The 144,179-nt window shown below is 43.2% G+C and overlaps 1 protein-coding gene across 2 annotated transcripts; it reads right to left on the bottom strand.

Moving 5' to 3' along the window:
- Positions 1 to 76,897: 76,897 nt before the first annotated feature.
- Positions 76,898 to 128,322, bottom strand: CFAP410 (cilia and flagella associated protein 410). Of its 2 annotated transcripts, XM_075284857.1 has the most exons (7): positions 128,171 to 128,322; positions 120,510 to 120,528; positions 119,070 to 119,116; positions 106,425 to 106,654; positions 88,741 to 88,915; positions 84,375 to 84,471; positions 76,898 to 79,276 (listed from the first exon to the last, which is right to left on the bottom strand). In XM_075284857.1, the coding sequence occupies exons 1-7, from the start codon at positions 128,245 to 128,247 to the stop codon at positions 79,154 to 79,156; spliced, it is 768 nt and encodes a 255-aa protein (XP_075140958.1). In that variant the 5' UTR covers positions 128,248 to 128,322; the 3' UTR covers positions 76,898 to 79,153. The 2 variants fall into 2 exon arrangements, with proteins under 2 accessions (XP_075140958.1, XP_075140959.1); XM_075284858.1 differs by lacking the exon at positions 120,510 to 120,528 and having other exon boundaries at positions 128,152 to 128,259.
- Between the last annotated feature and the right edge of the window lie 15,857 nt (positions 128,323 to 144,179).

The following is a 144,179-nucleotide window of genomic DNA, read 5'->3' as shown; positions in this document are numbered from 1 at the left end:
GCTGGTTAGAGGCTCCCTCCACCATGAATTTGCCCAAACTGGGCTGTTTAGAGGCTCCCTCCACCATGAATTGGTCCAAACTGGGCTGGTTAGAGGCTCCCTCCACCATGAATTGGTCCAAACTGGGTTTTTTAGAGGCTCCCTCCACCATGAATTGGTCCAAACTGGGGTTTTTAGAGGCTCCCTCCACCATGAATTGGTCCAAACTGGGGTTTTTAGAGGCTCCCTCCACCATGAATTGGTCCAAACTGGGCTGGTTAGAGGCTCCCTCCACCATGAATTTGCCCAAACTGGGCTGTTTAGAGGCTCCCTCCACCATGAATTGGTCCAAACTTGGCTGTTTAGAGGCTCCCTCCACCATTAATTGGTCCAAACTGGGCTGGTTAGAGGCTCCCTCCACCATGAATTGGTCCAAACTGGGGTTTTTAGAGGCTCCCTCCACCATGAATTGGTCCAAATTGGGGTTTTTAGAGGCTCCCTCCACCATGAATTGGTCCAAACTGGGCTGTTTAGAGGCTCCCTCCACCATGAATTGGTCCAAACTGGGTTTTTTAGAGGCTCCCTCCACCATGAATTGGTCCAAACTGGGGTTTTTAGAGGCTCCCTCCACCATGAATTGGTCCAAACTGGGGTTTTTAGAGGCTCCCTCCACCATGAATTTGCCCAAACTCTGCTGGTTAGAGGCTCAATCCACCCTAATTTTCAAAACAAATGTTGGTGCCAACCTCAACTTACTACAAGGGCCAAATTCACTGCTGGTGACAAGCTCTCCTCACTGCAAGTGCCAAATACACATGTTTCAAGGTGTTTTCCTACTGTCAGAGAGGTGGTATTGAGTGTGTAAAGTGTGTAGTTGTTAGGCTGTGATGTTGGGGTAATAGAGGGTCTTTGGTGTGTTAGATGCCCCCAGACATGCTTCCCCTGCTGTCCCAGTGTCATTCCAGAGGTGTTGGCATCATTTCCTGTGGTGTCATAGTGGACTTGGTGACCCTCCAGACACGGATTTGGGTTTCCCCCTTAACGAGTATATGTTCCCCATAGACTATAATGGGGTTCGAAACCCGTTCGAACACACGAACAGTGAGCGGCTGTTCGATTCGAATTTCGAACCTCGAACATTTTAGTGTTCGCTCATCTCTAATAATAAACATTATTTACTTACCTCTCCTGGGCTCCAATGTGACTCTGTACTATCTTCAATGACTCAAGTGAAAAAGGCCGGCATCGAAATGTATAATGACGCCGGCGTAATCCACAACATTGATTACATCAAAGAGGGCTGAAGACTGAAAAAAGAGTGACGTCAGAGCCCGGGAGAGGTAAGTGACATGTTTTTTTTATGCTTGTCACATCTACTGGGCCTCTAATCATTATACTTGAAAAGTCGCTATGGGACATTATACTTTATGAAGGGGCCAGTATGGGACATTATACCTTGTGAAGGTGCTTCTATGGAACATTATACCTTGTGAAGGTGCTTCTATGGAACATTATACCTTGTGCAAGGGCCACTATGAGATATTATACTGCATGGAGGCCACTGTGGGACAATATGGAGCATTTACGCCCGCCCTTCTGACAGTGAAGGGATATCGGTGCTGAAAGTAATGGCACCGATATCTCCGGCTCCTGAGTACATACCGTCAAAGCTGACAGTGCGCTGAATTCAGCAAAGATACCAAAGCCTTGAAAGCTCCAATATAGAGTAGTCGCACATAAATTTGTTAGCATATCCCTCTGTGTTAACTAATCAGGATATCATGTTGCTTCGAGAAAAACTGCTGAAGGCTGGGGCCCCACGAGCCAGAAACGCCACGATTTTTGCAGCGTTGTACAGTACTTGCAAAGTGGATGGGATTCATGCGAATCCCATGCCCACTTGGCGGTTTTGAAAATCATGGCATGTCAATTATATCTATGGAAACGCCAGCGGTTTTCCCATAGATATAATTTTAACAGTAAGTCCGCAGAGGAAAACTCAGTGAATTTCTGTTCAAAGTACTGTGGGAAGAAATGCAATGCGTTCATGCCGCGGTTGTTCCCGCAGTGCTTAAGCGCGGCGGTTCCAGCTCATGTGGCTGTGAGTTCACATCTCCACTGAAGACTATGCCGCATAAACCACCAGAAATATGAGGAGAAAAAGTCCAGTATGGAGGACTTTTCTCTCTGCTGATTTCAGCATAAAAATGGCGTGCACCCGGCAGCCCCATTATAGTCTATGGGGTTTACTGGAGTTCACGGGTAACCACTGTTTTGGTGGTCGGTCTCTCCAGCTTCGGGTCCCTTGGTAGACCAGAATGATGGACAGCCCAGCAAAGAGGTGAACCTAGCCTTACTTGTAACACACTTCATATACAGATCATCTGCAGTGATCTATGTAAACAGTGTAAACAGTCTTCTTAGCTAAGTCCCATCAGTGACTACCATCTTGCTTACAGTAACACAGCACTCAATTTTGGTATTGTTCATTTGGCTTTTTTTTTTTCAGTTCCCTCTCACACTTCAGGATCAGGCTTGATCTTGACCATGGCATTGCATGCAGGAGCCTATAGAGCCATCAAGTTAACCACAGAAATTAGCAGGCTACAAGAACCAGTTCCTTATCTTGTTACATTACTTAATATGGCAGTGTAGGTGGTTAAACAAATCTAAGTGTTCATTTTAAAGAAAGAAGCTCATTTATTTACAAAGCAATGTGAGTTTCAAGATGGAGAGTGTTTGAATATAAAGCTAGCTATTAGGACTTTGGGATACAACAAATGACTTGCTTTATCTCAGTTCTGTACACGTGTAACTTTTCCTTATTCAGCTGTCATTGTAACACAGCCTATGATAAATAACCATTGATTTAAATAACTGGAGGTTTTCAACGCCCCAACAAGTCTAGCAGTTAATTAATCATAAAAATATTCAGGAATAATTTCTGAACTGCCTTAAATTATTAGTCACTGCCATTTTCATAATAGCTTGTCAAAATTCTTGGCATTTATTCATTATTTCTAAAAGCAGTGTTAAAAACATTTTGTTATAATGGATTTCTTAGTATTGCAAGACAGAAATAAGATGTTCATCTGATTTCATGTAGGTTTTTCATAGATTTTCTGTGTGTCATAAATAGCTGAAAATAGCCTGTCTGAGACGTAAATCTGTGAGAAGTAAGGGTCAATACACATTGGACAGATTTTATTGGATTAAAGACTACAGACACTTAAATAGCACAAAAATTATCAATAGTTTCCCATCTTTGTTATGGTAATTTTTATGTAGGTGAAAATTACTTTTGTGTTACCTGGTGGCAGGACTAGAATATATTTGTTGAGCGGTTTTGGGGGTTTTTTGGGTTTTTTTTTTTTACACTTTGTATCCCCTTCTTCCCTACGGTCATAATAGACCTCTGCTTACTTCTCCTGTAACTGGGTCTGATACATTAGCCCCAGTTACAAGTCACTAGATCCTCCTACAGTAGAGCTGATCTGTACCCAGCAGCAATTGTGAAGGTAGGGACAGTAAGTAACAGGGTGGTAGTACTAGTGAGATACATGTATGGAGGTGCTGGACAGCTTGCCTATTCTAATAATATGGGCATACTCAATAGGTTATTGCCTAGTGCTGTGCACCGCAATTTATTATGTGATTAGCAATTTGTACAAACTTCATCTGTGTGCATTTGAAATTCTGGCACCCATCCCCTAATGCACTGTAGATGTGCGAGTTAGTGTTTCGTTGCACCTGTGCCATTTCTTATACTGTATGGGCCTGCCTGCATCTTGGACAAAGTCGTTTTTCATCTGGTATTGGATAAGTGTGGCCTTTTTTGAGTTATATGACTACATGTACTGTAATAATGTAATACATATAACAAACCTGCGAGTATCTCTTCATTCACATCAGGTATGAAAAAAAAAAATTGGAGGAATCAGCTATGGAAAGAAAATTGGAGGACTAGAGATAGGACATGCAGCTATTACTGATGGGATATCTTGTGAATATGCCATAACTCTAATGCGGCAATGCCTCTACATTGTCTAGCTGCACATCTGATCCTAACTGCCATGATGACCTCTCCCATCCATGTCAAATCTCTTCTGACTTTGCTTTCCAAACATCCTGGGTTTTTCACTTTTCCAGCAGTCAACCCAAATCTTCCTCACCCACCACACACACTTACCATCCTCCCATCTTTTAAAAAGTAACAACCTGGGAGGCGCATGTGTGGTGCAGGCAATGGTGGACGTTTCTACATAAGCTCTTTGTCCATCAATGCTAAGCCCTAAAGCTATGCTAAGCAAATATGGCATGCTGCCACCATGACCGTCGGTTTTTGTGCAGATGATGACTAGGAAGATTAGAAAGACTCTCAGGAGTGCACAGAAATTTATTTCATGAATGCAGAACCAACCACCATGGCACCAGGATCTTCTCATACGTTAGGCTCCCCAGGCTATGACAACAGCCAAGACTAGCCTCCTGCTCAGCAGACTTCAGGCTCAAACCTGCAGAAACAACTACCGGAAGCCCATTCAGTAACATCAGTGAACTCAGCCTTGCTGGTAAATATATAAAAAAAAAATATGTTTCCTATCAAGCTGGTCAGCGAAGTCTCTAATATCACTAAACAAATTGATGGCCTAGGTCAAAGCACAGCAGCTTTGGAGCAGAGAACTGCAGATATTATTGCCACCATCACTGATGACCAGCAATGGCTCGAAAAAGTTTCTGACTGGGTCAATCTTGCTGAAGGCAAAATCTAAAGATCTTGAAAATAGAAGTTGGTGTGAGAACCTCCAAACCAGGCTTGATTCATACCCACCTGACAGGCCCTTGACAATGTTTGAAAAGTCTTGAATTTGATTCATGTTGCTAATTCCTTACGTACCCCCATGGTGGTTTTGGCCTTGGATATTGAAAAGCCCATCATCTGTGTATCTGTTCTCAACATTAGGATTATATTGAATACATAACCCATTTATATCAGCCTTACGCGTTTTATGCTCTGGCCTCTCTGCCCTTCCTCAGAGGTCTGCTCCATCATCATAGAGTGAGGCAAAGCTTTCCCTTATCATCAGCTTTATTAGCCTTAGTGCACCAACAGTGGCACCCAGCTTCCTGAATCCTTCTTTGTGCCCCCTTCAGGATACGTGTGCCTCCTGTCACAGCAGCCTGCCAGAGCTGATTTTTGTTCTGAGTCACAGTGTAGTATACAGAGCAGTATACGGGATCAGTAGCATGGTGTTCCACACGGACACTTTGCTGTTAATTAAACAATTAATAAGTAAAGTAATTCATCAATTAATTATTCATCAATTACCACATTGATAATTAATTGCTATAACAATTGAATTAACAGATAATTAATAGAAGAAAAACTAAAAAAAACTTGTAAATAAATAGATACATATATACAGTACATACTGTATATGGTGTCAGGGTCTGGGGTTGCTAGGTGGGGTGGCATAGACACACAAGTCCAGATTCTTTAGTCCGAAACAAAGATAGAGTTTTATTTTCACTCACAAAGGTAGTGCAGCAACAAAAGGAAACAATACAAAAATAAATACCTGCCCGGCTAGGCTCTAACTAAACATAGAATAGGTTACCTCACCTAGAATAACAGAAATCAAAAGCCAGTAGAATCATTCAGGACACAGCTCCAAAAATAGGACCTCTCTCTTTGGCTCTCCAGCCAAGCTCTGCCCACAGTCTGCTGCTGGAGATGACTTCTTAAGCCTCCTTGACGAGGAGACTCTCAACAGCTGAGTTGCTGCTGGAACATCCCCAAAGTGTGGACTGGAGGGGGGGTGGAATGACAGGTCCCACTACCAACCTACCTGCCATTCCTAAAAATTCAGCCCAGTAACCAGAACTTTGAAATAACATTCAGCAGACAGAATTATCTGCTGAGAACCAGTCTTTCTGGAGTTTTCTCATCTCACCCACCTTAGTAGTCTGGGTGAGGTGTACACCCCCTCGATTACCTGTCCGGCCATTGGCTTACAATAGTTATTAAACTTCTCTGTCCTCGTACATAACTGCGTCAGTGGCAATAATCACTGTTCCAAGTAGATTGTAAAAACACATTATATTGGATTTTTCTGTTTTATTTTACTTTAAAAAAAAAAAAGTTGTTAGCAAATTAATTTATATTTAGGATGTTACAGTGGGAAATGGCACTAATAATAATAAAAAATCCATTAGTTTATAATAACTGCTACAACATTAGCAAGCGGTTGTTCACTGCTGAAGAGGAATATACCTTTTTCTGTGAAGACTCCAACTCTGGAAGTGAAGATGTCACATAATTTTTGTTCTCATATTCTTCTAGTTCTAGTGAAAAGCTCCCCACCATATACATCCTAGGGGTAGTGTGCAAACACAACCAAGTTCAAGTGACCCTGTCAGGATCCCCCTAATAGTTATATAAGCTGAGTGTCTGAGTCTTCTTCCACCTCAGCCACCAATGTAGACATTATGGGTTACCGAGAGATTGATTTTTTTTTATTTTTTTTTTTAACTGTAATTTTTATTGAAAGGATTTTTATAAAATACAATATAACAAAAGAGTTGAAAACATACAAAACATGAACATGAAGCAATGCACATAACGTCAAGTAGACTGGGAATGTATACATATCACAAAAAAAACAGAGTGGAAATAAGGGGCTGGGAGAGTAAGGAAAGGGGAAGGAGTGAGAGACCATTCAAAATACAGTATGCGTCCCAAGATTACCATATAGTCTGGAATGCCTCAACAGTATGGTTAAGTGTGGCTGTCAAGTTCGCCATACTACAGACATCCTTAACTCGGGCTACAAGATCAGAACCAGAGGGAGGAGCAGCACTCTTCCATCGGAGAGCAATGAGCATTTTTGCTGTGGTACAGAGATATAGAAACAATTTAGAGGTCTGTTTACCCAGATGAGTAGGGGGGAGATTGAGGAGATAGATGAGGGGGTGTAAAGGGACACCTTGGATAAATAGAGCGTCTGTAAAGGACTTGATCTCCAGCCAGAAAGGGTGGATCCCTGGACAGTCCCAAAAAGTATGATACAGAGTACCCACTCCTGCCCAGCAATGTCAACACAGGGAAGAGATGTTAGGATTAAGGGAGTGGAGCAAGGCTGGGGTATGGTACCAGTGCATAAGTAGCTTGTACTGGGGCTCCCGGAACGTAACACAGGTGTATGATTTAGCTGCACGGGACCAGATAATTTGACATTGGTTCAGGGAGATCTGCCTGTTCAAGGCCCCAGACTACTTCTCCATATATTTATGCAATATGGGGCCCTGCTGTCCAGAGGAGGAGAGGATACCATAAATACCAGAGATAAGGCCTGCAGTAGAGGTGCCTGCATGACATAGTTTTTCAAAGACAATCGGTGGGGACACCTTCAGAGAGCCGAACTGGGTAAAAACAAAATGGACAATCTGCTGGTAATGCAACCAGTCAGTGGCTGGTAGATGTAGTTCTGAAACAAAATATTCAAAGGGCCTGAGCTCCAACATCAGCAGGTCTATTAAGTCAGTGACACGGAAAAGGTGTAGCCTACTCCATGGTCGCACCAAAGCTGACGTAAGTCCCTCTGGTAGGAGTGGGGTTGTACAAAAAGGAAATCATGGAGGAACACTGGGAGGCCAGGGGAAAGATTTTAGAGCAGGTAATCCAAATGGCCCTTGTGAAGCGTATAGGACCCAAAAGGGGAGTGGATGGAAGGGGAGAGGAACGGGACCACAGAAACGCATTGGGATGCATCGGAGCCATCCAGAGTTTCTCTGTCTCTACTCATTTGGTATAGGCCTACGGGGCTGTCCAAAATGACAGTCAGCACAAGTGAGTAGCCCAATAATAATGTAATATGTGTGGTACCGCCAATCTCCATAAATCTTAAGGACCTGGAAAAGGTTGAGGAGAGAAATATGGGGGTTTGTAAGTGTCAGGAGGACATCATCAGCAAAAAAAAAATAATTTTAAAGGATTTATCTCTAACCAAAACACCCGAAATATCAGGATTTAACTGAATCTGGGCAGCCAAGGGCTCAATGCATAAGGCAAAAATAAGAGGTGATAAAGGACAGCCTTGCCAAGTCCCATTACGAATGGGAAACAGAGCAGAGACTGAGTTATGGAGTTTCACCACCACCGAGGGGTGAGAATAGAGCTCCTCAATAGCGGTGAGAAAGGCCCCAGACAAACCGAAGCTACCCAGGGCGGCTCTCATAAACAACCAGTCGAGGCGGTCAAACGCCTTTTCCTCATCAAGGCTAAGTAGGACAGATATTGATTTAAATGCTCTAATGGTGGCACAAAAAAACTCTATGCAGAGCAATCTATTGGTGGTAATCCTAACAACTATTATACAAGCCTGCACAAATGGAGCACTAATAATGAAGCTGAAATATGCAAGTTTTGGAGTTTTTTTGTTTTTTTTTTACTGAATATGAGCCTTACAAAAAAGTACACTGGATCAATAATATACTGTATCAATTCCCACTATGTCAAGTTGCCAAGCCAAGAGCACAATTTGAAGCTCTACAAATATGTCTTCATTGTAAGATTGATGATTGTCCACCATGAAATGATCCCAGTCATGACAGGTTGTTCAAAATGTGTTCATTAGTTGACCATTACAACCTAAATTTTACTGAAGAATACAGCCCACAAAAATGCATTTCAGTAGATGAATCACTGGTTAAGTCCAGGCTTCACTTCCACCAATAGCTACATAAAAGCAGGTATAGGTACACCGTCAAGTTATATAAAGTCTGTAAAATTGTATTTGGTCACACTTGCAGGTTCCACAAATATTAGGGGAAAGATACAACCATAGAGCCCCCAGAGTGTCTCCCCTGTTTTAGGGTCAGGGGATAATCGTACACATCAGGGAGAGTGTGTGCCTACATAGGCAGTATGGAGACTTACAAGTCATTCCTGCTCCGCTAGGGATTCTGGGTAAAAAATATGCAAATCTATTCTCCAGGATGTAATTAGGAGAACAGTGCACTCTGTATGCCGCCGTCCCGTTTTAGTAATAAATGGGAGGATAGTATGAGATTTGATGTACCCCATAATGGACCACAGATATGTATATATGGATATGTATATTTACAGTAGCATTTCTCTTTGTAAGTGTCTTTCTTCCAGAGGCACAGATGTGGCACAATTAGGAGAAATCAAAAGGGTCTCCCTAAATCCTTCACAGACCAGACAGTGCACCATGTGAAAAGTAGGACTGTTTGAAGTGAGAATTTACTCCTGGTAAAATACAAGGATAAATGCAGTGTCCTTATTTTGACCACCAGTTCAGATAGACCAGTCCACCCCAGTCCCAGTACGAGGATTCACAGAACAGGCCCTAAAATCTGTGTGTATCCATGATTACGATATGTTCATGGGAGGGTTGGACCTTTCAAACTAGGTCCTGCAAAAATCAAAGATCTAGAATAAAACCCTGATTTTTGGAGTTCAGGAAGAGAAAGGCAGCGGTGGAAGCAGCAGTCTCCAGAATCATTCATAGGCAGCATCTACCTGGTGTTCTTTCCCCCACAGAGAAAAAAAGGAGACCCCAGAAAAGTTGTCCAGTATACTCTATGAGAGGAGTAAGGAGAGACACCATGCAATACTGCGAGGCCTTCCAATCTAAACCAGGCCTATGCATTGGTGAATGTTTTAGAAAGAGCACACCACAATTGATTTGAATTTGATTTTTTTTTTGTTTTGTTCTACCTGGTGTGAGAAGATGAAAGATAAAGTGCTGTAATGTCGCTAAATCAGCTCCCAGATTCCTGAACTATGTGTGGTCCAGGGCAAGTCGAGTGTAGGCTTCAGCCCAGGTGTGGGTCCTGAGGTTCGTTACTGGCCCATGAAAGGTTGCAGAGCCTAGACTTCAGGGCAGATCCAGGAAGTGAGGGGGTGGCTGGGTCTGTCCTGTAACCCTGAGTTCAGTGAGACAAATATTGTGCTTGTTTTTCATGTGGCTGGTAGTAAGCCACATGTATAGTTAGGTAATCTGTTCTGTGTAGTTAGTTGCTCAGAAGAGCAGGAATTTGTTTTAATTTTGCCTGAAGTTAAGGCTGTATTTTGTTTTTGCGCATTTGAAGTGGATTTTTATTTTCCTGTTTTTTTCTAAATAAACCAGTTTGCTGCATACTTTGTGTTCCTGTCTTGACTGTTTGGGTCTGCACCACTGCTTCTACCGAGCTAACTTCCCCAGAACTAGGTATCTATTTTATGAGGTTTTATTTTATGTATTTCAAACAATTCAGTTTACCGTTTGGTTCTGAGACTGCAATAAAACTACCAAATAAAATTAAAAATTTCCATTTTACCCTAGATGAAAACTTTGAAGTTTTGAATGCTATTGAATCTATTTTTGCTTTTAGGATGATATCCTGGGACAGAAAATTGTTTCATATTCATAAACGCTACATGATACATGAAAACCATGCCAGCCAACATTCCAGCCAAATCTGAGTTCCAAGAGATAAATAACGCTTCATCGAAGGGTTCTTGTATGCCCAAACAGCAGTTTATAGCCACAAATGAGGAATTTCTGTGCTCAGGAGAAATTGGTTACCACATTGTGGGTGTATTTTTTCATTTGTCGACAATATTTGAGATAAAAATATATATATTTAGAAACAAAAAAAAAAATTCATTTTTTCAATCCAGCGCTAAAGAATTTTGCGCAAAAACTGTGAAAGGTGTAATTTCCAAAATGGGGTAATTTCTGGTACCTATGTGACTTTGTAAAACCATTCTAGATAAATCTGAATTTCAAAAGGTAAATAATGCTTCTTCTATTCTGAGTCATCCTGTGTTCCCAAACAGTAGTGCCTGACCAAAGATAGGATATTGCCATAATTGCGTAAGAAATTATTCCTTGTGAAAATTAAAACATTTTAGATAAAACTACATATTATTGGAAATAATGTAATTTTTTTATTATTTCAAAGCCCAATTTTAATAAAGTCAGTGATACACCTGTGGGATTAAAATGTCCACAATACCCATATATAAATTCATTAAGTGATGTAGTTCCAAGATGGGGTTGTTTCTACTGGATATGATAAGGTGCTTACAAAACATCCTAATACAATGGTGGTACCAAAATACATCAGTTATTCTTTCATTGTCTTATAAACATAATAATTGAAACATTCAAAATGGCGAATTGTATAAAATTTTTTGTAAATTTACCACCAACATATAGTACAATGGGTCAAGAAAAAAATAATCTTAAAATCACTTAAAGTTTAAAAGCATTCCAAAGATATTACCACATAAAGTGACTCATGTCAGATTTTAAAAAGGGGGCTTAGTCCATAAAACCAAAATAGGCCTGGGTCTGAAGAAGTTACTTCCATTACGATGAATACATTACTCAAACTGTTATACCTATTTCATTGTCTGTGTAAGAAACATGAGTTACCAGCAGGGTTGAGCCGATCTTGACTTTTCAGGATCGATTTTAAGATCTGATTTCCGATCATTTTTCATTCAAACCCGATCTCGATCCCAATGCAAGTCAATGGGATTTTTTTTATTAATCGGAGATCGGATTTTAAAAGCAATCCTATTCACTATACAGCATGGAGTCTAACAATTGAACACTTTAATTGTTAGAATCCATGCTGTGTAGTGAATCACTAAGTAGCTAGAGGATTTTTTTTTTAATCCTCTGGCTACTTCGTCCCCCCTGGTGTCCACTTACCTGCAGAGATGGCTTCTCCGGTGCCCAGTGTTCTTTGCCTCGCTGCCGCTCCACGCTGCTCTTCTCGCACCGCTGCCCCCTGCCTCCCAGATTTCCTAATTGTTAGGAGAGTGTGGGCGGGTACTGGGAGGGGAAACGTCACGTCTCCCCGCCCTGTACCCGTCCACACTCTCCTAAGCCACAAGCCCTGTCTTCCTAGCTCTTTAAACACTAACCTGGGAGGCGGCGGCAACGAGGCGATAAGAGCAGCGTGGAGCGGCAGCAAGGCGAAGAACAACACCGGGCACCGGAGCAGCCATCTCTGGAGGTAAGTAGTTACTAGAAATGTTTGTTTTTAGTCTCCCATTAGAATGAATGGAAGCAGCCGGCACGCAGGGGGTTAAGGCTGTGTGCCGGCTGCTTCCATTCATTCCTATGGAACCGCAGCGGAGCCTTCACACTGAGTATACACTCCACTCAGAATGAGCAGAGCGTATACTCAGTGTGAAGGCTAAGCAAAGCATTGTGGGAAATAGTACCGATCTCAATCCCACCTAAAATGATCGTGTTCGGAATTCCGATCACGATCGTGAAATTTTCTTGATCGCTGATCGGAATCCGATCTTTTCCGAGCACGATCACTCAACCCTAGTTACCAGGGAGGGAGGTCTATCGCCTCCATCAAATATTACACTTTCTTAGAAGTCTTGAGAACCATCAGAACCTCTTCTCTGCTACCTCCTTTGAGAGATTATGTATGTTTTCTCCTGCAAATCCAATCCAATCCTGGTGAACTCAGTTATGAATTTTCAAAGTTGGTAAACTGTCTTTTATGTTACACTGGGAGAGGGATCTTGGTATCACTTATGGGAGAGGGATCTTGGTATATGTCACTTCTTTGATGGTGCAATTGTTGTACAATTTTTTTTTCAAGGAAATTTATAATGTATTCAAAAAAAGTTATTATTATTAAAGGATTATTTTATCTTATTCTCAGGTTTAATTTTTTCTCTTTGTAGGTTGTGAATGAGTCACAACACCGTAGAAAGCATGTAGTCCAAATATACTGGTCTTCTAGAACAACTGGAGCAGCAGACACCAAAGAAGACCACAAGGGAACCAAGAGGTTTGTAGAAAAGGACCAGAACTCAAATCCAGGATGTATTTGAGTGATAGATGAACTGCGCTCTTCAAAACGTGAGTTATTAAAATCAATTTTATTGTATCCAATACTCTACGCATTTCGGGGAAGAGGTCCTCTTTATCAAGTGCTCAAGGAAATAGCATGCTAACTAATGTCAGAAGAAAGGAAGTATATAAAGGGGTAACATAATAGGTAACACCCCCCAAAAGGTGGGTCACAATAGTCACATGGTATCTGATACTGCTAATGCGTCATAAAAAAATAAACAAAACAAATCATCAATATGATCAAAGAAACATAAATAATCAAATGATTAGAAAGCATAGGCAAATCAAATGATCAACATGTACAAAAAATATAAGACAGTTAAAAACATAAATATCAATAATCACATAATGGCTAAAGGCTGGGTACAATATGGAGGGTTGTTTTGTGTGTATTTAAATGCCATATGATGTAAAAATCATAAGGAACGCCACTTCTGGCATTAGGAAAAGCAGGACAACGCTGTTAGCGTTGGGGAGCTGCATTGCACCTGTGCAGGCAACTTCCCGCAAGAGGCCCAATGTCCAGAAGGACAGGAGTCCGCGCTCCCATACTAGGGAATGCACATGCGCTATCTGAAAGATTTCGCTAGTCAATGAAGCATCAACCTGAGATAATGGAGATGCATTGCACATGCATGAGATAGTGAAACCATGAAAGTGATATGATAACTGGACCGCTGCAACAGCTGATCTCTGAGTGACAGCAATAGTTCTGTTATGGTGGTGGTTTTTGCTGGTGCTGGATCAGGAGATACAACGAGGCTTCAGGAGAAGATCAAGACAACTAGACAGCTGATCTCGACATGTCAGCGCTATTCTAGTGATAACGTGTCAGAGCTTATAAAAGCTAGCAAACTGAAATATATAATTGGAGGCTCGAAATAAATAAAATAAAAATATACAAATATAAAGATGAACTACACTGTCTACCAATAAGTATTTGGAGACCTGTTGTAATATAGAAAAACAACATTTATTCATATTCAATAATTGGTAAAAATCAGCAGATGCTTCCTTACGGATGGTATTGAGCGACACAATACTCCCGGATGCCTGTTGAAACTCCCGCTCTACGTGAGGGTGCGGTTTCTCTGGCCATAACTCATCGGTCTCCATCTCCAAGTTTCGGGGGTCTGCCGACTCGGGACACTTTCCAACAATCACCATTCACCTTCCACTTCGTAATCACATAGGCCACTGTCGATTTTGGGTAATTCAGTTTGCTTGCTATGTCCCTTAAAGGGATTCTACCACTAAAACACATTTTTTTCTAGTTACCACGTCGGAATAGCCTTTAAAAAGGCTATTCGTCTCCTACCTGTGGAAGTGCTCTCCGCCGCGCCGTTCGTTCAAAATACCGGTTTGTACCGGTATGCTAATTAGTTCTCTCGCAGCGATGGGGGCGTCCCCATCGCAGGAGCAGCGATGGGGGCGTCCCCATTGCAGCTCAAAAACCGACCGCAGCGCCGCCTCTCTGGTCTTCGGTGTCCTCCCCTTGCTTCTTCAGCATCTGTCGGACGCCTGCGCAGTACGCTCTGTTCGGCGAAGATTGTCGAACGTACTGCGCATGCACGAAATTGCGGTCCCAGCCATAGTGCGATACAATATTTAACAGCAGAAGGCATGACACCGCAGATGTATCTTCATTTGCATGGGTATCCAAATACTTATTGGTAGACAGTGTATTAGGACAACAGGGGGTTGGATGGAGAATAAATAAATAGAATGACTTGGATAATAAAGACTTGGGAGATAAAATTGATATATAATAAAGGGGATTGACCATGTGATAGCAAACATAGACACCTATGTGTTCTGAAGAAAATTAAAATAGATCAATTGTGCAGTTTCTGTATTATGAATCTTATTTATCCTTTCTTATGATTCATTGTAGGTTTTGTATATTTATTCTACTTAATAAAATGTTGACCCTTTTTTCTGATTTTATTGTAGGTTTAGGTACTTATTCTACTTGGAGATGTTAAATGTTGATGTTTTTACATATATTGTCATATTCTTTATTTCTTTTGGTATGAGTAGCTACTGTATAGCAGTTACCTTCCAGATATACAAATAATGTAGCTATCTGCATTTTCCCAGTTATTCCTGGATATTTCTAGTATCTAGACTAATTTGCTTCTTGTAGTTTACTCTAGGCCAGTCCTTGATTCTGAATTCTTAATTGTTTTCTTCCTATTTTAATTGTCTCTTTTTGCATCTAGTTCAGATCTGTAAAGATGGTATTCTTGTCTCTGGATCCTAGTGCGAGTCACACACATGTTAGGGTTACTGTCTATCTTCAGCGTCAGTAGTATCTGGTGTTATGGCAGGGTTCAGGAACAGAAATGGGGAAAGTCAGTGGACTTTGGGGTTGTAACCACCTTTCAGATATAAATTTATATAGAGTTAGTTAGGTCTTATTGATGTACAATTATTATTTATCGATCATCCGATGGCTCTATTCTCTATCACCATTTGGTTGAGTCATTAACCATTATTGTCACATCACCTAAGCAACTATTTTTTTGCATTCTCTGTTACTGTCATTATAATATTATATGAATCATATATTGTCAAAGTGATAATGTAGTTTCCCCTTGACAACTTGGGTGTCCAGCCAGAAAACCACCTATTGTGAGAGCAAAGTAAAAGACCTCACACAAGATTCAAGAAAATAGTGCTCTGACAGTTATGATTCTTACCGGTTCTTGTGAAATTTTATGATTAGCAACTGATTTTGCATACATAGAAGAGGATGTTGGTGTTTAAAAAAAAAACAAAAAACATATGGGCCAAATACAGGATGCATCAATACAAGACACTTTCTATCTATCTATCTATCTATCTATCTATCTATCTATCTATCTATCTATCTATCTATCTATCTATCTATCTACCGTGTTTCCCCGAAAATAAGACAGTGTCTTATATTAAATTGTCACTCTAAATATAGGACCTGTCTTATTTCCGGGGGGTGCCTTATTACAACCGGCAGTCATGCCGGCACTTCCTTAGTGGAGCGTCAGCATGACTGCCAGTTGTAGGTAGTGTAGTGTAGGGGAGGGGGGAAGGTATCATACTTACCTTTCCCTTCTTCCTAGCAGCGCTGGTGCTGCTGTTCGTCCTGGAAGTGGTGAGCGGGGCTCAGCTAGGTTTTGGGGGCGGGGCTTAGCAGGGTTTCAGGGGGCGGGGCTTAGAGAGGCTTCAGGGGGCGGGGCTTAGCGGAGCTTTGCAAGCTCCACTTCACTGACAGAGCAGCCGTGCTCTGTGCTCCGTGTGCACAGGAAAGCCGGCTGCTGCCTCTTCTGTATGGCAACTGCTGTCTCTGCCTCTGGGATGAGCTGGGAGAGCTCATCCTACAACAGCAGAGGCAGCAGCCGGCTTTGCTGTGCACACGGAGCACAGAGCATGGCTGCTGTGTCAGTGAAGTGGAGCTCGCTAAGCCCCGCCCCCGAAAGCTCCACTAAGCCCCACCCCCCGAAACCCCGCACACCACTGCCAGGCATGCCTTTTTTTTCGGGGGATGCCTTATATTAGGCAATTCAACAGAAACCCCCGCATGCCTTACTTTCAGGGGGTGTCATACTTTCGGGGAAACACGGTATCTATCTATCTATCTATATTTATCTTGTGTAAATATGGCAGCATTTATCTATTTAACTTTTATCATGTTTTATTTTCAAACTCACTATTAGAGATGAGCAAACAGCGTTCTATCGAGTACATGTCCGATCGGACATCACGCTATTCACAATGTTCGATTTGATGCGAACACCGCGTGGCAAATGCACTTAAAATTAGATTCCCCTCCCACCTTCCCTGGCGCTTTTTCTGCACCAATAACAGCGCAGGGGAGGTGGGACAGGAACTACGACAACGGAGGCCATGAAAAAACTAGGAAAAAGCCATTGGCTGCCGAGGACATGTGACCTCTGATTCAAAAGAACAGGCGGCATCATCTCCGATTCATTTGCGGCTTGCACTTAGTTAGAGAGAGACATCTGCTAAGGGCTAGTTAGGTTTTTAGATTCTGCTAGGCAGGAATAGCAAAGAAGAAGAACCACAACAAGAGCTACACTAAAGGGAGAAGCAGGAACAAGCTTGGCACAGTGTCTACCCACAAACGCTAAAGTGGGATTCACAGCAATTAAGCCAGGCTGTATCCGCGCAACCCAGCTTTCCGCAGCGGGGATTAAGCTAAGTGGGATACACTGAAATTGTATGCCCATATAGCCTATATACACTTAATCCAGGGTTCAACAGTGTGCCCCCCCCCCAAAAAAAACTAAGGGGTATACACTAAAATTATCAGCCCATATACACTATATACGCTTCATCCAGATTGTCGCGATGTGTACCCACAAAAAAATCAGTGGGATATACATTCTAATTCTCAGGCTATATACGCTTCATCCAGGTTGTAACGGTGTGTACCCACAAAAAATCAGTGGGATATACATTCTAAATCTAAGGCTATATACGCTTGATCCAGGTTGTCACGGTGTGTACCCACAAAAAAGCAGTATGATATAGATTATAATTCTCAGGCTATAGACACTTCATCTAAGTTGTAACGGTGTGTACACCAAAAAAAAATCAGTGGGATATACATTCTAATTCTCAGGCTATACATGCTTCATTCAGGTTTTAACGGTGTGTACCCACCAAACCATCCATCAAAACCATCTAAAAATGCACAAGGCTACCGGTAAGGGACGGGGGCACAGGAATGCTGCTGGGGAGCAAGGTCATGTTCTATTCCGAAGATGCTTCCGAGCTGAGCGCACGGCCAGCACTGCTACATTGGAGATTAGGCAGAGCTGGCCGCGTGCTCAGCTCAGCTACTCCGGAGATGCAGCCGAGCTGAGCGCACTGCCAGCACTGCTACACCGGAGATATAGCAGTGATGAGTGTGCACTGAGCTCTGCTACACCCGAGATGCAGCAGAGCTGAGTGTGCAGCAAAGTTCAACGCACACTCAGCACTGCTACATCTGAGATGGAGGAGAGCTGAGTGTGCAGCACGGTTCAACACATACTCAGCATTTCTACATCTGAGATGCAGCAGAGCTGAGTGTGCAGCAGGGTTCAACGCACACTCCTGCTACAAGATGTAGCAGTGCTGAGTGTGAGTTGAACCCTGCTGCACACTCAGCTCTGCTGCATCTCAGATGTAGCAGAGCTGAGTGTGCGCTGAACCCTGCTGCACACTCCTCTGGTGTGTGTGCTGAGCTCTGGTGCTTCTCAGTGTAGCAGAGCTGTGTCAACACTGCTACATCTGAGATCGGACCACAATGGAAACTGCTGTGGACTGATCGGAGACGCCGCCTCCTCCGGCAGAACCAGCGTTGATTGGCCGAATGCTGTACTCTATATGGTATTCGACCAATCAACACTGATCAATGCATTCCTATGGGAAAAAGTCAGCTCGCGCATATCGAAAGCTGACAGGGATCCCGACCAGATAGAGCCCCAAAGAGCTGGGTGAGTAACATTCCCACCTAAATAAAGCTAATCCCTAGCTAAGCCTGCCTGTAGATGTATCCCTGTCTCACAGTCACATAGTTCACAGTCTTAAATTAATCGAATGTTAATTCCACCATTTGTCTAAATTGGAGGTCACCTGATTTAGCCAGCCAATTACTTTTTCTGATTTTTTTTTGATGCCTCCGTTGTCATAGTTCCTGTCCCACCTCCCCTGCACAGTTATTGGTGCAAAAATAGTGCCAGGGAAGGTGGGAGGGGATACTATTTTCCAATCGAATACCTCGAATGGCCTGATATTCGATCGCATATGTATTAGAGCGAACAGTGTTCGCTCATCTCTAGAGGGCATGTTCCTCAATGGTGTGGAAATTTTTCAAGGAATGTGCGGAGGACAAATATAGTGCGGTTTGCACAATTTGCCACTCGAAACTGAGTAGGGGCTCTGAAAAGAGCAACCTTTCGACCACTTCTATGCGCCGTCGTTTGGAATCCAAGCACTGGACTCAGTGGGAGAGAGCAAATACAGGACAATCGTCATCCGGCGTTGCCGCCACTGCCTCTCCCACTGTTGCCAGTTCTGGTGCTGCAGTCCAGAGGACCAGCCAGGACACCACAACATCTGGCTCTGGACTTCTCCCTCATGCTCCCTCATGCTCCCTATATCCTGTCGTAGCTCCTTCTCCTGCACCATCATGCACCTCTTCCCAGCAACCCATCATCTCTCAGACATTTGAGCGCAGGCAAAAATACAGCGCTAACCACCCACATGTGCAAGCCTTGAACACGCACATCTCCAAACTCCTGGCCCAGGAGATATTGGCGTTTCGGCTTGTGGAAACGGACCTTCCGGGACCTGATGGCAAGTGCGGCATTTCGCTATGCCGTCCCTACTTCTCCTGGTGTGCCGTCCCTGACTTGCACCAGCAGGCGTCACTCAAAATCAGGCGGGCCCTAAGTTCCGCACTTTGCACAAAAGGCCACTTGACCACCGATGCATGGACAAGTGCATGCATACAGGGACACTACATTTCACTGATGGCACACTGGGTGAATGTAGTTGAGGCTGGGACTGGGTCACAAACTGGGCTGGTGTACCTAGTCTCCCCGCCTATCATTCCTGGCAGGGGCTCTGAAACAACATCCTCCTCCTCCTCCTCCTCTGCCGCCGTTAAATTGACTTCAGCTACGAGCTGGAAACGTTGCAGCACTGGCGTGGGTAGACGTCAGCAGGCCGTGCTGAAGCTCATCAACTTGGAGGACAGACAGCACACTGCCTCCGAGGTGAGGGATGCCCTCCTCGATGAGACAGCAATATGGTTTGAACCGCTGCACCTGGGCCCAGGCATGGTCGTGTCTGATAACGGCAGGAACCTGGTAGCAGCTCTGGAGCTTGCCAGCCTCCAACATGTTCCATGCCTGGCCCACGTCTTTAACCTAGTGGTCGTTTAATGACGGAGGAGGAGGATGAAGACGTAGCAGATGATATGATTGTGACACAGGAGGCTACTGGGGAAGTTCAATGCGTCCCATTCTAGCAGCGCAGATGGGGTGAAAGGGAGGAGGAGGAGGAAATGGAGAGTGACCTTTCCGGTTGGGGCAGCGAAGTCATGCCAAGTAACACTCTGGCACACATGGCTGACTTCATGTTGGGGTGCTTTTCAAGTGAGAAGTGCGTAGTCAAAATAATGGAGAGCAACCAATACTGGATATTTGCAATCCTTGACCCCCGCTATGAAAATAACATCTCGTCTTTTATTCCAGTAGAGGGGAGGGCCAATCGCATTAATGATTGGTGCGGAACATGATGGAGATGTTTCCATCAAGTGTCGTTGGCGGCAGAGAGGACAGTTCTTCCATGCCGTCCGGTCCACACCCACAAGGGTACACTGTTTAAGCTCTGGGATACGTTAATGGCACCCCCTCGCCAAACTCCTGCCACCGAGGGGCCTAGTGTCACCAGGTGGGAAAAGGCGCATGTTGAGGGAATACCTATCCGACCACAGCCCGGTCCTCTCTGATCCCTCTGCGCCCTACACGTATTGGGTGTCGAAGTTGGACCTGTGGCTTGAACTTGCCCTATACGCCTTGGAGGTGCTGTCCTGTCCTGCCGCCAGCGTGCTATCTGAAAGGGTCTTCAGCGCAGCCGGTGGTATCATCACGGATAAGCGCAGCCGGCTGTCATCTGAGAGTGCCGACCGGCTGACTTTCATCAAAATGAACAGCCACTGGATAGACCCATCATTTTCGTGCCCACCAGTGTCAAGCACCCCAACATGAATTGTCATGTCTGCGCTCAACATCTACAATTCCTCCTCATATTCCTCCACCATCTGCATTGCACAATTCTGATCCTTCTAGGCTCAATGCACCCTGATTTCCCCAAACTCTGCTGGTTAGAGGCTGAATCCACCCTGATTTCCCTAAATTCTGCTGGTTAGAGACTGAATCCACCCTGATTTCCCCAAACTCTGCTGGTTTGAGGCTCCACAACAAAAAAAGTGCAAAAGACTAAACTAGTCCAAGGCTCAACTCCATTGAAGGTTCAACGTTTAGATCAGTTCTTTCCAAACCAAGGGTGATACCTTTCAGAAAGATCTGATGCATCCCAAAACTAGGTGGGATACACTCAATTTGTCAGCTATATACCCTATATATGCTTAACTCAGGTTTCACCAGTTTGTTCCCACCCAAAACTAAGTGGGAGACACATTATTTGGCAGCCTATTGGCAGGCTTAATCCGGGTTTTAACGGTGTGGTTTAGAGAAGCCATGATTATTTAATTCTGGGAAGAATATGCAAATGTGTTGAGGCTGGGACTGGGTCACAAACTGAGCCGGTCTACCTCGTCTCCCCGCCTGACATTCCTGACAGGGGCTCTGAAACTACACCATCATCCTCCTCCTCCGCCGCCTTTAAAGCAACCACAACTACGAGCAGTACGTTACAGTACTGGTGAGGGTAGACGTCAGCAGGCCATTCTGAAGCTCAGCAGCTTGGGGGAATGACAACACACTGCCTCTGAGGTGAGGGATGCTCACTAAGCTGGTGCAAGGCTGCACTCACAGAAAGAGCATAATACTCTGCCGGTGCAAGGCTCCACTAAAAGAAAGGGCCTAACACTCTGCCGGTGCAAGGCTCCACTCACAGAAAGGTGCAAAACTCTGCTGCTGCAAGGCTCCACTCACAGAAAGGGCCTAATACTCTGCCGGTGAAAGGCTCCACTCAAATAAAGGGCCTAACACTCTGCTGGTGCAAGGCTCCACTCACAAAACGGTGCAAAACTCTGCTGCTGCAAGGCTTCACTCACAAAAAGGCCCTAACACTCTGCTGGTTCAAGGCTCCACTCACAAAAAGGTGCAAAACTCTGCTGCTGCAAGGCTTCACTGACAGAAAGGGCCTAAAACTCTTCCAGTGCAAGGCTCCACTCAAAGAAAGGGGCTGATACTCTGCTGCTGCAAGGCTCCACTCACAGAAAGGGCCTAACACTCTGCCGGTGCAAAACTCTAATTATCCTGGTTGAACTTGTACAGTAATGAGACCAACTCAGCATGAGGATCTTCTACGTTAGGTTGTCCCACACACACACACAATGTGAGTACTGTTGGATTTCCCATTGCCTATTCCATCTGTGGTTGTCATGGGCAACGTGATTTAAAGGGGTGCTTGGTAATGTTTCTCTAGCTTAAAATTTGTGTTTCCGTCCACACAATTGGTGAGGAAAGAATGTTTCCAACTATTTTCCACTGTCTGAGAGGTTGTATTGAGTGTGTAAAGTGTGTAGTTGTTAGGCTGTGATAGTGTAATACAGGGACTTGGTGTGTTAGATGCCCCCAGACATGCTTCCCCTGCTGTCCCAGTTGCATTCCAGAGATGTTGTCATCATTTGCTGAGGTGTCATAGTGGACTTGGTGACTCTCCTAAGTCGAATAGTGGTTTCCCCCTTAACGAGTATTTTTTCCCCATAGACTATAATGGGGTTCGATATTCGATCGAACAGTCGAGTATTGAGCAGCTACTTGAATCGAATTTCGAACTTTGAACATTTCACTGTTCGCTCATCTCTACTCACTATGCCTCCCTGTGAGCAGTGCAGCCAGAAAAGAATATGTGACCTCATTCCTTTTTTAATCTGGACACAGAGTACTGCATGTCCGACTGTGTCCGGATTAAAAAAACCCGGTTTTGCGTCGGAGAGCGTAAAACGCTCACCGCCGATCACGGCCGGACATCTTTCTCACCCATTCAATTGAATGGGTGAGAAAGAGTCCTGCAGGTTTCCGTCTCCTGCTCTGTTTTATGCAGGAAACGGAAACCTGCATAACGGAGTGTCGGGCGCAGATGTGAACGAGCCCTAAGGAAGACTAAGACTAAGGAAATTAATCCTATCATGGTAACGTTTTAAAGAGAAAACACGTATATTAAAGGGACCTATACATCTTGATAACATGACATTGTTGAGGTCATTGATCCTTGAGATCATTTGATCTGAGCTGTATCTCTTAAAAAATCTCATAGTAGCAGATAAAATTAATTTGTTTTTCTTATCTTAAAATCTATCTCCTTTTTCAGCCTCTCTTTTTTTTAATAAAAAAGATAAGAATTTAATGAAGGGATTCTGCAGAGCTCTTTTTTATCATTTAATAGCAAAGATTGATGGACTTTTTACTGCAGGGTGGATTTGATTTGCTTTAAAAGTTTTAATTACTTTATACTGCCAAACACATGGTTATTATTAGATTATTATCCTGTCAACAAAGTGCTGATATATTCTCTGATCTGTGAACCATTCCACAATTATATGATAAGGGTCCAATAACACAAATCACTGATAGCCTCGCATTATGAAAATTTATTGTACTTTTGGTAAATCCATGCTTTGCGTTGTATTAGAGAACTATAATTATATATATATATATATATATATATACATACACAGTACAGACCAAAAGCTTGGAGATTTTTTGTATGTGTAACAGTGTGAAACAACTGAAAATATGTCTTATATTCTAGGTTCTTCAAAGTAGCCACCTTTTGCTTTGTTTACTGCTTTGGGCACTCTGAAGAGGACAGAGAACCCCGCCTCCCTAGGCTAGTATTGTAGAGATGTGGGGAGTAGGCGGGGCTTAGTGCAGCTGGAGAGTGTGGGCGGGAAGACGTGAGTGCATCACTCACATCTTCCCTCCCAGTACCCGCCCACACTCTCCAAAGCCCCACCTTCTCCATAATACTAGTCTTGGGAGGTGGGGGCAGGGCGCTCTGAAGACATGTGGACAGAGGACTGGACCAAGAAGAGGCACTGGGAGCTGCAGCTATGCAGGTAAGTGGACATCGGTGGGGGGTTAATCACTACACAGTGTGGAGTCCAAAAATTGAAACAATTTTTGGACTACATGCTATGTAGTGAAGAGGATCGTTTTTAAAATCCAATCTCCGAATGATCGGAAATTGGATTTTAAAAACGATCCTGAAATGTCAAGATCAGCTCAACCCTAAGTGCTGGCCGATGTAGCAGTGTCTTATGTAGCAGTCTGGACCTGCTACACACTCAGCTCTGCTGCATCGGACTGCTACATCGGACACTGCTACATCGGTAGAGCTGAGTGTGTAGCAGGTTCAACTCTGCTTCATCTCGGCAAAGGAATGCATTGACCAGCGCTGATTGGCCGAATGCCGTACTTCTTAAATATTCTACTTGCAACTAAGAGTGGCATTATTGAAAAGTGGAAGCATTTAGGGACCACAGCATCTCAGCCACAAAGAAGCAAACCACATAAATTTACAAAGTGGGGTAGCGAAGTTCTGTGGTACATAGTGCATAAAGGTTGTGAATGCTTTGCTGGCTCTGTAACTGCAGTTTTCCCAAACCTCCTTGGAATTCGTATCAGCTTTCAAGGCTGGGCTTCACAAATTCCAGGAGAAGGTTACCTGTCTGACTATATTATGCCAAATATAAAGTGAAAGAAGGTATAAAACTATGGGGTGGTTTTCAGGGGGTGTCCTATGCTTCTAGGTTTAAGTGAAGAAAAATCCTAATGTTTCAGAATACCAAAACATTTTGGAAAATTTTATCTAACCTTGTGGAAACAGTTTGAGGAAGGTTCCTCCCTCTGCTGGCATAACTGTGCTCTAGTGCACAAAACAAGGCCCATCAGGAAATGACTGGGTGAGTGTGGCGTGGGAGGACTTGACTGGTAAGGTGCTTAGTGGGGTTTTTGACAAAGGTGTTTGAAATAGGGACGGACACCGATAGTAAAGGGTCCCTGTGCAGGACATGCATCTGGCCCCTCCAGTGGCGTAACTACCAGCGTAGCAGGGGTAGCAGCTGCCACAGGGCCTGGAACATTAGGGGCCCGGCGAAAGCCACTACCACTGTTTTTTATTTTTTATCTTAATAGGCCATTATCTGCTGTAGTTACTCCAGACGGTAACGGGGCCCTATTCACTTACCGTTCCTGGCAGGGGCCGGGATCGGTAAGTGACACCACGGGCCCCACAAACACTTTCATTATACTCGGGGGTCCTTTCATACCCAGAGTATAAAGATCGGAGGCCCGGGAGAGGTAAGGGAACATAAAAAACTGTGTTACTTACCTTTCCATGCTCCTGGCAGGGTTCTGGGCTACTACTGTGAGGTCCCTGACGTCACATGACTGGGGCCTGCATCCAGGGTCATGTGACGTCCTAACGTCAAGGAAGATGGCCGACACCACTGTGGACTGCAGCAGAGCCGGGGATAGGTAAGTGACAGTGTTTTTTAATGTTTGTATCCCCCCCTTGGGTATTTGATTATTATACTCTGGGGTCTGAAAAGAGGTGTTTAGGGGGTTTTTTTAGCCGAAGGGAAAAAAGCGACATGCCCTATCTTCAGTCAGATTCCGCCTTGAAATACCCATTGAGTTCAATGGGAGACAGATAAAACGTGATACTGTACTATCCTTTACCACTAAAATTATTTATATGTCTTCTTTCATATTACCGTACATTCATTTCTTACTATGTCAGGAACTGCTTTAAGGCTAGGGCTCCACGTGGTGTAAATGCTACAGCTTGGCCACAGTGGCAACTGCAAAAACCGCTGCATTTTACAGTTCACACATTGCAGAAAAATATGCGCAGAAATGCTGCGATTTCCCAAATCTCTGCAGACTTTTTTTTGTTGCAGCCTCCTATGTGGGGCCTAGCCTAATAAAGCAAAGCATCACCTATGTCTTTACAGTGTAAACCATTGAGCTAAAAGCAATTCTACAAACTTTATTAACATTGAGTGAGATCATCTGGGAAAACCATTCGCTGCTGTACTGAACTGATATAAAGCTGTCAGTTTAGCACAGTAGCGATTGGGCCGTTCAGGAGCTCACTGCATCATAACTGACTGTGATACAGATACATGGACCATTTTTCCCAGATGACCACTAAGAATTGGAGATCTGTTATTTCTTTGATGCAACTGCAGCCATCTTTCTACTCCTACTTCTACCCCTTCAAAATAGTTCCAAAGTAATTCCAGAATGTAATGCTCTAGTATACTCAATACAGAAAATAATACATTATAGAGAAAACTTCTCTGGAATGACTAGCAGTTTTCCAGGTTGTGACCAGCTGTACATTTCAATTAAAAAAGAACAGTGGGCACTTAATGATGTGTCTTACTGCTAATTATAATGTATCCATTCAAAATTCATCAGGGACGGTCTGGACCACAAAATAATACAGATGTATTATTAGTAATTAGTAAAATATGATAAAACTTGTGTCCTGTATAATATAGCATTTCATGGTCTGCCCACTATCATTAAAATAATTAATATTACCATTATTATTAGTAGTAATGAAACATACAGACAGCTGCCGACAGCCATGATTATACTGGAGAACACATTGTTGTGGTAAGGCTTCATTTTCTGCAGATGACACTAAACTAGGAAAACAGGACAACAACCTTTGACAGAACTTTGAAATGTTCCATATATCAATAAATGCGCAGCACTGTTTCGCGCTGTAAATGGAAGTGGAATCTGTAATAAGACATCTCTGCAAATAAAATGGTAATTTTCTTACTTTTAGTGAAAAATCATTTGTTTCATATCATCATCTTAGTGTGTTCACTCATATCTAAAGCTAAACATGATAAAGAATTCCTCAATACAAACCCAATAGCCAAGGTAGATATGAACCCAAAATGGCCCTGGAAAAAAATATATCTATATGGCAGTAGATGGGGCCATAATAAATAGGCAGTCCTGTATAAAATATGGAGGTAATGAGTGTGGTAATAGTAGTCCTCCACGGACTTTCTGTTACCATTATATCTACAGGAAAGCCGCCGGCGTTTTCGCAGATATAATTGACATGCTGCGATTTCCAAAAATTTGCCATTTTTGTAAATCGCAGTGTGGCTGCGCTGCAGTTTGAAACGCAAGTGGGCATGAAATTCGCATGAATCCCATCCACTTTGCAGATACTGTAAAACACAGCGCTTCTGTCCCGTCGGGCCCCAGCCTAATACAGGCTGCAGCAATCCTATGTATAATAGAATGAAGAGTTCTGCTTAATTAAAGAAGGCTGCATCAGTTCTGTGTAAAACATATGATGTAAAAGCTGTGAGGTAGTCCAATATAAGTTACATATGGGACTGCTACACCCTACTGCTCTATATCTTACAAAGGACCGCTAACTATGCAGACATTAACATGCTTTTACCTGAAAAATTGATTTGAGGCCAGTCACTGCAAAACTAGCGAATCCCATCCCCACATTGCAGAAAAATACATGAAGCGGAAATGTTCCAATACTCTTTCGGTTTTAAAAATAGCAGCATGTCAATTATACCTACGGAAACGTGCATGCTGCAGAAACACAGCAGAAAAAAACTTTAAGCTAAAGCCATGTATAAGGCCACAGCAGAAACTTGGTTTTTCTTGCAGTGCTTTTTCCTCTGTAGACTTTCTACTTCAATTATTCCTATAGGGAAACTGCTGGCATTTCCATAAGTATAATTGACATATTGCGATTTACAAAAACACGTCAATGGGGTACATCTATACGCCCTTGCAACCTTGGGTTGGAGCATCACATAGAGGGACTGAATGGCTGAGCGGGAAATTGTGGTATACAGTAGGTCTGAACAGGAAAGGCAAAGGACAGCCATGTGGTCTACAGAAAGGAGCCCTTTTTTATAACTCCCAGAGAACAAATAGTTCAGCACTGGGTACCCCAGGACAGAGAGGAAGTCCTGACAGCCCACCAGCCCACTCTGAAGGAAAAGGCAGTGGCTTTGCTGTAACATCACCTGTGTGGATCCATCAAATTTCCAAGAGGTGCAATCACAGGAGATTCCTGCAACCAACAGCGTTAGAGTCCTCTCACCTGAAGATTGCAGTACACAGTGGCTGCCACAAGGTTTGCTGCAAGATTTATTGATTAGGTTTTGATTAAACTTGCTGACCTGCTGTTTCGAAGTTACAGAGAATTGTTACAGAAAGGATCTTGGTTGTGTCTAATAGATGTTTTGTAAATGTATACCCCCAATATATACATTGTGTGCAGATAGGGAGCTTATTGTAGCTGTTACATGCAACATAACTGCCTGTATGATCCCTATCATCTGTGGATTACTGTTCTATGTGCTTGGTGAAGACTTCATCTTAACCCTTCATTTATCAGGGTACCATTTCAATACAGTTACCAGTCAGGCTTGGCATATAGTCCATTCCCACCACTAGGGGTTCAATGATGCTATATGTACTTGTACATTATTATATGAATTGCTGCACTATTTTCCTGTTCGCATCATTCTTACATTATCTTACATTATCTTACCCTTAACCACTTCAGTATCGGGCCAATTTCTGGTTCAGGACCAGAAACATTTCCAGGTTTTTGTATGTGCGGTTTTGAAGGTTAGAAAATTTTTATCCTTTGTGTTATTCAACTAATGTCTGCATCTTTTTTCAGTTACACATAGGGCTTTATCTTTATAAGTATAATGCTCCAAAGTGGCTCCTGCACAGTATAATATGCTCCACAGTGGCCTCCGCACTGTATAATGTCCGCACTGTATAATGTCCACACTGTCCCCTGGCACAGTATAATATGCTCCAAAGCGGCCCTCACACTATATACAATTCTATGTGCACCTCTTCTTTGACCCAACCTGAGCCCCATTACACTTACCTTTGCTTTCTTTGTGTTTTTAACAAAATTCTGAGGTATCATCTTTTTCATGAAAAATGGCAGAATCAAATAACTGAAAAATTGTAGGCAGAAAAAACATCAAAAACACCTAAATAATAATAATAAAAAAAAAATACAAGCAATAGTGATTTTTTTTTTTTTTTTTTTTTTTTTTTTTAATGAAGAATCACCAGATAAAACTGTGTGTCACTGTGTTAGAAGCCTTAGAAAAATATACCGGTTTTTGTTTTGAATTACATAATATTGACTTATATGCATAATTGTGAATGAGGCCTAACTCGTTTTTTTGAATCTAAAGTAAAGTTTTTAAATTAACTGCATTGAATTTTTCTGCAATGCAGCACAAGCTTCCAAAATTCCCTGCAGCTCTGTGGGTTACTATAGGAACACAACCTAAAAAGTATAAATGTGATGAAGAAAAAAAATAGAGTTATGTTATTCTCTAAATTACTATGTCAACACATCAGTAGAAAATTTACTTGCATAATTTTCTCTTCTTAGTCTGTAGGCAGCAAAACACACAGGTAATTCCTCTTCTCCAGCCACTGGATAGAACTTTAACCAGAACCACAAGGAATAAACAATCTGAGAAGCTGTAATGAAGACATTTTCATTTATATTGAATAGGATTTCCAAGTGAGAAGCTAAATCAGACTCAGGGGGGAAAAAAATGAACATCAGTATTTTTGGAGAAAATTGGCATTTTTATTAGAGATGAGCGAACACTAAAATGTTCGAGGTTCGAAATTCGATTCGAACAGCCGCTCAATGTTCGTGTGTTCGAACGGGTTTCGAACCCCATTATAGTCTATGGGGAACATATACTCGTTAAGGGGGAAACCCAAATCCGTGTCTGGAGGGTCACCAAGTCCACTATGACACCCCAGGAAATGATACCAACACCTCTGGAATGACACTGGGACAGCAGGGGAAGCATGTCTGGGGGCATCTAACACACCAAAGACCCTCTATTACCCCAACATCACTGCCTAACAACTACACACTTTCCACATTCAAAAAAACCTCTATCAAAGTGGGAAAATACCTGGAAACCTTCTTTACTCCCCAAATGGATGGACACAAACCCCAATTTAAGCTCAACAAACAGTAACAACCACCCCTTTAAATCACGTTCCCCATGACAACCACAAATGGAATAGGCAATGGGAATTCCAAAAGCCCTCACCCTTAACTGTCATTTTGAGTGTGTGTGTGTGTGTGTGTGTGTGTGTGTGATGTGGTAAGACCTTCCAAAATTCACTTTTCTAGCCCTTAACATGAGCCCTTCCAAACAAAGTTACAGGACCTTAAGCTGAGCTACCAGCAGAGATTGAGGCCCTTGGCATGAGTAGAGCCTTGCACCAGCAGTGTTTTTGGCACTTAGGGTGAGTTGAGCCTTGTACCAGCGTGTGTCCCTTAACATCAGGCGGGCCCTAAGTTCTGCGCTTTGCACAAAAGTTCCACATTAACTAGGCTGAATGGTACAAAGATTAGTAGGCCCGAGAACCAGGAACAGGTCTTGCAATGGCTGTCGGATAACGCTTAAAGCACATTGTCCACCAGCCAGTCAGCCTCTACCTCCTCTTACCCAACAGTCTTGTCCTCCTTCCACCCAAAATTCCCAATCTTCCCAGAACAATAACCCCAACTGTCCCTGCTCCCCAGACCTGTTCTCCCTTCCTTTGACTGTACCGCAACCTGCCCCTCCATTTCGCGATTCCACGGACCTAACAGACGAGTATCTGTGTCCAGATGCTCAAACACTAGTCTCCTCCATTCCATCTCCGGTCGATTTGGTGGCGGATGACCAGCAACCCACCCTCATCGACGACGATGAGACGCAGTTGCTGTCAGGGAAGCCAGTTGACATGCGCATTGTGCAGGAGGAGGAGGCGAGACAGGAGTTGGAAGAGGAGGTGGTGGACGACGAGGACACCGACCCCACCTGGACAAGGCGGATGTCAAGCTGGGAAAGTAGTGTGGATGTTGAGGCAGGTGCAGCACCAAAAAGGGTAGCTAGAGGCAGAGACATGTCCAGAGGCAGAGGTCAGCTGCTTTGCCGAAGCCAGGCCAGACCCGGAATGTAAGAGGATGTTCCCTTTTGTACCCAGCCCAGAAAAACTCCCCCATCGAGGGCACGTTTCTTGAAGGTGTAGAGTTTTTTCAAGGAATGCGCCGAGGACAGATATAGTGTCGTCTACACAATTTGCCTCTCGAAATCGAGTAGGGGCCCTGAGAAGAGCAACCTGTCCACCACTTCAATGCACCGTCATTTGGAATCCAAGCAATGGAATCAGTGGCAGGCAGCAACGGCAGGACAAACGTCGCCCGCCGTTCATGCCACTGCCTCTGCTCACAGTGCTGGCGATGCACTCCAGAGGACGAGCCAGGACATCACTTCATCTGCCTCCGCCACTTTGTTGACTTCTCCCTCATCCTCCCCTGTTTCTGTCTTATCTCCTTCTCCTGCACCATCAAAGGCACCATCAGGCGCTTCTTTACAACAACCCACCATCTCTCAGACATTGGAGCGCCGGCAGAAATACACCGCTAACCACCCACCCACGCAAGCCTAGAACGCCAACATCGCTAAACTGCTGGCCCAGGAGAGGTTGGCGTTCCGGCTTGTTGAAACTCCCGCCTTCCCGGACCTGATGGCAACTGTGGCACCTCACTATGCCGTCCCTAGCCGTCTCAACTTCTCCCGGTGTGGCGTCCCCGCCTTGCACCAGCACGTGTCACTCAACATCAGGTGGGCCCTTAGTTCCGCGCTTTGCTGCAAGGTCCACTTGACCACCGACACTTGGACAAGCGCCTGTGGTCAGGGATGCTGCTTATCTTTAAGGACAGGCAGGGTGAATGTGGTGGAGTCTGGTCCCGGGGTGCAAACTGAGGTACCCTATCTCCTCTCCCAGGCCAAAATTCATGGCAGGAGTAGACTGAAACCCTACGACGCTGCAACCTCCACCACAGCTACTAGCGGCAAACGCTAAAACACTGGTGTGGGGAGACGTCAGCAGGCGGTGCTGAAGCTCATCAGCTTGGGGGACAAACAGCACAGTGCCTCCGAGGTCAGGGATGCCATCCTGGCTGAGATGGCATTTTTTTTTCCCTGCTACACCTGGGGCCTGGCATTTTTACGCCTGTGATAATGGCTGGAACCTGGTAGCGGCTCTGGAGCTTGCCAGCCTCCAACACGTTCCATGTTTGGCCCACGTCTAACCTAGTGGTGCAAAGTTTTTTGAAAACATACCCAAATGTACCGAAGCTACTGTTGAAAATGCGGCGCTTGTGCGCCCACTTTTGCAAGTGCACAGGAGTCGCTGCTAGCCTAAAAACACTCTAGCAAGGCCTACATCTGTCCAAACACAGGCTGTTGTCCGTCATTCACACACGCTGAAACCCTACAATACCATATCTTGAGCAGGGTGTGTGAGCTGCACAGACCTTTGAGGAACCCTTGGGTTTTGTAGATGGAACTCCATCAAAGTCAGCTCCCAAAGTTTCTGCTGGGGTGATGTCTAGGGGCAAAAGCAGTGTGGATGTGGAGGCAAGCTAAGCAGGAAAAACTGGGGGTACAAGCTAAGGCATGGACTGGGGTGATGTCTAGGGGCAAAAGCAGTGTGGATGTGGAGGCAAGCAAAGCAGGGAAAATGGTGGCTAGAGGCAAAGGGATGTCCATAGGCAGCAAGGGCAAAGATGCAAAACTCTCCCCTGTTTCAAGAATTTTCCTGACTTGTCTCCCCACAAAACATTCCTGGGAGGAGGGCTGAAACACCACCCTCCTCCTCCTCCGCTGTTAGATTGACCCCAGCTACGAGCTGAAAACGCTGCAACACTGGTGTGGGGAGACGTCAGCAGGCTGGGCTGAAGCTCATCAGCTTGGGAGACGGACAGCACACTGCCTCTGAGGTCAGGGATGCCATCCTGGATGAGATGGCAATTTGTTTATCCCCGCTGCCCCTGGGGCCAGGCTTTTTTGTCTTGTTGGAGGGCTCTGGAGCTTGCCAGCCTCCAACACGTTCCATGCCTGGCCCACGTGTTCAATGTAGTGGTGCAATGATTTTTAAAAACATACCCCAAATTAGCTGAGCTAAGGGTGAAAGTGTGGCACTTGGACACCCACTTTCCCAAGTCTACAGTACCTGGAGCTAGCCGCAATACACTCCAGCAAGGCCTACATCTGCCTGAAGCACCTACTGTTGTGCGAGGTCACCACACGCTCTAACCCTAGATACCGTTTGTTCAGCAGGGTGTGTGAGCAGCAGAGACCTTTGATGGAGTACCAGCTACAAAACCCAAGGGTTCCTCAGAGTCAGCTCCCTCACTTTCTGCACCATGAGTTTCCATGGGTGGCAGACTTATGGCTAGAGGCACAGGCATGGATAGGGGTGATGTGTAGGGGCAAAAGCAGTGTGGATGTGGAGGCAAGCTAAGCAGCAAAAACTGGGGGTACAAGCAGCTGGTGGCATCATCACTGACAAGCACAGCTGTCTGTCAGCTGACAGGCTGACTTTCACCAAAATGAACAGACAATGGATAGACTCATCATATACATATCAGTTACATGACAAATTTAGTGCAATTTGCAAGTCCAAGATGGGTTGGAGATCTGCGGAGAGGAATCTCACCACCTCTTGCGGGTGCCATCATTTGGAAGGCAAGCCCTGGGCTCAGTGGGTGAGAGCAAGCGCAGGATAATCGTCATTTGGCCTGGCGGCCACTGCCTCTCCCACTGTTGACAGGGCTGGCGCTGCAGTCCAGACCAGCAGCCAGGACACCTCCACATCTGCCTCTGACACTTTGGGGAGTTCACCATTATCCTCACCTTTTCCTGCCATTTCTCCTTTTGCCCGCGCCATCATGCGCCTCTTCCCAGCAACTCCCCATCTCCCAAGCCTTTCATTTCATGCTAAAGTACAGCGCAACCCACCCACATGCCCAAGGCTTCAACGGCCTCATCTCAAGAAGTCTGGCCCAGGAGATGTTGGAATCCCGGCTGGGGGACACTCTGCCCTTTTTGGGCAGAGTGTCTACTGCGCCACCGCACTGTGTCGTCCACACCAGCACTTTCCCCCAAACATGAGGCGGTCCCTAAATTCAGCGCTTAGCCCTAAAGTTCCATGTGACCAGTTACGAATGGACAAGTGCATGCGGACAGGGACGCTACCTTTCAATTTGGGCACAGTGGTTGAATGTAGTTGAGGCGTGGACCGGGTCGCAAAATGTGGTGGCCTGACTTGTCTCCCCACACAACATTCCTGGGAGGAGGGCTGAAACACCACCCTCCTCCGCTGTTAAATTGACCCCAGCTACGAGCTGGAAACGCTGCAACACTGGTGTGGGGAGACGTCAGCGGGCCGTGCTGAAGCTCATCAGCTTGGGGGCCAGACAGCACACTGCCTACAAAGTGAGTCATGCCATCCTCGATGAGACGGCAATGTGGTTTTTGCCACTGCACCTGGGCCCAGGCATGTTGTCATGTGTGATAATGGCCGTAACCTGGGATTGGCTCTGTAGCTTGGCAGCCTGCAACATATTCCATGCCTGGGCCATGTTTTTAACTCATTGCTGCTAATCATTTTAAAAAGGTACCCCAATGTTCCTGGGCTACTGGTGAAAGTGTGGCGCTTGTGCGGATAGTTTTTAAAGTCTATAGTTGCCGCTGCTAGCCTCTATGCACTCCTACAACGCCTGTACCTGCTGGAACAACGGCTGTTGTGCGACGTCTCCACACTGCTGGCACTAAACATATCATGTGTTGAGCAGAGTGTGTGAGCAGCACAGACCTTTGATGTAGTTCCAACTCCAAAACCCTCGGGTTCGTCAAAGTCAACTCCCTCAGTTGCTCAACCATGAGTGGCCATGGGTGGCAGACTTATGTGAAATCCCATCCCATCCATTGCACTGGACACGAAACATTAGCATGCGCTCAGCACAACTTCGGATATGGCAGCTGCGTTAAGCAGGGTGCAGGGTACAACACAGACCAGGCCCGAGCACCAGGAACAGGTGTTAGAAATACTGCAGCATCCGCCATTTCCTTCCAATTTTGGGGTTTTGGACCCGCCACCGACTTGTCTGGACCTAAGTGGGTATCATGAGACACAGTTGCCATCAGGGCAAGCTGTGGTCATGTGCGGTTTGCAGTAAGGGGCCAGTGCGCAATTGGAAGAGGAGTTGGTGGATGACGAGGCCACCGACCCCACATGGACAGGGGTGATGTCTAGGGGCTAAAGCAGTGTAGATGTAGAGGGAAGCTAAATCAACAAAAAACCTGGGTAGAAGCAAAGGCATAAACTGGGGTGATGTTTAGGGGCTAAAGCAGTGTAGATGTGGAGGGAAGCTAATTCAACAAAAAAAAACAGGGTAGAAGCAAAGGCATAAACTGGGGTGATGTTTAGGGGCTAAAGCAGTGTAGATGTGGAGGGAAGCTAATTCAACAAAAAAAACAGGGTAGAAACAAAGGCATAAACTGGGGTGATGTTTAGGGGTGAAAGCAGTGTAGATGTGGAGGGAAGCTAAGCAGCAAAAACAGTGGGTAGAAGCAAAGGCATGCAAAACTCTACCCTGTTGGAAGACTTATTCCTAGGTCTGGAACACGTTAATGGCCCCCCTGGACAAATTACTGCCACTCAGGGGCCTAGTGTCACCAGGAGGGACAAGTATAGGCGCATGTTGTGGGAATACCTGGCCGACACCAGCTCTGTCCTCTCCGATCCCTCTGTGCTCTACAGCCTACACTTATTTTCTCATCTTTTTTCTGCACTGCACATCTCTTGCCTGCTTCCTTTGGGATCTTACAAGTGGTGGTCCACTTCCAAAGATGGTAATTTCACTAGACAGTGTAACGGGAGTAGCTGAGGGATCGCTGTCTTAACCACTTTTTGGCACAAAATTAACTTCCAAAGCCAAATATGGTGCAAGTATATGATGCAAGGACACCTACACACCTATCTCTGACACATTGGGGAGTTCACCCTCATGCGCCCTTTTGGCCTGCACCATCATGCGCCTCTTCCCAGCCACTCCACATTTCCCAAGCTTTTCATTGCAGGCAGAAGTACAACACAACCCACCCCCATGCCCAAGCCTTTAACAGCCTCATCGATAAACTGCTGGCCCTGGAGATGTTGGTGTTTGTTTATGCTTCTGGAGACCCAGGCCTTCCGTCAGCAGATGGCAGCTGGGGCACCTCCCTATGCTGGGCCTAGCCGTTACTACTTCTCTTGGTGTGCTGTCCCTGCCTTGCGCCTGCATGTGTCCCATAAGATCAGTCGGGCCCAGAGCTCTGCGCTTTGCTGCAAGGTCCACTTGACCACCGACACATGGACAAGCGCCTGTGGTCAGGGATGCTGCAGTGCTTATCTTTAATGACAGGCAGGGTGAATGTGGTGGAGTCTGTTCCCCGGGTGCAAACTGGGGTGGCCTATCTCCTCTCCCAGGCCAAAATTCATGGCAGGAGTAGACTGAAACCCTACGAAGCTGCAACCTCCACCCCAGCTACTAGCGGAAAACACTGTAACACTGGCATGGGGAGATGTCAGCAGGCCATGCTGAAACTGATCAGCTTGGGGGACAGACAGCACAGTGCCTCCGAGGTCAGGGATGCCATCCTGGCTGAGATGGCATTTTTTTTTCCCTGCTACACCTGGGGCCTGGCATTTTTGCGCCTGTGATAATGGCTGGAACCTGGTAGCAGATCTGGAGCTTGCCAGACTCAAACACGGTCCACGCATGGCCCACGTTTTCCAACTTGTTGGTGCCATGTTTCTTTGAAACCTACACCATTGTGCCTGATATACAGGTCAAAGTGGGGCCATTTTCGTAAGTGAGAACTAGCCTCTGCTAGGCAGAAAACATTCAGAGCACACTCCTCTCATCGCACCGTTGGCTGGCGGAGGAAGACGAGGGGGTTGGAGTGGCATCTGATGTCCCTGTCCCACACGAGGCTAGAGGGTGCACTTCAGTGCATCCCATTGCTTCACCACAAATGGTGTGAAGGGGAGTGGAAAATGGAGGAAATGGAGAGTGACCCTTACAGTTGGGGCCAGCAAAGGCATGCCAAGTAACACACTGGCACACATGGCTGACTTCATCTTGGGTTGCTTTTCAACACATATTTCACATCATGAAGAACAAATAATACTGGATTTTTACAAGCCTCGAACCCCGGTCTAGGTCTAATGTCTGTTCCTTTCTTATATTAGGGGAGAGGGAAAAAAATTACTTCAGTGATACGTTTAGCGTACATAGACTGACTATTAATGTGTATCCCACTTAGTGTTGTTAGGGTTACACACCGTCACAACCTGGCTAAAGCTTCTATAGCTGTTAATAAAGTCAACATAACTTTACGGTATCCAAAAAGACAGCTGGTACCGACAGAGAGCAAGACAAATGTCAACCAAAGCTGTGAGCTCTGAACACCCACAGTGACTTTGGCGTCATCATCATTATAAGGGAGCGGGTGGTAATAACTTGGCAGTGCCTAAAACCCAAAAAGCTTATACAACTATATTTACATTAAGATACACAAATGACACTTTTCAGTAGCATGTCATGAGACAAGCTGATAAGCTCTTCCTTTGTGCAGTGCTATTTGAAAGTTAAACGCTGCCTTTATTTTAATTCTGGAGAAGGTGCAGACATTAGATTTAGAACATGTTGTCTTCATTGTCCAAATCCTCTATATAGGTAACGTGTTTTTCGGGCCGAGCTGTCTGGGAACGAGCTGGTGCAGCACTGACAACCTGGGTGAATATGGCAAGAGCCTGAGATGTAGGGTGAATGAATCCCCAAATTATTTGTGGAATTCCCAGTGAGACAATGGCACTATCTACCAGTAGCAAAAATTGTGGGTGCACGTAACCCCAATATATTCTTTGAATTCCCAGTCAGACAATGGCACTGTATAGCAGTAGCAAAAATTGTGGGTGCACGTAACCCCAATATATTCTTTGAATTCCCAGTGAGACAATGGCACTGTATAGCAGTAGCAAAAATTGTGGGTGCACGTAACCCCCATATATTCTTTGAATTCCCAGTCAGACAATGGCACTATATACCAGTAGCAAAAATTGTGGGTGCACATAACCCCAATATATTCTTTGAATTACCAGTCAGAAACTGGCACTATATAGCAGTAGCAAAAATTGTGGGTGCACGTAACCCCAATATATTCTTTGAATTCCCAGTGAGACAATGGCACTGTATAGCAGTAGCAAAAATTGTGGGTGCACGTAACCCCCATATATTCTTTGAATTCCCAGTCAGACAATGGCACTATATACCAGTAGCAAAAATTGTGGGTGCACGTAACCCCAATATATTCTTTGAATTCCCAGTGAGACAATGGCACTGTATAGCAGTAGCAAAAATTGTGGGTGCACGTAACCCCCATATATTCTTTGAATTCCCAGTGAGACAATGGCACTATATACCAGTAGCAAAAATTGTGGGTGCACGTAACCCCAATATATTCTTTGAATTACCAGTCAGAAACTGGCACTATATAGCAGTAGCAAAAATTGTGGGTGCACATAACCCCAATATATTCTTTGAATTCCCAGTGAGACAATGGCACTATATACCAGTAGCAAAAATTGTGGGTGCACGTAACCCCAATATATTCTTTGAATTCCCAGTCAGACAATGGCACTATATACCAGTAGCAAAAATTGTGGGTGCACGTAACCCCAATATATTCTTTGAATTACCAGTCAGAAACTGGCACTATATGGCAGTAGCAAGAAATGAGGGTATTTGTAACCCCAATATATTCTTTGAATTCCCAGTCAGACAATGGCACTATATACCAGTAGCAAAAATTGTGGGTGCACATAACCCCAATATATTCTTTGAATTCCCAGTGAGACAATGGCACTGTATAGCAGTAGCAAAAATTGTGGGTGCACGTAACCCCAATATATTCTTTGAATTCCCAGTGAGACAATGGCACTATACGGCAGTAGCAAAAATAGTGGGTGTATATAGCCCCAATTCTATTGCTAGGGGACTTGCAGGGTATTTCTGGGGTGAAGGTGGGGGGGCACACCGTTGGAACGGGTATCAGGGGTATATATCGGGTATACGGGAATACACTGTCAGTGTATTCCATTCAGGATCCGCGGAAAGCTGGGTTGCGGCGATTGAGCCCGTCAGTGCCACGTTACACTGACAAGCTTCTCCCTGGAATTTAGCTCTTACAAGAGCTGTTGTGGTTGTCTTCTCCTTCCTATCCTAGCCTGTCCCTGCCTACCCAAAATCTAAGCCCTAGCTAACTGGACGGAAACCTCCGTCCCCGGTGAATTGCAAGCTCAGAATGACGCGAAGCTGGGCGTCGCTGTTCTTTTAAATTAGAGGTCACATGTTTTCGGCAGCCAATGGGTTTTGCCTACTTTTTTCAACGTCACCGGTGTCGTAGTTCCTGTCCCACCTACCCTGCGCTGTTATTGGAGCAAAAAAGGCGCCAGGGAAGGTGGGAGGGGAATCGAGTAATGGCGCACTTTACCACGCGGTGTTCGATTCGATTCGAACATGCCGAACAGCCTAATATCCGATCGAACATGAGTTCGATAGAACACTGTTCGCTCATCTCTAATTTTTATGCAATTTTTATTCTGTTTTTAAATGGCTTTATTCAGTAGTTTTTAGTTATTGGCTGGTCTTTACATTAAAATCTACAATACAACAATGCACTGTATACTATGGTTTTGTGACTTTTTGTCTGTGTTTTTTTTTGGGCCGGGGCTTTTTAAAAAAAAAACTGTAGCATGTTCTGTTTATGGCTTTTTTGGCAAGTTTTACACAGGTTTCTCATTTGTATTAAAAAAAAAAAAATGCATGTTGTAAATGTAAAAAACTAAAAAAAACAAACAGCACCATTAGCGCATGAAAAAACCTCTTTGAGATTAAGGCCCCATGTGGCAGAATGCAGCGGAAACACATTGCGTTTTTTTCAGCAGTGTTTTTCCTTGTGTTTTTGCTGAGTTTTACTCTGCAGATTATCTTCCCCTATTAAGACTATAGGTAAAATACAGGTATAATTGAAATGTTGCATTTTTGCATGCGTTTTTGTGAAAACTCAGCTTTTGCACAGTGTTTCCGCAATGTGGGTCTTTATCCTGAAAATACTTCAGCCTCATGTCATTTTTTTTAATCCTAAGGCTAAGGCCTTATGTTGCAAAGATACTGTGTTTTTGTGTACTGCAGAAACACAGCAGAAAAAATTATGCTTTTGGCTAGGGTCCCACATAGCAGGCCACAGCAAAAATTGTCATGGGAAAAACATAATTTTTTCATTTTACACTTCAATTTATACCTATAGGGAAACTACCAGCGTTTTCATAAGTATAATTGACATGCTTTGATTTCCCAAAACGCAATGGCTTTGGAAATTGCAGCATTTCCACTGCACATATTTTTAAGCAATCCATTTTAGAGGGATTGTAAAACACCAAAGTTTTTGCCATGACATTTATGTCAGGTGGGGCCCGGCCATAGGAGTCTAGTAAATCCCATCCACACATTGCAGAAAAATACCCGCAGAGGAAATGCTGCGATTTCAATAACTGTTGTGCTGGATATAGATCAATTACCTGCGTTCACACAGAGTTTTTTGGTCAGGAATTTGGTCAGGAATCTGCCTCAAGATCCTGATCAAAAAATGCCTCACCATGTAGTCCCATGTAATCTTTTTTTTTTTTTTTTCTGCTAGCAGATTCTTCACTAGCAGCAAAAATCCGCTAGTGGATTTTCCACTAGCAGAAAAATCCGCTAGCGGAAAAAAGAATGAACATGTGCATTCTTCAGGCGGATTCTGCCTCAGGAAATCAATACAAGTCAATAAGAGGCGGAAAAAAACGCCTCAAAACGCCAGGCGGATTTTCTACCTCCCGTTGACTTGCATTGATTTTTTTTCAGGCAGAAATGCCTGAAAAACACTTCAAAAATGCCTAAAAAAACTCCTCAAAAAAACACCTCAAGAATTTTCCTGAAGTGGATTTTTCCTGACCATAAAACTGTACAGTGTACAGCATTCGGCCAATCAACGCTGGTTCTGCCGGAAGCTCGTCTGTGAGGAGGCGGAGTCTAAGATCGGACCACAATGGAGACTGCTGTGGTCCAATCTTAGACTCCACCTCCTCACAGACGAGCCTCTGGCAGAACCAGCGTTGATTAGCTGAATGCTGTACACTGGCCAATCAATGATGGTCAATGCATTCCTATGAGAAAAAGTCAGCTCCCGCATAACTGCAGGCTGCCAGCTCTCCCGACTAGCAAGGACGAATCTGCTGAAGAACCAGCGCTGATTTACAGAATGCTATACAGTGTATAGCATTTGGCCAATCAATGCTGGTTCTGCAGGATGAGTAAGGGCCAGTTCACATTAGTACTTGCCTCCCGTCCGGAAGGAATCCACAGGAGGACCCCCCCGAACGGAATATCAGCGCAACTGCAAGTGCTGTGCAGTTAAAGCGCACAGACCCCATAGACTACAATGGGGTCCGTGCGCTTTAACTGCACAGCGCTCCTCCTAAACACTCTCCTCCTGCTACTCGTGGACTTGGTGACTCTCCTTTAGTCGAATAGTGGATTCCCCTGCAACGAGCATTTTTTTACATAGACTATAATGGGATTCGATATTCAATCGAGTAGTCGAATATTGAGGATGTAGTTGAAATGAATCTCGAATCTCGAATATTTCACTACTCACTCATCTCTATTGAGGATGGATAACTCCTGTCTCTGGCAGTTTAACCCTTCAGATGCTGTGATCAATAGTGATCAATTCTTTACCCCCTGACTGTTTGGGGAACTCTAGTAGCTCAGGAAACAGTATTCAAGTCTCTGTATCCTGTTATTTCTTTGTATGTTATATGCATTTCTAAACTGTTATAAATCTTGAATACTACTCACCCTATCTGTATTTTGGTCTCTGGGTCCGCTCAATGTGGAAGCCTTTCAGACCCAGCCAGAGGGAGGGTCAAATAAACTGACTGTCAGTGTAGCTCAGTCCATGTGTTTGATGGATTTACTGGTCTGAACAGTATACCAGGAGAGAGATTTCTACCCTCCTAGAATACTGTCCCCCAGCGACATACTGTCCTGTACGGATTATAGCATGTCGCTGGGAGGCAGGAACTATAAATGGTTGCATCTAATTGGGTAAATAGCTGTAAATTGTGCTTTCACATCTCGCAGTCATTGGAGCAGGATGTCAGCTGTGTGTCACATGTGACGTTCTATTATGTCAGTTCACAGGAACAGATTCCCAGTAATATTACATCACTGAGGGGGATACAGTTCGATACTATCATCCTGCCCAAAAAGCACAATTCGCTCTACACCAATCAACAGAAGATACCTCCTTATGGCTCACCCTAGAGGCTATAGACATAGCCCCAGCCTCCCTGGACTTGATCCTATTGACTACCCTTGAATCCCAACCCCCTATTCGCATTCCCATCATCAAGCACTTTCTTAAGAATCTGGTGCCCAAGGTTGGCATACTCTATGCCCTCCACCTCAGACAGAATACTACTCTCCATGGAATCATGGAATACCCTTCTTCAACACCACAAACTCAATCCACAGGAGTGACAAACTTACCTTCTTTCCCTTCTCTCCCTCTTCTTCTTGAACAGTCAGGGGGTAAAGAACCTGTAGGGTAAGGCAGATACAGGCATCCCTTGATTTAAGGTCTAGTACCAGAGAAAACGAAGGGAGAAAGAAAAAGAAGGGAGACTGGCAGCTCAGCATCTCTGTATCTCCAATTATTTCTTTGTATGTTTCATGCATTTTTAACATTTCTATTTCTATTACTCACCCTACTTGTATTTTGAAGGGAAAAAACTATTGTAAAAATAATAATAATAACACAAAAACCTATACAAAATTGGTATCAAGACATTTGTAACCACTCAAACTATATTATATTATATTATTGAATAAAAAAAAATATTGTTTCCAAAAAAAGACAATAAAAAGTGATCATAGTTGCATGTACCACTAAAGGAATCAACTGAAAAATTCAAAAGTTATTGTGTTCAGTGACACTGCTGTGGCTACTACACCCATAATGGCACCGTAAGGGTCAGTTCACACTGAGTTTTTTGGCGCTGAATCTGCTTCAAAATCAGACTCCAAAAAACCCTCCCAATAGAACTCCAAAACAAGTCTCTTTCAATGGCAGTCCTACCCAGTAATTTAACATTAAGTACATAATCATATATTTTAATTTGTTGGCCAAAATGCATTACCTTACATTTGTCATCACTAAAGTTCATTTGCCAAGTCTCTGCCCATACTTCCAGCTTCCTTAGATCCCCTTGTAATATTCTACTATCCTCAGTTGACATTTAATTGAGAATTGACATTACCCCTAATCATGTTGCTGGCCATTGGATTTTCTTGTGTAAACACTGTAGAGAAGAAGGCATTTAATACTTGTGCTTTTTCCTCATCCTCCTCCACCATTACACCCAGATTATTTTTGAGAGTGCCCACATTGTCAGTTTTTATTCTCTTATTATTTATGTAATTGAAATATAATTTTGGATTATTTTACTTTCCTTGGCAATTTTTCTCTCAGCCTTGATCTTCTCCTCCTTTATTTGTCTTTTACACATTTTTTGTCCTTATAGTTTTAGTTTTTAATGCTGTGTCGCTACTTTCTTGTTTTAGTACTTTAAATGCTTTCTTTTTATCCGCCATTGCACTCCTTACTGTTTTATTTAGCCATATTATACTATATATAAACCCAGCCTCAAGGCTCAGGGGCGCAGGCATTCACTTACCCAATTACATTTTTAATCTTAAACTACTGCACCCAGCGACTTTTTTAACTCTCACAGACTACAATAGGGAGAGCTATATCTATAAGCTTTCCTGCTTCTCTTCCATCCTGCCACAACAACTAAATTTAAAAGTGCATTTATGGATGCAGGACAGCTATTCTCCAGATAGGTAGAGTTCAAGAGGTGATAGAGATGCCGACAGAATCTCTGTATAAATACTGTATTACTTGCGTGTATTGTATTCTTATTTACAAGTCATATTTGAATAATTTTTTTAAGAAACTTGGAAAAAATGAGAAGAAAAGCAGTAAGCATTCTCCAAATACATTATTGCTTGTCACTATGTTGAGGAACATCTGGTTAAAAATGCAGAACTCTAGCATCGACCAAATAAACGCTCTCTTTTCTCGAAGGAATCACTCTAAGGTGAACAAGCCAGTTTTGTTCTAGAAAATGTCAAGATTTCTGACAAAATTTAGTTTGAGAACAAGCGCCGTAGGGAATACGTAAAAAGCGTGAGTTATGTTTTGGGTCAATGTTTTTACAACAGTCGATCATAAATTATTCATTGATGATAGGGATTGGTGATGCTGCATCTACTACTTGTAGATACTAAGATGTTTCAGCTAAATAGATTGAAATGAGTTTGCCTCAATCTGCAGGGATGTTGTGTCAAGAAAACTGAATCAAAGTCCTGCACTGTGTCCATAATTTATCATTCTGTCATTTAGAATTCATATCACTTGTTGAAACCATTTTTTTTTTTTTTATTTCATTCCAATGTTGTGTAAAGTTTTTAACAACAAAAGTCATTTAGGTAACTGTTGCCATTTTTGCTATAGAGATCCCTAGGAAGTACATTATATTCTTTATTGTTACACTTTATCTAAAATAATATCAATTCATATCTGACCTACAATAGACTTCTGATTTTGAAAAATTATGTGTAAATGATTTAAATTGTCCTACAAAATCAATCCCTCCAAAACAGATTACATGTTTTATAATACCCCCCTCACTTCAAAAGCTCATTGAAATTAATTTTGGCTTCACTATTTGAGCGCATTGTACTTCATACTTGGGTATAAGCTTGCAAACATTTTATCAGTAGACCCACTTTTTAAAAAAAACTACAATCCAACCTACAGAAATGGCACTGTCCCTATTCATCATGGATTGGTACATACTTCCAATGCCTGTGCCTAAGACACACATCCAGGCTTTGCAAAAACAAGTCTTCTCCTTTATATGATTGATGAAAGACCACATATATGCAAATCTATTCTCCAGGATGTAATTAGGAGAACAGTGCCTCTGTATGCTGCCCTCTAGAGGGCAGCCTCCTTAACATCATGCATGACTCAGTTAATAAGCCTACTATCATGATGCGGATTTAATTGCCAAATTTGTATTTCTATTCCAAATGGAACAGATTCCCAGCTATGGACAGCACTGTTTCGGTCTTTTGGACCTCCACAGCATAACGCAGGGATACTGATTTGGCAGAGTGAGAGACTATAGACCAGGGTCAGGGGATAATCGTACACATTAGAGACAGTGTGTGCCTACATAGGCAGTACGGAGACTTACAAGTCATTCCTGCTCACCAGATATAGTGATGTACCTTCACAAAAGTCCGTATGACCTTTCAGTATCCAATCTTGTAAAGTATTATATGATGGTTGTCCCATAACCTTGAAACATTTGGTCAATTTTTGTTTAGTGGTAGATTGCTATCAGTTTCTTGACATCTTACACATTCCTGGGAAATGGTGGTGGAAGAAACAATTATTTCTGTCCTCCTTATCCAAATAATCCAATTGAAAACTATGGAATCTATCTCTAAGTATCAACTGGAGGGGCTGGGAACTTTGTCTTGCCTCTATAGTGTTATGAATGGGATGAGAGAACAAACTAAATATACATTTATTTTGTTCTGGGAGTCCAATATATTTTACCATTTCCCTTGAATGCTGACATCACTGCTACAAATTACTGACCACAAAGAGTTGGCGGCTTTCACTCACAGAGACTTTGCTTAGACTTTACTCCAAGGTCATATGGTGCACCTAAATTACATACGATTTCCCCAAATGTCCCTGCCAAATGTGCCAAAGGCAGGCATACATCTTCATATTTGGTGGACATTCCCAATCTTCAGAATATTCTGGAGGCAGATAAGCCGGCTAATAATGTGTGTTATAGGAACACCTCCGAATATATTGGTATGGCTGTCCGAATTCATATTGAACAATGATGGAAAGCTGACCCTTATAGCTCACAGTCGCTTTACTGAACTTCCAGCACATGGACCCTTCAGTACCTGGCAGGCTCTGTTATTCAGTCTGGTCACTCTCCTTTGAAGTTGAATCTCTGTCACTTGCCACCTCACTCCCTCACTGATTCCATGGGGTTTGTTCAGTGCTGTGTAGCTGCAACAGAACACTACAACTTAAGCTTGCATCAGTCTCTCTGGCCCAGGCTCTTTCAATGGCTCTTACTTTTAGTCTGACCCATTGGCATAACTATAGGTGTTTCAGTGGTCAGAGCTGCAACAAAGCCCAAAAGTTGTGCCAACTAATCTCAAAATGGAGCGCAATTACTTAGTGGGGGCACCAATATTCCCTATAATGCACACGGCTGCCGAGTTGAGCACCTTCCACCGTCCCCCCACTCAGCTAATTTGACTGCCTAGACACTAACGTGTGGAGTTTTGTTCTATGAAGGCAGTGGAGCAAATCTGCCAAATCAATCCCACACTGTATTACTAGTTTTCTTTTGCTAATACAACAGTAATACAGAGCGTTACTAGTGGCAGGATGCATCAAAGTTGTAGCTGTGCCCGTGGGGTTCTCCATGCACTGATTCCCCCACACTTACATCACAGCCCACAAGACAGCATTTGAAAGTGAAATAGTATGTCCATATGTGCAGTAGTGTCCAAGTAAATAAAACTGCGGCGGAGACACATTGTGATTTTTACCACAACAGTTTTCACAGAAAGTCCACAATGTTTCTGTAGGTATAATTGACAATTTGTGATATACAAAAACGCAACAGTTTTTCAAATCGCAGCATGTCCACAGCAGATATTTTTACTCAGCATAGCGCAGTGGTGGCAGGAGCACACATAAATAAATCAAGACATCCCCTGAAAATAAGACATGACATATCTTTAGGACCAAAATTTAATATAAGACACTGTTTATTTTTGGTAGTCTTACATAGTACACATGATATACTGTAGCAGATGACATAGGACTGCAGGCGACATCTACTACACTATTTGTACTGAGGGAGTTATCTGTGTATGTTATCTGTGGTGTTAAATAGGATTGCAAGAGAATGTACATGACGGCTCTCCTGAAACATTCAAGAGGCTCCCACAAAAAAAAAAAAAAAATCAGGTGACCTCCCACCATCTTAGAAAGGTGGAAAAATTTTCCAGGCCTTATGAAACTTTCCTGCATCTGCCAGGCTCACAGTCATATGGACACTTTGTGCTGGAACATAACACAAAAGGTGTGGAATCTTAGCAAGAAATTTTATAGGGTGCGCTCTGCATGCTGGGACTCCCTAATCTCCATCAGCAACAGTTGGCAAGTATGAGAAGAAAACATGTATTACATCATATGTACTATGTGTTATTTGTGGTGGTACACAGGATTAAAGGAAAAATGTGCTCATCACATGCATACCTCCCAACTGTCCCGGATTCAGTAGGACATTCCCGGATTCTGGGTTGTGTCCTGCCGTCCCAGGCAGCGGGAGGTATGCCCTAGTTTCAACTCAAATGCATCCGGAGAAGGCAGATAAGTTGAATATACTGGCAAGTGAAGTAGGAGCTGTTGGCAGACAGCTTCTGCTTCACCACTGTGCTCCAGCCCATGGAGCTGTAGGCGCGATGGGATGATGTCATTCACATTGCTCCTACAACTCTGTGATTGAGACTGCAGACAGAGCGTGGGGAAATTGAGGAACAATGAGTATCACTGTTTTTTATTATAAACTTTGAGGACAAATTGAGGGGGAACATAGTGAAGGGGGCACATGAAACTAGGGGCAAATGAAGAGGGGGGCATGAAATTGGGGCAGAGATGGAGGGGGCATGAAACTGGGGGCAGAGATGGAGGGGGGACATGAAACTGGGGGCAGAGATGGAAGAGGGACATGCAACTGGGGCAAAGATGGAGGGGGACATGAAATTGGGGGAAGATGAAGGAGGATATGAAACTGGGGACAGAGCTGGAGGGGGAGATTAAACTGGGGCAGAGATGGAGGGCAGACATGAAACTGGGGGTAGATGAAGGGGGCACTTAAACTGGGGGAGATATTAAGAGGGGCATTAAACTGGGGACAAGTGAAGGAGGACATTAAACTGTAGGAGTAGCTAGAGGGGAACCGGTCTACCTCTAGTTGCCACCCAGTTTAATGTCACCCTCCAACTACCCCTACGGTTTAATGTCCCGTTCCAGCTGCCTGAGTTTAATCTCCCCCTCTATTTGCCCCCTGTTTAATGTCCCACTTCAGCTGCAATTAATTTATTGTCCCCTCAAACTACCCCCACTGCTTAATGCCACCCTTAAGCTGCCCAGTTTCATGTTCCCCTCTAGTTTCCTCCAGTTTAAACTGGGGCACCAGGAGAGGGACTTAATACTGAGGGGCAGTTGGAAGGGAACATTATAATGTGGGGACATATAATGTACGGGTGACTGTAGGAGGATTATACTGTGTGGGGGCACATGAAAAATGAATGAGAATGGGCACAGTCAACGTAAAAATGGGCAAGGCTAAATTTGCTGCAGCGCATAGCACATTTTGTCTCTCTTTCTGTTCTTCGAAAGTTGGCAGATATGTTAAATGTAGAGTATAGTGAGTGCTTACTGAAGAGTTGCATAGGGTGGCAGCTAACATTTGCTACATCATCTTTATATAGAGTTTTCACAGTGTTATCTCTGATGAGATCCAACCAGATCGAAACACTCGATTGAGAGACTATACCTGGTATTAATCCCAGCGTCATTGCTAAACAAAGGCCTCTTGGAAGGTCGGGCATGAGGCTAAAGGGAGCAGCCATTATTGGGTTGTTTCACTGGAATCCTGTCTTAAGACGGGCTTGCACATTCCAGTGAGCGCCCTCTATTGGTTTGCAACAATGAGGCAGCAACTGTCTTCCTAATTACATCATGGAAGGCAGATTTGCATATTCTTCCCATAGTTCCTTGCAAAGTGGAGTGCTAAAGGCTTAACAAGTCTCCACACACCTATATGGTGGTCTCTCCCTAAGGAGTGACAATATCCCCCAAACCCTGTCTAAGCCTCTCACCTATACCAGGTTATAGTCCTCTCTACATCGGGCTGATGAGATCCAACCAGATCGAAACAACTCGATTGAGAGACTATACCTGGTATTAATCCCAGCGTCATTGCTAAACAAAGGCCTCTTGGAAGGTCGGGCATGAGGCTAAAGGGAGCAGCCATTATTGGGTTGTTTCACTGGAATCCTGTCTTAAGACGGGCTTGCACATTCCAGTGAGCGCCCTCTATTGGTTTGCAACAATGAGGCAGCAACTGTCTTCCTAATTACATCATGGAAGGCAGATTTGCATATTCTTCCCATAGTGTTATCTCTGGTAATACATAGGACTGCAACTAACATATAGATACTTTGCAAAACCATTGGCAAATAGAGGAATGCAAATATGTTCTATCACATATGTTTTCTCAGCGAACCCCAATCTGTGAATCAATAGGATTATGGCAATTTAGTACACTGCATTGCCTTTTTGGCAGTTGCACCAATGTTTGTGTTAGGTTTATTGATTTTCCATCTTTGATGGGAAGTTGCCCAGCTACCTAACCAGTATACTCAACTGGTGCTAAGGCTTAGAGAAAATAGTGTGGGATGAGAATGATGGGAATCATATCTGAAGAGTTGTGAGCAAGTGTGGTTTGAGCCAAGAGAGTGTAGGAAAAAGGAAATGTTGCTAAAATGTATAGCTGGGATGTCACTGATGGTTATGAGGGGAAGTTACCCAAGAGGGTCCAAGATGAGCTGCCCATACCCCATAGTTACGCCTGTGGCCTGATCCCTTCTGCTGAATTCAGCAGGTTACCTTTGGGTTCAATTTCTGTAGATCTTTATCTGAGGCTTGAGGCCTAGGCTCTTGCACTATCCCGAGCAGGGGAGGGCCTGGTACACAAGTACCTCCGCATATTCTGCTCTCAAAGGGAAGGAAAATTCTATTTAACACTTAGCTCAAGGCCCTTATGCCTGCTAACAAACCAAGGGGGCTGGAATTTGTATGCACTTGTATGCAGCAATGAATTACACTTAAGCTATGATGCGACGACTATTGACCAAAACAGGTACGGTGCAGTTACAGAATAATACAGAAATGTTAATATAAATGACAGTATATCTTTGCTTGCTTTTTCTGTTAGACCTGAAAGAAAAACAAACGTCACCACAGATATATACATATATACAAAACATGCTAGTAAATTATCACAATCCAGTCATATAAATATATATATATATATATATATATATATATATATATATATATATATATATATATATACAGTCCTATGAAAAAGTTTGGGCACCCCTATTAATCTTAATCATTTTTAGTTCTAAATATTTTGGTGTTTATAACAGCCATTTCAGTTTGATATATCTAATAACTGATGGACACAGTAATATTTCAGGATTGAAATGAGGTTTATTGTACTAACAGAAAATGTGCAATATGCATTAAACCAAAATTTGACCGGTGCAAAAGTATGGGCACCTCAACAGAAAAGTGACATTAATATTTAGTAGATCCTCCTTTTGCAAAGATAACAGCCTCTAGTCGCTTCCTGTAGCTTTTAATCAGTTCCTGGATCCTGGATGAAGGGATTTTGGACAAACAATTCAAGTTCAGTTAAGTTTGATGGTCGCCGAGCATGGACAGCCCGCTTCAAATCATCCCACAGATGTTCAATGATATTCAGGTCTGGGGACTGGGATGGCCATTCCAGAACATTGTAATTGTTCCTCTGCATGAATGCCTGAGGATTTGGAGCGGTGTTTTGGATCATTGTCTTGCTGAAATATCCATCCCCGGCGTAACTTCAACTTCGTCACTGATTCTTGAACATTATTCTCAAGAATCTGCTGATACTGAGTGGAATCCATGCGACTCTCAACTTTAACAAGATTCCCGATACCGGCATTGGCCACACAGCCCCAAAGCATGATGGAGCCTCCACCAAATTTTACAGTGGGTAGCATGTGTTTTTCTTGGAATGCTGTTTCTTTTTGGACGCCATGCATAACGCCTTTTTTTTTTTTATAACCAAACAACTCAATTTTTGTTTCCAAAATGAAGCTGCCTTGTCCAAATGTGCTTTTTCATACCTCAGGCAACTCTATTTGTGGCGTACGTGCAGAAACGGCTTCTTTCTCATCACTCTCCCATACAGCTTCTATTTGTGCAAAGTGCGCTGTATAGTTGACCGATGCACAGTGACACCATCTGCAGCAAGATGATGCTGCAGCTCTTTGGAGGTGGTCTGTGGATTGTCCTTGACTGTTCTCACCATTCTTCTTCTCTGCCTTTCTGATATTTTTCTTGGCCTGCCACTTCTGGGCTTAACAAGAACTGTCCCTGTGGTCTTCCATTTCCTTACTATGTTCCTCACAGTGGAAACTGACAGGTTAAATCTCTGAGACAGCGTTTTGTATCCTTCCCCTGAACAACTATGTTGAACAATCTTTGTTTTCAGATCATTTGAGAGCGGGCTGTCCATGCTCGGCGACCATGAAACTTAACTGAACTTGAATTGTTTTGAAGAAAGAAATGGTCCAAAATACCTTCATCCAGGATCCAGGAACTGATTAAAAGCTACAGGAAGCGACTAGAGGCTGTTATCTTTGCAAAAGGAGGATGTACTAAATATTAATGTCACTTTTCTGTTGAGGTGCCCATATTTTTGCACCGGTCAAATTTGTTTAATGCATATTGCGCATTTTCTGTTAGTACAATAAACCTCATTTCAATCCTGAAATATTACTGTGTCCATCAGTTATTAGATATATCAAACTGAAATGGCTGTTGCAAACACCAAAATATTTAGAACTAAAAATGATTAAGATTAATAGGGGTGCCCAAACTTTTTCATAGGACTGTGTGTATATATATATATATATATATATATATATATATATATATATATATATATATATATATATATACACACACATACACACACGTTCACAAGAAAACAACCTTTATGTACTGCTGAAAGTCATTACCAGGAGCAGCTAGTGTAAAACATAAAATGGAACATAAAAAGAGGGGGAGCACAGTAGAGAACACAACTAAATGTGAAGGGGGAGAGCAGGGAATATAGATTTAGTGATTTAGAAGACAGGGGGAACTGCAGACACAATAAATAAACACACATAATTCATGCACATTGTTAGACGATTGAGAAGGCTGGAGGTCCTGATGTTTTGTACTTTGTGAACACAGAGGAGAGGAACACCTGACCAGAGCAGGAAATCTTACAGCTCCTGTGTGTAAACAGCAGACAAAGCCTTACAGGGATGCAGCTTATAAGCATCTCTCATACTACATATATATTAGCAATTGTCTTGTCTTGTCATAACCAAGATATTAAAACATTTTAGTAGCTAAATAGTTATTTAAAAAATGAAACAAATCTGATAACTCTTTTAAGAATGCAGGAAACTAAAGACGAAATGAATGAGGGAAGATATACCAGGTTATCATATAGATATGAAACATTTTAGGCAAGCTTTACTTGGTTGATGTAAGATTTTGATAAGTCTAATATTTTACTAAAGAATTTTGAAATTGTAGAGAAGTATCCTGGGGTGGGTTCTGGTTTCTGAAGCTGAAAGATAGATTTGATTTACATTGCACAACCAATGAGTTACTAAAGGTAAGTGCAGGGACACACCTCTAATGAGGTGAAGAGAGGCGGCCACCTTAGGTGGCACTATCCGTTACTCTTTGGAGGGGCCAATCCAGCCCATGACAGACCGTTTTGGAAATAAATAAATAAAGCTCAGTGGACCTGTCCTGGGCTGGTTTAAAAGACGTCTGCATCACGCCACAGGCAGCGATGCTATGATGTCATTGCGCCTCCTGTGCTGAGATGCAGATGTCCTTTGTGCAGACGAAGAAGAAGAGGCAGCGACAGCAGCTCCATCAAGGGATCGCCGGTAGGCAAGAATAATTTTTAATTTTTTTTTTATAGGCCGCTACCTGCTGGAGTAATCTAGCAGGTAACGGACCCTATTTAGTCAGCTCCTGCTCATGACCGCCTCTTCCCCTTCTGCTATAGGACGCAAATAATATATATATGGGGGTTGGGTGTGTGAAGAAGTGAGGAGTCAAAGATGTCTGTGTTGCAAACTTTACGGAGTCAAGTCACAGCTGGAAGAAGTGGTCATGACATGACAAGTGAAGAGATGGGAAATGTGGGAAGACGTCTCCTGTAAGTATTACTGCATAAAATATTACAACTGCATTGTATTCACTGTAATGTTACCCCTAGTACCCCCCCCCCCCTTTTCCGCTACCTGAGGCAGGCGATCAAAAGATGGACACCCCCTCCCCTGGTATTGAGTCCAGGGGGGAGGGGGGGGGCGGCATCTTTTGATCGTCCGCCTCAGGCAGCAGAGAGGCTAGGTTCACCACTGAACACATCCCATATTTACAGTACCTTTAATACAAAAAGACACAACTAACCATTAGACTCACCCCAGGTTTGAGTAAGGAAAATTAGGAAAAAATATTTCCTAATCTGGCATTATACTGTGTGCAGGGCATACTAACATCACATTATACTGTGTGTGGGGGCACAAAGTAGCATTATACTGCAGGTGGCGCATTATCCTGTGAAATAGGACATTAAAGAGCATTAGACTGTGGGGGAATAATGAGATATTAGTGCCCCACAAAGTATAATGGTCCCATTATTGTGCCTCCTCAGAGTATGCTCTGTAGTACCCCACACACAGTAAAATTCACCATTAGTGCCCCCACCAATAATTAACATTAACACCAGCCAGGAGAAAAATTCATCTCTCACCTGCATCCCCAACCCACACAAGTGGCAGCAGGGATCAGCAGTCATTCCAGCTACGCAAAAAGCCTCACAGCAGGGTCAGGGCTTGGGGACAGTGAGTGTTAGATGAATGTTTGTTTCTCCTGGACGTTGTCATAATGAAAGATCCAGGCGGCAGAGTTCAGACAGCAGGTGACTGTGGTTTGCCAGTTGACTATCCCAGTTCCATAAGATACACTGTTACTTTGTGACTGTTTTGTTTCTGCTTTGGTATTGTATTATTACAGCATTGACAAGAGCATTGGCTAAAAAAAAGTAAGAGCCTTTCTTAAGATTTTCCATAGGTCCAGCCAGTGGATAAATTCATTAAAATGCTCCATGACTACAAGGAAAAAGAACATACAGGCTGATGCTGCTTGCTTTTCTGATGTTAGTAAGCAAATGTTTTATATTGTAGGGCACTGAACATTTGCACTTTGTCAGTCAATATCCCCAAGGCTGCCATAAAATCTGTGCTCAGTAGCGGCTCTAAAAGAGAAAAGATGGTTTCTGTTTTGGGGATTTGAGCAAGGATTTTTCATTTCTTTTATTACTTTTTGCACAGAGCAGCATGTGAAGTATGTAGGCTTATGTGAGCAGTGTGACCTCTTTAGCCGGGGCTCCCAGTAGGTCTGAATTGCTGGACTGTCTGGAATCAGGCACAGGAAAGTTAATAGGTAGACATTAAATAGAGAAATATTAAGACGCTGTCATAAGGATTTCTTACACCCATTTACCTGTTGGATAGCGATTCAGATCTCCAGGGTCCCACACAATTGCATCGGTTGCATTATGGCTAAACACAACCCTATTTAAATCACATTTCTATGATATGAATGGTATCAATGTCTGACAGAATGTTATAAAGAACATGGAACAGAAGGGAGAAATATAGGAACGTTAAGGATCACTTGGGGTATCATTTTGTGCAGCAAGCACTAATGGAGCATGTCATGATGTGAGAGTAACTAAAAGGGCCTCATACTCATATTCTGTGGGGGCCACTAATGGGCTTTACGCTCTGTCATATACACTAGTTGGGCATCATACTGTATAGGTGAGACTGTACGGGGGCATCATACTATGTGCAGGCACTAATCAGGCATCCTACTGTGTAGGGGGCATTAAGAGGCATTATACTGACTATAGGAGACGCTAAGAATTACACTGTGTAGGAGCCTGGCATTACATGACAATTCATAATTAATAAACAGTCATTATTTGTTACAGATCAGTGCACAATAATAAATAAATGATGAATAGTGATTAGTTCTAAGGTTCACATCTACACGGGGAGACTGCGACCACTAAAGATCGACAGATGAAAAAATGCTGTAAGTCCGACTTCGTCATCTGGCTGTTTCAGTTTAAAACAGCAGAACCTATTATAGTCAATGGGGTCTGTCAGTCTCCATTGTTGTCTCCTGCTTTAGTGGTCCTTATGTCCATTGCTCTGGTCCTCCAATATACCGTTTTTTTTAGCCGGACACAGAGTCCTGCATATTTAACTTTTTGTCCAGCTAAAAAAAACGGTTTCTCTGCGGAAAGGCCGCCGGTGGACACCGGTGATCACCTTTCTGCCCCCTGTCCAGTTTCGCCGGTGCTGAGTACGGAAACCCAGCGGAATGCACACACCAGACATGGGGCTCGAGTGTGAACACCCTCTTATATGTATTTGGCTTAATAAAGGCTTTAGACCATGGCCAAAATGCATTCAGATCATGAACCAATCTATCTTGTCCTTCCTTACCTTGGCTATAACACTACAAAACCTCCTGCACTTTTCTTGTTGCAACATTTCACCGGGCAAAGGGGCATTATTATTTAAGAATGTATTCTAAGGCGTGCATAAAATGACTTAAACTGGAACACATTTTTCCTCCAAGTTGTCCTTAAAACTCTACCACTTCGAGAAATGTGTGTTAAGCGATAAAAAGCCATAATACTGAATCCATATCTTTTCCCTGACAAGTGGGTTCTGGATGCTTGGAAACCAGGATGCCTAATTTGCATTTGATTAAGTGGAGAAGAATCTTATTATTGTGCGGCATGTTTCGACATCTTGTGTTATGAATACAATTATTACAGGATTCCACGCTCATTAATAGACGATTTATAAAGCCAGTAATTACCTTAGCTATTGATTTGCATACTCAATTCAATACAGCTTAAATTTCCCATTCAACAGCCAAAGATATGTGTAGTTGTATGATTCAGATTACAATATCAGAGAACTACCACTGAATATAAAAGTGACAAAGCCACTACTGTATTAGTACCGTATGTTTTAAATAGATTATAACGCGGTTTCATTAAAGGGGTGTTCCCACAAATAGAACCATTTTTAAATATGTAGATAATTAAAAGTGAAACATTTTTGTAAGTTTAAGTTTTTAAATATGTTGCTAAATTTTAAAGATTTTCACTAAATATCTTGTGGTCACAAATTGTTGTCTTGATCTGTTGCCAGTGGATATGACCATGAATACAGGACCTTACTAAGGTCAGAAAATCAGCTACGATGTTTTTATTGTGGCCAGGATATCTTCTGATACATGTAGTGTCCCTGCCTGATAACCCAGCTACAATAAGAAAATCATGGCTGGGTTCCTGACAAGTTCCCAGACCATAGAAAGTTTCTGCCTCCATGGTCGTGTCCATTGGCAACTGATTGTTACGGTTCTGTATATGTGTATATATATATATATATATATATATATATATATATATATATATATATATATATATATATAATATTTTTTGAACAACAGAATCTCTGGGCTGCAAGACACTGTAGCGAGGTCCACAGGCCCATATGGGTGGCTGTAGGTCTGAACTAAATGTGAACAGGGTGCAACACACACTGGCCGAGGTGCGGCGCAGTACTCAATGTGAAAAACTGCAGTGACAATGGTGTGGTGCGATACTCAATGTGAACAGGGTGCAACTAAACCCTGCCAGTTAAGCTCACTGGCCAGGCACACCAATACTGCTGAAACAAACAAGGTTGCCTAGGGTTAAACACTCACCCCAGGACAGCAAACACACTTACCCCTGCACAGCTAGGGGTGCTCCTGTACACAGCTAGGAGTTACCAAGGGGGTTTGCATGCTCCTGCACACAGTTAGAAGTCATCAAACACACATGCCCCTGCAACAGCTAGGGGTGCTCGTGCACACAGCTACGAGCGCTTCTGCAATAGCTAGAAGCCACCACGGAAGTCTGAACATGCTCCTGCAAACAGCTAGGAGTGCTCCTGCACATAGCTAGGCGTACCAATGAAGTTTGACAGTCTAAATAAAACTATCTCAGAGACCAAACCTGCTGCAGCTCCTCAGGCTGGAACAGTCTCTACTGCTCCTAGCCCTGGTGAAGAGCTGACAGTTCAGGGTTTACAGGTCCTAACAGCACCCAGAATGAAGCAGAGGAACCCCACACAGAGGCCTAGTCTGGCAACCTACCTGAATACTGGAGCCTATCCCTGGGACTACTGTCATTAAACAAGCTTCCAAGGACTTTACGGAAATTCAGTCAATCTTTAGACAAAGTGTGAGACCCCGGCGGGCATCGGCTCACACTATTTAAAGGGAACACCCCACCCAATAGGGGCGGTGGTCATGACCTCACCGCTCATGCTCAGTAGGGGAGAAAAGGCACTTAGCTTGTGAGCGGCTCCAAAAGTCAGAGCATGCTCAGTAGGGCGAAAGCTGGACTTAGCCTGACCCACAGGTGGCGCTGTGCGCTGGGAGAGCAACCTGTGGGACCCAATCCTAACACCGATCAAGACAACAAGACGGTCACCACTAAAATGGTTAGGGAAAATCTTTAAAATCCTGCAAAATTTGTTAACTACTTATATTTGCAAAAATGTTAAATTAAAAACTTTTAATTATCTACCTATATAGATCTGATAATGTTCATGAGAATACTCCTTTAACATGATACATTGCGCAACTGACCCTATCATACCTTGAATATTATTGCACCTCTAGCGAATATGGTATCACTTTTTTTTTACCTTCTCAATTTCCTGAACTTTCTTCCATCTTAATTACTGCTGCAAAAATACGTCAGATGACCCACCTAATTTACATGAAAAGAGACCTAGTGCAGCCCCTAGAAGAGTACATACGAGAGGAAGAAGAACGTCTTTCTAAGATTAAAAGCTGGGCCTCTCAAGTAGAGGAGCTTACATGTAGATCTTCCTTACAGATAGACTGCTCACAAGCTGAAAGAGTATGACAATAATATGCAAAGAGTCAATATAAAACTTGCACCAAATACAATTAGCGTAGAAATGTGCATCGTATAAACTGTAGAGATATTTGGATTGGTATTTAACCCTGTGTGGTATTTAGCACAGAGTAGGCCAGCACTCTAGGAAAACTGGCAAGGTATGTCAACTAAAGCTAGAAAAGATCGGATTCGTGAAAAACATGAAAAATGAACCAAGCTCAGATGTTGTGTGCACAAGCTCTTACAGAGGTTGTCCGGGCAAAAAAATATTTTCTAAAAAAAAAAAAAAAAAAATCATCTCACTTGCCTCCGATGTCCTGCTGTTCAGCTGTCTTCTTGAACTAAAATTCCTCACTGGCTATGATGTCCAGGATCCCTTTTGCTGAAGCCACTGACCCCATAAGAACACAGTCTAATATAACTTTTACAGCACAGCCCCATTTTTCACATCTCACATGTCACTTTATGTGGTAATAACTATGGAATGCTTTAACTTAGCAAAGTGATTTCTCAAAAGTTTTTTTGTGACACATTTTATTTCATGCTGACGGTAAATTTTAATCTATAATGTAGCATGCATGTATAAAAAATAGCAAATTTGACACAAATTTGGAAAAACTTGCTAGGTCTGTGGGGGATTTAAAGGTAAACATAAGTAACGTGTATTCTATTAGTTAGTACGATTAAGGCAATACCTAATCTATATTGTTGATTTATTCTAATTTTACAGCATTGAGACTAAGGCCCCATGTAGCAAAACTCAACAAAAAAAGGCTGCAGAAAAAACTGCAGCGGTAGAACATTGCACTTTTTCCACAGTTTCGTTCATTGTGTTTTTGCAGAGTTTTTTTCTTCGGACTTTCTGCCTTTATTATACCCATAAGAAAAATGCTATAGTTTCCACAGTTGTAATTGACATACTACGATTTTCAAAAACATGGGCATTATTGAAAACTTATCTTTTCCAGTGCGGACTTTTTTTTTTGCAATGTGTGGATGGGATTCACCAGAATCTTATTCAATTTGCAGGTACTGAAAAACGCAGTGTTTCTTGCCATGGTGTTTCTGCAATGGTAACGCTGCGTTTTTAGAAGAGTGTATTGAGCAGAAGGTAGAAGTATAGGCATTCCCTATGTATTTCCTATTCCCTTTGAAGCCATTCTTGGCTTTGGCAGTAAAAGCTACGTAAAAAAGCTGTTTCTGCAACATGGGTCCTCATTCTAAAACCCTTTAGATGCCACAGACATGATTGACCTCGGCATCTTAGAGGCTAACACCTAAAAATCTTAGCAGTATACTGAGTTTAGCTGCCCGATACATATATTTAGAGGTGATTTCCCCTCCTATAACAGCAGCTTAGAATGGCCAAGCTCTGCTGCATCACATACAGTAGCTTTATAGCTCATACTGACAGTGTGATTGGGCAGAACCAGGAGACGCCCAACACCAATTTCCCAATTTTCCTACCAAAGAAGTCCCCAAATCTTTTTTGCACCAAGGAAGGAGGGGGTGAAGGATGGTGATAATGGAATGATTTTTATACTTCCTGAGAATAAAGATAAAGTTTTTGAATACTTTGCTTGTGTATCTGTCACAGATTTTACATCTGAGAGTGATATTGCAAGTGTAATCTGGAGTCAAGCTTCTGTGCATTTCTCTTCCTCTAATGTTGTAACACATGATTTACTGTAGGGCTTTTCTGAACTTTCAACCATTTTTCATATTCACTAAAAGAAACAGATCCCTAGTAGTAACGTGGCACCTGCTGAGAAAGCTATTTCTCTTAATCAGAGTCTTCCTCCTCTTTTTGATGAGTTGGATGAGAACAGTTAACATTCTTTAGAAGTAGACGAGACAGAGGTGGAAGAGAAAGGCAGGATTATATAAACTGCTATAACAGCTTGAACTTGTTCACATTAGATGGTGCTGTCTGAATTCTGTGTTTTGTACAGCACATAGGGGTGTGGCTCCCTTTAGATTAGACTTTTTAATTAGAATTCAGTCTGTCCTTAGATTCTACTTCAATCTCCCAATTTGATTGTAATAAAGTTTGGTTTTGGATCCTACTTGCTCTGTATTCACATTGCAGGACTATTCTGGACCCAAGAGATGTATGACTGTTTAGTGCAGGGTACCCTCTCAATGTGGGGCAGATGGGATTCAGCAGTTTGATCCTAATTAAATGTATCCTAACAACATCAAATTTATATTTTTAGATAATATATACTATACTCTATACTACATAGTGTATACTCGAGTATAAGCCGACCCGAATATAAGCTGATCCCCCTAATTTTACCACAAAAAACTGGGAAAACTTATTGACTCGAGTATAAGCCTAGAGGGGAAATGCAGCAGCAGCTACTGGAAAATTTCAAAAATTAAAATGGCCAAGTTCTTGGGTGCAGTAAGTGCTGGGAAAGGGGAGGGGGTGTTTTGGTTGTCTGTCTGCCCCTTCCCTGAGCTTGAGGACTGGGTTTTTTTTACCCCCACTTGGAATTCAGCCAGGCTGAATATAGGGTATCTGCAGTGCTCCTATTAACCCCTTCCCGATGGAATAGAAGCACTGTAGATCCCCTATATTCAGTAGACCGGGCACTTTCAGACACAGGGATACCTAATGTGTATGTGTTTCACAGTAATTTTCTACTTTGAGGGCAGGTTCACACCAGCGCCCAATCTCCGTTATGCAGGTTTCCGTTTCTTGCCCGAGAAACATTCATGGGTTTGAAAAGTGTCCGCCAGTGAGCGTCTTCTGCTCTCCGCATTGAAACCGTTTTTTGGTTTTTTTAAGTCGGACACGCAGGACTTTGTGTCCGGTAAAAGAAAAAAAAAAACGTTTCGCCATCGTCATAGACCAGCCGCAATAGTAATATAGCGATGACAGGCCTGGGAGCCTTCATTAGGCTCCCGGCTGTCATCGGAACAGGTCGGCTCCTGCGAGCTCGCTGCACAGGAGCCGGCCTGCAACTTTAAAGGTATGGGGCAGGCCTAAGGGGGGAGGACATCTCCGGAGGGCACCTCCGCTGTAACGTTTACAACGGAGATGCCAAAGCTTATGCCTACAATCAGAGATCGCAGGCATAAGCTTCAGCATCTCTGCTGTAAGCATTACAGCGGAGGTGTCAGTTTCTATGGCGACAGCTCTGCAGAGTGGCGCCATTACATTTACAGACCCGGCATCCAGACACCGGGGTGGGTGCCGGGGCCCACAGCATCGCCACGCTCATCGTCATGCTCCTGCCAGACAGCAATCAGAGAAATGTAAACCAAATACACAGGCAATTACAGTGTACGAGAAATTGATGCAAATGACCCAGGAGCACCCCCCACCTTAATTTACTAATCAATAAGAGGTCAGCCACAGCCATCTGGCACCCTCAACACCCCAATTCTCCTTCCCTAAGAGGAACATCATTAGTAAGGTCAGGAGCAGGCAGAGTAAATCCACAGTGCCTAATTGCGGAGGTGAAACACAATAATTCTGCAGTGATCTGTTCCTCTCTCTAACCTCAGCTCTGCACTTGTGATATCACTTGGACTTCTAGATTCTCTTAATCCCATTGTCCCATCTACTCTCATCCATGAACTCATGGACGAGCAGCTGAAGACTAGTTATGGTACTGAAGCCTCTTAAGGAATAGGGTCCACAATGAATTGTCCTGTTTGCCTTTCCCTAACGTGAGACCTGAAGCCTGTAAAATTGCATGGGATGTAGGGAAGGGGACACATAGTGAGTTCCACTATAATTTCCCTGCAGTAAAATTCATAGTCTAAAAGAACATTTACTTCAGCAGCTGCTATTAGTAAATCAGTTCCATATATTTATGAACCACACTTGCATTGTTACTAAAGTTTGATGAGAAAGTAACGGAGAATACAGCTGAATATTCTCAGCTGCTTTCCACCCACAGTCCTATGGGATCTATAATCCTGAGGAATACTCCTGGTATGGCAAGACAACAAGCACTGTCAGAAATGAACAAGATAAAACAACATTCAGTCATTTATCTCTAGGGTAGCTAAGGACATGAATCGTGCTTCAGTTGACTTTTCCCAGGCATCTACAGAATGACTTTCAATAAATAAGCCGTGAATTCCAAGGAGATGTGATGTATGTTGAATACCAGTTATATTAACAAGTTCAGTTTTCAAAGTTTACATTTTTGAAACAATGTATGGTATGAATGCCATCGCTGAAACGTAGCATTATAACATTTTTATCGATTAAACAAAATTCTAACCATTACTCGGGTGCAATGTTTCTTATACTTAATGGAGATGGGGGTTTGGATGTGTTCATGTTCACTAGATGTCTTTCATTACCTCTTGGTAGACATATTGGGAAAGATTTATTATACATTTTATGTTTGGTATACAAATTTTTAAATATTATTTCAGAAAGTTTTTTTGTGCAAATAGTGTTTTTATGTAGATCTCACCACTGTTGTTAAAGGGAACATGGTGAATTTAAAAAATCCTCAAGACAGTGTCAGAGCTGTTGATTCTTGGTCACCTTGGCCCCTATACGACAAAGGTATCAAAATATTGCATGTAAGTGTACTTTATACCAAAATGTACCAAACATCATCTCCTCTTGCAAAAATCAAGACCTCATACAGCTGAAAAAATAATGGTTGACAAGATAGATAGATAGATAGATAGATAGATAATGGAGTGTAATTCTTTTTACTTAAAAGTATAAAATATTAAATAAAAAGACCTACATGAGTTTGGTATAGCCATAATTACCAGGTAAATTTAACATGTCATTTTTACCACCATTGGAAAACCATACAAAAATCAAACTCAAACAACCCTATACCCCATAAAAAATTGCTGTGTTCCCCAATGTATTCTGCACAGTTTATATACGGCGCCATAGTATAAATTGAAATACCATCCAAACCTCAAACCAAATGCTAATTCTTATTATAAGCCTAAATGTATATGCAAAGTGGTGAAGCTTCCCAAGTTGGGTCAATTCTAAGGCCCGATTCACATCTGCGTTCAGTAATTCAAATGGGAAGTCCACATGGGGATCCCCCGATCGGATTACTGAATGCATTGGCTAGCGGTGAGCTTATGAAAGCACACGGACCCCATAGACTATAATGGGGTTCGTGTGTTTTCTGCACGGTGTCCGCATGTAACATGCAGACAGAAAAGTACTTCATGATGTACCTTCCTGTCCACATGACTCATACAGAGACTGCGCGGAAAGCACATGGACCCCATTAGGGAATATCAGTGATCAGCAACCTTCAACACTCTAGCTGTTGGAAAACTACAATTCCTTGAATTCTCTGTTCACCTTTATGGGTAATTGCAAGAAGAGCAGAGCAAGTATGCATGTTGGGTGTTGTAGTTTCACAATACTCAGCCTAGCCCCAGACAAATACATTACAGTTTAGACATTTCAATTCTCCAGAACGTGACTGTAATAGTAAACTTGTACAGAAATTAGGAGGTGCTGCTTTAACACATACTTAGTAAATGTTTCATTTTATACAGAATACAAAGTACTGAAAAAGAACTGTGAATTAAACAGTAATCTGGATTTGTTTGCACCTGATAATTTACCAATACATTAATCTTTCAGGCCAATTAGGAGATTGGTGTTTCGGTCCATTTACCAAGACAAGCAAAATAGTGTAGTGGCTGCCTATTGAAACAAATTACTAGAAGATGCTTATCAGCAAGCTACAGTACCTTTAGGGAGGCAAGAAGTAATTTTCTTCAGCTCAAATATGTGAATGTAATATTGACAGTGAGGAAACAGAGTAATTTAATTACAGCCCAGTCATTTTTCATTTCTTTGTAAAGTATATAAATAAATGATATGTCTAAGCTTTCTATAGTACGGGTGTGAAACAGGATGATTATTCTAGAACAGGCATGCTGCTACTTGTCAATATTAGAAACCTTAAAGCAACCATTTCTTTGACTGCATTTTACTTTCTTCCTGATAGCTGTTTGCTGTAGATCTTAACCTGTGCTATATATACTTCAGGGATACTCGAGCTGTCCTTATGCTGTTCGTGTAATAGGCAAAGAACTATGTACAGTATGAACCCAGCCTTGGGGGCTGCCCTGTTGTCATTTATCAGAGAAGTAGACATTTGGCTTGGGAACTTTGAGAAAACTGTCCTATTGAATAGAATTTCAGCTTACAATGTTGTCAGCTATGCATAATTCATGTAAAATTGCTGCAGAATTTAAAAGGTGTCTGGAGCTATACAGAAAAACAGCTTATCACTCAGGCAAGCTACCAGCTGTGTTTCTTTCTGAAGATTGCTGGCCACTGGGAATCTGCTTTTTAAAGATGGCCATACACAAGAGATACACTATCTGTATATTACTGCCAGATGCAATTCAAGTTAATAACATCTGTTGTTAAAGGGGCTCTATCAGCAAAATGATGCGTCAATAGCCTTTAAAAAGGCTATTCAGGCACCGCAAATGTTATTTTAAACCTCCCCCCAGTTTTAAAATAAAACCATACATATATGTAAATCATACCTATCATGCACAGTGGGGTGTCCTCCACGGTCCGACATCATCTTGCTGTCACGCCTTCCTCTTCTTTCTTCTTCCAGCGACGCCCTCCCTCAATCTTCTGTTCTTCCAGCAGGTTGTGTTCAAATCCCACGCTTGCGCAGTAGCGCTCCCTCCAAAGCGCTACTGCGCACGTGCCATTTTTGTTGTAGTTCTTAGTACCACTTAGAACTATGCAAGCATACTGTGTATGCGCAGTACGCTCACGAACTACTTCATTCTGGAAGAAAAGAAGATGAAGGCGAGGACAGGAGGGCATCGCTGAAAGAAGAAATAAGAGGAAGCCATGACAGCAAGATAACGTCAGACCGTGGAGGACCGCCCACCGTGCACGATAGGTATGATTTACAAATATGTTTTTATGGTTTTATTTTAAAACGGGGGGGAGGGGGGGTAGGTTTAAAATAACATTTGCAGTGCCTGAATAGCCTTTTTTAAAGGCTATTCATGCATAAGTGGGGCTCATACAGAGTAATTTTGCTGATAGAGCCCCTTTAATGTTATATCTAGACCACTGCAGACATCAGATTCTCAGCAGATTTCAACAAATTTAGCTTGGTCTGACAAAGATCTGCAGATAAATATCTTTTGTGTATGGCCAGATTTGGCCAAAAGGGCTTTGCATTCCATGGTTTTTCTTGCTCTCCTATTTCTTCATTGTAGATTCAAAAGTCATGAAAACAATGAAGGAATGCATATGGAATTAAGTAGTAAAGTAAAAAAAAAAAAAAAAAAGTGTTAAATCGGGACATGTTTTATATTTTAGATTCTTAAAAGTAGTCTTTTGCTTTGATGACAGCTTTGTACACGCTTGACATTCACCCAGTCAGCTGCATGAGGTAGTCACCTCAAATGATTATTAATTTACAGGTATGTCTTGTCAAGAGATTGTGGAATTTCTTGCTTTCATAATATGTTTAAGATCATCAGCAGAAGTAGGATTGGTACATAGTTGCTTAAAGAGTTTAGCCCTTTTCAAGTACTGGAGACGTTGACCCAGACACTGGTCTCCAGTCTAAGTAAGGTCTATTTGATAAGGAAAGAAAGTAATGGAGTACTGCATTAGATAACATGGGCTCCACATTCACCACGTTCATGCATCCTAAAACCAATAGAGAAGGTTTGGGATAAGTTAGACCAGAGTGAAGGAAAAACAGCCAACAAGTGCTTAGTACTTCTGGAAACTCATTTAAGACTCATTTAAGCTGAAAATCCATTTCAGTTGACAACTTCATGAAACTGATTGAGAATGCAAGGCTATAATCAAAAGACTGAGTAATGTTTGGTTCAGACAAATGAAAAGATTTATTATAGCATATTCACATTCAGAAAGTAATGTGAGCCCAACATAGAAGGTAACACAATGGCATATACAGACTGCTTAGCACCACCCCCAATGTGCATTTCGCTGGATATTTCTTCTGACCCCTAGAAGAAGAATCCAGCAAAACATGCATTGGAGTTTGTGCAAAATAACTTGAATATGTATATGAGTTTTATGTGGATATTTGGTGTTGAATTCGAAATTTATGAATTTATTTATAATTTATTTATTTTTAAAACACACATTTATACATACTGTATAATTTAAACATCTGTATGTAGGCCAAGTGGTTGATGTGCTAGAGCTCGATTTTGCAAGATCATTTTATACCATAAACAGCCTTGTACTAAAGCTATAGGTTCTAGGAGACACTGGGTGCAAATGTCAGAACTAATTAAAACGATTTTTAATTGAGAGACACTCATACTAGGTTATGTGGGGTATGACAAGGATCTACAGTATGTTAGGTCCATTTTAGTTTTTATTTCTCTAGTTACTTTGTGGATAGGATAAAAAACACATTCCTCTAATATGCATATTACAGGTGGTATTGCCCATTTAGTTATTCCTTTTCTATCTGGAAATAAATAGGATCTTTAATTGGGTCATATGTAGAGATGAGCGAACAGTGTTCTATCGAACTCATGTTCGATCGGATATTAGGCTGTTCGGCATGTTCGAATCGAATCGAACACCGCGTGGTAAAGTGCGCCATTACTCGATTCCCCTCCCACCTTCCCTGGCGCCTTTTTTGCTCCAATAACAGCGCAGGGTAGGTGGGACAGGAACTACGACACCGGTGACGTTGAAAAAAGTAGGCAAAACCCATTGGCTGCCGAAAACATGTGACCTCTAATTTAAAAGAACAGCGCCGCCCAGCTTCGCGTCATTCTGAGCTTGCAATTCACCGGGGACGGAGGTTTCCGTCCAGCTAGCTAGGGCTTAGATTCTGGGTAGGCAGGGACAGGCTAGGATAGGAAGGAGAAGACAACCAACAGCTCTTGTAAGAGCTAAATTCCAGGGAGAAGCTTGTCAGTGTAACGTGGCACTGACGGGCTCAATCGCCGCAACCCAGCTTTCCCAGGATCCTGAATGGAATACACTGTCAGTGTATTCCCGTATACCCGATATATACCCCGATACCCGTTCCAACGGTGTGCCCCCCCACCTTCACCCCAGAAATACCCTGCAAGTCCCCTAGCAATAGAATTGGGGCTATATACACCCACAATTTTTACTACTGGTATACAGTGCCATTGTCTGACTGGGAATTCAAAGAATATATTGGGAATACAAATACCCTCATTTCTTGCTACTGCCATATAGTGCCAGTTTCTGACTGGTAATTCAAAGAATATATTGGGGTTACGTGCACCCACAATTTTTACTACTGGTATACAGTGCCATTGTCTGACTGGGAATTCAAAGAATATATTGGGAATACAAATACCCTCATTTCTTGCTACTGCCATATAGTGCCAGTGTCTGACTGGGAATTCAAAGAATATATTGGGGTTACGTGCACCCACAATTTTTACTACTGGTATACAGTGCCATTGTCTGACTGGGAATTCAAAGAGTATATTGGGAATACAAATACCCTCATTTCTTGCTACTGCCATATAGTGCCAGTTTCTGACTGGGAATTCAAAGAATATATTGGGGTTACGTGCACCCCCAATTTTTACTACTGGTATACAGTGCCATTGTCTGACTGGGAATTCAAAGAATATATTGGGGTTATAAATACCCTCATTTCTTGCTACTGCCATATAGTGCCAGTTTCTGACTGGTAATTCAAAGAATATATTGGGGTTACGTGCACCCACAATTTTTACTACTGGTATACAGTGCCATTGTCTGACTGGGAATTCAAAGAGTATATTGGGAATACAAATACCCTCATTTCTTGCTACTGCCATATAGTGCCAGTTTCTGACTGGTAATTCAAAGAATATATTGGGGTTACGTGCACCCACAATTTTTACTACTGGTATACAGTGCCATTGTCTGACTGGGAATTCAAAGAGTATATTGGGAATACAAATACCCTCATTTCTTGCTACTGCCATATAGTGCCAGTTTCTGACTGGGAATTCAAAGAATATATTGGGGTTACGTGCACCCACAATTTTTACTACTGGTATACAGTGCCATTGTCTGACTGGGAATTCAAAGAATATATTGGGAATACAAATACCCTCATTTCTTGCTACTGCCATATAGTGCCAGTGTCTGACTGGTAATTCAAAGAATATATTGGGGTTACGTGCACCCACAATTTTTACTACTGGTATACAGTGCCATTGTCTGACTGGGAATTCAAAGAGTATATTGGGAATACAAATACCCTCATTTCTTGCTACTGCCATATAGTGCCAGTTTCTGACTGGGAATTCAAAGAATATATTGGGGTTACGTGCACCCACAATTTTTACTACTGGTATACAGTGCCATTGTCTGACTGGGAATTCAAAGAATATATTGGGGTTATAAATACCCTCATTTCTTGCTACTGCCATATAGTGCCAGTTTCTGACTGGTAATTCAAAGAATATATTGGGGTTACGTGCACCCACAATTTTTACTACTGGTATACAGTGCCATTGTCTGACTGGGAATTCAAAGAGTATATTGGGAATACAAATACCCTCATTTCTTGCTACTGCCATATAGTGCCAGTTTCTGACTGGGAATTCAAAGAATATATTGGGGTTACGTGCACCCACAATTTTTACTACTGGTATACAGTGCCATTGTCTGACTGGGAATTCAAAGAGTATATTGGGAATACAAATACCCTCATTTCTTGCTACTGCCATATAGTGCCAGTTTCTGACTGGGAATTCAAAGAATATATTGGGGTTACGTGCACCCACAATTTTTACTACTGGTATACAGTGCCATTGTCTGACTGGGAATTCAAAGAATATATTGGGGTTATAAATACCCTCATTTCTTGCTACTGCCATATAGTGCCAGTTTCTGACTGGTAATTCAAAGAATATATTGGGGTTACGTGCACCCACAATTTTTACTACTGGTATACAGTGCCATTGTCTGACTGGGAATTCAAAGAGTATATTGGGAATACAAATACCCTCATTTCTTGCTACTGCCATATAGTGCCAGTTTCTGACTGGGAATTCAAAGAATATATTGGGGTTACGTGCACCCACAATTTTTACTACTGGTATACAGTGCCATTGTCTGACTGGGAATTCAAAGAATATATTGGGGTTATAAATACCCTCATTTCTTGCTACTGCCATATAGTGCCAGTTTCTGACTGGTAATTCAAAGAATATATTGGGGTTACGTGCACCCACAATTTTTACTACTGGTATACAGTGCCATTGTCTGACTGGGAATTCAAAGAGTATATTGGGAATACAAATACCCTCATTTCTTGCTACTGCCATATAGTGCCAGTTTCTGACTGGTAATTCAAAGAATATATTGGGGTTACGTGCACCCCCAATTTTTACTACTGGTATACAGTGCCATTGTCTGACTGGGAATTCAAAGAATATATTGGGGTTATAAATACCCTCATTTCTTGCTACTGCCATATAGTGCCAGTTTCTGACTGGTAATTCAAAGAATATATTGGGGTTACGTGCACCCACAATTTTTACTACTGGTATACAGTGCCATTGTCTGACTGGGAATTCAAAGAGTATATTGGGAATACAAATACCCTCATTTCTTGCTACTGCCATATAGTGCCAGTTTCTGACTGGTAATTCAAAGAATATATTGGGGTTACGTGCACCCACAATTTTTACTACTGGTATACAGTGCCATTGTCTGACTGGGAATTCAAAGAATATATTGGGAATACAAATACCCTCATTTCTTGCTACTGCCATATAGTGCCAGTGTCTGACTGGTAATTCAAAGAATATATTGGGGTTACGTGCACCCACAATTTTTACTACTGGTATACAGTGCCATTGTCTGACTGGGAATTCAAAGAGTATATTGGGAATACAAATACCCTCATTTCTTGCTACTGCCATATAGTGCCAGTTTCTGACTGGTAATTCAAAGAATATATTGGGGTTACGTGCACCCACAATTTTTACTACTGGTATACAGTGCCATTGTCTGACTGGGAATTCAAAGAGTATATTGGGAATACAAATACCCTCATTTCTTGCTACTGCCATATAGTGCCAGTTTCTGACTGGGAATTCAAAGAATATATTGGGGTTACGTGCACCCACAATTTTTACTACTGGTATACAGTGCCATTGTCTGACTGGGAATTCAAAGAATATATTGGGGTTATAAATACCCTCATTTCTTGCTACTGCCATATAGTGCCAGTTTCTGACTGGTAATTCAAAGAATATATTGGGGTTACGTGCACCCACAATTTTTACTACTGGTATACAGTGCCATTGTCTGACTGGGAATTCAAAGAGTATATTGGGAATACAAATACCCTCATTTCTTGCTACTGCCATATAGTGCCAGTTTCTGACTGGGAATTCAAAGAATATATTGGGGTTACGTGCACCCCCAATTTTTACTACTGGTATACAGTGCCATTGTCTGACTGGGAATTCAAAGAATATATTGGGGTTATAAATACCCTCATTTCTTGCTACTGCCATATAGTGCCAGTTTCTGACTGGTAATTCAAAGAATATATTGGGGTTACGTGCACCCACAATTTTTACTACTGGTATACAGTGCCATTGTCTGACTGGGAATTCAAAGAGTATATTGGGAATACAAATACCCTCATTTCTTGCTACTGCCATATAGTGCCAGTTTCTGACTGGGAATTCAAAGAATATATTGGGGTTACGTGCACCCACAATTTTTACTACTGGTATACAGTGCCATTGTCTGACTGGGAATTCAAAGAATATATTGGGGTTATAAATACCCTCATTTCTTGCTACTGCCATATAGTGCCAGTTTCTGACTGGTAATTCAAAGAATATATTGGGGTTACGTGCACCCACAATTTTTACTACTGGTATACAGTGCCAATTTCTAACTAGGAATTCAAAATGCGCAAGGCTCCCGGAAAGGGACGTGGACGAGGCCGTGGGCGAGGTCGGGGGAATGGTTCTGGGGAGCAAGGTAGCAGTGAAGCCACAGGGCGTCCCGTGCCTACTCCTGTGGGGCAGCAAGCATTGCGCCACTCCACAGTGCCAGGGTTGCTTGCCACATTAACTAAACTGCAGGGTACAAACCTTAGTAGGCCCGAGAACCAGGAACAGGTCTTGCAATGGCTGTCAGAGAACGCTTACAGCACATTGTTCAGCAGCCAGTCAGACTCTGCCTCCTCTCCTCCTATTACCCAACAGTCTTGTCTTCCTTCCTCCCAAAATTCCGAAGCTTTACAGAACAATAACCCAAACTGTCCCTGCTCCCCAGAGCTGTTCTCCGCTCCTTTCATTGTCCCTCAACCTGCCTCTCCACGTCACGATTCCACGGACCTAACAGAGGAGCATCTGTGTCCAGATGCTCAAACACTAGAGTCTCCTCCATCTCCGTTCGATTTGGTGGTGGATGACCAGCAACCCACCCTCATCGACGATGATGTGACGCAGTTGCCGTCAGGGCATCCAGTTGACCGGCGCATTGTGCGGGAGGAGGAGATGAGACAGGAGTTGGAAGAGGAAGTGGTGGATGATGAGGACACTGACCCGACCTGGACAGGGGGGATGTCAAGCGGGGAAAGTAGTGTGGATGTTGAGGCAGGTGCAGCACCAAAAAGGGTAGCTAGAGGCAGAGGCAGAGGTCAGCAGCTTAGGCGAAGCCAGGCCACACCCGGAATCTCCCAAGATGTTCCAGTTCGTACCCAGTCCCGAAAAACTCCCACCTCGAGGGCACGTTTCTCGAAGGTGTGGAGTTTTTTCAAGGAATGCGCCGAGGACAGATATAGTGTTGTCTGCACAATTTGCCTCTCGAAATTGATTAGGGGCTCTGAGAAGAGCAACCTGTCCACCACTTCAATGCGCCGTCATTTGGAATCCAAGCACTGGAATCAGTGGCAGGCAGCAACGGCAGGACAAAGGCCGCCTGCCGTTCACGCCACTGCCACTGCCTCTGCCTCTGCCTCTGCCACTGCCTCTGCCACTGCTGACTGTGCTGGCGATGCACTCCAGAGGACGAGCCAGGACACCACTTCATCTGCCTCCGCCACTTTGTTGACTTCTACCTCATCCTCCCCTGGTCCTGTCTTATCTCCTTCTCCTGCACCATCAAAGGCACCATCAGGCGTTTCTTTACAACAACCCACCATCTCTCAGACATTGGAGCGGCGGCAGAAATACACTGCTAACCACCCACACGCGCAAGCCTTGAACGCCAACATCGCTAAACTGCTGGCCCAGGAGATGTTGGCGTTCCGGCTTGTTGAAACTCCCGCCTTCCTGGACCTGATGGCAACTGCGGCACCTCGCTATGCCGTCCCTAGCCGTCACTACTTCTCCCGGTGTGCCGTCCCCGCCTTGCACCAGCACGTGTCACTCAACATCAGGCGGGCCCTTAGTTCCGCGCTTTGCACAAAGGTCCACTTGACCACCGACGCGTGGACAAGTGCATGCGGACAGGGACGCTACATTTCACTGACGGCACACTGGGTGAATGTAGTTGAGGCTGGGACTGCTTCCCAAACTGGCCCGGTGTACCTCGTCTCCCCGCCTAACATTCCTGGCAGGGACACGAGAAGAACACCCCCCTCCTCCTCCTCCTCTACCGCCTCCTCCTCCGCCACCGCCTCCTCCTCCGCCACCGCCTCCTCCTCCGCTGTTAGATTGACCCCAGCTACGAGTTGGAAACGTTGCAGCACTGGCGTTGGTAGACGTCAGCAGGCTGTGCTGAAGCTGATCAGCTTGGGGGACAGACAGCACACTGCCTCCGAGGTGAGGGATGCCCTCCTCGATGAGACGGCAATATGGTTTGAGCCGCTGCACCTGGGCCCAGGCATGGTCGTTTGTGATAACGGCCGGAACCTGGTAGCAGCTCTGGAGCTTGCCGGACTCCAACATGTTCCATGCCTGGCCCACGTCTTCAACCTAGTGGTGCAACGTTTCCTAAAGAGCTACCCCAATGTTCCAGAGCTACTGGTGAAAGTGCGGCGCATGTGCGCCCACTTTCGCAAGTCGACAGTAGCCGCTGCTAGCTTAAAATCTCTCCAGCAACGCCTGCATGTGCCACAACACCGGCTTTTGTGCGACGTCCCCACACGCTGGAACTCAACGTTTCAGATGTTGAATAGAGTGGTTGAGCAGCAGAGACCTTTGATGGAATACCAGCTACAAAACCCTAGGGTGCCACAAAGTCAGCTGCCTCAGTTTCACATCCATGAGTGGCCATGGATGAGAGACCTTTGTGACATCCTACGGGTCTTTGAGGAGTCCACAAGGAGGGTGAGCTCTGAGGATGCGATGGTGAGCCTTACAATCCCGCTCTTGTGTGTTCTGAGAGAATCCCTGATTGACATCAGGGATAACTCAGATCACACAGAGGAGTTAGGGATAGCATCCGATCCGTCACAGCTGGAGAGTAGGTCCACACATCTGTCCGCTTCACTGCGTTTAATGGAGGAGGAGGAGGAGGAGGAGGAGGAAGAAGAGTTGTCCGATGATGTGATGGTGATACAGGAGGCTTCCGGGCAACTTCGAATCGTCCCATTGTTGCAGCGCGGATGGGTAGACATGGAGGATGAGGAGGAAATGGAGATTGAACTTTCCGGTGGGGCCAGAGGAGTCATGCCAACTAACACTGTGGCAGACATGGCTGAGTTCATGTTGGGGTGCTTTACAACCGACAAGCGTATTGTCAAAATCATGGAGGACAACCAGTACTGGATCTTTGCTATCCTTGACCCCCGGTATAAAAACAACATCTCGTCTTTTATTCCGGTAGAGGGGAGGGCCAATCGCATCAATGCTTGCCACAGGCAATTGGTGCAGAATATGATGGAGATGTTTCCAGCATGTGACGTTGGCGGCAGGGAGGGCAGTTCCTCCAGTAGGCAACCAAGTTCTCACCGGTCCACACAAACGAGGGGCACACTGTCTAAGGTCTGGGACACCTTGATGGCACCCCCTCGCCAAAGTGCCGCCACGGAGGGTCCTAGTGTCACCAGGCGTGAGAAGTATAGGCGCATGTTGCGGGAATACCTTTCCGACCACAGCCCTGTCCTCTCCGACCCCTCTGCGCCCTACACGTATTGGGTGTCGAAGTTGGACCTGTGGCTTGAACTTGCCCTATATGCCTTGGAGGTGCTGTCCTGTCCTGCCGCCAGCGTCCTATCTGAGAGGGTGTTCAGTGCAGCCGGTGGCATCATCACTGACAAGCGCACCCGTCTGTCAGCTGAGAGTGCCGACCGGCTCACTTTGATAAAAATGAACCACCACTGGATAGAGCCTTCATTTTTGTGCCCACCTGTGTAAAGCACCCCAACATGAAACTCCATGTCTGTACTCAACCTCTCCAATTCCTCCGCATCCTCATACTCATCCACCATAAGCGTTGCACAATTCTGCTAATACTAGGCTCCCTCCAACATGATTTCCCCCAACTCTGCTGGTTAGAGGCTCCCTCCACCCTGATTTCCACCAACTCTGCTGGTTAGAGGCTCCCTCCACCCTGCTTTCCCACAACTCTGCTGGTTAGAGGCTCCTTCCACCATGAATTTGCCCAAACTGGGCTGTTTAGAGGCTCCCTCCACCATGAATTGGTCCAAACTGGGTTTTTTAGAGGCTCCCTCCACCATGAATTGGTCCAAACTGGGCTGGTTAGAGGCTCCCTCCACCATGAATTGGTCCAAACTGGGCTGGTTAGAGGCTCCCTCCACCATGAATTGGTCCAAACTGGGGTGGTTAGAGGCTCCCTCCACCATTAATTGGTCCAAACTGGGCAGGTTAGAGGCTCCCTCCACCATTAATTGGTCCAAACTGGGCTGGTTAGAGGCTCCCTCCACAATTAATTGGTCCAAACTGGGCTAATTAGAGGCTCCCTCCACCATGAATTGGTCCAAACTGGGTTTTTTAGAGGCTCCCTCCACCATGAATTTGCCCAAACTGGGCTGTTTAGAGGCTCCCTCCACCATGAATTGGTCCAAACTGGGCTGGTTAGAGGCTCCCTCCACCATGAATTGGTCCAAACTGGGCTGGTTAGAGGCTCCCTCCACCATGAATTTCCCAAAACTTGGCTGTTTAGAGGCTCCCTCCACCATTAATTGGTCCAAACTGGGCTGGTTAGAGGCTCCCTCCACCATGAATTTGCCCAAACTGGGCTGTTTAGAGGCTCCCTCCACCATGAATTTGCCCAAACTGGGCTGGTTAGAGGCTCCCTCCACCATGAATTTCCCAAAACTTGGCTGTTTAGAGGCTCCCTCCACCATTAATTGGTCCAAACTGGGCTGGTTAGAGGCTCCCTCCACCATGAATTTGCCCAAACTGGGCTGTTTAGAGGCTCCCTCCACCATGAATTTGCCCAAACTGGGCTGGTTAGAGGCTCCCTCCACCATGAATTGGTCCAAACTTGGCTGTTTAGAGGCTCCCTCCACCATGAATTGGTCCAAACTGGGGTGGTTAGAGGCTCCCTCCACCATGAATTTGCCCAAACTGGGCTGTTTAGAGGCTCCCTCCACCATGAATTGGTCCAAACTGGGTTTTTTAGAGGCTCCCTCCACCGTGAATTGGTCCAAACTGGGCTGGTTAGAGGCTCCCTCCACCATGAATTGGTCCAAACTGGGGTGGTTAGAGGCTCCCTCCACCATTAATTGGTCCAAACTGGGCTGGTTAGAGGCTCCCTCCACCATTAATTGGTCCAAACTGGGCTGGTTAGAGGCTCCCTCCACCATGAATTTGCCCAAACTGGGCTGGTTAGAGGCTCCCTCCACCATGAATTGGTCCAAACTGGGGTTTTTAGAGGCTCCCTCCACCATGAATTGGTCCAAACGGGTTTTTAGAGGCTCCCTTCACCATGAATTGGTCCAAACTTGGCTGTTTAGAGGCTCCCTCCACCATGAATTGGTCCAAACTGGGGTGGTTAGAGGCTCCCTCCACCATTAATTGGTCCAAACTGGGCTGGTTAGAGGCTCCCTCCACAATTAATTGGTCCAAACTGGGCTAATTAGAGGCTCCCTCCACCATGAATTGGTCCAAACTGGGTTTTTTAGAGGCTCCCTCCACCATGAATTTGCCCAAACTGGGCTGTTTAGAGGCTCCCTCCACCATGAATTGGTCCAAACTGGGCTGGTTAGAGGCTCCCTCCACCATGAATTGGTCCAAACTGGGGTTTTTAGAGGCTCCCTCCACCATGAATTGGTCCAAACGGGTTTTTAGAGGCTCCCTTCACCATGAATTGGTCCAAACTTGGCTGTTTAGAGGCTCCCTCCACCATGAATTGGTCCAAACTGGGGTGGTTAGAGGCTCCCTCCACCATGAATTTGCCCAAACTGGGCTGTTTAGAGGCTCCCTCCACCATTAATTGGTCCAAACTGGGTTTTTTAGAGGCTCCCTCCACCATGAATTGGTCCAAACTGGGCTGGTTAGAGGCTCCCTCCACCATGAATTGGTCCAAACTGGGGTGGTTAGAGGCTCCCTCCACCATTAATTGGTCCAAACTGGGCTGGTTAGAGGCTCCCTCCACCATTAATTGGTCCAAACTGGGCTGGTTAGAGGCTCCCTCCACCATGAATTTGCCCAAACTGGGCTGGTTAGAGGCTCCCTCCACCATGAATTGGTCCAAACTGGGGTTTTTAGAGTCTCCCTCCACCATGAATTGGTCCAAACTGGGGTTTTTAGAGGCTCCCTCCACCATGAATTTGCCCAAACTCTGCTGGTTAGAGGCTCAATCCACCCTGATTTTCAAAACAAATGTTGGTGCCAACCTCAACTTACTACAAGGGCCAAATTCACTGCTGGTGACAAGCTCTCCTCACTGCAAGTGCCAAATACACATGTTTCAAGGTGTTTTCCTACTGTCAGAGAGGTGGTATTGAGTGTGTAAAGTGTGTAGTTGTTAGGCTGTGATGTTGGGGTAATAGAGGGTCTTTGGTGTGTTAGATGCCCCCAGACATGCTTCCCCTGCTGTCCCAGTGTCATTCCAGAGGTGTTGGCATCATTTCCTGGGGTGTCATAGTGGACTTGGTGACCCTCCAGACACGGATTTGGGTTTCCCCCTTAACGAGTATCTGTTCCCCATAGACTATAATGGGGTTCGAAACCCGTTCGAACACACGAACATTGAGCGGCTGTTCGAATCGAATTTCGAACCTCGAACATTTTAGTGTTCGCTCATCTCTAGTCATATGAGCTGATTTTGGCCTACTGAGAATAATATATCTGTCTGTATTCTGCAACTGTATGATGATCTATTCTACATAGGTTATAGAGAAGGGCACAAGCTGCTAGTGTGTCACCACTACTAATGCTAGGGCTCCCATAATGACGGCGATCTGCATACTGTGTCAGGGCATAACAGGATTGACAGAGAAAGAGAAATCCACAAACTGCTGTTGACCAGGCAGGCTCCTATAATGATTGAGGTCAACACAAAATCCTGAGGCATTATGGGATCAAAAGAGCATAGAAAAAGAAAGATCTAAAAACCAAGATGGCATCTGATCAGAGAAAAGAAACTGAACTGCAGGGATATGAAAACTTATATACATTATACATAAAAAGCCTGGACTGTGGAAGATAATAGGTGAGAGGTGCAGGGGTGGAAAATGTTTTCGCTTCTTTAAAGGTCATGAATGATTGAGAAGTTAATGATGTACAGTCATTGGTGAAACAAGCTTCATATAAGGGAGAAGAGAGGAAAGGTCAGGAGTGCTCAGTAGAAGTCACAGCAGCATTAGGCAGGGAGAGAGCACGATCATTTCAACTCCCACGTATTCCAGGAGCAAAGGCATCTCTCCAACCTTACAATCCAGCCTGTTGTAACCCATCTCTGGCCAAAATTATTAATTATTAAGGCTTAAAGCAATAGGCAATGAAGTCAGGAAACTCAGAAATTCCTACGCTGAGGATCGATCTGGACAGACAAAGGGAATCTGCTCTATTAACAAGAAAGCAGCAGACTCTAACATTACAGATCACTTTTTCAACTCTGTAGTGGCATCAGCCATCTTCTTCAGAGTGGCCTGCTGGGGGAGAAGCATTCCAGCCAGGGATAGGAATAGGCTCGACAAGCTGATTAGAAGGGCCAGTTCTGTCCTGGGGAGCCCCCCTGGGCCCAGTGCAGGTGATGGGTGACAGAAGGTTACTGTCCGTGGTGAGCTCCATGCTGGAGAATGACTCCCATGCATGAGACTGTGAAAGCGCTGACTAGTACTGTCAGTGACCGACTGCTTCACCCCAAGAAAAGGAGCGCTATCGGAAGTCTTTCCTCCTCACTGCGGTTAAGCTGTACAACCAACACCGAGCTAAGTGAAGATCACTCCATACAGAGAAGTGAAAGATCCTTCAGTTATGATATCCCTTCTACTATTTTTTACTTTTATCTTTTTACCTGTCACTGTAATGCCTCTACCATGGAGCTTTTGTATTATTATTGTATACTATTGTATTATTATTGTACACACTGAATTTCCCAATGGTGGGACTATTAAAGGATTATCTTATCGTATCTATCTTATCTTATCACTTATTACACTCTTGCTAAAATGGGGTAATACAGACGTAAATACCTTCATTTTTTTCACGTTTGCATCAAGTTTAACCTCTCATGCACTAGTTATTTTCCATAACCTCAACTATGGCATGCTTCTATGAAGCAATTTGAAAGTGGGTCCTTATCTCTGAAATGTAGCTCATCGGAGTCTGTGGTTAGGTGGGAACTCCTTTAGAAGCCCATTTACTTCTTTTATAAACGCATTTGGCTAATTTGTTAAAATGTCTGAAATAAAAATGATCTTTGTTATCCTTAGCAACCAATTACTGTGCAGATTTATGATATATTTATCAGCTTTTGTAAGAGTTTCAAAAGCAGAATACATTTTCTATTCAAGGTAAAAACTAAACAAAAAACAAGAGAAAACAAAACAGACGTTTAGTCATCATTCCCGATGCTGCTTTAGCGATAAGAATTTGGCTTATTTTGCAAGTATATCTAAATATTTCAAGTGTGGATAAACTTTCTTACACAGGGAATAGCTTTTATCACTCTGTACATCAATGTGGTGTTGATGAATAAGCAATGAGCCTAGAGATATAGCCTTTAATAAATTCTTTTTCAACTTGAAACATCGGTGTCTAAAAATATACATCAGTTATCTTCCACAACCATAGATCTCTTACTGCATACATTTTCCTATCATTTATGAAATGTTTAATGGACACAAATAGCAAAATGATTTGCACTTACACGGTGCGGTGCGTAATCCTAGTTTACGGTGCAATCTCTGATTTTCCTTAAGAAGTGCTAAGCAAAGCTAATTTTGCTCATCTCAGAGTGAAGCATTCATCATGATGTATGCAAAGACTGATTGTTGACTAGATTGCAGTATGCAATTGGAATGTTAAAGTTCCCAGCATGCACCTGCCTCCTCCATGCTTTCATCTCTATTGCTGGAGTGCTTTCCTCTGTAGCTGGTGAATCCGATTCTCTGCAGTGCTTTGAACTATCTCCAAACTTTCAGTGTCCAGATCCTTCAGAAGCAGCAACACCGCATTCAGGACGTTGTTCTAAAGCAATGACAAAAAGGGTACAAATATTTTTCTTAAAGGGGTTTTCTGGAATAGAAACTTTAAAAAATAGCCACCTCACTGCTCCTGTTTTGCTCAATTCTCGCCCCTCTCCAGGAAATGGCCACTCAGCCAGTCTTTGGCAGCAGCTTTGACCCATCTAAGTCACGAATTGGCAGAATGGCTTTTCATGTGTCAAGAGGGGTAAGGAAGCAAAAGCCAGAGGAGGTCCCAGACAGTTGAAACGGGAGCAGTGGAGGAGCCATTAGTATTGGATTTCTTAACCATTTATTAGCATGTTCTCAAATTATTTCCTCAGCTGAACAACCCTTTAAAAGATCGAATGAGTCATGTAATGAAGATATTTCTAAAAGAAACATAAAATATACATCCACAATTTTACAAAAAGTCCAGAATTTGCATTGACGATAAGAAGCACTTAATGTAATGACAGTATTGTATATTTAAAAAGAATAAGCAAAAAAAAAAAAAATTTATGTACCAGGAAGATGTAAAATGTATTTATTCTGTGAATTATGCAACACTGAATGCTAAGCTATTTTCACAGGACTACAAGATGCTTTGCCATCACTGACTATTGAGGATCTTCCCTATGGCTTCAAGTTTATTCATAAAGCAGAATCTCTGTTTATGGGAGGCTAGCTTTTACCCGCGACTTCGTCTGCGGTGATTTGAGAATTGGACGGACACAGACGTGTGAAACTGTAAAAGTGCTTTAAAAAGTTTGGTGGGCTAGCAAATGTGATGTGATGTGTTGTATTGTGTATGTAGTGATACAGACAATGTGATGTGTTGTATTGTGTATGTAGTGATACAGACAATGTGATGTGTTGTATTGTGTATGTAGTTATACAGACAATGTGATGTGTTGTATTGTGTATGTAGTGATACAGACAATGTGATGTGTTGTATTGTGTATGTAGTGATACAGACAATGTGATGTGTTATATTGTGTATGTAGTGATACAGACAATGTGATGTGTTATATTGTGTATGTAGTGATACAGACAATGTGATGTGTTGTATTGTGTATGTAGTGATACAGACAATGTGATGTGTTGTATTGTGTATGTAGTGATACAGACAATGTGATGTGTTGTATTGTGTATGTAGTGATACAGACAATGTGATGTGTTATATTGTGTATGTAGTGATACAGACAATGTGATGTGTTGTATTGTGTATGTAGTGATACAGACAATGTGATGTGTTATATTGTGTATGTAGTGATACAGACAATGTGATGTGTTGTATTGTGTATGTAGTGATACAGACAATGTGATGTGTTGTATTGTGTATGTAGTGATACAGACAATGTGATGTGTTGTATTGTGTATGTAGTGATACAGACAATGTGATGTGTTGTATCGTGTATGTAGTGATACAGACAATGTGATGTGTTGTATTGTATATGCAGTGATACAGACAATGTGATGTGTTGTATTGTGTATGTAGTGATACAGACAATGTGATGTGTTGTATTGTGTATGTAGTGATACAGACAATGTGATGTGTTGTATTGTGTATGTAGTGATACAGACAATGTGTTCTATTGTGTATGTAGTGTTACAGACAATGTGATGTGATGTGTTGTATCGTGTATGTAGTGATACAGACAATGTGATGTGTTGTATATGCAGTGATACAGACAATGTGATGTGTTGTATTGTGTATGTAGTGATACAGACAATGTGATCTGTTATATAGTGGAAAGCTATATGTAAATGTGAGTGAGTACAGTGAGGGCTACTCCTGAGGTGACAGTAAGGAGTGTGCAGGCAGGTTGAGGCAGGAAATGCCAGGCAGTGTGTGTGAGTCTATAGCTGGGGCTAGGAGTCCTGCTTTTGTGAGTCTCCTGCTAGGAAGCCATGTTGTTTAGTGGCACCAAAAGTAGCCTGTGACTCAATCCCAAGGGAAAACTATGTTTGTGGAAAATTGCACGCAAATCCGTCCAGGCGTTTTAGCGTGATTGAGTAACAAACATCCAAACTTACAAACATCCAAACACACAAACTTTCACATTTATAATATTAGTAGGATATCTTAACACTTCTTCCATCTGTACAGATACAGCCAAATCATTAGCTAACAGGTTGAACACATACTACATTGTTAAAATGGTATGGCTGGCACAGCTATGCTATTAAAACACTTCTAAAGGTATACCTTTATTTTTTAAAAGTTTCTAAGTGATTTCTGGCTTTCTCTGGGAGCTCCTGGCATCCTCTACATTTATTTACATGCTTCCCTAGCTTCCTGCTGTCTTAGCCTACAACTCCCATAAACCACCTCTCACACCCCTTCCCTGTTTCTCTAGCTAGCCCTTGGACTATTAGCGCTATATATCTACCTAACTAACTCAGCCCACCTACATCCCTATCATACTTACCTATCTTCTGTGTCCTGGAAATCAGTTTCTTCGGTCACGCCAGCATCTTCTTCTGAGGACTTCTTCACTTCTGCCGGTGAGTGTACATTAAAGCTTTATTGCTCAGGCGCCGGCAGAAGCAGAGGAAGTAACAATTCGTCCCAGAAGAATGAAGATAGGCAAGTATGATGCGGGTGGGATGGTGGGGGAGAGTATTGGTTTTGCGTCGTTTCTGGAAGCGGAACGTCACCAGATCATCAGAAAATATGCCTGGGGCAGACACATGACTGCCCCAGATATATATAGTTTTTTTTTTATCAAGTCAATTAGAGGTTAGGCAGGGGGAGGGAGTTTAGTGAATCATTTTTAATATATACCGGACAACCCCTTTAATATAGTATGCCATGCTACATGAGTGTGAACTTAAACTTTGCTACATCTGTCCAAACTCACTAGTAGAACAATATGTCAATGCAGAGTTAGACCTCAATGAGTGGTCAACATGTGGTTAACCAACTATGAGAGCCGACTGCACCAGCGCGCAGCCAATTTTTTGTGGCCGCTTACTACAAGAGCTCACTGTGCATGCGTAGAAGATTGAAAGCCAGGCCGGAAGATGACGCGTAGAGGCCGGTTCCTGAAGAAGATGGAGGCGGCGCTGGAGAGTTCTCTTGCAGCATTGGGGACGCCCACAGTGCTGTTTGAGCGCTGGGGCCCACCCCTAGTGCTGCGAGAGAACTCATTTACATAAAGACGGAAAATGGAATACTACTGAATGGCGAAGCGGAGAAGACATCTAAAGGTAGGAGAAGAATAGCCTTTCTTAAGGCTATTCCTACGTGTTAGTTAGAAAAAAAGGGATTCTAATGATAGGATCCCTTTAAAGGTTTATTTTTATATATATATTTTTTTTAATATTGATAGCCTATCCTTAGGACAGGACATCAATATTAGATGTGTGACGGACTACACTGTCTGATCAGATCTGGAGGGAAGAGGGGTCTCAGGGACAGACCATTGCAGATCTAATATTTATGACCTATCCTAATGTTGGTCCATCAGTATTAGAAAGTAAATAACCCTTTTAAGTTATTTTTAGTTCCTGATAAACAGCTTTAACCCCTTCCCGACATGCGCCGTAATAGTACGGCGCGTGTCGGGTCTGTAACTATGGCGACCGCCCGGGAGCTGGGCGGCCGTCATAGCCGCCGGGTGTCTACTGCTTTAAGCAGTAGACAACCGGCTCTAATGCCTCCGATCGGTCCCCGGACCGATCGGAGGCATTAACCCCTCCGGCGCTGCTGTCAAAGGCGCCGGAGGCGCCATCTTCCCGGCGGCGCATGGGCGCCGCCATTTTGGCAGGGATCGCCGGCTCCTGGAGCATGCTCCAGGGCCGACCCCCCGTTGCCATGACAGCCGAGAGCCTTGTTAAAGGCTCCCAGCCGGTCTGCAAATTCTCTCTTTTGCAGGCTGGTGTATACAGCCTGCAAAAGAGATGATGATTTTTTGCAATGCATTAGCATTGTAATGCATTGCATTAGTGATCAGACCCCCTGGGGTTCAACACCCCTAGGGGGTCTAATAAATGCAAAAAAAAAATAAAAAAAAAATTAAAAAAAATATAAAAAAAATATAAAAAGTATTAAAAGTTCAAATCACCCCCCTTTCCCTAGAACAAATATAAAAGTAGTTAAAAACTGTGAAACACATACATGTTAGGTATCCCCGCGTCCGAAATCGCCCGCTCTACAAATCTATAAAAATATTTTTCCTGTTCGGTAAACGCCGTAGCAGGAAAAATAGTCAAAAGTGCCAAACCGCCGTTTTTTCACTGTTTTAATTCTGATAAAAATTTGAATAAAAAGTGATCAAAGCAATAACATTTCCCGAAAATGGTAGAACTAAAAAGTACACCCGGCCCCGCAAAAAAAGACGCCCTATGCATCCCCGTACACCTATGTATGAAAAAGTTACGGCCGTCGGAATATGGCGACTTTTAGAAAAAAAATTTTTTAACACAGTTTTGGAATTTTTTTTAGGGGTCAAAATGTAAATAAAACCATATAAATTTGGTATCCCTGGAACCGTACCGAAACACAGAATACAGGGGACATGTCATTTTGGCTGCACAGTGAACGCCGTAAAACCAAAGCCCGTAAGAAAGTCGCAGAAATGCATTTTTTCTTCAAATCCACCCCATTCTGAATTTTTTTCCTGCTTCCCAGTACATTATATAGAATAATTAATGGTGGCATCATGAAGAAAAAATTGTCCCGCAAAAATTAAGACCTCATATGACTCTGGGAGCGGAGAAATAAAAAAGTTATGGGGTTTAGAAGGAGGGGAGTCAAAAACGAAAAACGAAAATCAAAAAATGCCATCGGCGGGAAGGGGTTAAAGGAGCTGTCCCAGAAATTATTCTTAACTATGCAAAGTGGGACCTCCACTGTTCATTAGAATGGGGGTTCCAAGTCACCAGTTCTTCCTCACTGCATTGTCATGGTAAAGAGGGTTTTGAATTGAGTAGTGGTCACAGATGTGAATTACTGCTGCATTCAATGCGTATGAGTCTGATGGAAACATACATGTAGAACATAATACCTTACTTAAGCATACAGATAAGGAATTTAGATTGTGAGCCCTACCTGGGACAGTGAGTGATGGCAAGGTTTGTAAAACACTGCAGAAGTAAAATAAAACAAATAATACCTTTCTCTTTTTGTTACCACAGAGCTCCACTGGTGATGGGAATGATGAGAACTTGTCCCTTGGAAGTGGTTTCATGCCCAGTTGCTCACGAATTTTGCTTAAAAAAAAAAAAAAAAAAGAAAAAAGGAAGCAATACTATTACTACCAGTCAGTGGAGAGGAAATTGGAAACATGAAAGTTGATTCTGAACACAGTTTTATCATTTATAAAATTATAGAAAATGATAGCGCTTTTACTTTTCAAATGTCCATAAACCATAATCAAAACTAATAAAACAAGCAAAATACATTGAAGGCGACCTTGAATTCCAATTTTCTCTCTTCACACGCATTCAGTACTGCTGAACAGCTAGTGAGAAGGATGCAATACAGCAGTATTAAATTTTTATAAGCATCCTGCACTGCTGAGAAGCATAATGGATGCTATTAGTTTACTGATATAAAGTTGCAGAATGAACCATAATGGTACAAACCCCTTCTGTGCGAGGACAGTGCACAGATTCTTAACAGCTTCCCACCTCGCCTACAGATTCCATCATACCACATGGTGGGTCGAAGGTACTGAAGCCAACCCCGCTGGTTTAAGACTTTCAGTGTATCAGTTAGGAAATGCACATGGCCTGCTGACTAAAACTTCTTTCTGCACATAATACACTCGGGCTGCAGTCAATTATATAATAATCATCCCAAAAAATGATTTTATACAGAGGATCAGAAAATGTATCAGCAATCTAGGAAGCGCGCACACATTTTCTACACCATTTAGAACACTAGTATTGTAAGGATGAACTTCATTCCTTTAGTTTCTATATTCCATATTTCTATTAGGTGACAGACAGTAAATGAAATCACCGGATGGATAAGATCAGATGTCTTCTCGCTCTCCAAGAGAAGAAACATATGTAGCACACTGCTGTCAAATACATAGCTGAAGGTTGATGAGGATATTATCACGGTTTCCCTGCTCCATGCTGCTTTTTAACCTTCTAATTGCCAAACTTTTCTGTAATAGAATCAAAAAAGGCAGTAAATGTGCCAGCATCCCCCTCAATCCCTACCATATGTACAAACCCAGAAGCCAGGAGTGAGCGGGGAGAAGGAAACAATTGGTAGCACTAACCTTTTAGATTCTACAGTTTTTAGCCATTGAGGAATCTAAGATGTTCAGCAACTGTACTGTCACCCCTAGTGAACCCCTGCAATGCAATTAATTGGTGGCAATGTGTTCCCTCTACAGAAGCTTAATAGAATCAGCCTAAGGCTTTCAGTCTAATAATGGCAGGTATAACACATTGAAGTATAGGGTATTGGAGTCTGATCTGCACTACTAAAAGAAAATTAAAGAAAAATTAAAATTAAAAAAAAGAAAGAAAAATTAAAATAAAAATTAAAAGAAAAAGTTTCAAAAAACGTATTAAATAAAAAAACGCAGCAAATGAAATTTTACCCATTAAGGGTGCATGCACACTACGTATACTGAGCTTATTCTTAACGTAAAACACGTTCAGAATCAGCGGCGTATAAAGCAGCTCCATTCATTTCTATGGGAGCCGGCATACGAGCGCTCCCCATAGAAATGAATGGGCTGCTTCTTTCACTCCGAGCAGTCCCATTGAAGTGAATGGGAAGTGCCGGCGTGTACAGCAAGCTCTGCTCATGCCGAGCCATACACACAGCGCTTCCCATTCACTTCAATGGGACTGCTAGGAGTGAAAGAAGCAGCCCATTCATTTCTATGGGGAGCGCTCGTATGCCAGCTCCCATAGAAATGAATGGAGCTGCTTTATACGCCGCTGATTCTGAACGTGTTTTACGTTAAGAATAAGCTTCAATATACGTAACGTGCATGCACCCTAAAATTGCTTTTATGCAGAAAGTAAAAAAAAACAAACAAAAAAAAACAACTAATGGAGCATCAAAAAGACGCCTGGGGCATTATCATACAGGCCCAAAGCCTTATGGTAGCAGGAGCAGCCTGTTGCCATACAGGCCCAAAGCCTGTGCTAGCAGTAACAGGCTATTACTACTACCACAGGCTTTGGGCCTATATGGTAATATCCCAGACCACGTGACGTCTGGGATATTACCATATGGGCCTGAAGCCAGCTAGGATTAATAGAACTGTTTATTATTTTCTCTCGCCTCCCCTGGGGCTCCGATTATTATACTCAGGGGTCTGAAAAGAAGCCCCCCCCCCCCCCCCCTGCTCATCTTCTCCCGCGGCTGCTTCTGCGTCTGAGCATAGGGGGCGTAATGCCACCGCCTGTGCTGAGACACAGTAAGGGCTCATTCACACGTGGGCAAAGGGGTGGATTTTGACAGCGGATTTCGCTTCAAAATCTGCCCCTTTACAATGGTGGTCTATGCAGACCGCTTCTTTTTTCCGCTAGCGGCGGGCTGCTGCTAGCGGAGAAAAGAAGCGACATGTCCTATCTTCAGGCAGAAGCCGCGGCGCGCTGGACCGCAGCTTCCGCCTAGCAGCAGCACCCTCCTATGTCGGCTCAATCATTTGAGCCAACATAAGAGGGGAAAGCCGCGATGGTCGCGGCAGGGGGGTTTTGACCAGATAGAGACGCGGCTCGCCGCGGCTCTCTCTGTGTCAAAACCCGCACGGACGGTTCACATGTGAACTGACACTAAGAAGTCATCGACACGCTGGGTGCGGGCCTGAGCTAACATGGCCACATCACCCAGCGTGTAATTTAGCCAGGAGAGGGGGCCGGGACTGGATCGGAGGCCCGCTGCAGCTGAGTCAATATGGTCAAGTCAATTACCGTATTGACTCGAGTGGTAATTGAACTGGTCCGCAGTAAAAGACATCTGTGGGAGGCCGCTGGAACAGCGCTGCTGCCAATAGGTGGTTGGTGAGGCAGCGCTGTCTCCAGGGCCGCCTTAAGATGTTTCCAAGGCAGAGAAGATGCTCTGGAAACATCTTAGGGCGGTCCGCTGATCCAGTGGCCTCCCACAGATGTCTTTCACCGCGGACCAGTCATGTGGCATTTTCAGTTACCGTATTGACGCGAGTATAAGCAGAGGCGCACTTTTTCAGCACAAAAACTGTACTGAAAAACTCGGCTTATACTCGAATATATGTTGTTTTTAAGTATTTACGATGCAACTGTGTCAGCAGTTCCTGCAAGATGAAGGCATTGAAGCTATGGACTGGCCTGCTCATTCCCCAGACCTCAATCCGATTGAGCATATCTGGGACATCATGTCTCACTCAATCCATCGTCACGTTGCACCACAGACTGTCCAGGAGTTGGCAGATGCTTTAGGGTCCATACACATGGAGGAAAATGGTGCTTTATTTAGCGCTGAATTTTCAGCGCTGAAAAAAAAAGCCTCGCATTGATTTCAATGGGTTCCTCTAGCTTTTTTTTTCCACCAGCAGAATTTTCCATGCTGAAAAAAAAAGCGCCTTGTTTATCTGTTTATTGTACATTTGTTTGTAAATATTGGTCTGAAAGTGGCCAACCCCTTTAACCCTTCCTCTAAAACCGTTTACTTTTAGATTTTTTTTTTTATTAATATAGTTAAAAAAAACAAAAAACAAACCACAAAGCAGATGGGGCACAGATTAAGAGGTGGTGAGCACAGATGGGGCTCAGCGAAAATGTGTTTGTTACAGCTGGGGTACAGTGATGAGGTGGAGCACACAGAAGATAGGGCAGAGAGGAGGTGAATACAGATGTAAGCAATGGAGAGGAAATCCACTAATAAGACGCAGTAAAAGTAGTAGTAGTGAATTGCAACTAACGCAATTAACACCCGCTCTTTATGCCTCACAAAGCCCAATAGAAGTTATCTGAGAGCTAATTAGCTACCTAGAGAAATGTACTTTTATGTTACAGAGTGAGAAGGGGTTAAAGTGTAACTAAACCTCCGTACAACCTTTGATTTTCTGGCAGTATTTGTGCCATTAATAAATGAAATACTTCTTTAACAAATGTAGCATCCTTTATGCAAACCCCTGCATCTCTTTATTCTTTCCCATGACTCTGTGCTGAGAGCTGTATCCTGCTTTCACTAGATGTACAGGTGTACGGCTCTAGTATAATACAGACGGAACTTCTAGCTATATCATATACTGATAAAAACATAGCGAGGATAAGGAGCAGATGTAGCTGCATATTTATATGTCATATGACTGTTATGGTGACATCTCTGGAAGTTTAATAGTTCAGTCTTTCTAGGTATTATAAAGTCTGATAATATGGCTGTTTAGAGAAAGGTTGAAGAGATGGGATAGGCCTGGGATAAACTCTGCTTTAAGCTAAGGCTCGAAGTAGCGGCCCGCAGTTAATAGAGCCCTTGACTTTTGACTCAAATTCATCATTAAATGGAAATTATAATTAAGAACTCACTTGGTTTCTTCCATGCTGAAGTTTAGCAAGTCATTCTCAGACTCAGTAGACACTTCTGCACAAGTATTTTCTGTTGTGGACCCTGGAGAACCATTTTCTGTACTCAAGATTGCAGTTGGAGCTGTTATTTCTTCCCCTTCTGTCATTGCAAGTGAAACTTCTTCTGCTGTAACAGCTGCCAAAAAAAGACATATGTAAACACATAAAACAACTTGTCTGAATTCTGTAAATTTTTTCTCTTTGCTTTTGGTAACTTTGCTGTTGATTACAGATGCACAAGTGGTGTTTGGTAATTCAATGACAATCACCAGTGTGCTTACTGGGGTCAGTATAAGGCCCTATTCACATGTCAGTGTTTTGCATTACTGAGTGCCAAAAACAGAAGTGGAAATCACATAGAGATATGATCCTAATTTATAGCGCCCCCCCCCCCTCCCTTAACACTCAGAAAATGACTTCTTAGCCAAACATTGGAGAAGATGAGTCACTGCTGTAGCAAGTGACTGCTATCTATATGAATGGGACAAAACCGCAATAGCAGTTGCTACTAAACTGTGTTCTGAAAAAAGACAGTGTGTAAGCGGCCATTTTTCTTGTGGCTGCGGGTATGCGCAGTCTGCTCTGCCCGAGGCCTAGAACTTTGAACCCAGCTCCGGAAGAAGACACGCAGAGAGGCCATTTCTGAAGAAGAAGGAGGAGGCCCTGGAGATTTCTCTTGCAGCATTGGGGACGCCCCTAGTGCTGTTTGAGCACTGGGGACCACCCATACTGCTGCGAGAGAACTCATTTGTATACAGACAAAAAACAGGATTTCTACGGAACGGCGGCACGGAGAAGACATCTAAAGGTAGGAGAAGAATAGCCCTTCTTAAGGCTATTCCTTCTTGTGATCAAGAAAAAATGTAATTTTAATGATAGAATCCCGTTAAAGGCAGTCCATCATCTCCCCTAATAATATGTGACAGCCATCATTGCATTATAGAGCACATTACAGTGATATACAACATACCTTTGTTATGTATGACACTTTTAGAGCTTTGGAAAAAAACTACTTTGAAGTCTTATGCAAATGCCTTCAGCCCTGGGAGCACTTCTCTGCTGCTTAAGGAGGCTGGGTCATGTTATAACAGTAAGAGGGTCGACTTTCACTGCATAGAGTGGCATAGGCAGCAGATGGTAGGGGTTTGAGCGGCAAGAGCAGTGCTCCAGGGATCTCAAGACCGGCCCCGGTGTGCCAATTGTTTCAGCTTCATAAGACTTCAAAGCTGTTTTCCTGCAAGTGAGATACATAAAGGATAACAAAGGTATATTCTTTAAAGTCAAATAAGCTTGTGGGAGATGGCAAACTCCCTATAAGCACCAGTGGTCTCCTGCCAATTTTTCTTAAGATCCTAGGATTCTGCTGATGTACTGTATGGGCACATCAATGATACAACCTCATTGCTAATCTGCCGTACTAATTGGCAGCAGTGCTGAGGGGAAAGACTAATGCTGTGTCATTTACTTATCTCTAGGAAAACCCTTTCAATCCTTTTTATTAAGCACTAGCTTCTGCCCCTGACTGTCTAAGGCTGCATTCACACGGAGTAAACGCTGGCGTTTTTTGTGTGTTTTTTGCACATAGCGCCGCGTTTACGCCGCGTAGCGTCGCGTTAACGCCGCGTTAACGCCGGGCAACGCCACCGCTAAATAGCGCGGCGTTAACGCGGCGTATACGCGGCGTTAACGCGACGCTACGCGGCGTAAACGCGGCGCTATGTGCAAAAAACACACAAAAAACGCCAGCGTTTACTCCGTGTGAATGCAGCCTAAGGGTTGTTGCTGTTGATGATCTGCCTATATTCAGCAAATTGCTGGCGTCGATGGTTTGCCTGCTCCTGCATTTTGGCAGCTCGCAAGCTGTCCTGCTGCTGACCTTGTTCTTCACACCGTGCCTGTGATTGTTCCAGTATCTCAGCAGCTCGCTGGGACGTCATATAATGAGCATGTTGTTGGTGTTGATGATCCACCTGCTCCAGCGTTTCTGCAGCTGTCAAGCTGGCCTGCCGCTGAACGTGTTCCTTGCGCTATGCCCGTGATTTTTTCTGGCATCTCAGCAGGTCGCTGGGATGCCATATAATGAGTGTGTTGTTGGCGTTGATGATCCGCATGCTCTGGCGTTTTGGCAGCTCTCAAGCTGTCCTGCCGCTGAACTTGTTACTTGCACTGTGCCTGTGATTGTTCTGGCATCTCAGCACCTCACTGGAATGTCATACAATGAGCATGTTGTTGGTCTTGATGATCCGTCTGCTCCAGCGTTAGTGCAGCTGTCAAGTTGGCCTGCCGCTGAACGTGTTCATTGCGCTGTGTCCGTGATTGTTCCGGCATCGCAGCAGCTCGCTGCGACGCCATATAATGCATGTGTGGTTGGCGTTGATGATCCTCCTCAGCTGCACTTGAGGAGAACTCTGTTGACTTCTGGTTTCCTTCATAGTTGTCGGTGTTTGCGACAAATTAGATTCTCTTTTTCCAGGCATGTTGAAAATTGGCAAACTGCCAATTTGGATTAAAGGTGTTTACCCATGTCACTTTGTCTGCACTGGAGCAGATCACATAATATGCAAATGTATATACACATTGAGGGTTAGTGTGTGTTTACACAGAGAGATAAGAGCCCTGGCTTTCTCAGAAGGTGAGATAAGAGCACTGTAATATAGTATGTGAACAAAAATTCATAACAGTCATAAAGTCATGTCATTTACCGGGATAAAAAGTAGCCTATATGTTAATCGAGGTTACGATCTATCCATGTGCCAAATTTAATTCAAATCCGTTCAGCTGTTTTTGCGTAATTGAGGAACAAACTAAAATTTCACTTTCATTTCATTCACTTTCATTTCATTCATTCATTTCACATTTATAATATTAGTAGCATAGGATAGGAAGGATACTTCACTTGTGCAATGGTCACAAATCTATGGAGTTTTGCCACTTGTAAAAAAATTAAAATACCTCGAATAATCACCACTTACACTTTCTCCAGAATGTTCTCATGACAACAGTGGTGCTCATTTCGGATGCTCCCACAGTATCGGATAGAGTGACAGCTCTATCAGCAGTTTTACCTTTCACAGCTGGCAGAGTTTTCTGGTTTTCATCTACAATGTGTCAGAACATCTATGGGGGAAAGTAACTTCTTCCCACATATTAACAGATAACCTTTTCAAGCAGCATCAAGTGATCCTTTAGAACACAAAACTTTACAATTTTTTATCTCTTTCTAAAAGTCTTGGTTAGTCAGAGCGGTGGGTAAACTAATACTAATACCGTATCTGTCTCCACTTCTGCTATGAGCATTGTATTCTGCAGAATAATTATTCTAAAACAATACAATACAAACGTCACATAATAGCAGATAAGATATAAATAGCAGAATGTCAGGTTTTGAATTCCACATTTGGACATTGCTTTCTTTTTTATTTGCCAAATATTTATTGGGTTTTTTTTTGTCATAGAAGACAGAACTGGTATGTTAATTATTTAGGTTTTATGTAGCGGAAAATTAGAATAACAGAATAAAGATGCAAATGCATTCCGTTTTACCTTTGTAATGTAACACTATGTCAGACAATACTCCTTTCCACTCTGTTACATAATGGTATTAAATAATTCCACTTTGCGCCATTTACATCATTACTTTAATACCGTAGAATAAAAGACTACGGTGTTCCTTGTCGATGTAGGATCTGCAACGAGGGGCAAAGTAACCTTGTACAGATATTTTCACTGTAATTGTAAGACCAAATAGTATCAGGATTAGGGAGACCAAAACATTAATGGAGGACTTGATATAATATATTTTCCTTGATATGGATGCATTGTTATATGTGTCCATGTAAAATGGGTCTACAGCACTGAAAAATTCCCTCCTGATCGTGTTAGTGAATTGGAGAGTTGTTTAAAAAATATATTATATATATATATATAATATATATATATATATATATATATATATATATATATATATATATATATATAATTTTAATTTATTTTTACTTTTACTATTTTTTCTTTTTATACTCACCTTTCCCCAGTATCTGGAGAAAGCCAGAATAGTACGATCTATATCCTCCCAGAATTTTTCTTTATGTAAATTAGTAGTGACGTCTTAAATGTCTGTATTAAAGGGATTCTATCATTGGAAAAAGTGCTTTTGAGCACTTTGAGCACTCAGTTCAAAGCTCATATGCGATACTGTGCATTTCCGAGTGGCCATTTTGGTGTAGTTCTCTCGAGAACTGAGGAGGAGGACAGTCAGAGGAAAATGAGTATACGGGGAGGAAGAGGGTAGATGGAGCACAAGCAGTAGAGGGGCAATATTAAAGGTATGACGTGGGGGTGCTTGGAGGCCTTGTGGAACGCCCAGGGTGCTGTAGTAGGTTAATTAGCATAAAGAAATAAAGCGGTGTAAAAAGAAATGGCAGGGACAACAGAAGAGGTAAAGGTAGTAGTAGAATAGCTTTTTTTTAAAGGCTATTCAGACATATGTTTAGCTCAAAAGCACTTTTTCCTATGAAAGAATCCCTTTACAGGGGCTCTATCATGCTGCTACTACTACTGCGCATGCACCCGCGCCATTTTTTTTAAATCAAAGATAGTTTGCGAGCACCGAAGGTAGACGGGACCCGAGGACATCACTGGAAGAGGAGGCGTGGCTGAAGATGATGTTGGACCCTGAATGCCCGCCCACTGTACACGATAGATAAGATTAACACTCTTTTTTAGTGTTTTATTTTAAAAGGGGGGGTGTAATATAACTTTAGCAGTGCCTGAATAGCCTTTTTAAAGGGCTCTAACAGCATAATTTTGCTGATAGAGTCCTTTTAAAGAGGACTTCATGAAAGTGCAGAAAGCAGACTGAATATATAGAACTGAAAAATCTAGTAACTCATTGTGGATATTTAAAGCAAGCTGCGCCACAACTAGCTGAAAGTTATCTCTCCAAGGCTACCATAAAGATGAACACGCGCTGAAAGGTTATACAGTGGGTCTTGAAAGTTCACATTTACAACCACAAAATGTATCCCAATAAAGTATATGACAAGTTCCTCAAGGACGCAAAAGTTTATTGCACATACACTAGTTTGTGGAAATCAGCCAATACAGTACATAAATTTATTGGGCCTTCCAGTCCACAATGGGTTTTAGTATAGATCTGGGGCCTATCTCTTGTAGTTGTAACATTCCCCATTCTTCTACAAGATTTAGGAGCACATATTTGGGAATTTGTGAGCACTCAGCAAAATGGCTTAGACGCAGGCACACACTAATGTTCAGTTAAGATGCTTAAAACATATAGATCTTCCTTCATCTCTTTTCTCTCCAGCAACCCTAAAAGGCTTTTTGAAACTTTTCACTCCTTACTCACACCCAAAGTGCAGACGCCATTCACAGACCTTAGTGCAGATTACCTGGCCACTTATTTCCATGATAAAATTGATAAGATCCATCAGGAAATAACTGCCCAATCCCCCGGTGGCATTGATTCCCACACCAACCATAGCAATGATCCCCTCATCAACCGCACTTCAGACTGTCCATTCTCATCTTTTGAACCTGTTACAGAAGAGGAAGTCTCTCAGCTACTTTCTTAATCTCGCCCTACAACCTGCAGTAGTGACCCCTTCCCCTCACACCTTCTCCAATCTCTGTTGCCTGCTGTCACGACTTACCTTACTAAAATATTTAACCTCTCTCTCTCTCCTGGAATTTTCCCATCCTCTTTTCAAGCATGCTGTTATAACCCCGTTATTGAAAAAACCCTCCCTGGACCCGTCCTGTGCTGATAACTATCGACCAGTCTCTAATCTCCCCTTCATCTCTGAAATCTTGGAACGCCTGGTCTATTCTCGCTTAATCCGCTATCTCTCTGCTTGACCCCTTACAATCTGGTTTCCACGCTCTGCACTCTACTGAAACGGCCCTCACAAAAGACTCCAATGATCTCCTAATGGCTAAATCTAATGGTGACTTCTCTCTTCTTATTCTTCTGGATCTCTCTGCAGCTTTTGACACTGTTTGAACATCAACTTCTCCTCACTATGCTCTGCTCAGTCGGCCTCAACGACACTGCGCTCTCCTGGTTCTCCTCTTATCTCTCAGACCGCACTTTCAGTGTATCATTTGCAGGCTCTGTTTCTTCCACTCTTTTCCTTGCTGTTGGGGTTCCTCAGGGCTCGGTCCTAGGCCACCTGCTCTTCTCTCTACACAGCCCCCATTGGACATATCATCACCAGATTTGGCTTCCGGTACCATCTTTATGCTGATGACACCCAATTATACACATCTTCCCATGACATCACCCCTGCACTAATACAGAACACCAGCGACTGTCTTTCTGCTGACTCAAATATCATGTCTTCGCTCTATCTGAAACTAAATCTATCTAAGGCTCCATTCACACAGAGTAACGCCAGGCATCATTTGTGTGTAATTTGTCTGTCTTTTACGGCCGTCATAAAACGTTTACATAGAGATCTATAGGAAAAGAAGTCCGTAATTTACGGCCGTCATTTACGGCCGTCATTGTAATGATGGCCGTAAATGATGGCCGTAAATTACAGACGTCTTTTCCTATAGAACTCTATGTAAACGTTTTATGACGGCCGTAAAAGACACACAAATTACACACAAATGACGCCTGGCGTTACTCTGTGTGAATAGAGCCTAAGACTGAACTACTACTGTTTCCACCATCTAAAAGATCTGTCCCGGATAAATCCATTGCAGTCTCTGGCCTTACTATAACTCCTAGGCAGTATGCCCGCTGCCTCGATCATGTTTGATGCAGACCTTACCTTCACTCCCCATATTGAATCACTTGCACGCTCATGTCACCTCCACCTCAAAAACATCTTCAGAATACGCCCTTTCCTTACCAGAGATACATTAAAGACACTTATTGTCTCTCTGATTCATTCTCGCCTTGACTACTTTAACTCCTTACTAATCGGTCTTCCCCTTACTAATCTCTCCCCTCTACAATCTATTCTGAATGCAGTGGCCAGGCTCATCTATCAGGCTAGACGCTACAGCGATGCCTCTGGTCTGTGCCAGTCACTACATTGGCTGCCTATTCATTATAGAATAAAATATAAAGTTATCACCCTCATCTACAAGACTCTCCATAATGCTGCACCTCCCTACATTTCCTCCCTCATCTCTGTCCACTGCCTAATCCGTGTTCTCTGTTCACTCAATGACCTAACACTTACATCCTCTATTATCAGAACTTCCCATGCTCGTATACGAGACTTCTCCCGAGCTGCACCACTTCTCTGGAATGCTCTACCCCAGACAATCAGATTAACTCCCAATTTCTACAGCTTCAAGCGCAAATTAAAGACACATCTTTTCAGACAGGCCTATCACAATTCTTAATGTAAACCCTTCTGTACAGTCATTAGAATCTCCAAAATTTAACTCTCCTCTGTTCCAGATCCCACATTACCCCACGATGTGATGCCATTTCAGGCTAACTCTATATGTCCAAGCACCATCCACATGTTAAAGGACATGACTGGTGACGGCTCAAAGTTTTATGTTTGTGTGATGACAGTAACCTCTATTACAAAATTGTGTGACCACTGTATAAGCAATACCACCCCTGCTACCTCTTGTGTCACCCCCTCTAACTCATAGATTGTAAGCTCTTGCGAGCAGGGCCCTCAGTCCCATTGTGTGAAATGACTTTTCTTGTAATGTATCTTTCTGTCTGTATTTGAACCCTACTAATTGTAGCTCCTGATGCACAAATCCTGAACTAATGTCTCTTCCAAAGGTAGTCTGGAAATCTAGAGTGGTTAGATAACATTTATGTACTAAATGCTTTAAACACTAGAGGGTCCTAGTCTGTGGAACAGAATTATTATGCATTGTATGGGTGCATGAACACTACGGAACGCCGGGCGTGTATGAGAGCCGTACACGCCGGCGTTACAGCAGGGCTGCCGAACACTTCCCATTCACTTCAATGGGAGCGCTCGTAAACGCCGCTGTTACGAGCGCTCCCATTGAAGTGAATGGGAAGTGTTCGGCAGTCTGCTGTAATGCCGGCGTGTACGGCTCTCATACACGCCCGGCGTTACTCAGTGTGCATGCACCCTATTTCAGTTTTCTGGCACATAGGATATGCAAAAGGGGTAGTGCCACCATGGGCCATGGTGACTATCCCCACCAGATTTATAATCATTTACTTCAGTTTACTAAAATATATTATGTAATCTACACCAGCAGCCCAGCACAGGCTGACCTTGATTTATGATGAGGCCTGAGCAGGAGATAAAAAGTAATAAAATTCCCCTATCTGAGCCTGTTATTTAATGCCGTGGATGATAGCCTGCAGACATATGGTACCCACTGATTGCACAATAACTCTGGTTTAGATTAAACATTGTATAATTTTAGGGCACTGAAGGGTTTTGCCAGGATCTGAAGCTGTGACATTAGAGACATGGCTTGTCATCTCAGTGAGGTTGGCAAACGCTACCTCACTAATAACATCAGGTTGTGGTTAAATGGGGAACAGAAGCTGATTCAAGGCGAGTGGAATAGTATAATACATCAAGGGCACTGGTGGGCGATTAACCCCCCCACCCCCAAAAAAAACCCCCAAAAACTAAAAAAACAAAAAAACTAAATTGTCCACCCATGCGGTTAACCATTGCAATTTTGTGGACGTCCATTATTTCAGTTCAATTATTGCAGTATTCAGATCTTCTACCTGCAGTTTTTTCAGACTGAACACATGTGAACCAGAACTACTATTATTACAATCGAGGGTGTCTTCAAACCCCGGAGTATATTTAGTGGAGGCCCAAGGGAGGTGAGTAAACATAATAGTGTTTCTCACCTCCCCAGGCTCCATCACGGGTCTCTTCCTGCCCCCTCAATAACGACGTGGACCGCTTAGGCTTGTGGTTAGGTCTCTGAGGTCATGTGGGATTGTAACACATGGATGACAGGGGTGCAACACTCTGTGACCCACATGACCACTGATGCCCAATCAAAGGCTTCAGCTGTCTCAATGTCTTTCAGGAGGCTGGAAGAAGCCTTAAGAGAACAAAGACTTTCATAAGAGGCCAGGTTAAAATGCTCTTTTAAATGTCTAGCCTTATCCATGGGGACCAAATCTGTAGGAATTTTGAGTGCTTGTCTAATATGATGGATGAGAGTTTCTTGTTAAAAGGGGTTCTCCCATCTCAGCCTTTCAGCCAGGTTGCATGCAGTGTCTGCTTCTCACTTCCTGTATTTCTCTCCCTCCCTCCTGCTGAACGGGACAAACAACACTTCTGCAGGTCAGATAATCTGCATATTCTTGTACAGAACAGACTCCATGTTAGACTCTGCTTTATCAGCAAACTGCAATTATCTGAACGAATTGTCCTGCCGGTACTGAGTAAGTGACATCACTTGTTCTATCTCCCAGGTACATGCAGAATTTCTAGAGCAATATTTAGAAAAAAAGCTTCAATTTACATAATCTAGCAGTATAGATAGGATCCTTGAGATGGGACAACCCCTTTAATTATATACCAGTTTATCCTTCTCTTAACCTCAACAAAGTATAAAGTGTGCATCTTCCAAGCAGTGGCTATTATTTGCCAAGTTTCTAGGGGGAACAAAATCAAATGTGTTAATTTAATAGTGCCGACCATGGATGGCAAACCCTTAGTCAGAGCCTCTTTACTTTGGTGAGGAACAACCATATGTGAAGCATGGAGAGGCATCCCCTATAATTATTTCTAGTATAGATAGCTACTGCATGGTCTATCCTAATGGGTACAAGATACCATCAAAATAGAACTTTTAGGCTGAAGTCCCAAGTTGTGAAAATACAGAGTTTTTTTGTTGCAGATTTTGCTGGGTTTTTTTTTACGCCAAAGTGAGGAGTGGATTGAGCAGAAGGGAAATAGCTTCCTAGATAGTTCCCATTCCTTCCGTAGTCACTACTAGATTTAGCTCAAAAAGGCAAAACAAAAAAGCAGTTTTTCCACAACATGGGACCTCTGCCTAAAGAAGGTTTCCAACACAAGAGGGATTTGTAGTTACACTTGCATTTCATCTCTAAAATCGGGGGCCACTGTTTGTCAGCATGGGTAGAGACCAAGATTGCCTCCCATTTAGAAATGTAGGAGAGTGGAGTACAGTAGGACAAATTAACAAAATTAGAATAGATTTGTGAAAGGAGTCCTTTGTCAGCATGGCATGTCAAGGAAAAGGATTCAAAATTTGTAAGTTTAAAGGGGTATTCCCACCTCACATACTCTGCAGTCTTTACTGCTGTAAAATCTTCTTTCTTCCTGGTTTCTTGCATCATTTGGTGGGCGGGGTTTCACATGCAACCTGCCATTTAGCTCCGCCCCCAAATTCATGTGTAGCTCCACCCACCCATATTGGGCTATGAAGTACAGGCAGCAGCAACTCCATTCTGTGTTACATACAGAGACTGCCTGTCTCTGCCATAATGAACACAATTGAATTAGCTAGCCTGATAACTGGGAGAACAGAAAAAATGAAAGCAGCTCCTCTCCTCTATCTGAGTGCAGGACCTAGGTCACATGGTGTAGACACAGGAATAGCTAGAAACACAGGCTGGCTCCCCTGCACTTAGCCCCTCCTCCCTGACAGCAGCAGATACATCACTTGACTCATGAGCAGCTAAGTCAGGGCTGTGGCCATAAAAAAATGAATAAAGTAAGATAGTGGACAAACAAAGCAGTTTTACTGAAGCAGTGTATTTAAGAAAAGTCTTACATCCACATTAACAAGCAGTATAGATAGGATCCTTGTGATGGGACAACCCCTTTAAGGGGGAGCTATTATTCCTAAGAAGGACAGAGACAAAGTGTCTTTGTTGTATGTAGTGGTATTATTCCAAATAAAGTTATAAAGCCTTTGTAGGGAAGTGAAGGAAGAAAGACCTGAAAATGAGAGAAGGTCCAATTAATGAAAGCCAGAGGGGGCCTTGTTTACAGGCGAAACTTAGGGATTCTTGTAATGAATAATAGGAGTAAATGAGGAAATAAAAACTGAGCAGGAATGACTTGTAAGTCTCAGTACGCCTATGTAGGCACACACTCTCCCTAATGTGTATAATTATCCCCTGACCCTGGTCTATAGTCTCTCACTCTGCCAAATCAGTATCCCTGCGCTATGCTGAGGAGGTCCAAAAGACCGAAACAGCGCTGTCCATAGCTGGGAATCTGTTCCTTTTGGAATAGAAATACTAATTTGGCAATAAACTCCGCATCATGTCAGTAGGCTTTTTAACTGAGTCATGCATGATGTTAAGGGGGTTGTCCCTAGAGGGCAGCATACAGAGGCACTGTTCTCCTAATTACATCCTGGAGAATAGATTTGCATATTTTTTTACCCTAAATATTTTACTGAATTCCAAATTCTATGGGAATGTTTAGGTGTATGAAATGGAGGTCTACGGTGAGCCGGATTGGTGGGTCTTCTGTTGAGATGAAGAAGGCTAACTGAGCAATTTGGGATGTTTTATACATTTCATCATATTCAGGACTCCCCGGACTGCTTTTCATTTGTAGAGAGTGGAGCGTGCTATCCATGAGATGGTTTGTAACAACTGCATGATACTTCCCAGTAATGGGAACAGCAGGGCTCACAAATAATAAAGTACATTTGCCAAGGAGGTAATTTTAATCAAATTCACCCTCCCTATCAAGTATATATAAACAGCGACTCCAGCTTTCCAGGAGGGCTCTAAATTTACAAAAAGATGTAGGTAATTCTAAGAACAAATGATGGCATAGCAGTTGGTTAGTACAGCAGACATTTTCTGAAGGAACTAGTAGGAATGGGACATCCTATAGCAGTGTCATGTTTAGTCACTGACCTACACGCTATCAGGGTGGGTCTATAGAGATTGTATGGCTGTATGCTTGATTGTATGTGCCGTTTGTAATGATGTAGCTCCCACACCGAAACTGAAAACTCAGAAAGGAAGTCAATATACTTTTAGCCATACAGTGTAGGTTAATATCTTTATTTAAAGGGGTTCTATCATTGGGAAAACTCTTTTTTTAACTAAGCATATATTTGCATAGCCTTTAGAAAGGCTATTCCAGACATACCTTTAATTTGTTAATCCCCTCAGCCGTTTTTGAATTAGCCCGCTTTTATTAATATGCTATTTATCCGCCTCGCAGCATCGGACGTTCAGTGAGTACTGTGTTTTGTATGTACACAAAGGGAGGTGAGAGCAGGGAAAGCTGAGGAGTCAGCAGCACCACCAACCTTCCTGCTCTCACCTCACCCTGTGTGCACACAAAACACAGTGCTCACTGAACTTCTGGTGGTCCAAGGTTTCTTTCATTTTAACCCGTTTGGCCATTTTGATTTTTTTTTCCTTTTCAGTGTTTGCAGTATGGGAAAAATATTTTTATATGTTGGTAAACCAGTCATTTTTGGACCTGGGGAAGAATAAATTTATTTATTTAATTTATTTATTTATTATTTGAGATTTAGGGAAAGGGGAATGGTTTGAATTTTTATATACTTCAATAACTATATAGATAAGACAGGCCTGGGAGACCTCATAAGGCTCCTGCCTTGTCATGATGAACGGAAGGCTCTTGCCGAATGGGATCCCTACCGGAAGAGGAATAGGAGAAGAGGAGATGCCGCAACTACGGTGATTTCAAAGCTACTGAGCGGCTGCCATATTTAAAAATCCAACTTCCTTTGTAATTGTATGGCAGATGTCAGGAAAGAGTTAAACACAGTGCAATGCTGCTCCAATTTCTCTCTCATATGTCATGCAAACACAGTTGAGGGGTAGAAAACGAATACATGTTTATCCATTTCATCAAGGTTTTAAAAATTTTCATGAATTTCTTCACAAAAAACACTGGGCTGCATGAGGGGATTCCTGTGTTCTTCACATAGAATGCGTACTATAAAACACCCTTAATTCTGTTTTGCTGAAAGGTCATATCCAAAGGTTGACGACCCCTGCTCTTGTCTATCACTGAAACTGTATTTCATACTGTTGTATTTTATAGGGCTTGCGTGCCACTTTGATGTCTACATGACTAAAGGATTATTTTTTACTAGTCTTCGATTCTGAACATGGTTGCTATTCTGCAAAGAAAAGGGATACTTTTTCTTTTGTTTAACATAAAAGTGCAATATTATGTGATTTTTTTGCACTAATTTTAAGATCTTACTAAAGTATGGTAAAATGGTGATTATTTTATTTATTTATTTTATTTATTAAGTAAGTATAAACTCACAATACGGAAAACAAACATAAATAAGGATTACTATAATGTTATTGCACACAGTGTATATCAGGAAAATACATAGCACTGCACTGTATAGCTTATGCCAATAAAATAACCATGCAACATACAAAAATACACAAATATAGTACACTGCTGCCACCTACAGGCTGTAAAGTTTTTAATGTCGAGAAGAAGTACAACATAAAATACAATATAAATATTGAGAGAATTGTACTGACCTAAAGAATGTCATTTCTACTGTATGACAAATGTAAAAATTAATGAATAAAAGACAATGTCAGAATTGCTGTGTTTTGTTAAACTCACCCACAAAAAAATTAATACTTTGTATACTTTAAGGTCACATGCTCCTCTCAAAATGGTAGATTTTGTTTGACCAAAAAAACTACATTTATCATCCTCACAAAAGCAAGAATGAAAAAAAAAAAAAAACGTCATTGATATGGCATAAAAGTAGTTAAATGTAAATAAAGCTATATATATCATATTTTTTGGACTATAAGACGCACTTTTCCCCCCCAAATTTGGGGGGAAATGAGTGTGCGTCTTATAGTCCGAATGTGGACTAAGGGGGGGGGGGGGGGCGGAAGAGTGGAATTGCAGCATCGCCGCAGGCCCTGGCACCTGTGCCGGCGTCTAAAACCCTCCCCGGCATCCACTCTTCTATTACAGCGGATGTCGGGTCTGTAAGAATAATGGTGGCCGCTCTGCTGCAGAGCGGTCGCCATAGCAACCGGGTTTCTGCTATACATGGAGGCCCGAAGGTAATGCCCGCAATCAGAATGCATTCTAATTGCGGGCATAAAAACGTAACCCCCCCTCCCTCCACCCAAAGCGTAAAATACCACCCAGGGCCAGTCTCCACCGGCCCCATACCTTTAAAGTTGCAGGCCGGCTCCTGCATACTGAAGGCTCCCAGGCCTGTCATAGCGATATTACTAAGTGCCAAACCGCCGGGTTTTTTCACTGTTTTGCCTCCGATTTAAATAATAGGTGATCTAAGCAATAGACATTTCCCAAAATGGTATAACTAAAAATTACATCTGGCCCCACAAAAAAATGCTCTATGCTTCCCCGTACAGTTGCAGGGTCACCTGTCAATGTGGCCTTGCAGCTGTTGCAAAACTACAAATCCCATACATTAAATATTTTACCATTTTTTCCCTCCCATTTTTCCTCCTCTAAAACCTAGGTGTGTCTTATAGTCCGAAAAATACGGTACATTGGGTATCAATGTAATTGTATTGACCATATGTATAGTATCATCTTATGGGGCTGGAACGCTCAAAAAAAAAAAAAAAAACCCAGGGATACATGCTCTTCCTCAAGAAAATAGGAGTCAGAATCACCACAGGACTTGATATGACAGAACTTTTATTACAAGGATGACTAGGATAACGCGTTTCGGGGTATCACACACCACGGAGGGTACAGCCAGTCCTCAGATCATGATCACTTGTAGCTTTCAGAATACAATCCGTTTACTGTTTGGATCTGAGGAAGGGGGTGCACTTTCTGTAGTACGTGATACCCTGAAACGTGCTATCCTAGTCATTGTTATAATAAAAGTACTGTTATATCAATCTTCAAGTAATATTTCGCTCAAACCAGGGAAAGATCAGAGAAACGTCCAAGTGTATAAAATTTAACTTTTATCCATCTTCATAAAAAAATGGTAACCTTTTTATAAAGATGTATAAAAGTCAAATTTTATATACTTGGACGTCTCTCGGATCTTTCCCTGGTTTGAGCGGAATTTTACTTGAAGATTGTTACCCTAAACTGGCTGAAGTCCGCACAGTGTTCCTTGTCTCCCGGGGTCCAAGACATTATATAATCCATATGGTGAGCTAAAAATAATTTTTATTTGTTATATCAAGTCTTATGGAGACTGTGACTACTATTTTCCAGAGGAGGAGAGCATATCCATGTTTTTTTGTTTGTTTGTTTTTTAGCTTTCCAGCCCCATTAAATGAAACTGTGCATTACCTACAACTCTGGTGGTTTCCAGTTAGCCGGGTGCCAGTGGACACTGCCCTATATACATCTGTGAGATGTATTCCCTTTCAGTAGTTGTGGCTTATCACTAAAAAACATCTTATTGGTTCCACACAAGGAGCGCTTCTTTCTTGTCTTTTTTCTCTTATAGTATCTCTATTGACAAGATGTAGATCACTGATCTTGCGTATGAAAAGGTTTTAAACGTAAAACCAAGAAACAATGCTGATCTGTCTAATTGCCGATTGACTCCCTAAAACCACAAATAAAAAGTGATCAAAAAAAATTGTATGAACCTCAAAATAGTACCGATGAAAACTACAGCTCGGCAAAAAATAAGCCCTCACCCAGATCTAGTGACTAAAAATTAAAAAGTTATGGCTTTCAGAAAATGTGATACAAGTACATGAATTTTTAAGATTTTTTTTTTATTGTGTATAGAATTAACACATATAAAAAAAAAAACTATATAAAAGTTTTGCATCACCATCTGACTCAGATATTAAAATTAACATGTTACTAATACTACAAGGATAATACTGTAAAAATTAAACACAAAAACAATGCTAACATTTCAGATTTTTGTCACTTTGTACTAAAACAATGTGATAAGAAAGTTTTATGAACAAAAGAGTACTGATGAAAATTTCAACACATCCTGCAAAAAAAACCTTGAATAGCTTTGTCAAGGGAAAAACAAAAATGTCATGGCCCTCTAAATAGCAGGGAGAATCCCAAGGCAATAAGCAGTTCATCCGGCTTGGCTGGACAGAGCTGGACAGATTCCTAGAGACAGCTATTTGATCCCATGAGCCCAAACAAATTCCCTTCAAAATCTGTAAAAGGGGTTATTGCAGAGTTTGAGGAAAACAGCCTGTCTCTGAGGGGGTTACACCCCCCCCCCTCATGTCTGAGGAGTTATTACATATCTCGATGAGAACTGCTAGGTTATCCTAGAGTTTGTGTCTGAACGGGTATTACAGACGTGAAGGACAATCGCTTGAATCTGAGGAGCTATTGCAGATTTTGAAGGGAATTATTTGTATCTGATCGATTACGTTAGTTTGCTTTGAAGACAAGGCTTAGGGGGCGTTCACACTACCGTTAGTGACCGTTAGTGTCGGTAGCTATTGTCCGTTACGAGATTTTAGCAACGAACACTAGCTGAGCAATCAGAAATCCATTAAAATTTCCATTCATTTCAGTTTTTTGTTTTGATTTTTTTAAACGGACACCTTCTTTGGTAGTGTGAACCCTTCCTTACTGGAAACACACTTGTGTATAGAAAAAATTTCATTCCATTTCATTTTTTTTAATTTTCATTCATCTATTTTCAGCATTCAGTCATTTTACCTTAAGATAAACTCTTAAATTCTTTGTATTTCTTTATTTTTTATGTTTATGTCTTTTTGTAAATTCTTTTTTTTTCTTTATTTTATGTTAAACAAGACAGGATCACAAACTCATTTACCTTCTGAGATCAAAGCATGGAGTGGTCAATGATACATGTGAATCCTAACTACAGCAACGAAACAGCACAAGTCTCTAAAAACATACGACAAAATCTCAGTTTCTTTCAAGCTTATGGCTGACTCTCAATTTTAATATCGATATTCATGTTTTTTTTATAAAGTGTGTTGGACCATGGAGACATCATACTTTGAGGCAGGCTTCCTTACCCTACCACCCAACTACTGGCCATATTGAAGAAATGGTGGATGATAATTTGCAGCAGGTAGGATAAGGTGCAAAGATTATATCAGACTCCAGCGCACGACTCATGTTTATGGTGAAAATCAAAATCACGATTTTTTGAAATTGTGACTTATTTGATTACTTGCACAGCCCTAACAAGAAGAAATATGGTCAGGCGGCACTAGGCTGCTTGTATAAGGTTTAGCTTTATATGTAGCTATGAGCTTTGATCGCATCACAGACATTCCCTGTGACATGATCAAAGGGTGCCGCTCTCTTTGATTTTCACATTCAAAGGGCTAAGCTGCAGAAATAAGCAGTTCCTCTATTCTCTGTTGATAGAGAAGGACTGCAGCTATGTATTACAATAGTAGTACCAACAAGATCAGCGGGACCAGTGTGCTTTGTCGCATCCGTTATGTATACAGTTTGGTGGGCTTGAGACCAATTTTTTGATCTCAGAAAAATCCTTTAAATTGACCGATATATCCTTTACATTGCACAATGAGAAAAAAAAAAGCATCTTGTGAACAATAACCAATAAAGTGCATTATAGTAAGGTTGCTTACAAAGTAGCATATATTTGAAAACTGCTAGTGAAATCCCAAAAGGTTTGGTTGGGGGGAAATAAAAAAAAAAATGTAAGAGAGTCAGGAGAACCAACTTCCCCAGGTTTCTTACCTTGGTTGTCTAGTTTCTGAAGATTAGGAAGGTTTCGCAGCACAGTCATTCTATATTTATGCGGGTCTGGGTTGCAGCAGGGATTCTCTGACAGCCACAATATTTTAAGCCTTGGAAGATGTTTCAGGTAGTAAAGTTCAGTTAGGTTGGAAATGCTATTTTTCCTTAGATATAATTCAGTCAGGTTTTGACAGTGGCTTATTGGTTCCAAAGTGAAAATGCTATTTGCACTGAAAAGAGGAACAAGTCTCCAATTAAAGTGATATACATGTATGCCAAACGTACTACTTTCTCATCCATACCATGACACCAGTTACGTACATTAAGTGAACAGATTAGGATTTATGCACTGCCTTAACATTATAAGATCTCACCCAAATCTAAAAGAAATTGTAAATGAGAAACAATGACCATGAAAAATTAGTCTTCGACTCCTTGGGGACATATGCAAGTCAGAGTTAAATATTGGCATTATTGCAATTTATGGCACAACATGGGCTCAGCTTCTGCGCCTGTACCAATAGTAAAAGGTGTCAGCGGTAACATAGTGCGACCTGGCGAATTTGATAGAGTGAAGGGGCATGAGTATTGCAGTGTATTATGTAAGCTTTCAAAGAATAGCACATATAAGCCCTTTAGTGGGACAACTAAATAGTGGGAATGAAAATAAGTACGGTATATAGAAGTTTAAAACAGTAAAACAATAAATAAATAAAATTTGCCTTTTTTAATGTTAAATATTATATATTTACAATATTCTCTAGCAGACATGGGGTTAACACTCTACTGACATCATAGTCTTATATTTTGGGTGCATGGGTGCGGTTAGAGTAGACCATTTTAGAAATCTCCTTACATAGCTACAAGATGGAAGGTAACACCCACTCTCATGAATATAAATGAGTAAGAAATACACATGTCTGGGTCTGTCTTTGGGAAGACCAGGGGAAGACCAGGAGGTCTGTCTTTGGGAACACCAGGGTGGGTGGTCCAGGCAGATGGACATCCATGGACGTCGTAACCAGCCCAAGTCCACCAACCAGATGACAAGCATGAACCAAGCTGTAACTACAAGATATCCAGATGATTTAACTTCTCTGAAGATGTAAGCTATTGACAATTGACTGATATTTGTGTTATTTGGACATTTTCCCTGTTCCTGTGTTTTCCTTCAAGATATTAATAAACCTCTACACTGATTTATAACAAGCTGACTTCTTCCTATCGTGGACAAGGCCAGGTCCGGATATTTAACAGTGGACACAAGTCTCACCGGCAAATACAAGATATTTAACAGTGGCGAGCCAGCCTTCCTCCGTTACTTCATGGCTATTTAACAGTGGCGAGCCCAGCACGGTTGGTTTTTTCCTGTTTTTCTCGTTCCGTTCACTTACAATTAAGGGGGAAGAGAGGAGTATTTTGCAAGTTGTATGAATTGCAAGCTTCAGGAAGACTTCGAAAAAGAACTTATATTGGTGAGATACAGATGACTGTTGTACGTGTTATATGATACGGAAGCCTGTGTGAGGAAAGCCTTTGAGGAAACACAGAAGGACCACAAGTACCAGACGTACTGAGACGTTCTGATGACAGGGACCAACTGTTCCAAGGACAAGCTAAAGGTGAAGCTTTCCACAGTGGTGAGTAAAGATTTTACTTTTAAAGTATGGAAAAATTAGAGTCATTGTCTAAAAAGTGTAACTTTGAGTATAAAGTTTTGTCTAGTGACAATTTAGCGAGTATATGGCAAGATTTGTATACACAATGTGAGCAGGCAAATTCTAAGATTGAAAATAGAATTTGTTCTACAAAAGAGAAGCAGGTATTTAGGAATATTGCTTCTTTGGTAAAGATTTTTAATGACGTGGTAACAGAGAAGAAATTAAGCAATAGTATGCATAAATCTGTTCAGACAGATAATGAGAAATCTCAATATGTTGACAAAGAGCACCACGTGGCAGTAATGGCCATAGATGGTGAGGAACAAATGATACAAGAAACTAAATTGAAATTAAAATCTCAGGAATATTTGATCAATCTGAGTAAAGCCATTCTCACATATGATGTAAAGATCCATGTGTGTAGAAACTCAGAAATTTTTGAAAGCCATGCAGAGAAATTTGATCTAAATATTGAACAGAGAAATAAACTGTTTAAATTATGGCTTCCTATTGATTTTACAGAACGTTTATCTGCAAAAAATGTCTTATGATAATGAGTCAAATGTATGGTTAAAAGACAGTGATGTGGATAGATTAAAGAAATTAATCTGGTGCACTAGAGGTGACAGCATGCCAACACCTGATATACTGAATGAGATAAAGATTGGCAGAAAAGAATGTACATATGCATTCATGTCTAAATTTGAGAGAACATACAAAACTGTCATTCAAAAGGTGAACTCTTCATCTATGGTGAAAAGTTTTGTTAAAAAGTTCAAATTCTTGGATGCAGTCACCCTTGCCAGTGCGTCAGATAAGAAGACTTTATTTGAAGCTGCTAGTTTATTGGACATGGCCAGAAGACATCAGAAACATATGTCAAATGTAAACCGAGTATGTCCAAAGCAAAAAGCAAAGCCTATTAAGAGACATCTGTCAAATCAGGTTAAAGTGTCCCCTATTTATAGGAGGGAAAGTGACGAAATCTATGAGAAACGTAGGAAATTACATGTTGCATATAAACCATATGCCATGCAAGAAAATCCACAAATTGAAATTCCATTATTAACTGAAATTAAAGAATTGCAGCCAGCCAAATCTATTGAGTATCTGCAAAAGAATGTATCTGGGAATGTACCAGTTGTTTCCAAAATGTCAGATCTTCCCAGTAACCAAGAGGAATTTGAGCTACCTAATATTTTTAGGAAAAGGGCAAGCTTGGCATTCTCTAATGACCTGGTGGAGTTATTGTGGGATGTGATTGACAGGAAGGTCAGGGGTCGAGTTTAAAAGTATCTCTGAAGGAATGACTGTCTATTGAGTATTTACTTATGTACTATCTGGCTATGTAAAGAGAAATCCCTTTTACATGAGGAGAAGTCCAATGATCAGGTATAACCCACATGATTATGTGATAATGTTTGTAAAATAATCCTAATTATGCTATTGTGAATAATACTATGGATCATAATCATAATATACACACACACAGGAGGAGAGTCTGATGTGTGGTGACAGATTTTTGTCATAGTCCACTCTCTGGATGCAGAGAGAGGAGGAACATGTTATGTACAATATATGAATATATGACATGTATATGAATATATGTACAATATATGAATATGATCAAATAGTATTAGGAATCCATAAAGTTATTAAACTTTCCATTGGTTAAAATCAATATTGTATTAATTTGGTTTTTGCTAAAGTTTATCTATTTTTCAGATCAGAAATGTCATACATGGAAAATGGATCAGTTCAATCAGTGATGTCCATTCATTCATTCATCATTCTTTCCTTCTAGCTAAAAGAATGCATGGAGTGTCTAACTATTAATGAGTAAACAAATTATCGTGGTGTGACTAATAACAATGCATGATAAAGTGATATAAGTCCTAACTTACCTTAAGCATGTTTGTCAATAGTTTCATGTAAAGTCCATGTTTTTAGGATTTTCAAGTTATAATCCATTTTGTTTAAAGGCATGCAACTAGGCATGGAGTTCTTACAGTGAATCAATGTCCGTTCATGTGGTCAGTTGATTGACAGCAACACATTGTGACCTGTGACCCTAATGGGCTGGTCAGTATAAGTGTTAAGTGTTATGTGTTGAGTCGACTGGTGTATACAACAGATCTGTGACATCACAAATAGGCCTAAGAAAATCAGGATGCATCCAACAAGGAGAAAAAGAAAATATATCCAACAAAGAGATGTCTATTTTCTATTTTCTTTTTCTATTCTTTCTATTTTCTATTTTTTATCTTATGTGATCCTCTATATTAAATTGGGAAATTAGCAAATATATGTGAAATCCATTGAAAGGAACCTCATATGTTTATACCTACAGGAAAACCAAGTGTTTAAGTCACATGAGCTGAGAGAAAAGGTGACAGCTGCACTACAAAGCAAGGTTATTTTAGGTGAACATTCTGTAGGAAAAAGTAGCTTTTGAGAAGATACAGATAATCTTCAATATATTTGTTCAAACCTGACAAATAATAAAGGTTTATTGTGGTAATTGGATCATGGGATAATAAATATATTAGTTATGGTGGGAAAATCTAGTTAGCTATAGCCAGTATTGTATTATTGTTTTATTGTATTATTATTGATTATGTATTCTTACATGTATGCACACACTTGCATACACTTACACACATCAACATCCACAAACATTGGGAAAACAACATTGGGTAAACATAAATGTCTTATATGCAAATGAGATAAGCTTATCATCTTCATGAAAGGAAAAGTATAATATCATCGAAGGATATGGGATATCAAGAGAGATAGTCTCTGGTTTATTCTTTAAACTTCTGATTATAGGATGTGACATTTTGAAATGTTTATGTTTTATATACTTATTTCATATATATGGTATTCATATACAGCCAGTACACAAGAATATATACAGTTAAGTGTAAGACAGAGTCAAGTGTGTAAGTCTTGTCTCTATTCTTGGTATTGGAGGTATCTGAAAGGTTAAGAAGGTCACAGGAATCTGTGAAGAGACGAGGTGTTAAGAGGAAACTTTAGGCACATACGTTTTTATGAATAAAGGTTAATATTGTGTCTCAGATAAAGAACACAATGATATTTAATAAATGAATGTTTAAAATAAAATAATATCTTATTAAAAAGGAAATAAAGTGATTAAACTTTAGAAAATGTATGATTAAGTATAATATAACACATTCATATAGGAACATATGTTTAGTATAATTGGTGAAAAGTTCTAACTAAAGAATAAATATTGTGATTGTCTATAGAATGGTAATTAATAATCACATTATATTTCAGAGTTATGTTGCAATTTGTCATCACAAGTAAATTACACATATATATTCATACATATAGATATAAAGATATATATGTTGATATATGATGTTTATATAGATTATTGTATCCAAAGTACTATTATCTGATAGTTTGATAAATGTATTGAATATCAATATTTTAATAAGTCAAATATAAATATTGATACAATGTAAAGAGAAGTATGATATATAAATGAGTGGTATGGTACACTGTGATATTATAGTTTAGTTAATTGCCTAGTTTGGCTTAGCTATTAGGGAAAGAAAACTTATCTTCAATCAAGTCCAAGATTATGATAAAGTTTGATATCAAATGTTAATAAAAAGACTTTAACAGTTACAAGAAGAAGATGTGCGGGAAAAGACAAAATCTGAAGGTATGATGCTATATGCTTAAGCTTATGCCAAGGACTGTGTTTAAAAATTATTACTGGAGGTTGGAACCTTTGATCAGCTGATGATTGGACAAATATAAAGACGTCCTCATCAATGTTTGGTGGAATCTTCTCTATTTCAAGACTTCAAGTTGTTTGGTGAGCAAAAGGGTTGTGAATGATAAAACCCGAACACAGATATTGTGTATCCATGAGACTGAGATTCCAGGACTGAACCTTACTGACAGGCAGCAGGGATGATGTCAGAATTCACACTTGCCTTGCTTTTGCAGTATTGCTCCAGAAGTGTCACATTGTTGTTCTACAGTGACAGGTGGTCAAGGTAATTACCAAAGGAAACTCCTCTACAGTCTATGTCTTGGTGAAGTGAAACATATGGACTTTGTTGTTATATCAATATCTTCATAATATGAACTTTAATGGACAATGTTATAATATCTGCACAACACGGAGGAAATCTAAAGGACTTTAAGTCAAGAACTACATTTGTGGTAATAAGCCTTCTATTATGATGGAAGAAGAGATGACCAGAAGACCAGACGATGAAAGAAGAGCCGTCATCAGGTGTAGGTTAGATAGTGGATCAAATTGTTTCCATCTTTGATCACAGTTTACCATAACATACCATAACGATTACTAATGTCAAAATGTATCGCAAATTGATGAAATTATTATATGGACAATTAATGAAAATTAAGTTCCAGTATTCAGCAAAGAAGAAAGAAGATATAATCTAATTGAATGAATATTGTTGTATGGTATATCTTGAGAGTTCAAACAGATATTTCACTCTCAAAAGGGGGAAATGTTAAATATTATATATTTACAATATTCTCTAGCAGACATGGGGTTAACACTCTACTGACATCATAGTCTTATATTTTGGGTGCATGGGTGCGGTTAGAGTAGACCATTTTAGAAATCTCCTTACATAGCTACAAGATGGAAGGTAACACCCACTCTCATGAATATAAATGAGTAAGAAATACACATGTCTGGGTCTGTCTTTGGGAAGACCAGGGGAAGACCAGGAGGTCTGTCTTTGGGAACACCAGGGTGGGTGGTCCAGGCAGATGGACATCCATGGACGTCGTAACCAGCCCAAGTCCACCAACCAGATGACAAGCATGAACCAAGCTGTAACTACAAGATATCCAGATGATTTAACTTCTCTGAAGATGTAAGCTATTGACAATTGACTGATATTTGTGTTATTTGGACATTTTCCCTGTTCCTGTGTTTTCCTTCAAGATATTAATAAACCTCTACACTGATTTATAACAAGCTGACTTCTTCCTATCGTGGACAAGGCCAGGTCCGGATATTTAACAGTGGACACAAGTCTCACCGGCAAATACAAGATATTTAACATTAACAAAACATTTCTTTTTCATGAAACAATGCATATCATTGTACAAAGTACGAGTGCTGCAGAATATGTTGGTGCTATGTAAAGTTATTATTATTATTTCTATATCAATGCCAGAATTACCGCATTTCTTTATCTCACCTTCTACAAACAGAATAAATAAGTGGTCAAAAAGTTGTGTGTGTACCCCAAACAAGCTCTCATACAGCTTTATTAGAGGAAAAATATTAATTTTATGTTTCTATCATTTAGTGACACAAAAGAGTTTTGTTTTTTTAAAAAAACAGCAGAAGAGTTTTAAAAGTGCAAATTTCAATGGGACAGGGGGAGATAGCATGGTGCTATTGTTCGGTTATCCGCCAGTCCCACTGAAATGAACAGAGCAGGGGTGTACATTCCCACCACCACCTTTATTCAAACTCTCCCATTCTTGCAATTGATGGGGGAGTCCCAGTAGCTGCATCCCCAACATCAGCAAGCTACTCCCAATCCTTTTGTAAGGAAACGAAGGGTTAACCTCCTTATTAACTTCCTGTCCAAACTAATTGGTATCTCTTTAGAAATGGTGCTTATTTGGTGTGATGTCTGTTTGCGACCATTTTCTGGATGGGCTGTACAATAGTTCGTAATGCAAAGTGTATAATGTCATGTTTCCTTTATGTGTGCAACATTCTGAGACAGAACAGTTGTTGCACGTAGGAGTTACAACGTATGAGGAGTTCTTTAGGATTATTCTATGATATGTCCAGAAGTTAGCTGGGTTACACCACGGGATGGCATGTTGCATAAAAAGCAGCCTTTGTGCCTTTTGTGGAAGTTGATATGCGGAGTGGTTTCAATTGATCTCCATAGTTCTTGGGGAGCATCTACTACATCACATTAAGATGGAGACCTAGTATGTGACAGGAGCGCCACCTGCTGCCTCCTCAAGAGGTTGCAGGTAAGTAGTACATGCGCCATATCCTGTATGCTCTTCTTCTTGTTTTGCCATCTGCAATCAAGAAAAGTAAAAAAGTCTGGTTCCAGTACTAAGGAATGCCTGGCAATCTCCTCTACACGACATGACACTACCAGGACAGCATGGGTGATTTACAATATGGATACCTGTGTAACCAGTAAAAATAAAAGGCGTGAAATAACAATACTGTGGTCCTCATCAGTAAAAATGCAATGTATATTTTTCCAAAAAGTAATTCAATTTTCAGAAGTCAGATGTGGAAAAATATTAGTATAAACTTCCTACTTCTACAATCAGGCCGCCTGTACATGTATAAGCTGGTGACAAGCAACTGAAAAGTCATTGGTTTTGTAGCAAATTGCTGCAGTTTCCAGCCTTGGACAGGTGAAGAAAATAGTTCTAGTGCATAAGATTACTTAATAACCTCTGTTATGGTAAGCGTTTCACTTTTTTCACTTTTACGGATTTCTTATACCGTATTTTGCGGACTATAAGGCGCACCGGACTATAAGGCGCATTACCCATGAACGCCTTATAGTCCTGCCTAGGTCCATATATAAGGCGCACCGGACTATAAGGCGCAGCGCTGTCCGGTGCGCCTTATATGTGATTGAAAGCGGCGGCCGGCAGACTTTGCCGGCGGCCACTTAACCCCCTGCGTGCCAGCCGCTTCTATTCATTTCAATGGCACGCTTCCATTGAAATGAATGGAAGCGCTCGGCACGCGAGGAGTTAAAGGGATTCTACCATTAAAAGAACTTCTTCCTTCTTGATCACGTCGGAATAGCCTTAAAAGGCTATTCGTCTCCTACCTTTTTACCATAGCCAGCGCCGCCTTCTTCCGCAGCTCTGTCTCTGTCTTCTTTGGGAATCATGGATGACGCATGCGCAGTCGGCTCTAACAGGTTCTCGCAGCCAGAGCCGACTGCGCATGCGTCATCCATGAGGCCCAAAGAAGACAACACAGACGGGGACACGGAAGGCGCGAACACAGCTCAGGGAGAAGGCGGCGCTGGCTATGGAAAAGGTAAGAGACGAATAGCCTTTTTTAAGGCTATTCCGACGTGGTCAGGGGGAAGTTCTTTTAATGGTAGAATCTAGAGTTGAGCGAGTACTGTTCGGATCGGCTGATCCGAACAGTACTCGCTCATCTCTAGTAGAATCCTTTTAAGCAGCGGCCGCCGGCAAAGTCTGCATGCCGCTTCCATACATTACAATGAGAGCGCGCTATTCAAATAGTTAGAGATGAACGAATACTATTTGAATAGCGAGCTCCCATTGCAATGTATGGAAGCGGCATGGAGACTTTGCCGGCGGCCGCCGCTTAACTCTTCGCGTGCCGCCGCATCAAGCCTTATATAAGGCGCACCGGACCATTTCTGAGGAAATCGAAGTATTTTATGTGCGCCTTATAGTCCGGAAAATACGGTACTTGGAGATACCTGTATGTCGTGATGTGGGACTTTGTCTTTTCTTTATATCTTTTAGCATCTAACGCACTGAGCTTGGATTGAATTTCCTCGTACACTCACTCCTGGAAACACCGACAGCTGTCTAGGAGGCGATTCATTTGTTAAGAATCCTCATCATTGAACAATGAAGAACTTAAAATTGTTTGGACATAGTGACTGATCTGCAGGCAGAAGGATGTAGAGCAGGGAAGTTGAGCAAAATATGTTGTGTCATATGTCACCATGTTTCAGTACAACTTTATTATACTGTATGTGTTTTTAGGAAAGAGATCATACCTTGGAACATAAGGCTTCGTTCACATCTGTTCCAGGAAGTCCAGAACGAGAAAACACACTGAAAATAGGGGACACTAATATAGCTAGAGGGACCTCTTTTTTTTCTGAAATCATTGGGTGAAAGAGTGTTGTATTTTCAGCACTTTCTGACAGAACTGCACCAGACAGATGTGCAGATGTGAATGCAGGTGTAGGAAGTCACTTAAAACCTCCATACATAGTTCGATTGTTTGTGGGAAGAGGTTAACAAATAACCTGATATGGTAGGCATGAAGAAAGTATACACATGGGTAAGTATATGGATGACAACAATGATGTTCAACTGAGTACACATCCAGAAAATATGCAGAGAGAGTCAACAAAACAATGATGAAACTATATATATCCAATAGAAAGAAGGCTAGCGCCGAAACGCGCGTAGGGATTTCTTTGGAGCGCCGTCTCAGTTCGGTAATGTTTCACTTGTTATTCTGACAACATGGGTGTTATTCTCAACTGAGCAATGGCTATGTGCTAGGTTACTACTTCTTTACTGTCACTGGATTATGTCAGTTACTATGCATTCTAGTCTACTCATACTGCTAGACTGTACTATGCCTCTCTGTTAGACATAGGCTGTCACTGGTATCTACCAGTTTCTATGCACTCTAGCTTATTTACACTTCCTGATTGTCTCAATTTTAGATGCATACTTTTTGATATCACATGCATCCTATTTGGATATACCTATGATGTAATTATATACATGTCGGCATTAAAGGGATTCTACCATTAAAAAACTTTTTTTTCTAGGTAACACATCGGAATAGCCTTTAGAAAGGCTATTCGTCTCCTACCTTTGGAAGTGCTCTCCGCCGCACCGTTTGTTCGAAATACCGGTTTGTACCGGTATGCTAATGAGTTCTCTCGCAGCGATGGGGGCGGGCCCCAGCGCAGGCGATGCGATGGGGGCGTCCCCATTGCTGCTCAAAAACTGACTCCAGCGCTGCCTCTGTCTTCTTCTGCATCCGCCCCTTCCTTCTTCGGCTTGACGTCAGACACCTGCGCAGTACGCTTTGTTCAGCGAAGTTTGCTGAACGTACTGCGTATGCCCGCAGCCATAGTGCCGACATCGCAATTTCGCGCATGTGCAGTACGTTCAGCGAACTTCGCCGAACAAGGCGTACTGCGCAGGCGTCTGACGTCAAGCCGAAGAAGGAAGGGGCGGATGCAGAAGAAGACAGAGGCGGCGCTGGAGTCGGTTTTTGAGCAGCAATGGGGACGCCCCCATCTCATCTCCTGCGCTGGGGCCTGCCCCCATCGCTGCGAGAGAACTAATTAACATACCGGTACAAACCGGTATTTCAAACGAACGGTGCGGCGGAGAGCACTTCCAAAGGTAGGAGACGAATAGCCTTTCTAAAGGCTATTCCGACGTGTTACCTAGAAAAAAATTGTTTTTTAATGGTAGAATCCCTTTAATGTGACACTTATCTGCACAACTGCCATATGCTGCTGTTGTTAAACATATAATGTTACTTCGTATGATTTCTATTGGATATATACACTCACCGGCCACTTTATTAGGTACACCATGCTAGTAACGGGTTGGACCCCCTTTTGCCTTCAGAACTGCCTCAATTCTTTGTGGCATAGATTCAACAAGGTGCTGGAAGCATTCCTCAGAGATTTTGGTCCATATTGACATGATGGCATCACACAGTTGCCGCAGATTTGTCGGCTGCACATCCATGATGCGAATCTCCCGTTCCACCACATCCCAAAGATGCTCTATTGGATTGAGATCTGGTGACTGTGGAGGCCATTGGAGTACAGTGAACTCATTGTCATGTTCAAGAAACCAGTCTGAGATGATTCCAGCTTTATGACATGGCGCATTATCCTGCTGAAAGTAGCCATCAGATGTTGGGTACATTGTGGTCATAAAGGGATGGACATGGTCAGCAACAATACTCAGGTAGGCTTTGGCGTTGCAACGATGCTCAATTGGTACCAAGGGGCCCAAAGAGTGCCAAGAAAATATTCCCCACACCATGACACCACCACCACCAGCCTGAACCGTTGATACAAGGCAGGATGGATCCATGCTTTCATGTTATTTAACGCCAAATTCTGACCCTACCATCCGAATGTCGCAGCAGAAATCGAGACTCATCAGACCAGGCAACGTTTTTCCAATCTTCAATTGTCCAATTTCGATGAGCTTGTGCAAATTGTAGCCTCAGTTTCCTGTTCTTAGCTGAAAGGAGTGGCACCCGGTGTGGTCTTCTGCTGCTGTAGCCCATCTGCCTCAAAGTTCGACGTACTGTGCGTTCAGAGATGCTCTTCTGGCTACCTTGGTTGTAACGGATGGCTATTTGAGTCACTGTTGCCTTTCTATCAGCTCGGACCAGTCTGGCCATTCTCCTCTGACCTCTGGCATCAACAACGCATTTCCGCCCACAGAACTGCCGCTCACTGGATGTTTTTTCTTTTTCGGACCATTCTCTGTAAACCCTAGAGATGGTTGTGCGTGAAAATCCCAGTAGATCAGCAGTTTCTGAAATACTCAGACCAGCCCTTCTGGCACCAACAACCATGCCACGTTCAAAGGCACTCAAATCACCTTTCTTCCCATACTGATGCTCGGTTTGAACTGCAGGAGATTGTCTTGACCATGTCTACATGCCTAAATGCACTGAGTTGCCACCATGTGATTGGCTGATTAGAAATTAAGTGTTAACGAGCAGTTGGACAGGTGTACCTAATAAAGTGGCCGGTGAGTGTATAGTGTCATCATTGTTTTGTTGACTCTCTCTGCATATTTTCTGGATGTGTACTCAGTTGAACATCATTGTTGTCATCCATATACTTACCCATGTGTATACTTTCTTCATGCCTACCTGAGTCGGCCCTCCATTCTGTTGGTATGCTGTCCTCCCTGTACAACTTTTTAAAACGATTTATTTAAATAAAGTTTTTTGTACTTTGATTAATTCCTCGGTGCCCTAGTCACGTTTTTTCTTTCTGTTTTTGGTTGTTTCGCTTTTGTGACTGTTAGGACCAGCTAGTTACTTGGACCTTTATGTAGGGAAACTATACTTTGTAGTAACGTCGTGATTTCCCTCTCCTTACCATGATTGTTTTGAATGCTGTTAAATAAAAGTCTATGGTAGTTCTGGAGATACAGGCAGTGCACTAAGAAAACCTCTTACCTCAATGTCATAACTTCAATGTTCGGAAGCTCTTGACATATTGATATCTGAAAAAATAATGCCGATTATTCACAATGTCAATATAAAACAAAATAAGAGGAGTCATGGAAATGTGAATAAAATGAATAGCAGAATATTCATTAATGACTGTGTATAATATTGGGGCATATTCTAGTCCAAACCACAACATTACTGTATGAAGTTTCTCCACCACATTTATAGCTCCAATAGCTTACAAAGTGTCCCTATGGCTGCAGGTCTAACAACTGATGAAAAACACACACTTAGCAGAAGTACAATTAGGGGGCATTTGCACAGAGTAAAGTGGTTCTGACTCGTGGCAGAATCAGCGCTGATAAAAAAGACTCCCATTGACTTCAATGGGTTCCATTTAACGCGGGTAACACATTGAAATCTATGGGAGGCTTTCTATCAGCGCGGATTCTGCTGTGAGTTATCGTGGCAGAATCAGCACCACTTTACTCCGTGTGAATGCCCCCTTACACAAACTGAATAAAAGAAATGCTCGGAATAAAGGGGCAGCCCACTCTACACATGCCACCAAATTTTGATCAGATGGGTCAATCACAGTGGGCAATGGTATTGTTAGAATAAAGTGAAAAGAAAGCACAGTCCCACTTTGACCTTTTAACTGTCACATAGACGGTCATTGAAAAAGGGAGTGGCTGAATGCAGAAAAAGTAGCATGCCAAGTAAAGGGTTATTCCCCAAGTTATTCAGAGAAGTGGATAACTCCTAGATTGGTAAGGCTCCATCCATTTGGCGCCCCACTGATCAAGCAGTCCAATAGAACTGACAGAGGAGCAGTGTGCTCTATACTACATGGTGGTAGTTTTTACTAGAATTCCTCTTTACCTGATACCACTGACACTTGTACTAACAGCCAGGAATGTTCACAGCAGTCTAAATCAGGCACTGGAGGCATAGAGGCATCTGCTAGGAGCATATCAGCAATGTCCCTTGTGATCTACCACTAAAGCAGTACAAAATAGAGCCTAAAGAAATGGTAGGTAAATGTGAAAGCTTTAAATCATGTTTTAACTTTCTACAACGCCATAAAAAGATACAATACATAAAACTCCTCTAGCAAGCGTCATTAATAAAACAAGCCGCTTCGTTTCATTTGTGCTTGAAAGGATGGGTTTAATTAAGAAACAGGAAAGATGGCTGTCCTCACTTCTACCCAAATCTTCCATCAGGGAGCTTTTGTAGTAATGGTCCAAGCCTATTGATTTAAATAAACACTTCTTAGGGAATAGTACGTCCCAGTTTCACTGTACCTTGTATATTATTCGCAGCTTGTTACTTTTATTTCTTTGACCTTGCATGAGCAGCGAGTATGTACAACTCAATAAAACAGTTCTAAATCTTATACAACTAACCTAAGTATCAATCCTGAAACATGCAGATATTACTTACATCAGTAAGTCGGCTGCCCCTGAAACAAAGGAAAAAAAACGCATATAACTACAGAATTCTGAAATAATAAACATATTTTCTAGTTTATGCTACATGAACACAAAATATATAACTACAAAATATAATTCTCACTTTGGTATCTGTTACCAGGAGAGGACAAAAGACTATAAGAAACAATGAAAGAACTCGTAGAGACACTTTAACTTTCCTGTATGTGTAAGAATTAGTGCAGTCACTTAGTAACACTTGTCAGAACCGATTTAAGACACGCATGTGGTACTCCAGTCTTTATCATCAGCAGAGCTGCTAAAATGATTAGGTTATGGCCCCAGGTTGCAGAAAAGTTGCTTTTTTTGTTGCCAATTTTGCTGCGTTTTTTTCCTTTTTAAAGGGATCCTATCATTCAAATTCATTTTTTTCTCACTAACACGTCGGAATAGTCTTAAGAAAGGCTATTCTTTTCCTACCTTTCGATGTCTTCTCCGTACTGCCGTTCGCTTGAAATTACGTCTTTTGTCGGTATGTAAATGAGTCCCCAATGTTGCGAGAGATGCTTACACGAGCATGCGCAGTACGCTCCTGTAGTTCTATGGATTAAAAGCGTACTGCGCCTGCTAGCCTGAGTGGCCACAAAAAAATGGCTACCTGCATGTGAGCCGACTTGCACATGCGTTGAATTTTGACCCCCCTGCGAGCCGGAAGAAGACGCGTGACGAGGCTGATGCTGGCAGGGTGGTCAACATGTGGTTAACCAACTATGAGAGCCAACTGCACCCGCGCACGGCCATTTTTTTGTGGCCGCTTACTACAAGAGCTCACTGTGCTCTACTGACGCGTAGAGGCCGGTTCCTGAAAAAGATGGAGGCAGCGCTGTAGAGAGTTCTTTCGCAGCACTGGGGATGCCCCCAGTGCTGTTTGAGCGCTGGGGCCCGCCCCCAGTGCTGCAAGTGAACTCATTTGAATACCGACAAAAAACTGAATTTTTTGCGGCGGCGTGGAGAAGACATTGAAAGATAGGAGAAGAATATACTTTCTTAAGGCTATTCCTATGTGTTAATGAGAAAAAACGAGTTTGAATGATAGGATCCCTTTAAAGCAAACCGAGTAGCGGCCACAGAAGGAATGGGAAAAGTAAAGGAAGCTTTTACACTTCTTTCTGCTCAATCCATTTCTGGCTTGGAATCAAAAACCGCAGCAAAATCCACAACAAAAAAAAAAAAAAAAAGCAACTTTTCCACAACATAAGGTCTTCTCCACAAAATTTATTTTCTGCTTAAATATTTGAAAACAATGGGAGGCAGATTCAGGGTGGAATCTGCCAAGGATTTGGGGATGGACCCTGCCCAAAAATCCACACCAAATTCCTAAATATGAACATACCCTCAAAGGGGTTTTCCATTTTCAACTATTGATGGCCTATCATTAGAACAGACCATCAATATTATCCCCTGCAGATCAGGTGTTCCAGGACAAGGTTAATGTTTTAGGTACTGCAGCACTGTTCCACTGACGTCTACGTGACATTGCAGCAGTACCTAAGGCTGCTATACTCTGCAAGGGAAGTGAGCAGTGCTGCTCCTGGCATGTAAACATTACTGGGAGGAGGATTAGTCATATCGAGAACACAAACTTCACTGGCGAAAGCAGCAAAAGCCTTTTGGAATGTGTGATGATAGATGTAAACTATATGACTGTGGTTTACAGAAGAGATAAGTGACTGTTTATGCTTTTGACTCCATTTTCCTTGTTGTTTCGTTAATGGTGACTGTATCAACAATTTTCACTATTCAGTGCTTATTCACATCAACCTGCCATGCACTCGGCTGTGAAAGAGTAATGGCAAAGTGTATACCCTCAGGTAACCAGATTTCAAGGACCCCACCCCCACCCCCTATAGAGTTGAGTCTATGGAAGGACCTGTCCAGGAAATGGCATTTAACAGATTATGTAAATAGATCCATTAATTCTTATCTAGTAAACAGCCCTGTCATTTGAATAAGCATTTACAGATAGATATCGGCATTCAATAAGATGTGGTACAGTCTGCAGATATAGTTCAGTATGTATTGAAAACTGCTTTCACGTAAGTTTCATACACACAGAGGTTGCACTCTTAAATATTTGGGTATTTTTTTTAACCCAGGCAGTTTGAGGTGCAGAGATGACCCGCCAGTGGTGCTGCGGCAATCTGGAGAGGAAATGGCTGCATGCCCTCCTAAGGATATAGTTGAATAGAATGGTGGAGCACAAAACCTTTAGCTTTCTACCCTATCGATCACGCATCTGTTAGTGATACCTAGTGAAGACTAATGCCTCCAGCTGCAGACAAGAACAGCAAGCCTCTCTGGTAATGAGAAAGGGTAAGGCCTCGTTCACATCTGAGTTGGTATTGCATCCGGGGTAGTCCGCATGAGGACCCCCCCCTCCCCCCCCGAACGGAATACTGGACACAACTATAAGCAGTGTGAAAGCACACAGATCCCATAGACTATAATGGGGTCCGTGTGCTTGCCGCCATATCTCTGCAGGGATCATGCGGACGAGATAGCAGTTCACAATCTATATTCCTGTCCGCATGATTTGTGAAGGCAATGCGTGGCAAGCACACGGACCCCATTATAGTCTATGGGGTCCGTGTGCTTTTACTGCACAGTGCTTGCAATTGCGTTTGGTACTCCGTTTGTGGGGGTCCCATGCGGACTCCCCCGGACGGAATACCAATGCAGATGTGAACCAAGCATAAGTGTTACATATTGCGATATACTTTAAAAAAAAAAAAAAACTTTCAGCACGGGGCCACCTGGGAATATTACTACTTACCTGGGGGCCATTTGGGAGCTATTACTACATTCCTGGGGGCCATTTGGGAGCCATTACTACTTGCCTGTGGGCTACTGGGGACCACATTAATATGTGTCTGGGGGCCCTTTTGAACATTTTTATGTGTCCAAGGGCCACTGGGAAGCATTATAATGTATTGGGGCACTGGGGAACCATATACTGCGTATTGGGCCATCAAGGAGCATAATACTATGTGAGGAGATACTAATGGAACATGGTGATAGTGAAAGATGATGTTTGATAAGTGATGGGTGTAAGGTATATGGTTCAAGGTTCCTATGGGGTCTGAACATAAAGGGAAAAGAAAAGTATTAAAAAAAAAAACAACACATAAGATATAAGGGGCTTGTTCACAAGGCGGAAAACTTTTCCACCGTGTTTTTTTGGCCCGGATAGCCGCGATGGGATGCTGATTCAGTGTATCGGTATTCCGATGCGGCATCCCGGAATCCGCGGGAAGATAGGTCGTGTTACTTATTTTTTTCTGCTACTAGCTAACGGGAAAAAAAAAGCGAGTGGCTCCCACTGAAGTCAATGGAAGCCATTTTAGCAGGTGGATTTTGAGGCAGATGCCGCCTCAAAATCTGCCTCCAAGAAATACCGTGTGAACATACCCTAAAAGTTTAAATCACCCCCCTTTCCCAAGATCATATCTAAAAAAAAGTAAACATAAACACTTTAGAGACCCTGGCACTCAAAAGTGCAGGGACTATTAAAATATACCATACGGTGTACGGTGTAGCGGGGAAAAAAATACAAATTGCCAAATGGCTGTTTTTTCAACTTTCTGTCTCCTATAAAAAAAAATAGAAAAAAAAAAAAAAAGAGTGATCAAACTATCAGACCATCCCAACAATGGTATCCATAAAATTGCCATCTTGTCCTGCATAAAAAACCGCCATAACCAGCTCCATACATATAAATATAAAAAAGTTACAGGTGTCACAATATAGCAACACAAAAGGTGTCAAAACATTAAAAATACTATATCAATTTGGTATTGCATTAATCGCACTGACCCGCAGAATACAGGTAACATGTCAATTTTACCACATAGCGAAGGCCGTAAAAATTTAACACATAAGAAATTGGCACAAATGCGTTTTTTTCCCCCAATTCCATCTCATTCTGATTTTTTTTTTCATCTTCCCAGTACATTGCACAGCACATTGAATTACAAAGCACGAATTGTTTTGCAAACAATAAGCCATCATGTGAAATATGGCTCTTGTAATGGGGGGAGGGAAAAATGGAAATGCAAAAATGAAAATTGGCTGAAAACAGACAGAAAGGACTTAACGACTCTTTTCTTAAAGGGGTTATTCTGGCAAAATTGGATGACTCTTATAACATTTAAATCAACGGAGGGCAGTGACAAAAATGAAAAACAAAAAAAAAAAAAAAAAGTGCATACTCACCTGTCCCCGTGGCTCTGGAGTCCTCCCGCACCTCATGGGTGGGCCTGCTCTGATGAGGGGTTTCTGGAATTGTGCTGACGCTGGAGTTAGCTAAGGCCAATCAGCCGCTTCAGCACAACTCCAGAAAACGCAGACAGAACAGAAGAACACCGGAGCAACGAGAACAGGTGAGAATGTTTGTTTTTTTTCGGGTTTTTTTTACTGCCCCCAGCTGATTTAAACGTTAAAAGGGTTGTCCATTTTTCCCTGGACTACCCCTTTAACACTGAAGTCACTGATGATTGATAACATAGGGAAAATGTTCTGTTTTGACAGTGAACCGTTTAGAGTGCAGCCTAAATATAGATGTTGCTGGTGCCACGACCATCATACACCCTTCCTACTTAGTTCTTCTTATAGGGGTTGATCATGGAAAAAATGGACAACCATTTTAACTTTTAAATCAGCCAAGGGAATTGAAAAAAAAAAAATGCATTCTCACCTGTCCCCGATGCTCACCATTCTCACTTGTCCTGAAGCACGTCCTGATTCTTCTGCTCCAGCGGTTTCTCCTGGCTCTTCCAAAGTTTTGCTGAGGCCAATCAGCAGCCTCAGGAAGAAGACCCGTGATGTCATAGGTAGTGACATTGCAGTCTAGTCGCTGATTGGTCTCAGCGGTCAAGTGACTTCAGCATTACTCTGGAAGAGTCCTGAGAGGAGCCAACACAGCAGAAGAACCAGGACACATTGGAGGACAACAGGATTGGCCGGAACTCCGTTTCATAATCAAAGATCGCTGGGCTACCCTGCCTCTCCATGCCACGGCTGTAGCTTTGAGTTGCAAAAAAAATTGAGCACTATTTGACTTGAAGTTGTGGTCACAGCATACTAGGGGCCACAATAAATATCTATTCACTGACTTTGGTGAAGATGTCACAGGGTGTCCTGGCAATTTTTGGTTAAGATGGAAGTCGCATCCCAAGTTGCCTTATAGCCCTACCCTAATACGGTAAACACTCGTGAATGGTTCCTTGTAGTGGATCAACCATAAATTATAAAATGCTCAGTGACATATCTCTTATTTTAAATTTTTATTTTTGCCCACCCACCAATTCAAAAGATCCGGCCCCTGGAAGGTTATACGTAAATCAGATCTGATTCTCCAAGTGGGAGGTTTCCAGTTTATTCTCCAACACTGCACTCATCTTCATGGTTCCTGTTTACTTGGCTATCGCAGCAATGTGCCCACCGATCATTGGCCTCTGCCCCTCACACAGTACACCCTGCACCCCACATCTCTGCCCCCCTCACACAGTACACCCTGCACCCCACATCTCTGCCCCCCTCACACAGTACACCCTGCACCCCACATCTCTGCCCCCCTCACACAGTACACCCTGCACCCCACATCTCTGCCCCCTCACACAGTACACCGTGCACCCCACATCTCTGCCCCCTCACACAGTACACCCTGCAGCCCACATCTCTGCCCCCTCACACAGTACACCCTGCAGCCCACATCTCTGCCCCCTCACACAGTACACCCTGCAGCCCACATCTCTGCCCCCTCACACAGTACACCCTGCAGCCCACATCTCTGCCCCCTCACACAGTACACCCTGCACCCCACACTCTGCCCCCCTCACACAGTACACCCTGCAGCCCACATCTCTGCCCCCCTCACACAGTACACCCTGCAGCCCACATCTCTGCCCCCTCACACAGTACACCCTGCAGCCCACATCTCTGCCCCCTCACACAGTACACCCTGCAGCCCACATCTCTGCCCCCCTCACACAGTACACCCTGCAGCCCACATCTCTGCCCCCTCACACAGTACGCCCTGCAGCCCACATCTCTGCCCCCTCACACAGTACGCCCTGCAGCCCACATCTCTGCCCCCTCACACAGTACACCCTGCACCCCACATCTCAGCCCCCTCACACAGTACACCCTGCAGCCCACATCTCTGCCCCCTCACACAGTACACCCTGCAGCCCACATCTCTGCCCCCCTCACACAGTACACCCTGCACCCCACATCTCTGCCCCCTCACACAGTACACCCTGCACCCCACATCTCTGCCCCCCTCACACAGTACACCCTGCACCCCACACTCTGCCCCCCTCACACAGTACACCCTGCACCCCACATCTCTGCCCCCCTCACACAGTACACCCTGCACCCCACACTCTGCCCCCCTCACACAGTACACCCTGCAGCCCACATCTCTGCCCCCCTCACACAGTACACCCTGCAGCCCACATCTCTGCCCCCCTCACACAGTACACCCTGCAGCCCACATCTCTGCCCCCCTCACACAGTACACCCTGCAGCCCACATCTCTGCCCCCCTCACACAGTACACCCTGCACCCCACATCTCTGCCCCCCTCACACAGTACACCCTGCACCCCACATCTCTGCCCCCCTCACACAGTACACCCTGCACCCCACATCTCTGCCCCCCTCACACAGTACACCCTGCACCCCACATCTCTGCCCCCCTCACACAGTACACCCTGCACCCCACATCTCTGCCCCCCTCACACAGTACACCCTGCACCCCACATCTCTGCCCCCCTCACACAGTACACCCTGCACCCCACATCTCTGCCCCCCTCACACAGTACACCCTGCACCCCACATCTCTGCCCCCCTCACACAGTACACCCTGCACCCCACATCTCTGCCCCCTCACACAGTACACCCTGCAGCCCACATCTCTGCCCCCTCACACAGTACACCCTGCACCCCACATCTCTGCCCCCCTCACACAGTACACCCTGCAGCCCACATCTCTGCCCCCCTCACACAGTACACCCTGCACCCCACATCTCTGCCCTCCTCACACAGTACACCCTGCACCCCACATCTCTGCCCCCCTCACACAGTACACCCTGCACCCCACATCTCTGCCCTCCTCACACAGTACACCCTGCACCCCACATCTCTGCCCCCTCACACAGTACACCCTGCACCCCACATCTCTGCCCCCCTCACACAGTACACCCTGCAGCCCACATCTCTGCCCCCCTCACACAGTACACCCTGCACCCCACATCTCTGCCCCCCTCACACAGTACACCCTGCACCCCACATCTCTGCCCCCCTCACACAGTACACCCTGCACCCCACATCTCTGCCCCCCTCACACAGTACACCCTGCATCCCACACTGCCCCCCTCACACAGTACACCCTGCATCCCACACTGCCCCCCTCACACAGTACACCCTGCAGCCCACATCTCTGCCCCCTCACACAGTACACCCTGCATCCCACACTGCCCCCTGCTGCCCAATGACTGGCATAGCAATGAGGGCACATTGTAAAATGATACAGCTGGGCCTCTAAGTAGGACTTAGCTCTCTGCTCTGGGTACCGGACTGAAGGACTTCACGTGACATCGTCAGGGTAGACTCACCAGCAGTTTAGTTTCCTCACACTGTCCAGCTCTGGCGCCTTTGCCCGGGACAGCACTTGTTTCCGAGTTAGCTTCATGTCCGACGTTGTTCACTGTACGGCAGGTACGGGCCTGAGCAGCCGTATCCAAGGATAGTGACGCGCCTGCTACAACTTGGTCGCTACGGGGCGTGGCAAGGATGTAAGAATCTCTTGGATCTGTGTGCAGGAAGCATTTGCGTTGCAAGCCTCGTTTCCAGCACTTACTCGTGAATGGCCAGACCAGCATAGCTGTGACCGGAACAAGAGATATAGCGTTGGCGTAGTAACCATGGAGATTCCCGGAGGAACGGCAGATAGACTTTTTCGGCGTAGTGTTGCCCGTTTCAGAAGGGTTGTGGCTAAATACTAGACGCCGTAGGGCCCTGGGCCTTACCAGTGATAGTATTTAGCCGGCTCAGTGTGAGCTGTCTATTTCCCATTACTTGTCAGGACCTTTTGCCCCCTAGTGGTCGGGTCCGTAACTGAGATAGTACTTAGCCAGCTCACAGTGAATTGGCTACATCCCGTACTCCAGAGGGACCAGGACCTCACCAGTGATAGTATATATATATGTATACAGCCAGGTCCTCACCAGTGATAGTATATATATATATGTATACAGCCAGGTCCTCACCAGTGATAGTATATATATATATGTATACAGCCAGGTCCTCACCAGTGATAGTATATATATATGTATACAGCCAGGTCCTCACCAGTGATAGTATATATATATGTATACAGCCAGGTCCTCACCAGTGATAGTATATATATATGTATACAGCCAGGTCCTCACCAGTGATAGTATATATATATATGTATACAGCCAGGTCCTCACCAGTGATAGTATATATATATGTATACAGCCAGGTCCTCACCAGTGATAGTATATATATATATATATATGTATACAGCCAGGTCCTCACCAGTGATAGTATATATATATGTATACAGCCAGGTCCTCACCAGTGATAGTATATATATATGTATACAGCCAGGTCCTCACCAGTGATAGTATATATATATATATGTATACAGCCAGGTCCTCACCAGTGATAGTATATATATATGTATACAGCCAGGTCCTCACCAGTGATAGTATATATATATGTATACAGCCAGGTCCTCACCAGTGATAGTATATATATATGTATACAGCCAGGTCCTCACCAGTGATAGTATATATATATATGTATACAGCCAGGTCCTCACCAGTGATAGTATATATATATGTATACAGCCAGGTCCTCACCAGTGATAGTATATATATATATATATATGTATACAGCCAGGTCCTCACCAGTGATAGTATATATATATGTATACAGCCAGGTCCTCACCAGTGATAGTATATATATATGTATACAGCCAGGTCCTCACCAGTGATAGTATATATATATGTATACAGCCAGGTCCTCACCAGTGATAGTATATATATATATATATATATATGTATACAGCCAGGTCCTCACCAGTGATAGTATATATATATGTATACAGCCAGGTCCTCACCAGTGATAGTATATATATATGTATACAGCCAGGTCCTCACCAGTGATAGTATATATATATGTATACAGCCAGGTCCTCACCAGTGATAGTATATATATATATGTATACAGCCAGGTCCTCACCAGTGATAGTATATATATATGTATACAGCCAGGTCCTCACCAGTGATAGTATATATATATGTATACAGCCAGGTCCTCACCAGTGATAGTATATATATATGTATACAGCCAGGTCCTCACCAGTGATAGTATATATATGTATACAGCCAGGTCCTCACCAGTGATAGTATATATATATATGTATACAGCCAGGTCCTCACCAGTGATAGTATATATATGTATACAGCCAGGTCCTCACCAGTGATAGTATTTAGCCAACTCTATGTGAGGCGTCTATTTCCCATCATTTGTAGGGACCATTTTTGCCTCTATTGGTCGGTCCTGATCTCTTATAGTATTTAGCTGCTTCACTGTGAATTGGCTGAACCCCGCTCTCTGTAAGGACCTTTTATAATAAGGGAGCGTTCACACTATCGTCAGTGTCCGACAGCTAGTGTCCGCTGCTAATGTCCATTCAAAATCTTGCACGGACATTAGCAGCGGGCACTTGCTGTGTCCGTGACATTCTGCATTCATTTAAATGGCGACCGGGTGTGTTGTTTTACACTCCGTGCCTGTCCTTAAAGAGGACCTTTCACCATTTTGCACACAGGCAGTTCTATATACTGCCGGAAAGCCGACAGTGCGCTGAGTTCAGCGGTTTCGCCGCGGAGATCAGAAGACACTCACCAGCGGACAGGGTTGGACTTGCCTGCCGGGGAATCTCCCGGTAGGCCCCAAGCCTTCACTATCAGTCCTCGTTTTCCCAATGCAGATGCATTGACCAGGGGCCCGATCGGGATGTCAGGGGCCAGTTCAGGCCCCTGGCCAATGCATTTGCATTGAGAACTGATAGTGGTCCGGGCCGGATCTGTAACCTAAGAGCCCCAGGCTGCCGGCAGCACTGTAATAAATAAAGATAGCCGGCTGCCGGCAGTTTCCCAGGGCCCCAACACTAACACAGAGGCCTCCTGCCCATGGTATACTTTCCCTATTAATACAGGGAAAGTATACATCGGGACTGAGGACACCCTGTGCAGCAGCTGCAGCTTCCCCTGTCGCTATCATCTCTCTGTGCAACCCGGAATTGAACCCCCTGCCCATCCCAGCAGTGAGTCATCGCTTATCCCTTACATCGTACAGTGTGGGGACAGGAGCAGTCTATAGCCATGCTGCACTTCCTTCTTCACAAATGTAAGTATATTCTTTTTTTTTTTTCTTTTTTTTTTTGGTAAATGTAATAATTAATATGTATATGTTTATATTTGTTTAACCCTTAAGTACTATCATGGTGTCTATCATACACCACTACCATACACATATCATTATGATAGACACCATGATAGTACTTAGGGGTTAAAGTATGTGACTTGTATACTGTGTGAGTACCGTATGATTGTACACAGGTATGCATACCTCCCAACCCTCCCGATTTCCACGGGACATTCACAATTCCGGTGATGTGTCCTGCGGTCCCGGTTGGAGGGAGGTATGTCCCGATTTAAACTCAGATCTACATCCAGAGGACACAGATCTGAGTTGAACACGTACGCGGCTACAGCAAGGAGCTGTCACAGTTCAGCTCCTTGCTTCGCCTCTGCCGCCGCCTACTGGCTGTGTAGACGCTATGTGATGACGTCACATTGTGTCTACAACTGTGTGCGAGTGAGAGAGGCGTAGAGAGAGTGGCGGTGGAACGAGGAGAAGGTAAGTGTAATGTGTACACTGAGGTGGAACGTGAAACTGGGGGCAGATGAAGGAGAGGACGACATGACACTGGGGGCAGAGATGTGGGGACATGAATCTGGGGGCAGAGATGGGGGACATGAATCTGGGGGCAGAGATGGGGGACATGAATCTGGGGACAGAGATGGAGGGGACATGAAACTGGGGGCAGATGAAGGGTGTATATGAAACTGGGGGAGAGATAGAGGGGGAACATATAATTGTGACTGTAGGAGGATTATACTGTGTGCAGGCACAAGAAAAATTAATGTGAATGGGCGGAGTCAACACAAAAGTGGGTGGGGCTAAATTTGCCGCTACGCACGCCGCACATTTTGTCCCTCTTTCGGTTCTTCAAAAGTTGGGAGGTATGGGTATGTATGTGTGAGTGAATCTATATAAATGTATATATGTTATATACTGTATATGTGTGAGTATATATGAGTGTATATCTATCAGTGTGTAGGTATATAGTGTGTGCAGTCCCATCCACACATTGCAGAAAAATACACACAGTGGACACACTGCAATTTCCAAAACTGTTGCGGTTTTGGAAAACGCAGCATGTCACTTATACCTACAGAATCACCTATAGTGTCCCTATAGGTATAAAGGAAGCAGAAAGTCCTCAGAGGAAAGCACTGGGGAAAAACTGATGCGTTGCCGCCGGGGATTTTCCTGCAGCGCTTTCTTGCTGCGGGACGCTGTGTTAAGTTCACACAGAGTTTTTTGGTCAGGATTTTAAGGCCGTATTTGCCTCAAAGTCCCTGAAATCAATGGGAGCCGCTCAGGAGCTTTTTCCGGGAGCTGGCTTGTGCCTCGCGATTCGGCCTGAAGACACTCCCTCCTCCGGACTAGGCCCATTCATTTTGGCCTAATCCGGAGCAGAGTGCGTGGCTGGATACCGGTGCAGTGCACCGGCTTTCAGTCGTGACTCCCCGGTTTTTGGATTGGAACCTGAGGTGGCCTCCGCCTCAGGTTCCGCTCCAAAAAAACCCTGTGTGAACTTACCCTCAAGGACTTATCCATCTTTCTAATATTGATGGCCTGTCCTTAGGATAGGCTATCAATATTACATCTGTGATGATACAACAGCCAGGACCTCTGCAGATCAGCTCTTCCAGGACAGCGGGGCTACAGGTAATGTTAAGGACTAGTTCATACGGAGGGCGGTATAGCGGGTTTTGGCACTGAGAGTGACGCGGTGAGCCGCGTCACTCTTGGGTCAAAACCTGCCTGCCACAACTGTCGCAGTCGCGGCTTCCCCCCTGGAATCGGCTCAAATGAATGGCCCAACTCCGGAGGTTGCTGCCACCAGGCAGACACTCACTGAGCCGTGGAATCCACCTGAAGAAAGGGCAGCCTGCTTCTTTATTCAGTGAATGGCAGCATGCCATTCACGGAAAGAAGAAGCCTGGCGGTCTACATAGACCACCATTGTGAGGGAGCGGATTATGACGTGGATTACGCGCCATAATCCGCCGCTTCTGTGCCCGTGTGAACGGGCCCTTATATTCTAGGAGCCACGCTGCTCACATTCCATACAGTGTGTAGCAGTGGGTTTAGGTACTGTAGTGGTGCACATCATGTGGTGGGTGAGCAGCATGGCTCCCGACATGTTTTTAACTTTAGTCGCCCTGCCTTGGTAACGCTGGTCTGCAGGGGTCCTGATGGTGGGCCCCTAGAAACACTTCCACTGGTGGGCCCTAGACACTCCAGTCCGACACTGCCAGCGAACACTGAATTCCGGGTTTCCATCAGGGTTTCTCGGGCACAAGACGGAAATTCACAAAGCAGAGACCGGGCGCAAGTGTGGACCCGCCCTTAGATCAGTCCTATTTTGTGTAGCCTCAGCCTAGAGTTACATGAAGGTATAAATTAAAGGGATTATTGGGACTATGATATTGAATGCTGCGGTCTCTTCTCTACTTACCAAGCACAGTGCCATACACTGTACAGAGGCCGTGCTTAGTATTGCAGCTCATCCCTATTAATTTCAATTAGATTGAACTACAGCATGGCCGTGTGACATACAGATTCTACCTGAGTAGAAGTGGAGCTCAACAGCATATTCCTAGAATACTCCTTTAGCCTAAGGCCCCACGTTGCGGAAACACAGCTTTATTTGTTGCAGTTTTTTGAGCCAAAGGCAGAAGTGGATTGTGCAAAAGGTAGAAGTATAAGAACTTCCTATATATTTCCCATTCCTCTTGTAGCCATTCTTGGCTTTGGCTTTTCCGCAACGTGGGGCCTTAGGGCTCGTTCACACGTGGGCAAAGGGGCGGATTTTGACAGCAGATTTCGCTTCAAAATCCGCCCCTTTACAATGGTGGTCTGCTGCTAGCGGAGAAAAGAAGCGACATGTCCTATCTTCAGGCGGAAGCCGCTGCTTGCTGGACCGCGGCTTCCGCCTAGCGGCAGCACCCTCCTGTTTCGGCTCATTCATTTGGCTCACCGCGTCTCTCTCTGTGTCAAAACCCGCGTGGACGGTTCACATGTGAACTGACACTTGAGGATCTCCATAGTGCAGTTACTTAATTACTGCCTCCAGGCACCTCACATATTAGTAATCCTTAAGCCAGCTTCATGCGGACATTACAGTATGGGACGCTGAAGCTGTGAGGGAGCAGACACTCCTAACATCATAAACAACTATACTGCTGACAACCAAATGTGTCCATGTGAAGCCGGCCTTAGGGTGTCATTACACATGTGGTCTTTAGTCACATTAGCGCATGTGCTGTTGTTTCTACTGTGATCAAAAACACACCTGTGTAATAGCAGCCCTAGGGCGGGTTCAGGCTACCCTTGTTAATGTCCATTGATGGATGAGAGCAACGAACATTAACTGCAGCAGAGAAATGGACAGAGACAGTCAGTGACCACTCCCGTTAACACTAATGTAAACAACATGATGGACGCTGTCTCCTGTCTGTCCTCCATCTCCTATCTGTCCTCCGTCTCCCGTCTTTCCTCCGTCTTCCATCATTTAAGTTTAGTTTTCTGACTGAAGAATAAGTTGTGCGCGCCGGACATTTTCCTTCCTTTACAAAAATAAACAAAAATGACAGAAGAAACACAAGAGACAGAAAAAAGGAGACAGAAGACAGCGTCCTTAATGTTTTTTTTTTTTTAATATTCTAGTGAATGGGAACAGACGCAGGAGGATGAGGCTCCATCTATGTCTGTTGCTCTCATCCTATGACAGATGACAGTAACGGACATGCATAACAATAGTGTGAACATAACCTTACTCCATCGTGTTCTAGGTCTGAACTTTAACCCACCGCTGAATTTTGACCCACCGCATGCTGAAAGAAGAAGATGAAGAGGCCGTTGCTGACGAAGATGGAGGCGGCGCTGCAGAGAGTTCTCTCGCAGCATTAGGGCTGTCCCCAGTGCTGTCTGAGTGCTGGGGCCCACCCCCAGTGCTGCGAGATAACTCATTTGCATACTGACAAAAACCAGGGTTTCAGGCAAACGGCAGCACGGAGAAGGCAACGAAACGTAGGAGACGAATAGCCTTTCTTAAAGGGATCCTATCATTTAAACACTTTTTTTTCTAGTTGACACGTCGGAATAGCCTTAAGAAAGGCTATTCGTCTCCTACCTTTATCAGTCGTCTCCGGCCCGCAGTTTGGTAGAAATACCAGGTTTTTACTGGTATGCAAATGAGTTCTTTCGCAGCACTGAGGGCGGGCCCCAGCGCTCAGACAGCACTGGGGGCGTCCCCAATGTTGCAAGAGAACTCTCTCCAGCGACGCCTCCATCTTCAACACCAATGACCTCTTCTACGTCTTCTTCCGGCTGGGATCACACTCTGGCGCCTGCGCAGTCTGCTCTGCCATTGGGACGCAGGCAAGAGCTGAGTGCACTGGCTGGCCAGCGGCCATTATTTTGGAGGCCACGCGCATGCACAGTACACTCCTGTAGTTGTATGGAAAACAGGAGCCTACTGCGTAAAACATATATGCAAATCTTACCGAACGTGCACCAGGGGTGGTGATGCACGATGCCGCATCATCTTCGGGCAAGCCTGCCTCTTCTTTCTTCTTGGAGCGATGTCCTCTGGTCCCGTCTTTTTCTGGTCCCGTCTCTTCTGCCGGCTTCCTATTGGTCTTCTTCCGGCTTGATGTCTTCAAATCCTGCGTCTGCGTAGTAGCGCATCCCTCCGAAGCGCTACTGCGCAGGCTCACTCGCCATTTTACTTAATGGCAGTTCACGAGCGTGCAGTACACTCGTGTAGTTCTACGGGGACTGGCAAGTGAGCCTGCGCAGTAGTGCTCTGGAGGGAAGCACTACTACGCAGGCGCAGGATTTGAAGACCTCAAGCCGGAAGAAGACCGGATGTCTATCCGGTCATGTAACCTTGTGATGTCAGAATCTGCTTTCCCCATCTGTGCCCCAGGTAAAGCGCTATCGGTCCCGGTACCATAGTGCTTTACAGTCAGAAGGGCGTTTCTGACAGTCAGGTACGTCGTTCTCCACAGCAGAGCCTATCGCGCTGCACAGAGTGAGCGGGGAGGAACGCCCCCTGCCCTCTTGATAATACTCGTCTATGGGCGGACACTGTGAGCAGAGGGTGGGGGCGTTCCTCCCCGCTCACACTGTACAGCGCTATAGGTGCTGCTGTGGAGAAGGACATACCTGACTGACTGTCAGAAACGCCCTTCTGACTGTAAAGAGCTATGGTACTGGAACCGATAGCGCTTTACCCGGGGCACAGATCGGGAAAGCCGATAGTGCGCTAAATTCAGCGCACTGTCGGCTTTCCAGCAGTAATATAGAACTGCCTGTGCCCAATCTGTTGAAAGGTCCTCTTTAAAGGGGTATTCCCACGTCGCATACTCACCAGTCTTCGTTGTTGTAAAATCTTCTGTCTTCCGGCTTTGTTGTGTCATTGGTGGGCGGGGTCACATATGCAAAGCCAAGCGGCGAGATGACGCTGGCCCTGCGTGCGCGCTCATAGACCAATCTAGCCTTCACAATGCGAATACAGACCCGACATCCGCCTCTCTCTATTACAGCGGATGCCGGGTCTGTATTCGCATTGTGAAGGCTAGACTGGTCTCACTATCTATGAGCGTGCACGCAGGGCCAGCGGCATCTCGCCGCTTGGCTTTGCATATGTGAATACAGACCCGGCGTCCGCTGTAATAGAGAGGCAGATGCCGGGGAGTGTAGACGCCAGCACAGATGCCTGCAACATCGCTATGCTTCTGCCCTGCATGAAGCCAGCAGCGGCAGAAGCGATGCTGTTATTCCACTCCTCTGCCCCCGCGGAATAGCAGCATCGCTCCTGCCGCTGCTGGCTTCATGCAGGCCAGAAGCATAGCGATGTTGCAGGCGTCTGTGCTGGCGTCTACACTCCCCGGCATCCGCCTCTCTATTACAGCGGACGCCGGGTCTGTATTGGCGGCCCCTTCATCCCAAAGGGTAAACTACCCCCCCCCCCCCCAGGCTCGCTCCCGTGCACTTAGCCCCTCCTCCCTCCCCCCTCAGAGCAGTAGATACATCACTTGACTTATGACCAGATAAGTCAAGAGATGTGTCCCAAAAAAATGAATAAAGTAAGATAGTGGACAAACAAAGCAGTTTTGCTGAAGCAGTGTATTTAGGAAAAGTCTTACATTCACACTAACAAGCAGTATAGATAGGATCCTTGTGATGGGACAACCTCTTTAAATATTATATTTGTAATACATTTGTAAAAAAAAGATGGTGAAAGTTTTTTTGTCCCTCTCTACACCCCCAAAAATAAAAGGCAGACAATGATATACTGTATATGTACCACAAAATAGTTAATAATTTCACTTGTCCCACAAAAACAAGACATCAAAAAATATTTTTTATTTGAAATGTGCTCTTATGTTGCAAAAGCAGTGAGACAAAAAAAAATAACTTATACATATTTATTAATATAATTAATGTAAATGTTCGGATCCATTGAATGAAAAATAGTTAATAAAAGATGGTCATTTAGTAATATGCATCTTGTGCTGCAATAAGAAAGCCCTCATACAGCAATGTCTGTAGAGAAATAAATAGACCTTGATGCTAATACAGTATTGGTGCTTAAAGGGTTAAATCTTCAGCTGCATTTGTCACCATGGCAACTACAGCCAGCGACAACCAATAGGATTGCAGGATAGGAATTTGAAAAAATCAGTTGGCTGTGGTCAGTTAGTAGACAGTGAAGAGAGAAGAAGGACATGGAGGCGCTAGAGCACTGCAGAGGGGATGACTTTGTGGTAAGTGACCGCCATCTAATCCTAACACTGAAAATCTTAAGACATGACCAGTCATTACACAGACTTTATTACAGATAACAGCTAGGGGGCGACTGTTAATAAATGACCAGTATTGGCCTCTGTTCTCATGAGCTTCTCTCTAATCTGACCCATCATTTATATAACAATAAGAAATATTTCCATGTCTCTTGTCATTGTTAATCAGATTTCTTCCTGTGTCCAATGGTATCAGTTGTCATCAGTTGACATATGCCAAAAGCACAGCTGTCATATACTTGCAATGGGCCGTTCACATTACCGTTGCTAATGTTTGTTGCTATTATCTGTCATTATTACTAGCTAACTTACATGGTTTTATCTTTGTTTCCATATAGGATGAACTGCATGAATGTGTCAGAGATAGCCAGGTACCATGAATGTAAATGTCTGTGTGAAGGGTGACCACAAGTGTGGTAAGTATGTCTATACATAGTATGTGTAAGGGATACAGGAGAAAGATAAAAGGTTCAGAGGGGTAGAGGAGGCAGTAGAGAAGTGAGAGGTGTGGAGGGGTAAAGAAGGGAGGTTCAGAGGGGTAGAGGAGGCAGTAGAGAAGTGAGAGAAGTAGAGGAGACAGTAGAGAGGCAGGAAGGGTAGAAACAAAATGCATTGAAGGAGCAAGGCACAAAGGGGTAGAGAAGAAAGAAAAAGGTCAGAGGAGAGACCAGCCAGTTGTGGAGGGGTAAAGGAGAGAGGCACAGAAGTGTAGAGTGGAGAAGCGTGAAGAAAGAGAGGTAAGAGGCATGGGCAGACAGAGGAGACAGGTGCCAGGCACTGAGGGTTAGAGGAGAGAGGTTCGAGGTGTGAAGGGGTAAAGAAGAGAGGTTCAGAGGAGAAAGGCTCAAGTGTAAAAAAAAAAAAAAAATAGGAAGGTATAGGAAGAGAACACAGACTGGTGAAGAGTGGTAGCAATAACGCAGAGAGGCACAAAGCCTAAAGGGGTAGAGGAGAGAGGTACAAAGCCTGAAAGAGTAGAGGAGACAGGTGAAAGGAGCAGATGGGTAGAGGAGAGAGGTGTAAGATTACAATAACATAAGGTAAAGTAGACAAGCATGGGGCGTGGAGTGGTAGAAGAGAGACGAGAAGAGAAGCAAAGCTGCAGAAAGTTGGAGAAGAGAAGCAAGACTAACATAGGTGTAGAGGAGTGAGTAGCAAGGTGCAGAAGATTTGAAGACAATTAAAGGAGAGAGATGCGAGCAGTGGAGGGATAGAGTAGAGGGGAACAAGGAATACAAGGTTATAGGACAAAGGTAAGGGGCATGAATGGTTAAATGAGAGAAGCTTGAGGCATGGAGGGGTAGAAAGAAAGAGGTATGGAGTGGTAGAGAAGAGAAGAATGATGTGTGGAGGGGAAGAGGAGAGAGACAAGAGTCTCAGAGGGGCAGAGGAGAAAGGTGCGGAGGGGGAGAGGTAAGTGGTCTAGAGTGGAGAGAGGCATGGATGGATAAAAGAGAGAGGCCTGAGGTGGGAGAATCAAAGGAATAGAGGAGAGAGGCCTGAGGTGCGATGGAATAGAGGACGTTGGAGAGATGTGGAGGGGTAGAGGATAGAGGCAACAAGTGCAAAGTGGTATAATAGAGAGGTAAAAAACATGGAGGGGTGGAGAACATAAGAATGACATCACCCCTTTAATACTTCATAATATAAAACGTAGTATTCTATGTAAATAGTGTATATATATATATATATATATATATGTGTGTGTGTGTGTGTGTGTGTTTGTGATAATTATATATGTTGATATCTTAAGTGTAAGTACAAGAGGTAGGAGATGTAGACGAAAGAGAAGAAAGGTGCAAGGTATGGAGGGAGAGAGGTACAAGACAGAGAGGCATGAGGTCTGGAGGGGTAGAGAAGAGAGGTGCTAGGCCCAGAGGGTAAAGGAGAGATGCATGAGGTAAAGTACAGTAGAGGGGTAGAGGCAAACGGCATGAAAGGGTAAATAAGAGAGGCAAGACATGCAGAGGTGAAGAGGAGAGAGGACAGAGGTGTCAGACTTGGAAAGAGAGAGGTTCAGAGGCATAAAGAAGAGAGGCACAAGGCACAAAAGCATAGAGGAGAGAGGCACAGAACATGGAGAGGTAGAGGATAGAATCGCAAGGCACAGAAAATTAAAGGAGCGAGGTGCGAGCAGTGGAGGGATAGAGTAGAGGGGAACAAGGAATCCTAGGTTATAGGACAAAGGTAAGGGGCATGAATGGGTAAATGGGAGAGGCTTGAGGCATGGAGGGGTAAAAAGAAAGAGGTATGGAGTGTTAGAGTAGTAGAGGAGAGAAGAATGATGTGTGGAGGGGTAAAGGAGAGAGGCAAAAGTCTCAGAGGAGAGAGGTGCGGAGAGGGCGAGATAAGACGTCTAGAGTGGAGAGAGGCATGGATGGATAACAGAGAGAGGCCTGAGTTGTGATGGAATAGAGAAGATTGGAGACATGTGAAGGGGTAGAGGATAGAGGCAACAACTGCAAACTGGTATAGTAGAGAGATGAATAGCATAGAGGGGTGGAGAAGATAAGAATGACATAACCCCTCTAATTCTTCATACTATGAAACATGTAGCAATCTATGTAATTAGTGTACAGTATGTATGTGTGTATATATATATAGAGAGAGAGAGAGAGAGAGAGAGAGAGAGAGAGAGAGAGAGAGAGAGAGAGAGGTGTTTTTGCTATTTATAGGCTCTATTCACACAGAGTAACGGCCGTAAATGACGGACGTCTTTTCCTATAGAACTCTATGTAAACGTTTTATGACGGCCGTAAAAGACACACAAATTCCACACAAATGACGCCTGGCGTTACTCTGTGTGAATGGAGCCTATATATGTAGACATCTTAAGTGTAGGTATAAGTAATGGGAGGTGTAGAGGAAATAACAGAAAGGTGCAAGGTGTGAAGGAGTAGAGGACAGAGGCATGAGGTCCGGAGAGTTAGAAGAGAGAGGTGCCAGACCCAGAGGGTGAAGAAGAGATGCATGAGGTACAATACGGGAGAAGAGAGAGGCAAAAGGCATGAAAGGGTAAATAAGAGAGGCAAGGCATGCGGAGATGAAGAAAACAGACGTGGCAGACTTAGGGAGCATTCACACGGTGTAACGTCCCGCGAGATTTGGCACGTGTACGCCGCGTGACCCTTTGCATGCCGTATACGCTCCCATTGAGTTCAATGGGAGCGGGGAGCGTATGCGCCGCACTAGTTTGCGGCCGTGAATAAATGCACGGCCGCAAACTAGCACGGCGCATACGCTCCCCGTTCCCATTGAACTCAATGGGAGCGTGTACAGCATGCAAAGGGTCACGCGGCATACACGTGCCAAATCTCGCGGGACGTTACACCGTGTGAATGCTCCCTTAGAAAGGGAGAAGTTCAGAGGCATAAAGAGGAGAGGCACAGAACATGGAGGGGTAAAAGACAAAATCGCAAGGCCAGGAAAATTAAAAGAGCGAGGTGCGAGCAGTGGAGGGATAGAGCAGAGAGGAACAAGGAATCCAAGGTATAGGACAAAGGTAAGGGGCATGAATGGGTAAATGGGAGAGGCTTGAGCCATGGAGGGGTAGAAAGAAATAGGTATGGAGTGGTAGAGTAGTAGAGAAGAATGATGTTTGGAGGGGTAAAGGAGAGAGACAAGAGTCTCAGAGGGGCAGAGGAGAGAGGTGGGGAGAGGGAGAGATAAGAGGTCTACAGTGGAGAGAGGCATAGATGGATAAAAGAGAGAGGCCTGAGGTGGGAGTAGCAGAGGAATGGAGGAGAGAGGCCTGAGGTGCGATGGAATAGAGGAGATTTCAGAGATGTGGAGGGGTAGAGGATAGAGGTAACAAGTGCAAAGTGGTATAATAGAGAGGTGAATAGCATGGAGGGTGAAAAAGTTAAGAATGACATAACCCCTCCAATACTTCATACTATAAAACATGTAGAAATCTGTGTAATTAGTGTATATATGTATATATCTATCTATCTAGTCTCTCTCTCTCTCTCTATATATATATATATATATATATACAGTCCTATGAAAAAGTTTGGGCACCCCTATTAATCTTAATCATTTTTAGTTCTAAATATTTTGGTGTTTGCAACAGCCATGGCAGTTTGGTATATCTAATAACTGATGGACACAGTAATATTTCAGGATTGAAATGAGGTTTATTGTACTAACAGAAAATGCGCAATATGCATTAAACCAAAATTTGACCGGTGCAAAAGTATGGGCACCTCAACAGAAAAGTGACATTAATATTTAGTAGATCCTCGTTTTGCCTCTAGTCGCTTCCTGTAGCTTTTAATCAGTTCCTGGATCCTGGATGAAGGGATTTTGGACCATTTCTTTCTACAAAACAATTCAAGTTCAGTTAAGTTTGATGGTCGCCGAACATGGACAGCCCGCTCTCAAATGATCTGAAAACAAAGATTGTTCAACATAGTTGTTCAGGGGAAGGATACAAAACGTTGTCTCAGAGATTTAACCTGTCAGTTTCCACTGTGAGGAACATAGTAAGGAAATGGAAGACCACAGGGACAGTTCTTGTTAAGCCCAGAAGTGGCAGGCCAAGAAAAATATCAGAAAGGCAGAGAAGAAGAATGGTGAGAACAGCCAAGGACAATCCACAGACCACCTCCAAAGAGCTGCAGCATCATCTTGCTGCAGATGGTGTCACTGTGCATCGGTCAACAATACAGCGCACTTTGCACAAGGAGAAGCTGTATGGGAGAGTGATGAGAAAGAAGCCGTTTCTGCAAGCACGCCACAAACAGAGTCGCCTGAGGTATGCAAAAGCACATTTGGACAAGCCAACTTCATTTTGGAAACAAAGATTGAGTTGTTTGGTTATAAAAAAAGGCGTTATGCATGGCGTCCAAAAAGAAACAGCATTCCAAGAAAAACACTTGCTACCCACTGTAAAATTTGGTGGAGGTTCCATCATGCTTTGGGGCTGTGTGGCCAATGCCGGCACCGGGAATCTTGTTAAAGTTGAGGGTCGCATGGATTCCACTCAGTATCAGCTGATTCTTGAGAATAATGTTCAAGAATCAGTGACGAAGTTGAAGTTACGCCGGGGATGGATATTTCAGCAAGACAATGATCCAAAACACCGCTCCAAATCAACTCAGGCATTCATGCAGAGGAACAATGACAATGTTCTGGAATGGCCATCCCAGTCCCCAGACCTGAATATCATTGAACATCTGTGGGATGATTTGAAGCGGGCTGTCCATGCTCGGCGACCATCTAACTTAACTGAACTTGAATTGTTTGTCCAAAATACCTTTATCCAGGATCCAGGAACTGATTAAAAGCTACAGGAAGCGACTAGAGGCTGTTATCTTTGCAAAAGGAGGATCTACTAAATATTAATGTCACTTTTCTGTTGAGGTGCCCATACTTTTGCACCGGTCAAATTTTGGTTTAATGCATATTGCACATTTTCTGTTAGTACAATAAACCTCATTTCAATCCTGAAATATTACTGTGTCCATCAGTTATTAGATATATCAAACTGAAATGGCTGTTGCAAATACCAAAATATTTAGAACTAAAAATGATTAAGATTAATAGGGGTGCCCAAACTTTTTCATAGGACTGTATATATAGTTGTTTGTGCTAATTATATATGTAGACATCATGTAGAGGCAACAAGTGCAAAGTGGTATAATAGAGAGGTGAATAGCATGGAGGGGTGGAGAAGATAAGAATGACATGACCCCTTTAGTAATTCATACTATAAAATATGTAACAATCTATGTAAATAGTGTATATATGTATATATCTATATATGTAGGAGTTTCTGCTAATTATATATGTAGACATGTCAAGTGTAAGTATAAGATGTAGGAGGTGTAGAGGAAATAGAAGAAAGGTGCAAGGTACGGAGGGAAGAGGCACAAGGTGTGGAGGAGTAACAGAGGCATGAGGTCTGGAGGGGTAGAGGAGAGAGGTGCCAGGCCCAGAGGGTAAAGGAGAGATGTCTGAAGTACAGTAAAGTAGAGGAGAGAGGCAAAATGCATGGAAGGTTAAATAAGAAAGGCAAGACATGCGGAGGTGAAGAGGAGAGAGGACAGAGGTGTCAGACTTGGAAATGGAGAGGTTCAGAGGCATAAAGAAGAGAGGCACAAGGCACAAAAGCATAGAGGAGAGAGGCACAGAACATGGAGGGGTAGAGGATAGAATCGCAAGGCATGGAAAAATAAAGGAGTGAGGTGCGAGCAGTGGAGGGATAGAGTGGAGGGGAACAAGAAATCCTAGGTTATAGGACAAAGGTAAGGGGCATGAATGGGTAAATGGGAAAGGCTTGAGGCATGGAGGGGTATTAAGAAAGAGGTATGGAGTGGTAAAGTAGTAGAGAAGAGAAGAATGATGTGTGGAGGGGTAAAGG

Source organism: Leptodactylus fuscus, chromosome 8, assembly GCF_031893055.1.
Source record: "Leptodactylus fuscus isolate aLepFus1 chromosome 8, aLepFus1.hap2, whole genome shotgun sequence".
NCBI classification, from domain to species: Eukaryota; Metazoa; Chordata; class Amphibia; order Anura; family Leptodactylidae; genus Leptodactylus; species Leptodactylus fuscus.
Note: the sequence above shows the minus strand (reverse complement) of the source record. Positions and strands in the feature narration are given on the sequence as shown.

Coding starts and splice junctions, on each gene's coding strand:
- CFAP410 (XM_075284857.1), bottom strand. CDS start 128,247: ATGAAGCTAACTCGGAAACAAGTGCTGTCCCGGGCAAAGGCGCCAGAG. Junction 88,916..106,424: donor TCAGAAACTAGACAACCAAG/GTAAGAAACCTG, acceptor TTTTTTTGGCAG/CTGTTACAGCAGAAGAAGTT. Junction 79,277..84,374: donor GTGGTAACAAAAAGAGAAAG/GTATTATTTGTT, acceptor TCATTGCTTTAG/AACAACGTCCTGAATGCGGT.